This window comes from Trichomycterus rosablanca, chromosome 8, assembly GCF_030014385.1.
Source record: "Trichomycterus rosablanca isolate fTriRos1 chromosome 8, fTriRos1.hap1, whole genome shotgun sequence".
In the NCBI taxonomy this organism is placed as follows: domain Eukaryota; kingdom Metazoa; phylum Chordata; class Actinopteri; order Siluriformes; family Trichomycteridae; genus Trichomycterus; species Trichomycterus rosablanca.
This window is the reverse complement of record NC_085995.1, coordinates 41,251,780-41,395,958: the sequence shown is the minus strand read 5'-3', so window position 1 is coordinate 41,395,958 and position 144,179 is coordinate 41,251,780. Positions and strand designations below refer to the sequence as shown.

Here is a 144,179-nt window from a genome sequence, read left to right as displayed (position 1 = left end):
AGATCCCACCACCAGTTATACACTATACAGACAAAAGTATTGTGACGATGCTTTTAAGACACAAGTTACTAACCAGTGTAATAAATCACTTCCAACTTTACAGCAACAGTTTGGGGAAGGCCCTTTCCTGTTCCAGCACGAGCGAGCTCCATAAATACACGAAGAAACTCCAGAGCTCATCCCCACTCAACAGCTCTGGGATGAACCGGAACACCGACTGATCGATCAGCGCCCAGATATACAAATGCTGTCGTATTTTGACTGAATGTGTACAAATTCCCACAGACACACTCCGAAGTCTTGCAGAAAGGCTTCAGAGAAGAGTGGATGACATTAAAGCTCAACAGCGACCCCTGCCGTCTGCTCCAGGTATCGGCAGCAGTAGTAAAGGAACACACGGAGCGCAGTGTGATTGTTTGCCAGCTGCGCACGGGGTCGAGGGTGCGGGTGCTAGTCTGCAGCTCTCCTCGGACGGAGTGTGGGTGGTGCAAGTGGGAGACAGCTTGTAATGAATTGGGGAAAGAGGGAGAGAAAAGGACGTTGTAGCCTAGTGGTTAAGGTACTGCACTAGTAATCAAAAGGTCACTGGTTCAAGTCCCACCACTGCCAGGTTGCCACTGTTGGGCCCTTGAGCAAGGCCTAAGGGCCTCAATTGCTTGAATTAGAGATGCATTAATTACATAAATCCTTATGTAAATGTATAAATCCCATTAAATGCATAAATGCTTACCCTCAATTGCTTGAATTAAAGATGCATGAGTACCGATACCGCACTCATTAACTCGTACTCGCAAACGAGGCTCCGATACTAAACATCCGATACCGTGAGCCTAGTGCACGTTGCTGCGTTATGCCCGGTTCACACCACACGATTTTTGCCCTGATTTTCGCTCGGCGGCCGGTCGGCGCTAGATTTGCCGGCTCGGGAGCGACTCGGCGTTCGCTCGGCGATCGAAACTCGGTTCTCGATCGCTAAGTGTGAACTAGCCAACAGCTCGATCCGACCGGCTCGCCGAGCGCTCGAGTTTTCTAGCACGTCAGATATCTGATCCGAGATGTGCGACTGGGAACGAGCGACATGTCGAACAGCCAATGAGAACGCAGGAGAGGAGTGTAAACAGGTGGGACAGGGGGATAATATAGTTTATATCAGAATACATCAGCACACACACAAGTTTTACAGTATTTCTGACCTGATCGCAAAAATATTTATTAACCTCCAACTCACTACAGAACGATCCGTGCTGCTCGTGTTGCCAGATCCACTCAGATTCATTTATTTTTCCTCCTTGATTTCATTACGTCAGTGCACAAACACTTTGATCGCTCGCTACTTGTTGACGTGCATTTTTGGACGTGGTATCATTAAACCCCTCGTCACTTCTCACGTGTGTTTTTGTTTAAATAGGTATCGGTATCGGCAAGTACAAAAATACATGTACTCGTACTCGTACTCGGTTGGGAAAAAATGGTATCGATGCATCCCTAACTTGAACAATATACAGTCACAGTACTGTAGGTCACTTTTATTCTGGCTTCCCACCAGTTTATGTCCCAATTTAGTCATTTCCAGTTCCCACTTGTGAACCTGCTTACACAACTCTGATCTGATCAAGTCGTTTCTTATCACCTGCCAGTGTTGGGTTCCCACATAGAGAGCCGTATCGCGTACAGAGAGCCTCAGTAACGTCTGTGTGACTCTCGCAGTCGTCCGGTTTAGTCCCGGAGATCTCATTTCACAGCCGCGTTGGGAAGAGACGCCGTTCGCCCTTCCCTCCATCAAACACGCCCGATTGTGCCGTGTGATTGGTGTGTTAGCGCGTCAGTCTGCTGGATTAAATATCTGTAATTAAAGACTATCGTTCTGAGCATGCTCGGTTTCTCTCGCTCTCTCAGGCCGCGAGCCGAACCCGCCGCCGCCGCCGACGACTTCATGTGTGACGATATCGACTCCTATCTCATCGCCATGGAGACCAGTGAGCTTGCTGGTCCGTCCAACGAGCTCGTCCCCCGACCTTCCTCAACCAACCGTAAAACCCGGCCGCCCCCCGAAGATGAAGAGGATGAGGAGCGGGAAGATGAGGAGCGGGAGGAAGAGTCGCTAGAAAGACCCCCGAACAAAAAGGTTCCAGAACGTTCCTGATCTTCTCACCAGGTCCGTAAACGAGCGGTTCTAAATGTTAACGTTCTGTGTTTGTTCCTCAGTTCTGTTCGCTGTTCTTCGGCTCGGTGCTGCCGGCCTCGTCTCAGCTGACCAATCAGACCCTGCAGAGCCAGGAGGTGCTGGCCAGCGACAGCGAGGACGACAATCAGGCCGAATGATGATGCGCCGGTGTGTGAGAATGACATCGAAGCTCCTTCAGAAGTCAACGGACTGAGAGAAGTTCCAGTGGGAGTGTTCATGAACATATTTTTATTCCTGTGTTCTTTTATTTTAAGAGCAGAATCAGTGACGAAGGAGAGGAGAAAAGTGGGATTTGAACCCAGTTCATTACAGGGCGCAACACACGCTGTCTAACACCAGGGGGCGAACTATATGAGCACTTTATTAGGAACACATATCTGCTGGGTAGATTTACATTGACATTTTTTGGCATTTAAGTGTCGTACAGCACTGACAGTATATTATCTCTATTATCTAAGCACCTGAGGGTTAAGGGCCTTGCTTAAGGGCCCAACAGTGGCAACCTGGCAGTGGTGGGGCTTGAACCAGCAACCTTTGGATTATTAGTCAGATACCTTAACCACTAGGCTACTTGTGCCCTTGTAGATGAACACGTGGATATACAACCACTGACTGTAGCTCGCCATTCATGTACAGTAGACTGACTGTAGACTGTACCCCATTCATGAATCAAAACAGACCCCCTAGTTGTGTGTGTGTATGTGTGAGAGTGCAGCAGGTGCAGCAGTGTTGTTGGGATTAATAAATCATGTTTAAACTCACTGGCCTCTTTATTAGGAACACCTACCCTGTAAGTGCTGGTTGTAGGTGGACAGTTCATCTTCTTCCTGTCGGCATTATATTTTTGGTTGGAGTGCTGCTCCTTCCCAACAACACTGCTGCACTCATACATTCACAGAACAACACACACTAACACTGTCATCTGGTCAGTGTAGGTCCTATTCGAGTCCCTTTTGATTGATAAATGGGGGCAACAGTCGAGCTACAGTCAGTAATTGTATACCTACAATGCTTATCTGTATGGTGTAGCTTGTAAAATAGTCAGTGTTACAACAAAACCAGAAAGGTGTTCCTAATAAAGTGCAAAGTCAGTTTAAACTACAGAAGTCGATCTGCGCCCCCTGAAGGCGGTGCTCGTAATTACAGCAGCCCGTGTCCCAGTTTTAAGCATAAGAATAAACACAGGAATTCAAGTGTTACTGTTTTCGGTGTTAAAAAGCCTGAATCGGAACTCCTCTGGTGTATTTCATTACAGACTTTATTGTTGAGGAACTATTTACAGTCTCACTGATACACAATGCTAATATTAGCACACTGTACTAATAAAAAAATTCAAGAATTACAAGTTCCATCCTCGACAACGCCGTCTGAGTCCAGGAGTCCAGGAGAGTAAAACGTGCTGGTAGGAGTAACAGTATTTATATATTCTATATTTATATATTCTATAGGAGTCCATAAGCTTCACCTTCTTTATTTAGGGCACAGTAAACATTAAACCATTAAGAAATTGTTCAGGGCGGCGGTAGAACACACCTAAGCTCGCGGGTTTCAATCTCAGTTCTGCTAACGGCTGGCTGGGCGCCACGGACGACGATCAGCTCATCCAAGGGTGGAGCACTGTAGGGGATTTCTCAACTGTTGCACTTACAGTGGGGCCAAAAAGTATTTAGTCAGCCACTGATTGTGCAGGTTCTCCTACTTAGAAAGATGAGAGAGGTCTGTAATTTTCATCATAGCTACACTTCAACTATGAGAGACAAAATGAGGAAAAAAAATCCAGGAAATCACATTGTAGGATTTTTAAAGAATTTATTTGTAAATTATGGTGGAAAATAAGTATTTGGTCAATAACAAACAAGCAAGATTTCTGGCTCTCACAGACCTGTAACTTCTTCTTTAAGAAGCTCTTCTGTCCTCCACTCGTTACCTGTATTAATGGCCCCTGTTTGACCTCGTTATCTGTATAAAAGACACCTGTCCACAGCCTCAAACAGTCAGACTCCAAACTCAACCATGGCCAAGACCAAAGAGCTGTCGAAGGACACCAGGAAGAAAATTGTAGACCTGCACCAGGCTGGGAAGAGTGAATCTACAATAGGCAAGCAGGTTGGTGTGAATAAATCAACTGTGGGAGCAATTGTAAGAAAATGGAAGACATACAAGACCATTGATAATCTTCCTTGGGGTCAAGATCTCATCCCGTGGGGTCAAAATGGTCATGAGAACGGTGAGCAAAAATCCCAGAACTACACGGAGGGACCTGATGAATGACCTGCAGAGAGCTGGGACCAAAGTAACAAAGGCTACCATCAGTAAACACACTACGCCGAGAGGAACTCAAATCCTGCAGTGCCAGGCGTGTCCCCTTGCTTAAGCCAGTACATGTCCAGGCCCGTCTGAAGTTTGCCAGAGAGCATATGGATGATCCAGAAGAGGACTGGGAGAATATCATGTGGTCAGATGAAACCAAAATGGAACTTTTTGGTAAAAACTCAACTCGTGTTTACAGGAAGAAGAAGAACCCAAGAACACCATACCTACTGTGAAGCATGGGGGTGGAAACATCATGCTTTGGGGCTGTTTTTCTGCAGAGGGGACAGGACGACTGATCCATGTTAAGGGAAGAATGAATGGGGCCATGTATCGTGAGATTTTAAGCCAAAACCTCCTTCCATCAGTGAGAGCATTGAAGATGGAACGTGGCTGGGTCTTCCAGCATGACGATGATCCCAAACACACCGCTCGGGAAACGAAGGAGTGGCTCCGTAAAAAGCATTTCAAGGTCCTGGAGTGGCCTAGCCAGTCTCCAGACCTCAACCCCATAGAAAATTTGTGGAGTCCGTGTTGCCCAGCGACAGCCCCAAAACATCACTGCTCTAGAGGAGATCTGCATGGAGGAATGGGCCAAAATAGCAGCTACAGTGTGTGCAAACCTGGTGAAGACTTACAGGAAACGTTTCACCTCCGTCATTGCCAACAAAGGTTATGTTACAAAGTATTGAGTTGAACTTTTGTTATTGACCAAATACTTATTTTCCACCATCATTTACAAATAAATTCTTTAAAAATCCTACAATGTGATTTCCTGGATTTTTTTTCTCATTTTGTCTCTCATAGTTGAAGTGTAGCTATGATGAAAATTACAGACCTCTCTCATCTTTCTAAGTAGGAGAACCTGCACAATCAGTGGCTGACTAAATACTTTTTGGCTGTACACCCTCTGCTGGCTGACCAATGGTGCTGCACAGAGACGGGGATAATGGAGATCAGTGTGTGACTCAGAGCTGGTGGTCTAACCAGGGATTTTTTTATCCCTGCACCACCCGAGCGCCCGGTACAGGTACAGCTCACCTGGCAATGAAACAGAGTGCTAAATTTAGGATAACGGATAAAATGATGTACCGTGCCACAGGGTATCGTGTTGTGTAAAAGGGGCACCGGCTCCAAACTGGCATCAACCAGGACCCGTAAAAGCCGAGCAGAAGACGGGACTTGAACTCAGTGTATTACAGGGCGCAACACTCACTTTCTTACACCAGGGGGCGAACTATATTAGGTCCCACGGTACACTCATCGAGCACTTAATTAGGAACGCCTCAAAACACCAGTGATAGCGCTTTTCCACCAAAAGAACCCTGGTTCTGGTTCTTGAACCGGTTCCGTTCAGGTTTCTCAGAACCTTGCGTTTCCACCAGTTTTTGGGAACTGAGCCTGCGTCATCAACGGTGGGCGTTACTTAACGAAGGTAAAGAGTAACATGATGGTGGAGTGTGTAGATTAACCGTGGGGATTTGTGCTGCCGTTACAGATGTTGGTTTCTATGTAGAAAGCATGGATCAGCTGTCGGTGATGAGAAGACGTGACGTGTTCGTCTCAGTTGTTCTTTTCTTTAGTTCATTGATGTGAGAAGCGTTTTGTGCTTCACTCTCACCGCGACTCTCGGCGTAAATAACCGATTGGCTCAGCGCTCGACTCGAGAGATAAAACACTAAAGTTCCACGATACGAACAAACATCTGTGTGAAATAACCATCAAACCCAGTCTAACAGCTCCACATGTATCTGTGTTTAACTAGATTTACTTCACGTGTGCTGGTTCTGCAGCTCCAGGTTCTGAATCTTCTCGGGAGAGTCGAAAAAGCTTCACGTAAAAAATAAAGCGTAACGTGGCTAAATGTACTTAAAGTACCACACAGAAACACTCAACCTCTCCGTTATTACTGGTTATAAGTGTCTCTGTACTGGTTATAAGTGTCTCTGTACTGCCCAAATTCATCGGTCATTGTTTTAGTACAACGAGCCACGTTAAGCTTTATTTTTCACGTTAAGCGGTGTTCGTTCTGTCCGGGTCACTTTTACCGCCTCATATCACACAGTTCATCTTTTTTAAGGCTCTTTGAAAATATCAGCGGCAAACTGGCTCAAAATTTAATCAGGTGAAACTTTAAAAGATAAAAATGCAGCATTAAGCTCCATACGAGACACCAGCACAGTGGTTTAGCAAAGCACCCAAACCTCCACACTGTGACACGCCCACAGATGGACGTCACGGTTCGGGCTGAATAACCCAGTACTCTGTGGTGCCAGATTAGATGCTAGTTCGCTGTCTGGAACCTCTTTTTTTCAGTGGAAACACGCGGAACCGGTTCAAAATCAAGTTCGCGAACCAGAACCGGAACCGTTCCGCGTCGGTGGAAAAGTGGTATGAGTGAACTCCTGTTCTTATAATAACTCCATGTTCCAGACTGGAAGCAAACTGGGAACCAGCTCAGTTTGCTTCCAAAAGTATCGAACCGGTTCAGACTGGGCGCTGGCACCTCTAGTGCCCTCTAGAGTCAGAAGTAACTCTCAGAGTACGGCACCGAGTTCCTTTTAGAGACGAGCGCTTGAGAGCTGCTCCTCCCAGAAGAACCGCTGTCGTCGTCCTCATGCTTCCTAGCGAGCATCTGAAAACTTCTCCCTCTGGTCTGGATCTTCTTCCGTTCCTTTTCTCGTTCCTTCTCCAGCTCCTTGTCCCGTCGTTTCCTCTCCTTCTCCTCCTCCTTCTCCTTTCGTTCCTGCTCCCTCCTGCGCCGCCGCCTCTCTTTAGAGCTCAGCTTCTCCTCCCCTTCGCTGAAGTCCTGGATGAGGATTTTGGGGACGGGTGTTTTGGGAGGGGCGTCGGACCGGAGCCGGTGGAACAGCCCCCGGCGTTTGGGTTTGTCCACCTTGGTTTGTGTTTTGGTTTGGTGGGCTGGGGGTGGTTGAGATGTTTGTCTGGATTGTTTTATGGTTGCAGGTTCGGGGTCTGGTTCTGGAGTTGGTCCTGTGGAGGTGATGTGTTGTGGGATCTTGAAAGTGTCCTCGGAGAGAATTGTGGGGTAGCTGTGGGAGCTGGAGGACCTTCGCAGGCGGAGGTTAGGGTGAGCGTTTGAGGACGAGCCGGTGGAAGCAGGCTTTGCTGAGTTTGACTGCACGGAAGCGCAGGTCAAGTCGTCCTTCTCTTTGCTCATGTCCGCTGCTTGTGGTTCTGGAGGTTCTGGGCCAACAGGTTCACTGGTTGAGTCGCTGGGCAGTTCTTCAGGTTTGCAGTTGCCAGATTGGACTTCAGGGGCAGAAACGGTGGCAGAGTTTTCCTCCTCCAGTTGATCAGCTTCTGCCGTGTCATGTCCAGATTCAGATTTACCAGGTTGCTCAGTTTTGGGGTCTGTTTTGGTCGGATCAGGGGCTGGAACGGACGTTGATGTGTCTTTATGTCCTGAGTCTGTGACCGACACTTCGTTTGCTGGTGCTTCTTGCTCGTCCTTTACTATTTCTCCATCTGTGTTACTCGGAGTCACATGGACGTCGACCTTCTCGTGGTCCGTCTCCATCACTGCCTCTGGATCAGGGTGGATTTGTGGCTGTCCTTCCTCCTGCTGTAGGTCAGTCTCTTCTTTGGTGTCACATATTTCTGAAATGTTCTGCACGTCCTGTTTGTGTTCGGTGTCTTCTTGCATGTCTACCCTCTCTGTGGCACGTTTTTGGACGTCGTCTTCATCGTCTTTGCTTTCCGGTTTGTCTTGGTCGTTCTTCATGCCACTCATGTCCCGCTCTTTGCCGTCTCCCGGTTCGCTGATGACTGTTTGACTTTCCTGTTCCTCTTCAATGCTGTCGATGTCTTTTCCCTCAAACCGAGTGCTGTTTAGCTCCGGTTCCTCTTCAGGTTCTTGTTGACAGGGATTACACTTGGCCTTCTCATCATGTTCACAACTTTCCGTTCCAGTTTCAGCTTCCTCTTCTGGTTCTTGGGCTTCGACGTCAGTCTCGGTCTCCTGATCGTCCTGCCTTTTATCTTTCTCCTTACTGATTTCATTGATTTGTGTTTCCTCTTCAACTCGTCTCCAGCTGATCAACTCCACTTGCTCTTCAACTCCCTCTTGTCGGTTACAGACTTCCACGTCCTCGTCATGTATGCTGAGCGTTATCATTACTTCATCTTCCGGTCCACAAGTGTTCACAACAACGTCTGCTTGTTCTTCGAGATTACAGACGTCAACTTCCGTCTCCTGATCTGGTTCTCTACCGTTCTGCTGCATTTCTTCTTGAGAAGAATCTGGTTCCTTGTGTTCTCTTGGAATCTCTTCGTCTGTCTGGACGTCTTCGTTCTGATTCTGTTCATCCTGTAGTATTTGTGGACCGTCCTGCGATGGACCAAGGGAAGTCTCTGGTTCCACCTCGTGTTGGCTCATTCCCGTCTGTGAATCCTCCTCCGCCGGGCCTGATGACGACTTTGCTTCTTCTGATTCGGCTTCACTGTTTGTGCTTGTGGCGTGTTGGGACGGGTCGTCAACAAGATCGTCTTCGTCCTCCTCAAACACCGGGGCGCTATGATCTGACAGTTCAGAACTCGTCCGCTGTGCCGGTGCTTTACACCGCGGGTTTGCCAGCGTGTTGTCGTCTTTCTGAAAACCTTTGCTGAACTCCTGAAGCGTCCTGTCCGTCTTGTCCCTGAGTTCCTCGGCCGTGACGCAGACGCTCGCCCGTCTCCTCTCTCCATCGTCGGCATCGTCTCTTCCTCCCTGCGAGCAGCTCCGCCCGCTTCCTTCCCACTCCTCCGCCTCCGCCTTGCTTCCTTGCTTCCTCCATTTCTTCCGCAGGATCGCCGGAGACAGGGAGGAGTGTGAGCGCACCACCGGAGCCGTCAGGTTCCTGCTCTGTTTCTCCTTCGCTTTCTCCCAGACCATGTGGTACCCGTGGCATCGACCACGAGGGTCAAAAGTCGAACCCGGGTGCTCTGTCTTCCATTTCTCGAACTGCTTGTCTGTCAGTCTCTGGAGCTCCGACAAGGACAGGGGAACCGAGCACACCTAAGTGAAAGAAAAGAAGCCACGTTAGCGATGCCTCCCTGAGACTTTTAGCACTCCAGAAGATCTGCTGAACCTAAAACTGGATGGAGATGGTCAGCAAGGAACCAGAAATTAAAGACACTATTCTGCTGCAATAGTGGCCTCTGGTGGCTGGTCAAGGCACTGCACAGAGATGATGAATAATGGAGAGCAGTGCCTGAAAAGCCTCCACAAGGGGGCGTTTGTGTACAAGTTTATTTAATTGTTAATATTTTTCTCTGCGACCGGGGTCTGCGGCAGGGCTACAATACATGTTTTGGAGGGGGTGTGTGTTAGGTACAGCCCCGCCCTCCTCGGTCAGGGTCTGCAGCAGTAGAGGAGATACAGCTGGGGAATTGGATATGACTAGAATGGAAGAAAAAGGGGTGCTCACCTCCTGAACGAAGGTGTCGGATTGTTCGTGCTGGACACGCCCTCTGACTCCCCTCAGTCGCTCCAGAGTCTCCATCTGCCCCTCGCATTCCTTCCGTAGCCGCCCATCTCCCAGGCACCGGCGCACCAGCACCACGGCCACCTGAAACAGCACGCGCACGCCTGAAACACAAATTCCTGCGTTCAGTTCGACGTCTCACTGCACACACACACACGGACGGACGGACAGACACACACACACACACACACACACACACGGACGGACGGACAGACACACACACACACACACACACACACACGGACGGACGGACAGAAATCGAACCGTAGCAGAAGAACAGGTCCCAGACTCGCAGCAGGGTGTTGAAGGGCAGGTGACGACTGTACAGGCACATCAGCCAATCGGTGGCGAACATGAGAGGCTCCACCCCCTGTCTCTGCATGTGCTTGTACGCAGCCGGACACGCCCGTTTTAGCACGCCCGAGAGAACGGCGGCGTCGAACAAAACTCCTTCCTGTGGAGAGATAAACAGGGTTGCGGCGCTTGGACCAGGACCAGTTTGTACTCGTGTGTAAGGGGGTTGTAGTGATTCTGCCTCACCAGCAGGGGGCTGTAGTACCCAGGGAGGTAGAGCTCACTGATCTGCACCAGACACCAGAACGCCTCCTGAAATTACAACAGCTTTCATGATGTCATTTCCTTTTTTATTCCCCTCATGCTGGCCGAGGAGAACAGTGCCACACCCTGCTACACCCACACGAAATAGTGCCACACCCTGTTACATTTATACAGAACAGTGCCACACCCTGCTACACCCACACGAAATAGTGCCACACCCTGTTACATTTATACAGAACAGTGCCACACCCTGTTGTACTCATACAGAACAGTGCCACACCCTGTTGTACTCATACAGAACAGTGCCACATCCTGCTGCATTTATACAGAACAGTGCCACACCCGGCTGCATTTATACAGAACAGTGCCACACCCGGCTACACTTATACAGAACAGTGCCACACCCTGCTGCATTTATACAGAACAGTGCCACACCCTGCTGCATTTATACAGAACAGTGCCACACCCTGCTACATTTATACAGAACAGTGCCACACCCTGCTGCATTTATACAGAACAGTGCCACACCCGGCTGCATTTATACAGAACAGTGCCACATCCGGCTACACTTATACAGAACAGTGCCACATCCTGCTGCATTTATACAGAACAGTGCCACACCCTGCTGCATTTATACAGAACAGTGCCACACCCGGCTGCATTTATACAGAACAGTGCCACACCCGGCTACACTTATACAGAACAGTGCCACACCCGGCTACACTTATACAGAACAGTGCCACATCCTGCTGCATTTATACAGAACAGTGCCACACCCTGCTGCATTTATACAGAACAGTGCCACACCCGGCTACACTTATACAGAACAGTGCCACACCCTGCTACATTTATACAGAACAGTGCCACACCCGGCTACACTTATACAGAACAGTGCCACACCCTGCTGCATTTATACAGAACAGTGCCACACCCGGCTACACTTATACAGAACAGTGCCACACCCTGCTGCATTTATACAGAACAGTGCCACATCCTGCTGCATTTATACAGAACAGTGCCACACCCGGCTGCATTTATACAGAACAGTGCCACACCCGGCTACACTTATACAGAACAGTGCCACATCCTGCTGCATTTATACAGAACAGTGCCACACCCTGCTGCATTTATACAGAACAGTGCCACACCCTGCTACATTTATACAGAACAGTGCCACACCCTGCTACATTTATACAGAACAGTGCCACACCCTGCTACACTTATACAGAACAGTGCCACATCCTGCTGCATTTATACAGAACAGTGCCACACCCTGCTGCATTTATACAGAACAGTGCCACACCCTGCTACATTTATACAGAACAGTGCCACACCCTGCTACATTTATACAGAACAGTGCCACACCCTGCTACACTTATACAGAACAGTGCCACATCCTGCTGCATTTATACAGAACAGTGCCACACCCTGCTGCATTTATACAGAACAGTGCCACACCCGGCTACACTTATACAGAACAGTGCCACACCCTGCTGCATTTATACAGAACAGTGCCACACCCTGCTGCATTTATACAGAACAGTGCCACACCCTGCTACATTTATACAGAACAGTGCCACACCCTGCTACATTTATACAGAACAGTGCCACACCCTGCTACACCCACACGAAATAGTGCCACACCCTGTTGTACTCATACAGAACAGTGCCACACCCTGTTACATTTATACAGAACAGTGCCACACCCTGCTGCATTTATACAGAACAGTGCCACACCCTGCTACACCCACACGAAATAGTGCCACACCCTGTTGTACTCATACAGAACAGTGCCACACCCTGTTACATTTATACAGAACAGTGCCACACCCTGCTACATTTATACAGAACAGTGCCACACCCGGCTACACTTATACAGAACAGTGCCACACCCGGCTACACTTATACAGAACAGTGCCACACCCTGCTGCATTTATACAGAACAGTGCCACACCCTGCTACATTTATACAGAACAGTGCCACACCCTGCTGCATTTATACAGAACAGTGCCACACCCGGCTACACTTATACAGAACAGTGCCACACCCTGCTGCATTTATACAGAACAGTGCCACACCCTGCTGCATTTATACAGAACAGTGCCACACCCTGCTGCATTTATACAGAACAGTGCCACACCCGGCTACACTTATACAGAACAGTGCCACACCCTGCTACACTTATACAGAACAGTGCCACACCCTGCTACACTTATACAGAACAGTGCCACACCCGGCTACACTTATACAGAACAGTGCCACACCCGGCTACACTTATACAGAACAGTGCCACACCCTGCTGCATTTATACAGAACAGTGCCACACCCTGCTACATTTATACAGAACAGTGCCACACCCTGCTGCATTTATACAGAACAGTGCCACACCCGGCTACACTTATACAGAACAGTGCCACACCCTGCTGCATTTATACAGAACAGTGCCACACCCTGCTGCATTTATACAGAACAGTGCCACACCCTGCTACATTTATACAGAACAGTGCCACACCCTGCTACATTTATACAGAACAGTGCCACACCCTGCTACATTTATACAGAACAGTGCCACACCCTGCTACATTTATACAGAACAGTGCCACACCCTGCTGCATTTATACAGAACAGTGCCACACCCTGCTACACCCACACGAAATAGTGCCACACCCTGTTGTACTCATACAGAACAGTGCCACACCCTGTTACATTTATACAGAACAGTGCCACACCCTGCTACATTTATACAGAACAGTGCCACACCCTGTTACATTTATACAGAACAGTGCCACCCCCTGCTACATTTATACAGAACAGTGCCACACCCTGCTACACTTATACAGAACAGTGCCACACCCTGCTACATTTATACAGAACAGTGCCACACCCTGCTACATTTATACAGAACAGTGCCACACCCTGCTACATTTATACAGAACAGTGCCACACCCTGCTACATTTATACAGAACAGTGCCACACCCTGCTACATTTATACAGAACAGTGCCACACCCTGCTGCATTTATACAGAACAGTGCCACCCCCTGCTACATTTATACAGAACAGTGCCACACCCTGCTACACTTATACAGAACAGTGCCACACCCTGCTACATTTATACAGAACAGTGCCACACCCTGCTACATTTATACAGAACAGTGCCACACCCTGCTACATTTATACAGAACAGTGCCACACCCTGCTGCATTTATACAGAACAGTGCCACACCCTGCTGCATTTATACAGAACAGTGCCACACCCTGTTACATTTATACAGAACAGTGCCACACCCTGCTACATTTATACAGAACAGGGCCACACCCTGCTGCATTTATACAGAACAGTGCCACACCCTGCTACATTTATACAGAACAGGGCCACACCCTGCTACATTTATACAGAACAGGGCCACACCCTGCTACATTTATACAGAACAGTGCCACACCCTGCTGCATTTATACAGAACAGTGCCACACCCTGCTGCATTTATACAGAACAGTGCCACACCCTGCCACACCCACACAGAACAGTGCCACATCCACACAGAACAGTGCCACACCCTGCTACACTTATACAGAACAGTTCCACACCCTGCCACACCCACACAGAACAGTGCCACACCCTGCCGTACCCACTTGGAGCAGTACAGTGCCCTTGGTTTTAATGATGTATGTATTGGTACCTCCATTGGCATGTTCATCAGCAGCACGGCTGCCACCGGCCCCTGTGCCTGGCAGTACCCCTCATCCGGCCTGAACTGGGTGTAGACCTTCAGGACGTTCAGTAAACCCTGCTGACTGCTCACACAACACCAGGAAACAGAGAAGAGAGTTTGTTAGGTTCTCCATAACGAGCCCCGAGAGAGAAGGACGGGTGCGGAACATGGAGCGCTGACGTTACCCGTGACCGTCTTTGGACTGGAACATCTCGTGGAAGGGGAACTGTCGGTCCGTGTCTCGCTTTATCACATCGATCCAGCTCTGCCGACCCGGCGCCGACTCCAAACCCTGCCAGAGAGGAAACCAGAGACATCAGACAGTGTCGGGACATTACAAATAGTAATCAGAAGGTCGCTGGTTCAAGCCCCACCACTGCCAGGCTGCCACTGTTGGGCCCTTGAGCAAGGCCCTTAACCCTCAATTGCTTAGATAATATACAGTCACAGTATTGCAAGTCACTTTGGATAAAGCGTCTGATAAATGCTGATAATATAAATGTAAATCCAGTTCCAAAAAAGTTGGGACGGTGGGATGAATGTGAATAACGACAGACAGCAACGATTTCAGATCAAAATTAATTCAAAATTAGTTTTAAATAATCAGCTGCATGTTTTTGTATAAATACACAAATTATAGATTTGATGGCTGCAACACGTTTCAAAAAAGTTGGGACGGGGGCGTGTTTACCCCTGTGTTATGTATTAATCAGGGAACCGAGGATGCTGATTATTTTGCATTCTGGCTTCAGGATCTTTGTGCTCCAGTGTGGTCGTTCATAATGCGTCACATGATTTCAGTACAAGACTCTGGACTCTGTACACTCTCTAACAGATGCTGCAGAAGGTGGATTGGCACTGTCTTGCTGAAACAAGCACAGACGTCCCTGAAGACGATATCATCTAGATGGAAGCACCGATTGAATGATGCTCCAAAATGTGCCTTCACAGATGTAAGTTACCCCCCCCCCCCCCCCCCCCCATACCCATAACATTAAGGAAGGTCCGTTTCCCCACAGGCCTGACTCACAGTCAGTGTTCCAATTCTGTTTTTCCGTAGAGTTGAGTTCAGGACTACTACAGTTCCTCCACACCAAACTCCTCAAACAGTGTCTTCAGGGACCTGGTTACAATCACAGGAGCCTAGTTAGTGCTACAGCGTGCCACACCCACACCAAGTAGGACCACACCTAAACGCCACACCCTATCGCACCCACACGGAACTGTCGCATCTTACCGCGGCTGCATAGAACAGTGCTACACCTTCCCACATCCACAAGGAACAGTGCCACACCCTTTCACACCCACATGGAATAGTGCTACACCCTGCTGTACAACATTAGGGAAGGTCCGTTTCCTCATTAGTCTGGGCCCTTAACCCTCAATTGCTCAGACAGTATACTGTCACAGTACTGTAAGTCGCTTTGGATAAAATAGTCTGCTAAATACCAAAAATATAAATGTTTGTGGTTCCTTCTTTTCTTTGTAGCGTTACCATCATCCACCCTTCTGGGAAGCCTTTCTACCTTAAGACTTTGGAGTGTGTCTGTGGGGATTTCTGTAGGGTTTCAGTGAGGTCAGGCACTGATGTTGGAGGAGAAGAGGACGTTCAGCTCACAATCCAGTAGTGTTGAGTTGGGTTGTGTGTTTAACAGGAGCAAGTGGAGCTGCTTTGCTTTGTACTCAGGGTTATAATAATGCTTAAAGAGGAAGAGGGACTTCCCCAAACTGTTTCCACAATGTTAAAAGCATATCATTTCATTTATATCACTGAAAGAACGTCCGTGTAGACGTGGAGCTCTTACCTGATACAGCCCTCGGTTCTTCTCCTTCCTCTGAGCAGCTCCACACAGGAGCGGCCAGCACTTGGACCTGACCGAGGCCGGAATGCCCTTCTGACACTGAGTCTTCACCTACGAGCAATAAGTGGCAGATTGAGTGGTTTGGTAGGTTCTCCTCCCCTGTTTCTCAGAGGTTCTTGTGATGTAAACAGATCTCTCACCTTACTGTTCTTCTTCTCCACCGCCTGGTCCCAGTGATTCATCAGGCTGAGCCACTTCATCTCACGGTGTCTCACCAGCTCGGGGCAGGGCTCGTCACTGCTGCTGAGGAGAGCACAGTCAGTCATTCATTCATTCATTCACTCATACACTCATTCATCTGCTTTATCCTGGTCAGGCTCGTCACTGCTGCTGAGGAGAGCACAGTCATTCATTCATTCATTCATTCATTCATTCATTCACTCACTCACTCACTCACTTAGTGTCATATCCAGCATTTCTCTGCTCCCAGCTCCCTTGAGATCATTGACAAGCTCCTCCCGTGTAATTCTGGACTGACCTCACCTTTCTCAGAATCATTCTTACCCCACCAGGTGAGATCTTGCATGGAGCTCCAGAGTGAGGGTGATTGACTGTGATCTTGTATTTCTTCCATTTTCGAATGATGGCACCAACAGTGGTCTCTTTCTCACCAAGCTTCTTGCTGATGGTCTTGTAGCCCATTCCAGCCTTGTGCAGGTCTACAATCTTGTCCCTGACGTCCTTTGATAGCTCTTTGGTCTTGCCCATGGTGGTGGAGAGATTTGAATGGAAGAAACTGATTCTGTGACAGGAGTCTTTTATACAGGGACAGGACTAATTTGTGCGCCTCATGGGCACATAACCGGTCTGTGGGGGTCAGAATTCTTGCTGGTTGGTAGGGGATCAAATACTTATTTCCCTTAATTAAATACAAATTAATTTATAACTTTTATTTCATGTTTTTTTTCTGGATATTCTGTCTCTCTCTGTTAAAATTAACCTTCCATAAAAATTATAGACTGTTCAAGTCTTTGTAAGGGGGTAAACTTACAAAATCAGCAGGGGATCAAATACTTATTTTTCCCACTGTATATACAGTGTATCACAAAAGTGAGTACATTCCTCACATTTCTGCAAATATTTCATTATATCTTTTCATGGGTCAACACTATAGACATGAAACTTGGATATAACTTAGAGTAGTCAGTGTACAACTTGTATAGTAGTGTAGATTTACTGTCTTCTGAAAATAACTCAACACACAGCCATTAATGTCTAAATGGCTGCAACATAAGTGAGTACACCCCACAGTGAACATGTCCAAATTGTGCCCAAAGTGTCAATATTTTGTGTGACCACCATTATTATCCAGCACTGCCTTAACCCTCCTGGGCATGGAATTCACCAGAGCTGCACAGGTTGCTACTGGAATCCTCTTCCACTCCTCCATGATGACATCACGGAGCTGGTGGATGTTAGACACCTTGAACTCCTCCACCTTCCACTTGAGGATGCGCCACAGGTGCTCAATTGGGTTTAGTCCATCACCTTTACCTTCAGCTTCCTCAGCAAGGCAGTTGTCATCTTGGAGGTTGTGTTTGGGGTCGTTATCCTGTTGGAAAACTGCCATGAGGCCCAGTTTTCGAAGGGAGGGGATCATGCTCTGTTTCAGAATGTCACAGTACATGTTGAAATTCATGTTTCCCTCAATGAACTGCAGCTCCCCAGTGCCAGCAACACTCATGCAGCCCAAGACCATGATGCTACCACCACCATGCTTGACTGTAGGCAAGATACAGTTGTCTTGGTACTTCTCATCAGGGCGCCGCCACACATGCTGGACACCATCTGAGCCTAACAAGTTTATCTTGGTCTCGTCAGACCACAGGGCATTCCAGTAATCCATGTTCTTGGACTGCTTGTCTTCAGCAAACTGTTTGCGGGCTTTCTTGTGCGTCAGCTTCCTTCTGGGATGACGACCATGCAGACCGAGTTGATGCAGTGTGCGGCGTATGGTCTGAGCACTGACAGGCTGACCTCCCACGTCTTCAACCTCTGCAGCAATGCTGGCAGCACTCATGTGTCTATTTTTTAAAGCCAACCTCTGGATATGACGCCGAACACGTAGACTCAACTTCTTTGGTCGACCCTGGCGAAGCCTGTTCCGAGTGGAACCTGTCCTGGAAAACCGCTGTATGACCTTGGCCACCATGCTGTAGCTCAGTTTCAGGGTGTTAGCAATCTTCTTATAGCTTAGGCCATCTTTGTGGAGAGCAACAATTCTATTTCTCACATCCTCAGAGAGTTCTTTGCCATGAGGTGCCATGTTGAATATCCAGTGGCCAGTATGAGAAAATTGTACCCAAAACACCAAATTTAACAGCCCTGCTCCCCATTTACACCTGGGACCTTGACACATGACACCAGGGAGGGACAGCGACACATTTGGGCACAATTTGGACGATTCACTGTGGGGTGTACTCACTTATGTTGCCAGCTATTTAGACATTAATGGCTGTGTGTTGAGTTATTTTCAGAAGACAGTAAATCTACACTGCTATACAAGCTGTACACTGACTACTCTAACTTATATCCAAGTTTCATGTCTATAGTGTTGTCCCATAAAAAGATATAATGAAATATTTGCAGAAATGTGAGGGGTGTACTCACTTTTGTGATACACTGTATATATATATTCATATACTTTTTTTAGTTTAAATCTGTGCTGCTGTACGTTTCATTTCATATATATTCATTTCATGTATATATATATATTCTTATTGGTTTCTTATTAATGCTCTTGAATTTAAACCTCAGCTCTGCTATCGGACAGCCGGGTGTCAACACAGACACACGATCTGCTGTCTGTCTGTAGGGGGAGGGACGACGGCTGAAACAGGGTTCCTCATCTCTGGACAACTACGATTTCTGCTGACCGGTCAGGGCGCCTGCACTGGAAGCAGCTGATCATGGATGACATGGATGAGACCAGATGGAAAAAAGGAGATAAATTCATACTGGCCAGGACTGGATTGGGTAAAAAGAGGGGATTGTTTTGTTTTTTTACCAAGCTACTACACAACCATGTCAGTTTATTTTCCACTCTGCTCATTTTGGAGTGTGTCTGTGGAAATGTTATACTAATTCCATCCAAACATCATTTGTGAAGTATGTTTCACAACATACTTGCGTGCAGGCGGCTGAAGTTCCTCCACATCAAACTACCCAAACCAAACCACGTCTGTATGAACCTCGGTTTGTACACAGGTGCACGATCTGGTCTAAAGAGGAAACGGCCTTCCCTAAACTGATTCCACAATCGTTTTATACGCCTGAACTCAGCGGTCATGTAGTACGGACCACAAAGACACGAAGAGCAGCTTCAGGAGCCGTTCCAGGATTATTCAGAAATGTGTTGGAAGGTGGAGACGCCTGACATGTGAAAATGAGTGTATATGTGATATCATCAACACACACACACACACACACATACACACACAAACAGGAAACCACACTGTGACAGGCCAACATCTCCATGGTAATGTGGCAGGATGTTGAGAGCAGCAGAAAGTGAAGCTTTAGGTGACGGTTGAGAAAAACGACCTTCGGTTCTATGCTCACGTTCGAGCGTCCACACAGTAACATCAACACAGTGACCCGTAACCTCGCTGACCTGGTGCAGGCGGCGTCTCCGTTCCCCAGCAGGAACCCGTAACGGTCCGTTTTAGCCTCGGACGACTCCGAACTGGCGGCGCTTCCTTCTCCATCCTCGTTCTGAGACATCACCTACAAAACGAGAAGCGTTTAAAACTCAGAACCATCAAGGTGACATTGAATCTGTCTCCAGTGGGTCTTAGTTCCAGTCCCAGATCTACTCTTGTACTCATACGTTCAAGTGTCTATGTGACGGCACAGATTCCAGCGGGTCGTACACCGACACGGCAGAGTTGACACACCTCAACCTGTAAACACCAGACCGTATCCTCTCCACCACCCCGTCGCCCCAGCGCCTCCACCAGTTTTGCGCTTATTCCTGCCGATTCTACGCCGCCGTGACTGAAGGAGACGGTTCGAGACGTGTGAGAAGTTTTAACAGAACCTACCGTCAGATCTTCTGTCCAACTGTGAGGTGCAATCGTGCAGCAACAGGAGGGAAGACGACTGAAAACGAAATGACTTCCGCTGTAGGGGAAGAAGTGTGTGTTAGTGTGTGTTTGTGTGTTCGTGCACCAGTGTGTGTGTGTGTGTGTGTGTGCACATCTGTATAAATTCATGTCCTGTCTTCAATCAGGACCAAAAATTACCACAGACGATATTCTGGTCAGAATTTTCAGCAATAAATAATACAAACGATTATCCTGTATGATATTTAGATAAGAAAAGCAGCTCTGGTGTGTGTGTGTGTGATTTTGTAAACAGGCAAAAGAAATGTACTGTATATAAACCACAAACATCCAGGTCAAGGGGCTCTGCTCGTCTTTGCTTTCACACATGCACGTTTACTTTATATATTTAGAAGTCGCTCTAAAACCACAAACCAGTAAAACCAGTAAAACTGAATTTATTTATTCGCTATATGGACAAAAGTATTGGGACGCCACTTCTAATTACTAAAAACTCCAGTGTCCTGCACAGAGCCCTGACCTCAGCTCCACTCAACAGCTCTGCGATGAACTGGAACACCAAGGCCACTGACACGCCCCCATACCATGACACACCCTGGTACTGACACCCCCCATACCATGACAGACCCTGGTACTGACACACCCCCATACCATGACAGACCCTGGTACTGACACCCCCCATACCATGTCACACCTTGGTACTGACACCCCCCCATACCATGATACACCCTGGTACTGACACACCCCCATACCATGACACACCCTGGTACTGACACACCCCCATACCATGACACACCCTGGTACTGACACACCCCCATACCATGACACACCCTGGTACTGACACACCCCCATACCATGACACACCCTGGTACTGACACACCCCCATACCATGACAGACCCTGGTACTGACACCCCCATACCATGACACACCCTGGTACTGACACCCCCCATACCATGACACACCCTGGTACTGACACCCCCCCATACCATGACACACCCTGGTACTGACACCCCCCATACCATGACACACCCTGGTACTGACACCCCCCATACCATGACAGACCCTGGTACTGACACCCCCCATACCATGACACACCCTGGTACTGACACCCCCCCATACCATGACACACCCTGGTACTGACACCCCCCCATACCATGACACACCCTGGTACTGACACCCCCCATACCATGACAAACCCTGGTACTGACGCCCCCCCATACCATGACAGACCCTGGTACTGACACCCCCCATACCATGACAGACCCTGGTACTGACACCCCCATACCATGACACACCCTGGTACTGACACCCCCCATACCATGACAGACCCTGGTACTGACACCCCCATACCATGACACACCCTGGTACTGACACCCCCCCCTACCATGACAGACCCTGGTACTGACACCCCCCATACCATGACACACCCTGGTACTGACACACCCCCATACCATGACACACCCTGGTACTGACACACCCCCATACCATGACACACCCTGGCTTTTGGACGTGTTGCTAAAAACAGTCTGGATCCTTTTCGTCTTTGGCACACGGCGTCCATTTTTTCCAAAAAAGACCAGGAATGCTGATTCATCTGACCACAATAGACGTTTCCACTGTGTGATGGTCCATCCTAGATGCCTTCGAGCCCAGAGAAGTGGATGCTTCTTCTGGACATGGTTAACATTTTTTACATTTTTGCAAAAAAGTTAAGTGAAGTGTTCAGTGTTTTTGGAATGTGTTGCAGGCCTGAAATGCAGGAATGGATGTTTTTCTGATTTGGGGTTGTATAAAAAAGTGATAAGATTATATCTGGCATGTTGACAATTTGGTATTACTGCTGCGATGGTGAACTATATGTAGTGATTTGTGTCTATAGAAGCTATGGAATGATTTAAGCTGTAATGATTTGAGCAGATCTGTGTGTATGTGTTGTATGTATGTTGGTCATTCAGTGGTCATTGGCGAACATTCTTCTTGTCCTCTAATAATGAAATCTTCTGAGCTCTGTTGCTGAGAGTTTTTTACAACCGTTACACCAAGAGTCCAGAGTTCAGGTTGAGAAACGTTCGTTTTTCACTTATCAGGGTAAGAGCATTAACGTCAGCACTCTGCTCCTTACATCACTGTTCAGTGGCTCTTAGTTTGCTTTCCTAACCATTAATCAATCCTATTGACCCCCTTTTCATCTGATGATTTGATCACAGCAGCTACTATGCAATCGTCCTCCACCCACCGCTCCACCCTACTGCACTACACTGGCTGCATTTCAGATCATTACAGTGCACAGTCCTTGTTTCTACACTCACTGTCCATTTTATCAGCTCCACTTACCATATAGAAGCACTTTGTAGTTCTACAATTACTGACTGTAGTCCATCTGTTTCTCTAAATGCTTTGTTACCCCCACAGAGCAGGTATTATTTAGGTGGTGGATCATTCTCAGCACTGCAGTGACACTGACATGGTGGTGGTGTGTTAGTGTGTGTTGTGCTGTTGCTGATGGAGTTTTTAAACACCTCACTGTCACTGCTGGACTGAGAATAGTCCACCAACCAAAATTATCCAGCCAACAGCGCCCCGTGGGCAGCGTCCTGTGACCACTGATGAAGGTCTAGAAGATGACTGACTCAAACAGCAGCAATAGATGAGCGATCGTCTCTGACTTTACATCTACAAGGTGGAGCAACTAGGTAGGAGTGTCTAATAGAGTGGACAGTGAGTGGACACGGTATTTAAAAACTCCAGCAGCGCTGCTGTGTCTGATCCACTCATACCAGCACAACACACACTAACACACCACCACCATGTCAGTGTCACTGCAGTGCTGAGAATCATCCACCACCTAAATAATACCTGCTCTGTGGGGGTCCTGACCATTGAAGAACAGGGTGAAAGGGGGTAACAAAGTATGCAGAGAAACAGATGGACTACAGTCAGTAATTGTAGAACTACAAAGTGCTTCTATATGGTAAGTGGAGCTGATAAAATGGACAGTGAGCGTAAAAACAAGCAGGTGGTTTTAATGTTATGGCTGATCAGTGTACCTATATACAAATATACTACTTTATTATCATCATACCAATACAGGGGTGTGCAGAATACTGAAACACTGTCAGGCTATTTCACCAGTGCATCAATTTAAGAAGGAAAAATAGAAATAAAAGACAATAGCAATGCAAAAACAACAATAGACATTAACAAATGGTATTTAATTAGGTGCTCATTTATGACAGCTCATCCTATCCTACCTCTGTTTGGACACTGAAATAAACAATCTTTTGTGCTTTATGTTAATAATAATTTACATTTTAATGCAGTCTAGTATATCAATGTGACTGTGCATGACATGAATGTACACAAAGCAAAGCAGAAACTGACCAATCCTGAATGGCAGCTCTGTTGTTGATGGTATGAGGACAGAGTTACTTTCAGGATGGGTTAGTTCCTGTTTGTACACTTTTAGTCACCTTTATCACATGGGCTTGAAGGTTGGCATGAAACAAAGAAGCTCCTGTTCCCAAAACTGGCATTCTTCAGTCTGATGGATGTACAATTCAATATTAGATGTGCTAAATGTATTATTTTATGGGCATTGGAAGCTCTGTGGTTAAGATACCAAACTAATGATTGGTTTAGTCCCCACAAGTTGCCACTGTTGGGCCCCTGAGTGAGGCTCTTAACACTCAATTGTTTGCATGGTATTCAGTCACAGTTGTAAATCACTTTGGATAAAAGTGCCTGCTACACTGATCAGCCATAACATTAAAACCACCTCCATGTTTCTACACTCACTGTCCATTTTACCAGCTTCACTTACCATATAGAAGCACTTTGTAGTCCTACAATTACTGACTGTAGTCCATCTGTTTCTCAACATGCTTTGTTAGCTCCTTTCATGCTGTTCTTTAATGGTCAGGACCCCCACAGAGCAGGTATTATTTAGGTGGTGGATGATTCTCAGCACTGCAGTGACACTGACATGGTGGTGGTGTGTTAGTGTGTGTTGTGCTGGTATGAGTGGATCAGACACAGCAGGCATTCAGGACAATCATACAAATGCTTCTGACTAAAGGGCACAAATTCCCACACACAGACACACTTCTAAGTCTTGTGAGAAGCTAAAAGATCACACAGAGGTCGCTTTATTTTAATAGCGTTTGTTTTTAAATGGATTTGGATGTCCGACAAGATCATGGTCAGGTGTCCAAATACTTTTTGTCATATAGTGTAGATTCCACATTGCATAAGGACTGGAGAACATAATAAAACTTAAGTATTTCGGATCCAGAGTTGTGGGTTCGTATCTGGCCTCACACGTACACACACCGCCATTAACCAATAGCGCTACTGCGCGGAGTGACACCCACACGGACCATGCTCCACCTCCGCCTGAATAAATAGTGCGGAATTCGCTGGCTGTTTTGCAGACCGTTTTCGATCGAAGCGCGGGATCAGGTTCCTGTTTCACTTCCAGCACCAGCGGCACTACAAACATCAACCAAGTAAGAAAAGTTTCTTCACACTTTAATCATAAAGCTGATTTAATAATGAGCTGGTGTGTGCGGTGCAAACACCGGAGACTGGAGCTCAGTCTGGTGCAGGTCTGGTGGAAACCAGTTTGAGTGGCACGGATATGAAACTGAACTGGTTTTGCACTGTGTTGTTGTAGTTGTTGTGCATGTTTTAAGCAATACTGAACCTGTTTCCGAGGACTCAAGTGTTTTGGTGCAGCTCTGCAGGGGCTGGAAACTGTACTGGGTTCTCTAACTTCTGCACAGTTTCTAAATACAGGAAAGAACGTTTTCTAAACATTTCCAAACAAATGGTTGATTTTATTCACTTGTTAGGAGTAAAGCACGTTAACTCAGTGATTAGGAACGGGGTTCATACTTTCAGACATGTAATGTGTGTTTGTACAGTAAGTTTAGGGTGAACTACACGTGTCCACATACTTTTGACCATATATTGTACAGGCTATACATTCGAATATGCTTCTTTATTATAGCATTGCATTATCTTTTCCTTCATATCAGAACGTGTAGTGCACCCTAAATTCATGTACACCCTAAACACTCCATCTAATCTCACCATTCATACACATAAGGTACAGTGTGTGTTTCTGATGGTGCCACCCCAGTACAAATGTCTCATTAATGCACACAGCACAGAGCAGTCTGGTATCCAGTAGTATTAATTATTGACTTGTTTTGACTGCATTAATACCTGCAACCTTTGCTCGGTGAAGTTGCTCAACTTTTGGGTTCAGAGTCTCAGCCCAGCACGTCGCCCTGTTTCGAAATCTGCTCTGTTCTTAAGTTACAGGTAGAATCTGATCCCAGGTCAGCCAGTCCACTCCCAAAATTCAACAACGCACTCATTTATCCAGAGGGAGGAGAACACTGGATCCACCCGCCTGTCGACTAAAGTCCGGCTCTGTCCGGCCAAATATTGACTAACTGTGCAAGAGTGCATGAAATGAACCGAAGTGACGGCAAACAAAGACTTAAAGTGCTGCACTAATCACGCTGATGGACTGTGGGGTCAAAAGTACAAGTGGTTTGGTGTGGAGGAACTGGTGTGGCCTAAACGGAGCCCTGACTTCTATCCCACTGACCACCTTTGTGATGAATTGGAACGTTTGTGAAGTCACAATTGCTCTTTTAATTAAATGAACACAAATTCCCATAGACACACAGCAGGAGCCTATGTGTCCATAATAATACCCATTGATCTGGAATGGGAGGTCCAACACTGACTGGTCACATTTGTTATACCGGGTGGAACCCTGAACCGCTTCGCCTCTTTGTACCATGAATTCCACGACGTGTTGGAATTCATCATCTGTACATTCTAACACATGCTGAACATGCTCGATTCGACTCTGATCTGGTGACTAGGGAGGCTGTTGAAGTGCTTATGGGACCATGTTTATGGGACCAGTTTGTAATGACGTGTGAGGTCGCAGAGGTCTCCAACCACCGGGTCGTGGTTTGCCTCTTATTTCGGGTGTTATTGTCTTATTACCACCCCTAGGTGGGAGCAGTGTCTCGTTGCAGCAAAAAAAAGCTAATTTTACATCGTTTGTAAGCAATATTATTAAATCCTCCCGCCCCCGCATGTCTGTGAAATGATATCTTATATGAAGCCGGTCCGTGGTGCAAAAAAGGTAGGGAAACGCTGCTGTATCATATTTGGATTCCATGACTAGGGAGCCTATTGAAGTGCACCGGACCTATTGTGGTGTTTGTGGTACCTTTTGAGTTTGGGGGGTTTGGGGTGTACCATAAAAACTTGAATATTGCCGCAGTCTGTAATGGTCTCGTGTGGGTGAACCTGTGCCCACTGTAGCCCTCAGGTTCTTTCCTGACGAGAGGGGAACCTGGTGGGGTGTAATTTTTCAGGATTTGTGGTCCAACATGTAGACACAGCACTGCCTGGGTGATTTCTCTGTGCCCCTATAAATAGGGGTGGTACACAGAAGAGTGTCACCTCATGCTGTGAGGACCGTCTATTAAACAAAGTATTGGGACAGCCCTTATAATTACAGCTGTAATCAATCAATAATATAAAGGACATAATCTGCTTCTGACTTGCTGCAACAGTTTAGGGAAGGTCCTTTCTTGTTCCAGCATGAGCGAGCTCTATAAATATAAAGACACAAAGATTCCTGGTGATAAGAATGAACCGGAACATAAATGAGTGCCCATCTTTTGACTGAATGGGCACAAATTCCCATACACAGCAGCCTTCTCAAAGAGTTCAAGCTGAAAAGATCACCTAGACCTATCCCAGCTTTTCAGTGGGCGCAAGGCACACAGGGCAGACACACACACACACACACACCTATAGGGCAATTCAGTGTTTCCAATGAACCTGACTGCATGTTTTTGGACCCTTGGGAGGAAACCCACACAGACATGGGGAGAACATGCAAACTCTGCACAGAAAGGACCCCATAATAAGAATTAAATAAACTAATTTTAACAGGCACATAAACAAAAAATGAACTTGTACACAAGTGTCCCCTTGTAGAGGCTTTATGTTACATCTTGTAAACCACAGTAGGACCAGATTGCTGCCAAATAATTCATGGGTTACAAAAATATCTTTAATGAATTTCTTTCTTCCTTTGGTGTTTTTCAGGATGACCCACCAGTACCCATCCCTGTCTCCGGAACAGAAGAAGGAGCTGGCGACCATCGCCCAGCGTATCGTGGCTCCTGGAAAAGGAATCCTGGCAGCAGACGAGTCCACAGGTGAGAACGTCGGTCATCTCCGTTAAACATGAGTCCACAGATCCAGTTAATCATTACGGCTGGACGATAATCAATAACGTTTCACCGCTCTTCTAATCGATCATGTGATGTGTAACGCAGGCACCATGGGAAAGCGCCTGCAGAAGATCAGCGTGGAGAACACCGAGGAGAACCGCCGCGCCTTCCGTGACCTCCTGTTCTCCGTCGACCCGGCCATCTGTCAGAGCGTGGGGGGCGTGATCTTCTTCCACGAGACCCTGTACCAGAAGTCTGACGGCGGCGTGCTGTTCCCCCAGCTCGTCAAGGGCAAGGGCATCGTGGTCGGCATCAAGGTGACGGAGAAGTTGGTTCTCACGTTATAGAAACAGAATCTGGAAGCGACTGAGGGTTAGGGGCCTTGCTCAGGGGCCCAGGCCCGAATGGACACGTCCAGTGTTTCTAGGTGGTGCCAGACCCATAACGACCCTTACCTGAATAAATAGTGTAGTAAAAATAATCATTCTTTTATTTTTCATTTTCGTCAACCACTTTATCCTGGTCAGGGTCACGGTGGGTCCGGTTCTACTGGAAACACTGGTGGCATCAGTCCATGATGGGGCACAAAAGGGCCACTGAGATTTGAACCCAGATCCAAGCATCAATGGTCTAATGCCTAAAACTAAATATTGGCAGCGGTAGCTCTCAGGTTAAGGTACTGGACTAGTAATCAGAAGGTTGCCGGTTCAAGCCCAGATGCAGCCAAGTTGCCACTGTTGGGCCCCTGAGCAAGGCCCTTAACCCTCAACTGCTCAAATTAAAATCAGTCATAATTGTAAGTCGCTTTGGATAAAAAGCAACTGAGGGTCAGGGGCCTTGCTTAGGGGCCCAGGGCTGAATGGACACGTACCCAGTGTTTCCAGTGTTACTGGACTAGTAATCAGAAGGTTGCCGGTTCAAGCCCTTAAGATTTTTTTGATCTTCCCACCATCCTGATTCATTTAAACACTAAACTGCAGAACTGCACTATATGGTCAAAAGTATTTGGACACTATTGGGACACTCTGTGTGGTCCTTTCAGCTAGAACAACAGCTGCTCTTCTAAGAAGGCTTCTTACAAAGACTTGAAGTGTTTCTGTGGGAATTTGTGCCCGTTCAGTCAGTACGGCTGGGCGCTGATTGATCAGTCGGAGTTCCGGTTCATCCCAGAGCTGCTGAGTGGGACTGAGGTCAGGGCTCTGTGCAGGACACTGGCGCTTCTCTTCATGTCTTTATAGAGCTGTTGTAAGGTAGTTTTAGTCTAGTGGTTAAGGTATAATCAAAAGGTCACTGGTTCGAGCCCCACCACTGCCAGGTTACCACTGTTGGGCCCTTGAGCGAGGCCCTTAACCCTCAATTGCTCAGACTGTATACTGTCACAGTACTGTAAGTCACTTTGGATAAAAGCATCTGCTAAATGCTGAAAATGTAAATGTAGAACAACAGCCGCTCTACTGAGAAGCTTCTCACAAGACTTGAAAGTATTTCTGTGGGAATTTGTGCCTGTTCAGTCGGTACGTCTGGGCGCTGATTGATCAGTAGACGTTCCGGTTCATCCCAGAGCTGTTGAGTGGGGCTGAGCTCAGGGCTCTGTGCAGGACGCTGGAGCTTTACTTCATGTCTTTATAGAGCTCGCTCATGCTGGAACAGGAGAGGTCCTTCCCTAAACAGTTGCTGGAACGCTGGAAGCATATCATTTCCTTTATATGATTAATTTATTACACCATTGTGGTTAAAACACTTGAATTTGATCCTTAAACGGGGCGTCCCAATTCTTTTCTATATTTCCTGATGCCCCACAGCTCTGTGTCTAACATGCGTGTGGTTTTGTGTCACCAGGTGGACAAGGGCACGGCGGGACTGAACGGGACAGACGGCGAGACCACCACGCAGGGTAAATCCGACGCCATGCCATCCTGATCTTGATTTCGGGTTCTGTATCCGCGCCTCTCACTCGCGCCTCTTATCTGTGTGTACCAGGGCTGGACGGGCTGGGCGAGCGCTGTGCCCAGTACAAGAAGGACGGCTGTGACTTCGCCAAGTGGCGCTGCGTGCTGAAGATCTCCGACGGTTGCCCTTCTGCGCTCGCCATCGCTGAAAATGCCAACGTTCTGGCCAGATATGCGAGCATCTGCCAACAGGTAGGCATCGTCAGACGCCAGACATACTGATAGGTGCCGCACAGGAGCACGAGACCCGATGACCTGGGTTCGATCCTTGGCTTTTTCACGTCTCCCCTTGAAGTCCACAAGGGTTTTATACGGGCACTGAGTTTTGGAATGTGTGCATTTCTTGCCCTGGCACCTAGTCCAAGGTTTTGAGGGTGGCACGGTGGCTCGGTGAGTAGCAGGTCCTGGGTTTGAATACGGAGATATGAATTTGGTCCTCTGTACGACGTGCTGAGGTGGTCTGTCAGAATAAAGTCTAGTGTGGCGCAGCGGTAAAATACACCAACACTCCAAAATACGCCAGCTTCTCTCTATAGACCGTTTCAAATGAATATTCATGAGTCCAGGAAGTGACGTAGCTGTTCCTAAGACTCCTAAGGCTTGGTGGTAAACAGCGCTCAACAATATCGATTGACCACGACTGCTTCAATTCTTTTGCGTTAGTTCGGTCTGATTTATTGACAGTATGTCTAAATTAAAGTTAGGACCATGTTGTTCGGTTGGCGGATGTTCCCTCAGGCCAGGTACAAACTTGCTTTCAGAAATTAAAGTGAACAGATTTCCAAAAGACAACGCACAGCAAAACGCTTAAATTGCTGCTGTAAAGAGAGACGGCTGGATACTCACCATCAACTCTTATAATAAATGTAATGTATAGCGATGTTTTCATAATAAAATATTGTGAACAAATGTACTCACTTGAACGCTGTTCTCATGGTGTCTTGTCCCTGACGTTTAGCTTAAGTGTACGCAGGCACTTAATATTTGTATTAAAAGAACAGAATAAACATAAACCTAACATAAGCCTTAAAAGTTTACATTCCCCTTATAATACTGTGTAAAAGCCATAACTTTATAGGACTATATTTTGGGGAAATGTCACTATATGGAATTATATCAACAGCTCTTAGCTCAATTATTAAATGACACGCAGACCTGTAAAGAAACATTGTTCTACTTTTGTAATACAAAAAGTAAATAAACTATTTATGAATACATTAAGCTTAGTGTGAAATATTTCATGTATTTCCAGTTAGGCTATACAAAAATTGCTTCAGCATTAGCTAACATGTTCTAATTCAGATGAGAAGTAATTCACTGTGGTTTGTCTGTCAGATTAGCTCAGCAGACTTTTCACAGAATGTAAAAGGGGAGATGACACAATAATTATTTTAGTAATTATTTGTATGCGTCCAAACTGCGGTATGCTTTCACTGGTGTAAACACACTCCGTTTCAACAGGGTAGTGATACGCGTCTGGGTATGTTACCTCAGGCAAACGTTTTAAGTCAGAGGAAAAACACTGTCTTCTTAAATTCTCCTCAAAAGGGCCCGGTACAGATACTTGATGATCTATCATTCATTTCTGCTTATATCGCGTTTGTTCCGCGTTCGGGAGACTCGTAAAGTACGAGCTCGTCATGTTGACGGATGGATGGATATTTAAAAATGACGCTACCGGAAAGGCTGAAGGAACAGACATGCGTAGTAGCGTTGTTATTGTTTACCTCATTGAAACGGTCTATAGGTGCGGTCGGGGCACCTGTATGGACAGTGATTGACTTGTCCATGGGGTGGGCACAGAGAAGGGGGATAATGGAGATCGGTTTGTGACTCTCCGTGCGTGATACGGATCTCTGTATGAACCCGGCCGGTGCAGGTGAAAAGAAGCGGTCGGTGCTGCACACGTGTCGGAGGGGGCGTGTGTTAGTAACGACTTTCCTCGGTCAGGAGTGGAGGTCTGCAACAGTAGGGGGAATTGGACACGACTGAATTGGGAGGAAAATGTAAACGGAACAGAAAAACTCTGTGTGCCAGCCTGCTCAGCCAGTTTGGTCCTTCTGCAGCCAGCAGAGGTCGCCAGAGTGCACGGGGGAATTGAGTATGCCCAAATTTGGACAACGTAAAAAAGCGTAGAGTGTAATGATGTTGATATTTGGACCCTGGATCCACCCGGACGTTCCACAGTCCAGTGTTTGTCAGTCCTGGTCCGTTAACGAAGTTGGCACCGCAGTGGGCACCTCATAACGCTTTCCTTCATCTCTGCAGAACGGCCTGGTGCCCATCGTGGAGCCCGAGATCCTCCCAGACGGCGACCACGACCTGAAGCGCTGCCAGTACGTCACGGAGAAGGTACGCTCGCCGCGACACGAAACGAAACGAATCGACCACGCCCCCTCTGACCCCCCTCTCGCTTCGTTCCTCAGGTTCTGGCCGCCGTGTACAAGGCTCTGTCTGACCACCACGTGTACCTGGAGGGCACTCTGCTCAAGCCCAACATGGTCACCGCCGGACACTCCTGCCCCAAGAAGTACACCCCGCAGGAGGTCGCCATGGCAACAGTCACCGCCCTCAGACGCACCGTGCCCGCGGCCGTACCAGGTAAGCAGTAGGAGATTTTTGGCTTTCCATCAGATGACGGGGTGGGTCGTTACCGGGCGTCGCCACAGCGGGTCTGGTCCTCATATCAGATGATCAGATATTTCTATTCGAGTTTGGGACCTGCACTGAGAGCGAGCGCACTGTCGAGTGCATCTTCTAATATCTAGGCTGTCCTTTCTGTGTGGAATTTTGCATGTTCTCCCTGTGTCCACGTGAGTTTCCTCATGTAGATACTGGAGATACGAACAGCGGTAGCTCAGCGGTTTAGATGCTGGACTAGTAATCAGAACGTTGCCGGTTCAAGCCCCAACCGCCACCAAGTTGCTCTTGTCGGGCCCCTGAGCGAGGCCCTTAACCCTCAATTGCTCAGATCGTATCAGTCATATTGAGGAGTGTGCCTCCCAGTGGCTGGGCTGTTTCGGCCGTCCCTCCCCGAACCCCCTACAGACGCCTGACCGGCTGATGGGTAGCACTGTCGCCTCACAGCGAGAAGGTTCTGAGGTCGATGCCCAGGTGTACCGGTCTGGGTCCTTTCTGTGTGGATTTTAGCATGTTCTCACCGTGTCCACATGGGTTTTCTCGTGTAGATACTGGAGATACGAACAGCGGTAGCTCAGCGGCTTAGATGCTGGACTAGTAATCAGAAGGTTGCCGGTTCAACCCCACCGCCACCAAGTCGACCAAATTTGAGTCGCTTTAGATTCTGCAGATGTAAACATACAAAACTCGACATTAAACCTGAACTGATGAATCCTGGGTAACCTGTAACTACCCGACCCGTCATGAATGGAACCACAAATGGGAAAACGTCACCGTCAGATTCTAATAAATAAATAAATAAATAAATTTGAGCTGTAATGCACTAAATGCTGAGACGCGTCAGCAGAAGAAACCACTCCAACAGTCGTCAGTGTAAGATGAATCGGTGTTTGGGAGGGTTGGGACGGGTACGTCAGGAACATCGTCGAGATCCTGAAGAACCGGTTCCTGAACACCGACTCTGTTAGAACAGCTTTGTTGTGATGACTTTAAAGAAAAACGAGCTTCTAACTGCCAAAATGCATTTAATAAATAAATAAATAAACAAATAAATAAATATGAGCCGTAATGCACTTAATAATAATAAACTAAACATTTTGGACTCCGCCCTGTATATCACGTTCATGGCGAATCTTGGAGCCCAACTGGGTTTTGGGGTCCAAGAGTTGCAGATTTCCCCCATCAACTTCTCATTTCAGGTTTTGAATTTAACATTTTCAGCATTTAGCGGACACTTTTATCCAAAGAGACTTACAGCACTGTGACAGTATATCATCTAAGCAATTGTGGGTTAAGGGTCTTGCTCAAGGGCCCAACAGTGGCAACCTGGAAGTGGTGGGGCTTGAACCAGCGACCTTTGTATTACTAGTCCAGTACCTTAACCACTAGGCTACAACTGTCCCCAATTTAAGGTACACTATATGGCCAAAAGTATTTGGACACATGACCATGAGCTTTAAAACAGAGCGTGACTTCTCTTGTGAAGTATGTCTGTGGGAATTTGTGCCCATTCAGTCAACAGATGGCAGCATTTGCAAGAAAGAATGGCTGGGCACTGATTCTACACTCACTGTCCATGTTATCAGCTCCACTTACCATATAGAAGCACTTTGTAGTTCTACAATTACTGACTGTAGTCCATCTGTTTCTCTGCATGCTTTGTTACCCCCTTTCACCCTGTTCTTCAATGGTCAGCACCACCACAGGACCACCACAGAGCAGGTATTATTTAGGTGGTGGATGATTCTCAGCACTGCAGTGACACTGACATGGTGGTGGTGTGTTAGTGTGTGTTGTGCTGGTATGAGTGGATTAGACACAGCAGCGCTGCTGGAGTTTTAAACACCTCACTGTCACTGCTGGACTGAGAATCGTCCACCAACCAAAAACATCCAGCCAACAGCGCCCCGTGGGCAGCGTCCTGTGACCACTGATGAAGGTCTAGAAGATGAGCGACTCAAACAGCAGCAATAGATGAGCGATCGTCTCTGACTTTACATCTACAAGGTGGACCGACTAGGTAGGAGTGTCTAATTGAGTGGACGGTGAGTGGACACAGTGTTTAAAAACTCCAGCAGCGCTGCTGTGTCTGATCCACTCATACCAGCACAACACACACTAACACACCACCACCATGTCAGTGTCACTGCAGTGCTGAGAATCATCCACCACCTAAATAATACCTGCTCTGTGGGGGTCCTGACCATTGAAGAACAGGGTGAAAGCAGGTTAATATGTATGTAGAGAAACAGATGGACTACAGTCAGTAATTGTAGAACTATAAAGTGCTTCTATATGGTAAGTGGAGCTGATAAAATGGACAGTGAGTGTAGAAACAAGGAGGTGGTTTTAATGTTATGGCTGATCGGTGTATGTTCCAGTTCATCCCAGAGCTGTTGAGTGGGGCTTCATGTCTTTAAAGAGCTCGCTCATGCTGGAACAGGAAAGGTCCTTCCCTAAACTGTTGCTGCAAAGCTGGAAGCATGTCATTACCTTTATATGATTGATTTATTACACCTGCTAGTGACTGTAGTTGTTGAAACACATAAATTCAGTAATTAAAAGGGGCGTCCTGATATTTTTGTCCATATAGTGAAACCTAGTACTGCTGTGGTTCGGTGGAGTCCTTAAGCCTGAAGAATTAGCTTTCTAACCCCTTTCAGATGAATTCGCTTCAACAATTAAACTCCCCCAGTGACTTCTGTTTTGTGTTTTAGGGATCTGCTTCCTGTCAGGAGGTCAGAGTGAAGAGGAAGCCTCGCTGAACCTGAACACCATCAACCAGACGCCGCTGCACCGGCCCTGGAAGCTGACCTTCTCTTACGGACGCGCTCTCCAGGCCTCGGCGCTGGCGGCGTGGAAGGGGCGTCCCGAGAACAAGAAGGCCTCGCAGGAGGCGTTCTGCACCCGCGCCAAGGTTAGAGACCGCTCTGTCATCGCCCGTCTCCAGTTTTTATTTATTTTGGTCCAAATTAGAGAAAAAATGCTTCAACGAGCACCGAGACACGCTGTACTATCCATGTTACTCCACCGGCAAGTAGGTGAATCCCCATCCAACCTTCTCTCCATCAGGCCCGACCAGGCTGGTGACACCACAGAAACTCAACCCCAGGTCTCCATAATTAGGGCGCGTTCACATGAGAAGCCGCCGACGTTTCCTATAAAGTGTGGCGGTGCCGCTTTCAGTTCACCTGATTGAACTTGGACCCGGTTTGCTGTTCACTGACCTTCTCAAAGCTCCTCCAATGAGACGAACTGTTTGATATAAGGCGGTAAAAGCGACTCAGGCGTGACTTACTGCAGTAAAACAGTGAGTGAGAAATGTGATCAGTGGAGGAACTTATGAGCAGTAATAATGAAGAGGAGTTTAGTGCTCCTGTCTCCTTCTTTTACTACATTAAACCACGTTAAGCTTTATTCTCAACCAGAAGCGTTTTAGACTCTGGGAGAAGCTGATTCTGATTCTCACCGTTTCTCAGAAGCTGGAGCTGTAACACAAGTTTAAAAGTGAAACAGGGAGGAGAATCCAGATAAACACAGATACATGTGGAGCTGTAACCCTGGATCTGACGCTTATATAGGAGGCATCAGTAACATTTTAGGATCTGTAGGATGCAGATCTTGACCTAATAACCCGACCTCATCCTTCTCCTGTTTCTCCTCCGTACAGATTAACGGCCTGGCATCCAAAGGTGAATACAAGCCCTCGGGCCAGGCGGACCAGTCTGCCACACAGTCCCTCTACACCGCCAGCTACGTCTACTAGACCCGACACCCCGCCGTTGCAGCGGGGACCTGGACCACAAACTGTTCACGTCATTTAACTTCGTTTATGAAGGTGTACGTCCCTGCTGGACGTTCTCCTGGATCAGTGACCAAATCATGGAAAGCTTTCTTCTCATGAAACCAGATTTGTATTCAAACTGTGCCTGAACTTGCTCTACTCAGGGTCATTCATGTCGAAATAAATTTGGACCAAAATAAAGTGGTCATTTTTGTCTTTAATCTTCTCGTCCATTCATTCATTAAAAAAAGCGCTTTATTTTTATTCATGGTCACCAGTCCATCACAGTGCTAACACACACACACACACCCAGGGACACACCCAATTTTGTACCACCAATTATCCTGACTGTGCGAGTTCCAACAGTCCAAAGACGTAGACACGGGGAGAACATGCAAACTCCACACAGAAAGGATTCCTCTGGAATTGAACCCAGGATCTTCTAGCTGTGAGGTGACCGTGCTACCCACACCACCCACCTCTTCTCGTCCAGTCTGGGTGAATCCAGGGGTGTCCAAGGTTGTGAACCCTCAAGTATATTTAGGTCCTTCTCTATCTCCACGCAAACCCTGACCAGATTGTGTTCCAGAGGCTGGTGTGCACTCAAACTCACCCTATTTATATGTGTATAGATGATGTACATTAAGGAACTTTACAACAGAAGATCTGCTGTGGATCAAACCGGTGATGAGGTGAATGTGGCACAGCATAGTGAATCGAACCCTTCTGTGCCAGTCAAAGTTCCCATGCAACTCCTGTCCACCACTGAAAGCACCTACAATGAGGATGCAGCCATCGGACCTGGACATAGGAGCAACGGTTGAAGGTTGACGTGTGGACCACCAACAGAAGCTGAAGGATCTTCTGGTCACATCTTAGTACCAGATTCTACACGACTTCTTTAGATGTTTAGCAGGTCAGAGCTGTTTTGACAGTATATTAGGTGGGTCTTACTCCTCCACCCTCACCGCTTGTAACCACAATATACACGTGTGGAAACGTCCTCATATTTTACAACCCCAAATCAGAAAAAGTTGGGACAGGAGGGACAATGCAAATAAAATAAAACACAAGAGTTTCTTACATTGACTTTTATTTGATGTCAGACAGGATGAAGCTGAGATATTTCATCTTTTATCTGCTCAACTTCATTTCATTTATTAATAATCATCCATTCCTGCATTTCAGACCTGCAACACATTCCAAAAAAAGTTGGGACAGTAAAGCATTTACCACTTGTGATTTAGTGTTTCAGCTTTTATTTTATTTTAAAAGACCTGAATGCTTATTCATCTGACCACAATCAACGTTTCCACTGTGTGATGGTCCATCCTAGATGCCTCCGAGCCCAGAGAAGTGGACGCCGCTTCTGGACATGGTTACCATGAGGCTTCTTTTTTGCACAGTAAAGTGTTAAGTATGATTAGTGCAGTAACTCTGTATTGTAGAGCTGATAAAGGTTTGATAAACTAATCCCTCACCCATGTGGTTATATCAGCTAGTGTTGAGTGGAGGTTCTTGATGCGTCTGAGGGATGGAAGATCACGAGCGTTCAGATTAAGCTGCACCCTCCACCTTTACACACTGAAATTCCTCCTGATTCCTTGAATGGTTTAATGATATTCTGCACTGTAGAGGGAGAACATGCAAATCCCTTCCGATCTTTCTTTGAGGTTCATTGTTTTTAACCATTTGAATCATTTTCTCACACATTTGTGGACAAACTGGATCCTCTGATCATCTTTACTCATCAGAGACTCTCAGCCGAACCTGGATGCTGCTTTTGAACCAAACCATGATCACAATCACCTGTTCACATCACCTGTTTATAATCACATCATTATTTAGTGTTTTTACTTCATCCATGTTACCTTCTGCAGAACGTCTTTTTCCCAAACCTGATCTGTGCTTCTAAATCATCCTGAATATGAAATGAAACCAGACAGCGTGTATTCAAACATTTTTATTTGACTAAACATGAACAACCCGACTACTCTAGAGTACACACATGCAGGAGGAGGATCTATGCAGCTTACAATAAAACAGCACGTCCGGAAGCAACTCGCCAAAACAAAACGAAGGAAATAAACTAGCTAGCGGTGTGCTTTCAAAACTCTGAACCTAGACGAGTCTGATCTAGAAAACGTGTGCTTTACAAACACAGAACAGTTCAGCACTGTCGGGATTACGGTGAGATGATTATCTGAAGCGGGACTGAAACGAGAACATGGAGCCGCCTGGAGAGCCCTTACAGTCAAGATCCAACTCTAAACGGGAAGACGATCGGTGTAGGGATGGTGGGTAACACGGGACGATGGACAGGGTGGGATGAACGATGGGAATCGAATCTGAGATCCAGACACCGGGGACTTTGGTAATCGAACGTGTCCTTATGTAACCCAAACGAAAACGTCCTCGTACGAGGACGGAACAGTTTTTTGTTGCTTTTATTACTGATAAACTCTGATGGTCTGGTGTTTCCTGAACCATTTAATGTTCAGTCTGCAAAAAGCATGAACCTCTGGACTGGTGCCTTCAAAAGTCAAGTGTGTGGGGTGAAGATCTGATCATGTAAGAAAGGAGGACGGTGTGGATTCTTGCTGATCCGCTTAGGAATGGGTATCCTGTAAAGATCACACCAAGAGCACGGTGCCAAACCATGAATTGTAAACACCCAAGGATTACACAGCCTGAACTGGGACTGGGAATAAGAAACACTAGTGTGGGGAGGTGATGCCAAATCTATACACAGTCCAGGGGTTCACTTACTTTCCCCCCAACCTGAACTGGGAATAAGAAACACTAGTGTGGGGAGGTGATGCCAAATCTGGGCACAGTCCAGTCCAGGGGTTCACTTACTTTCCCCCCAGCCTGAACTGGGAATAAGAAACACTAGTGTGGGGAGGTGATGCCAAATCTATACACAGTCCAGGGGGTCCCTAAATTCCCCCCCCCCCCCCCCCCAACCTGAACTGGGAATAAGAAACACTAGTGTGGGGGGGTGATGCCAAATCTGGGCACAGTCCAGTCCAGGGGTTCACTTACTTTCCCCCCAGCCTGAACTGGGAATAAGAAACACTAGTATGGGGGGGGTGATGCCAAATCTGGGCACGGTCCAGTCCAGGGGTTCACTTACTTTTTCTAGCAACTTGAAAGTGAATTGTTAAATTTGGCGGTTCGTCCGGGATCCTGCTGGACTCGAGCGGGCGTGTCTGGCTTTGGTCGCGTTTCGGCGTGTGATGTATGGAATGAGGGCGTCGGCGCCTGTGCCGGGATCTGCTACGGTATGTAATGTAAAGTCTAAGAACCTTCACGACTAGTTACCCATAAACCACCAGGTCTCTCTATACCTACGTAATGCCACTGATGCTACTACACGTCCTGCCAGGTGACTGCCAGGGTTACTGAATTAAATGTGTTGGATTCCACGCAAGAAATGAGAAAACGATACTACCATCACCACCCAATCACAATCCGGCTAAAAAACGCGGGCCGACGCCCTTCAGACTCGATCGAACCGGTCATTTATTATTTATTTTTTAAACACACTAAAAAGGCGGAAGCCGTTCGGAGCCGCGCCGTCGAACACGAGCGGTACACAAAAAGCCGAAATATGACCGAACACCTCCGGGGAATCACACACCGAGGCTCGAGGCGCTTCCTCGGTTACGGTTCGGTCGACAGGTTCGGGCCGAGGCAGAGCAACTGAAATCAGTCTGATGGAACACGGGCTGGCGAACACGCGCCCCCCCGTCGGGTACAGATCGTTTTGGGATTCGTGGAGCCCGGGGCGGCGGCGTATTTTTAAAGAGCAGAGGAGCGAGCTCCGCACCCCTCATCACATGATGTAAACCTTCTCAGCCTGGGAGAAGTTGAAGACCTCTTTGGTTCTGGGGCAAATCACCTTATCGTCCTGACGAATCGACAGCAGAGACTGTAGGAACAAAGAAACGACTATTATTATATTATTATTATTATTACATTTACAGCATTTAACCTCCTTGTTTCTACACTCACTGTCCATTTTATCAGCTCCACTTACCATATAGAAGCACTTTGTAGTTCTACAATTACTGACTGTAGTCCATCTGTTTCTCTACATGCTTTGTTACCCCCTTTCATGCTGTTCTTCAGTGGTCAGGACCCCCACAGGACCCCCACAGAGCAGGTATTATTTAGGTGGTGGATGATTCTCAGCACTGCAGTGACACTGACATGGTGGTGGTGTGTTAGTGTGTGTTGTGCTGGTATGAGTGGATCAGACACAGCAGCGCTGCTGGAGTTTTTAAACCACCTCACTGTCACTGCTGGACTGAGAATCGTCCACCGACCAAAAACATCCAGTCGACAGCGCCCCGTGGGCAGCGTCCTGTGCCCACTGATGAAGGTCTAGAAGATGAGCGACTCAAACAGCAGCAATAGATGAGCGATCGTCTCTGACTTTACATCTACAAGGTGGACCGACTAGGTAGGAGTGTCTAATAGAGTGGACGGTGAGTGGACACGGTGTGTAAAAACTCCAGCAGCGCTGCTGTGTCTGATCCACTCATACCAGCACAACACACACTAACACACCACCACCATGTCAGTGTCACTGCAGTGCTGAGAATCATCCACCACCTAAATAATACCTGCTCTGTGGGGGTCCTGTGGGGGGTCCTGACCATTGAAGAACAGGGTGAAAGCAGGTTAAAAAGTACAGTCAGTAATTGTAGAACTACAAAGTGATTCTATATGGTGAGTGGAGCTGATAAAATGGACAGTGAGTGTAGAAACAAGGAGGTGGTGGGGCTTGAACCAGCAACCCTTTGATTACTAGTCCAGCACCTTAACCACTAGGCTACAGCTGCCTTTTTATTATTATTATTATTATTATAAAGACAGTTGTGCCTGAAGATGGAGCTGCACATTACACATCAGCACCGTTACAGTGGGGTTACGCTGAATTCTGCACCCTCGACCAGTGGCACCACCTCTGCAGTGATGGTGAGCTACCCCAGCACCCACCCCATCACGATCGCGATATGAAAGCGTCCTGTACTCACGTTATGGCCGTACACGTAGCCGTTAGGCAGCATCATGGGCGGGTTGTTCTCGTTCATCACCTCGCCCGAGATCTTACACACCAGACGAGAGTTGGCACAGTGGGCCATGGGCAGAGGCTGAGCCAGCTTGTTCAGGGACTTGCTGCACACGGGGCAGTCTGGGTTCTTGGAGGATCCGTCCTCTTTGTAACACTGTCTGTGAGCACAGAGTCAAGGGCGCCGACGTGCACCGTTTTAAATTAGGACGTGATTAATGAATAGAAAATGCGTCTCGAACCACAAACTAAACATTAAACGGTGTTAAAAATTTACCGCTCAGGTGGCGCAGCGGTAAAATACACTAGCACACCAGAGCTGGGATTTCGAATGCATCGAATCGAATCTCAGCTCTGCCATCCGGCTGGCTACATGAACAATTGGCCTGTTGTTCGTACAGGGAGGGAGCCGGATAGGGAGCTCATAACTGATTCAATTACGCCCTCTGCTGGCTGATTGATGCCGTCTGCACAGAGTCGAGAAATAATGCTGATCAGGGTGTGGCTCTCCGTGCACAAGGCTGATCCGCATATGAACAAGCCTCGTGCAGGTGAAAAGAAGCGCCAGCCAGAGTCCAAACAGTTCAAGCTGTTTTTTTTTTTTTTTATCGTATTTCTGCATTTTCTCCCAGTTTATCGTAATCAATCTGTCTCCCCCTGCTGGTGGATCCCTGATTGTAGGTGAGGCGGGTATATTGCTGCTCACGCCTCCTCTGACCCGCGTGCAGCCCTTAGCGGAACCCCACTCTGCACAGGCGCCTCTATCTTCCCATCAGGGTCCTTACACAGCGTTTGAAGACCTCGCCTACATAGTCCGGTCATCTCTTCCTAGCAGAAACGTGTCTGCTGCAGGGACCGGCAATTATTGTCCACTACATGGCGCCCAGCCGACCGGTGGCAACGCAGAGTTTAGAATCTTGGTGCTGGTGTGCTAACGGAATCTCCCGCTGCACCACCTGGGCGCCTCAAGCTGTTTTTTAAGTTTAGACACCCCTGATTTACGTCATTAAAACTCTTGCTTTCTGAATAATATTACAGGAAGGATACGGGGTCTTGATGGCAGACAGTCCTGCCTGCAGGGTGATGGTAAACACAGAGTTGTTTCCCAGCTGGTGTAACCTGTAGTTGTCGTATCTGAACTGCTGGATCAGGATCTTCCAGCGTCCTGGATCCAGGAAGTCCTGTCAGAGCAATCAAGTGCTTAAACGTCCCAAACTCAGCAGTTTTTGTCATAAATTCAACCTAGATCAGATCAGTTCAGCAGCAAACACTTTCAGATGTGTTATACGGCAGTATTTAAGACATTTTATTAGTACAGAGGAAACATATTGCTAGTCATCGTGTAAATGAATGTAATTTCTGTAACAAGAAGGTTCCAGTTAAAAGCTTCAACTGATACGTTTTGTTTTCATTACAGAACAAAAGCGCTCGATAAATCACGGCACAGCGGCCAAAATCCCAAACGCGGCAAAAACCATCGTAACCGCTGCTTACCTTAGCTTCTGTTCTTCCAGATGCTATTACATTTATAAGCGTGCGTCCCATTAGGAACAGAATCCGTTATTTTGTAAACGTGCTTATAATTAAAAACCTCCAAACTTTTCCCGGTGGTGAAGTAAAACAGGAAGTGGTTAGAAAGCCGATCGAGCGTTTCATTACCGCGTCATCTGTGTGACGCAAACCGAATAAATGCAAATAACAGCATTTCTTACTAACAATTACAATCAGAGGCTCTGATTGGTTTTCAACCATCAGCACCGATTCTGTAGGAGCGTTCCATTCACCCTGGTCGTTCCTGTGAAGTGCACTACGTAGGGTACTCCACCATTTTAAGTGAGATTCTGATCCAGAGGTAACGAGAGTGTTCAAATGAAGTGAACTTCAGACTGTGTAGGGAGTAGGGAGCGACGCTTCATCACTACACCGGAAGCTGCTGGAACATTTACACATTGTGTGTGTTGTGGGTTAAGACGGCCGGAGCGTTATTATTATTATTATTATTATTATTATTATTAGAGAGCAGAAGCTCTTGTTGTTCACGAGTCATTTTGTGTGAGTCCGAGTCGAGTCTGAAGTCGCTGTGTGTGCTCTGTGCCCTCGTGCAGGTTACCAGACAGCAGAGCGGATGTTTTGGGACGGTCTCATAGCTGCTACTGGTCGGGATTTCATGACCGGATTATTTCTGTTCGTGCTGAATGTATTTGTTTACTGTCCTGTTCAGAAATCGTACCTTATACGGTGAAATGTGAGTGTCGGAGGGGAACGCCAGCATGCCCATCACATGCCGGACGTCGTCCAGCTGCCCGCCCTCGGCCTGGCTGAAGTGTTTCCTGGCATGTCTGTATGAAACACGGGTTACTTTTATTTTCCGCTTGAATAAACACACCATGCGGGTTAAAAATTTTGGGTTCTGTTTGTGTTCCGGTACCTCACGGCGTCCATGCGTTTGTTCTGTCGAATCAGCTCGATGAATTCCTGGATCCTTAAACTGAACTCCAAACAGCTCTGAGAACAGAGGAGCACAAGTGCAGGTTAACACCCCCTAATATATATATACCCATCAGGCATAACATTATGACCACCTTGGACCCTGAAGGTGTGCTGTGGTATCTGGCACCAAGATGTCAGCAGCAGATCCTTTAACTCCTGTAAGTTGTGAGGTGGGGCCTCCATGGATCGGACTCGTCTGTCCAGCACGTCCCGCAGATGCTCGACTGGATTGAGATCTGGGGAATCTGGAGGCAACAACCTCAAACTGGTTGTTGTGCTCCTCATGCTCTGTGGCGGGGAGAATCATCCTGCCATCAGGGAAGCGTCTCCATGAGAGGGTGAACACGGTCTGCAACGATGCTCAGGTAGGAGCTACGTGTCGGAGTAACGTCCACATGGACGGCAGGACCCGAGGTTTCCCAGCAGAACGTCGCCCAGAGCATCGCACCGACCCCGCCGGCTCGCCTTCTTCCCCATAATGCATCCTGGTGCCGTGTGTTCCCCGGGTAAGCGACACACACACACGCACCCGGCCATCAGACCAGGCCGCCTTCTTCCATCGCTCCGTGGTCCAGTTCCCATGAATCCCTTTCACTGCGAGTTAAATCAGTACATAAGCCATCAATCAAAGAGAAGCTTCGACTCCGACCACGTCTTACCTTCATCTTCCGCAGGCGAGACTTGTTGTCATGGCACCAGGCCAGGCAGGTGGCGGTTTCCTGTCTTTCAAGAGATTCTTCCACCTCCTTCGCCGTGAGGAACATCTCGATGTTCACCAGATCCTGATGGAGGAATACGTGAAGACAGATAAACGTCTGATCCTAATCAAACGTGCTTAGTGCTTAGTCTTAGGGTCTGTGTGAAGACCTAGCGCTCTCTCACTCTACACCACGTGTCGAACTCGAGGCCAGATCCGGCCCGCCACGTCATTTTATGTGGCCCATGAGAGCTTAAGAGACGTACGATCGTAGAATCCTACATAAACTGCATCTCTCACAACGCATGACGATTATGTGACCCGCAAAGTGACCGCATCCCGCCACTAGATGGCGGAGTTTCCACATCAGTTTTCCAACAAGTGATGCTGAGAAATATTTACAAATCATCCCAGAATGTCCAAGAAGAGAAAGCGGTACTTGTGTCATGAGGCGCGTCTGTGGTAAAGGAGGACGATATAAATGTAGATATACGTTATAAATATTCAGGATAAATTTAACCTCCAAGAAAAACGACAAACTGTCCAAGAATTAAAAGGCGACGGCAATCACAGCAGGATACGTTACAATCGTCTCTTTGAGGGCCACCATGATGCTGATGTGGCCCTCGGTGAGAATGAGTTCGACACCCCTGCTCTACACGGACGCATTTCCCATCATCCTACACTCCCGAGAAGAGGGCGTGTCTAAATCCTTATCTCCCTTAAAATGCTCCTACTGAGGTTCTTAATTCTGAGTGATGATCTGACTGAATGACGAGGGAGCGCCGACGCCTCCTCAGCGTTGAAGATCAATCCCAGCATTCAGTGCGGCACGACTTCACTCACAAAAAACTACAAACATGGCGGACGAATCGATGCGGAGCAACCAACAGAGTTCTCTTCACATGTAGATAAATTATCATTGATGTGTAATCTGTATAAAGGTGTAATTATACCAGTGTGGGTTTATTTGTATATTGTGGCGTCAGGGAGAGTTTAAGCGTTTTCGGTACACGGAGGGAGACGTTAGCTTGGTAAGCTAAAACTGCGGCGACGCCCAAGTAGAGCGTCTAAATAATCTGATTATGAGCTCCATGTCTGATTAGAATCCTCTCTACTAAGGCAGCAGGTTTACCTCCAATCAGGGTTTAGTCAACGCATAAACGATTTTAAATCTCCGAGCGCGCTGACCAATGGGAGATCACCCAAGGTAACGCACCTCGATTCCGCTCTGTTTGGCGAGCTTGACGGCGGTGTTGTAGTAGCCGCAGCGCAGCAGGTGCTCCACCATCATGCGGTCCATGCGCTTCCTCTTCCACACGCTCACGTTAGCCGGCTGGTCGCTGCTGTGCTCCTTCAGGTGTTCGATGCGCCTCTTGCAGAGCTTGGCGCTCTCGTCTTCGGCCTGGATCGACTCGGCCGCCTTAAAAACACATCGAAACATCAAGGGTGCAAATGGATTTAAGGTGGACTGGTAATACAGGAATGTTCATGTCAAATTCCCAAATTCCTCTTTTGTAATCATTTATCATTTTAAATAAAATCGTTCTCTTCACAGCGTACGTTTACAAGCAGGGCTGCTAAAAATGCGTCGACGTCAATATTTTAAGTCGCTGCATCGTGTTTAAAACTGTGTTTATAAAGGATCCTGTTTAATTTCTACATCGTCTCCGTTCATATAAGCGTTCATATGATTCCCTCAGCACTACTCGCCGTGTGCAGGACCTCAGTCGTATCTGCTCCGGTCACTAATTGGCGGCATTAAGCGCCGTCTTAAAAAACGCCGTCTGCAGCCGTCAGAGGACGATTGTAGAGCTTTCAAAGAGAAGATCAAAGTTCTCCACGACCCAAATCATCCAAAGTTTGGTGATACTTAAACCTGGTACAGAACTAAAAGCTGGTTTGTTCACTGTGTAAAGCTTTGATGGTACCACAGCAGCACCGGCGCCGTGCTGCACGTCTATATCGTTTCATTACGCTTCTTAATCGTGGAGATCTTTTAATCGACTAATCGGCAAAATAGTCTATAGATTAATCGACAGAAAGATAGTGGTTAGTGGCAGCCCTGTTTACGAGCCGTTCCAAGCTGCGTAACCCTTCACACCTTCATCATGGACCTCACCTTCCTTTTGAGGGCGCTCAACTTCTCCACCACGCCGTCCAGCAGCGACACCACCGAGTCCACCACGGGGAAGGAGCTGCTGAGGGTCTTCTCCAGCTCGGCCACCACCATGGTCACGTGACTCGTCTCCCGGTCGATGTTCTTCTGAGCCGCACGGAAGCGCTTGTTCAAGGTCTCATAAGGAACCTGCAGGGTAGAACGTGTATTCATATTTATATACAGTGTATCACAAAAGTGAGTACACCCCTCACATTTCTGCAGATATTTAAGTATATCTTTTCATGGGACAACACTGACAAAATGACACTTTGACACAATGAAAAGTAGTCTGTGTGCAGCTTATATAACAGTGTACATTTATTCTTCCCTCAAAATAACTCAATATACAGCCATTAATGTCTAAACCACCGGCAACAAAAGTGAGTACACCACTAAGAGACTACACCCCTAAATGTCCAAATTGAGCACTGCTTGTCATTTTCCCTCCAAAATGTCATGTGATTTGTTAGTGTTACTAGGTCTCAGGTGTGCATAGGGAGCAGGTGTGTTTAATTTAGTAGTACAGCTCTCACACTCTCTCATACTGGTCACTGAAAGTTCCAACATGGCACCTCATGGCAAAGAACTCTCTGAGGATCTTAAAAGACGAATTGTTGCGCTACATGAAGATGGCCAAGGCTACAAGAAGATTGCCAACACCCTGAAACTGAGCTGCAGCACAGTGGCCAAGATCATCCAGCGTTTTAAAAGAGCAGGGTCCACTCAGAACAGACCTCGCGTTGGTCGTCCAAAGAAGCTGAGTGCACGTGCTCAGCGTCACATCCAACTGCTGTCTTTGAAAGATAGGCGCAGGAGTGCTGTCAGCATTGCTGCAGAGATTGAAAAGGTGGGGGGTCAGCCTGTCAGTGCTCAGACCATACGCCGCACACTACATCAAATTGGTCTGCATGGCTGTCACCCCAGAAGGAAGCCTCTTCTAAAGTCTCTACACAAGAAAGCCCGCAAACAGTTTGCTGAAGACATGTCAACAAAGGACATGGATTACTGGAACCATGTCCTATGGTCTGATGAGACCAAGATTAATTTGTTTGGTTCAGATGGTCTCAAGCATGTGTGGCGGCAATCAGGTGAGGAGTACAAAGATAAGTGTGTCATGCCTACAGTCAAGCATGGTGGTGGGAATGCCATGGTCTGGGGCTGCATGAGTGCAGCAGGTGTTGGGGAGTTACATTTCATTGAGGGACACATGAACTCCAATATGTACTGTGAAATACTGAAGCAGAGCATGATCCCCTCCCTCCGGAAACTGGGTCGCAGGGCAGTGTTCCAGCATGATAATGACCCCAAACACACCTCTAAGACGACCACTGCTTTACTGAAGAGGCTGAGGGTAAAGGTGATGGACTGGCCAAGCATGTCTCCAGACCTAAACCCAATAGAACATCTTTGGGGCATCCTCAAGCGGAAGGTGGAGGAGCGCAAAGTCTCGAATATCCGCCAGCTCCGTGATGTCGTCATGGAGGAGTGGAAAAGCATTCCAGTGGCATTCTGTAAAGCTCTGGTAAACTCCATGCCCAGGAGAGTTAAGGCAGTTCTGGGAAATAATGGTGGCCACACAAAATATTGACACTTTAGGAACTTTCACTAAGGGGTGTACTCACTTTTGTTGCCGGTGGTTTAGACATTAATGGCTGTATATTGAGTTATTTTGAGGGAAGAATAAATTTACACTGTTATATAAGCTGCACACAGACTACTTTTCATTGTGTCAAAGTGTCATTTTGTCAGTGTTGTCCCATGAAAAGATATACTTAAATATCTGCAGAAATGTGAGGGGTGTACTTACTTTTGTGATACACTGTATATATGACGGGGTTCTGTTCGTTATGAAGCAAACGGAACTCTCGTTTCACTTCCACTTCCTTAGAAGGTTTCAGATACCAGATCTGATCCAAAGCATACTTCGTCGTTTTTACCTAACCAGACATGACCTACGACGAGCTTCCCAACCGTCCACAGTCGAGCGAGTTGTACGTCACTGTGGGCTTAGAGGCTCCTGATGCAAACAAGCACAGACTACAGACTCATGAAGCGGATAATAAATGATAAAGCATGATGTAGATGAACCCACGTGCCTAAAGCAAGGTTCAAAATGTATTTATTAGGATTATAACGTGATGTTTCACACTTTGGTTCCATTCATGACAGGAACGGTCGTTACTGCTCACACAAGATCCATCTAACACAGTCATGGACGATCTCCAGTTCACCTCACTTACACTTAAGACTGGACATACAGACCGTGATTAGATCAACACAGTATACCGATCAGCCATAACATTAAAACCACCTCCTTGTTTCTACACTCACTGTCCATTTTATCAGCTCCACTTACCATATAGAAGCACTTTGTAGTTCTACAATTACTGACTGTAGTCCATCTGTTTCACCCTGTTCTTCAATGGTCAGGACCCCCACAGAGCAGGTATTATTTAGGTGGTGGATGATTCTCAGCACTGCAGTGACACTGACATGGTGGTGGTGTGTTAGTGTGTGTTGTGCTGGTATGAGTGGATCAGACACAGCAGCGCTGCTGGAGTTTTTAAACACCTCACTGTCACTGCTGGACTGAGAATAGTCCACCGACCAAAAACATCAATAGCGTCCAGCGTCCCGTGCCCACTGATGAAGGTCTAGAAGATGAGCGACTCAAACAGCAGCAATAGATGAGCGATCGTCTCTGACTTTACATCTACAAGGTGGACCGACTAGGAAGGAGTGTCTAATAGTGTGGACGGTGAGTGGACACGGTGTTTAAAAACTCCAGCAGCGCTGCTGTGTCTGATCCACTCATACCAGCACAACACACACTAACACACCAGCACCATGTCAGTGTCACTGCAGTGCTGAGAATCATCCACCACCTAAATAATACCTGCTCTGTGGGGGTCCTGTGGGGGTCCTGACCATTGAAGAACAGCATGAAACAGATGGACTACAGTCAGTAATTGTAGAACTACAAAGTGCTTCTATATGGTAAGTGGAGCTGATAACATGGACAGTGAGTGTAGTGCTTATCTAGCTGAATGAAGCGTTTATTCTGATGATTAGAATTGATATCAGAAAATGATCAATACTAATAGCAACACCATGTAAATCCACCACACCTACACAGCTCTAATACAAGGGCTGGACAAACTGGACCATTTACAGATGCAGTACATGTGATAAAATAATGCAATCATTATTTAAAGCTCTAACTGAAGTCTACAGAATCATGTCTGTACCAGGATCCTTGCTCTGCCATGTTAAACGTGATGCCAGACAGTGCATGGCATTTAAATTCTGCACACACACACACACACACAGCAAACAATGGCACTGAAAATGGCCCCTAGTTTGGGCTAAATGACACCCATTTAACAGAAACAGTGCATGCATCTGACCAGATCCTCTCCTGCATGCCCAGATCCCTGGAGGAGAAAAGCAGTGACGCAGAGAACAAAAGTGGCACCCGGGCCATCGCATGTGCTGGCATGATCAGCGCCCAGATCGCGACGTGAACACCAAGGGTGGGTTCTGTTCTCCCGAAATGAGCTGGCATGCAGGGTGGCATGTTAAACGCGACATGCATACACACCCTGACGAGCGGAAGTGGCATGTCCTGCCATGTCAGACGTGTGCATGTTCTCCCAGCGACGTGCTGGCTCGATCTGCGTGCAGCCCCGCCTGGCTCGGTACTACAGAACCAGCTAGAGACACACCGAGTCACACCAAAGAAACTTGCTAAAGCCGGATTTACTATGAAGGTGGCTGGCACAGGGTGGCTGGTACAGGGTGGCTGGTACAGGGCACAGACAGCGTGCTAACTACCAGCCATTCACACACAGCGCTCCCAGTTACGTCATGTTCACCAGGAGCTGAATGGCCCAATACTTTTGAACATCCAAACCTTATAACAAGACGAGTCGTTTTTTGGGGGGGGAGCGAGATATCCCCTTTAGGATCTTTATTTTAGCAGGTAGGTGCTCAGATAACCTGCACCTTTCTGCAAACGCGAGCAAAAAAAAGACTAGGAGTCGACACACTGAACAGGAGTCGATTCCTAGACTCCAAGCGCTAAATTTCAAGAGCCGATACACGAGTCGATTCTCCGACTCCAAGCGCTAAGATTCAAGAGCCGATCAGAATCAGAATCACTTTGTTTGGCCATAATGCACATGTATGATACACCGATCAGGCATAACATTAAAACCACCCCCCTTGTTTCTACACTCACTGTATATTTTATCAGCTCCACTTACCACATAGAAGCACTTTGTAGTTCTACAATTACTGACTGTAGTCCATCTGATTTGTTAGCCCCCTTTCATGCTGTTCTTCAATGGTCAGGACCCCCACAGAGGCAGGTATTATTTAGGTGGTGGATGATTCTCAGCACTGCAGTGACACTGACATGGTGCTGGTGTGTTAGTGTGTGTTGTGCTGTATCGACTCCAAAGATTCCTCACTAAAAGAATTAAATCCGGCGTTCACTCCATCTACCAACTACAGAAAACCGGAGTCGACACCAATGATTCATTACTAAAGGAATCAGAACCAGAGTTGATTCCTATATGTACCAATAAAAGAGTCGACTCCAACGAGTCGCTACTGAATAAACAAAGAAACAAAAAGATTCGACTCCAACGATTCCTCACTAAAAGAATCAAAACCGGCGTCGACTCCTATACCTACCAACTAAACTAAACCGGCGTTGACTCCAATGATTCATTACTGAAGGAATCAGAACCAGAGTCAAATCAATCAACCATAGTCGACTTAAATGATTCCCCAAGGTAGAAATCAGAATCAGAGTCGACTCCAATAATTCTCTAACATGGGAATCAGAACCAGAGTCAACTTAAATGATTCCCTAAAGTAGGAATCAGAACCAGAGTCAACTTAAATGATTCCCTAACATAGGAATCAGAACCAGAGTCGACTTAAATGATTCCCTAACATAGGAATCAGAACCAGAGTCGACTTAAATGATTCCCTAACATAGGAATCAGAACCAGAGTCGACTTAAATGATTCCCTAACGTAGGAATCAGAACCAGGCTTACCATAGGAATTAGAACCAGAGTCGACTTAAATTGACTTAAGTCAAGTCAAATGATTAATTACTAAAGGAATCAGAATTAGAATCGACTCCAAATTCTACTACAGGAAGCAGAAGCTGAAATATTCTACCTATAGTGAAGGAATCAGAATCAGAGTCGACTCCAACATCTACTACAAAACGGAGTCGACACCAATGATTCATGACTATGATGCAGAACCGAAATCGACTTTAAAAGAATCGAACTATGAAACAATCGAATGACAGTCCGTATTTATAGGTGTTTTACTTTACTTTACTTCTGTATTTAATAGTTTATAATAATGCAGTAAACACAACAGTGGTAATGTACATTTAATAGTGTTTATACTACAAATATATACATTAGTGTTACAGTGAGTGGACTGGGTCGCAGTTCCGTGTTGGCTACTTTAACTAACCAAACAAAATACAACCTGTAACCTGGCTGTTGTTTTTATTGGAATAATGTTAAAGATCATCAGTATCTGGTCACCATTAATCCTCCTTCTTCCCCCTCAGAGCCCCGAGTTGTTGTGCTAACTAGTTTAGCTTTAGCTCCTGTATAAAGCCGAACTAAACCTCATCCTGCCGACACCTGACATCTAATATAAGCTCCGATCTGGACTCACATAATAAAAGCTGAGCAGTTTTAATCAGCGTGCTGTGGATAAGAAACAACACGAACCTTGAGAGTTGGATATTCCTGGACCTTCAGAGCCATGGAGAGCTGAGCAGCTGTTTCTTGCACCGCCATCTTTGTTATTGGAAACTCAGCGCGCATGCGCGGTGCTGAATGAGGACTCGGACTTGTTCCTCTGTTGCCCTTAGTGCGGCCTCAACTGCACCAGATTCATGTGTTGACCCCCTGCAAAGCCATGCAGATCTTGTTAGAACCATTTCATGCTGTTCTTCAATGGTCAGGACCCCCACAGGACCCCCACAGAGCAGGTATTATTTAGGTGGTGGATGATTCTCAGCACTGCAGTGACACTGACATGGTGGTGGTGTGTTAGTGTGTGTTGTGCTGGTATGAGTGGATCAGACACAGCAGCGCTGCTGGAGTTTTTAAACACCTTACTGTCACTGCTGGACTGAGAATAGTCCACCAACCAAAAACACCCAACCAACAGCGCCCCGTGGGCAGCGTCCTGTGACCACTGATGAAGGTCTAGAAGATGAGCGACTCAAACAGCAGCAATAGATGAGCGATCGTCTCTGACTTTACATCTACAAGGTGGACCGACTAGGTAGCAGTGTCTAATAGAGTGGACAGTGAGTGGACACGGTGTTTAAAAACTCCAGCAGCGCTGCTGTGTCTGATCCACTCATACCAGCACAACACACACTAACACACCACCACCATGTCAGTGTCACTGCAGTGCTGAGAATCATCCACCACCTAAATAATACCTGCTCTGTGGGGAACTACTAATTGTAGAACTACAAAGTGCTTCTATGTGGTAAGTGGAGCTGATAAAATGGACAGTGAGTGTAGAAACAAGGAGGTGGTTTTAATGTTATGGCTGATCGGTGTAAGTAATAATATTATTATGTAAAATTCACACATTATCAATATAACATAATCAATAAATGCATAGTAAATGGAACAGTGGTTTCTTTGCCAAGGCTGGGACCCTGACTGTCACCTAATGCTGACAGGAAATTTGTCCATATAGTCTTGTTTTCTAAAAACCACCAAACCCACATTTATCATTAACTAGAACCTGTCAGAACACGTAACACTGATCACAGCCAAGTCATCATCACTCACAGTGTGCAAATGAAGTCCCTGCTCAATAATCAGAACCTTAAATCTTGGCTGTTTGTTGCAGAACACACTGGCAAAGTGTCAAATAAACCAAAAATGAAATTATCTGTACTTACTGTAAAGTATCTCTTACAAGTGATATACACTTTTGAAATCAACTATTAGTTTTGGAGATGTATTTCAACCAGTAAACAGCTTGTGTTGTGGAATAACAGAATAACATCATTATTAGTGCTTGATTTTGCATTTGATTTAAATGTGGATGAAATATTTTGGAGGATTTTACTGGCTACTTGGTTGGTTTAAGTTGGTTCAAGACGTTAATGTTTTAAAAAGTGACTTTTTAAACTCCCAGTACATCGGTGCTGCTGTTAATTGTTTGCAAAGTGCATTGTTCTTTTTATATTACAACCATTTAAAGAAAAAGCATTAAAAAATGATCAGTCACTGTCTTTATCAATCAGAGCAGATTAATTATGCACTACCTATTTATAGGAATTCTTAAAGACGATTCCTGAAGCTTAGGTTCATTTACTGAATAATAGATAGACAGACAGACAGATGGATAGACAGACAGACAGACAGATAGAAAGACAGACAGACAGACACATAGACAGACAGACAAGACAGACAGACACATAGATAGACAGACAGACAGATAGAAAGACAGACAGACAGACAGACACATAGACAGACAGATAGAAAGACAGACAGACAGACACATAGACAGACAGACAAGACAGACAGACACAGATAGACAGATAGACAGATAGAAAGACAGACAGACAGACAGACACATAGACAGACAGACAAGACAGATAGAAAGACAGACAGACAGACAGACACATAGACAGACAGACAAGACAGACAGACACATAGATAGACAGACAGACAGACAGACAGACAGACAGACAGACACAAATACAGACAGATAGACAGACAGACAGACAGACAGACAGACAGACAGACAGATAGATACAAACAGGCAGATAGATAGACAGTCAGATATATAGACAGACAGACAGACAGACAGACAGACAGACAGATAGATAGATAGATAGATAGTAAGACAGACAGACAGACATGTACACAGATAGACAGACAGACAGATAGATAGATATAGATAGACAGACAGACAGACAGACAGACAGATAGAAAGACAGACATATACACAGACAGATAGACAGATACAAACAGGCAGATAGATAGACAGTCAGATATATAGACATACAGACAGACAGACAGACAGATAGACAGACAGACAGATAGACAGATACAAACAGGCAGATAGATAGTCAGATATATAGACATACAGACAGACAGACAGACATATACACACAGACAGATAGATATATACACAGACAGACAGATAGATAGATATAGACAGACAGACAGACAGACAGACAGATGGTTGTCACTGACATGTTTGTCCCAGCCTTTATCAGGTCGTTCTGTAAGTCTTTAGCAGTAACGGGGGGAGTTGAGTTTCCGTATGTGAATATAAATGATGAGATGTTGTGGGTGGAAACGTCTCTGGTGAACTGTGGGAACCGACTGCTTTGTTCTCTTAGTACCACTTCTTCTAGTTTCACATTTACTCATCATACTTGTTTGTGTAAGATTAAAACGGTGGAGCCTCGTCCAAAGGTCACACTAAATAAAGTCAGTTTTCTAATACTCAAAATCCGGCCCGCCACGTCATTTTATGGTCCGCGAGAGCTTAAAAGACGTACGATTGTCTTAAAATAGCCTGTAAATCGTACATAAACGATTATGTAACCCGCAAAGTGACCGCATCCCACCACTAGATGTCGGTGTTTCTACATCGGCATTTAACTGAGATGGTTTTCCAACAAGTGATGCTGAGAAATATTTACAAATAATCCCAGAATGTTCAAGAAGAGAAAGCGGTACTTGTGTTATGAGGCGCGTCTGTGGTAAAGGAGAACAATATAAATGTAGATATACATTATACAGTGCGGTCAAAAAGTATTTAGTCAGCCACTGATTGTGCAGGTTCTCCTACTTAGAAAGATGAGAGAGGTCTGTAATTATCATCATAGCTACACTTCAACTATGAGAGACAAAATGAGAAAAAAAAATCCAGGAAATCACATTGTAGGATTTTTAAAGAATTTATTTGTAAATGATGGTGGAAAATAAGTATTTGGTCAATAACAAACAAGCAAGATTTCTGGCTCTCACAGACCTGTAACTTCTTCTTTAAGAAGCTCTTCTGTCCTCCACTCGTTACCTGTATTAATGGCACCTGTTTGACCTCGTTATCTGTATAAAAGACACCTGTCCACAGCCTCAAACAGTCAGACTCCAAACTCAACCATGGCCAAGACCAAAGAGCTGTCGAAGGACACCAGGAAGAAAATTGTAGACCTGCACCAGGCTGGGAAGAGTGAATCTACAATAGGCAAGCAGGTTGGTGTGAATAAATCAACTGTGGGAGCAATTGTAAGAAAATGGAAGACATACAAGACCATTGATAATCTTCCTTGGGGTCAAGATCTCATCCCGTGGGGTCAAAATGATCATGAGAACGGTGAGCAAAAATCCCAGAACTACACGGAGGGACCTGATGAATGACCTGCAGAGAGCTGGGACCAAAGTAACAAAGGCTACCATCAGTAACACACTACGCCGAGAGGAACTCAAATCCTGCAGTGCCAGGCGTGTCCCCCTGCTTAAGCCAGTACATGTCCAGGCCCGTCTGAAGTTTGCCAGAGAGTATATGGATGATCCAGAAGAGGATTGGGAGAATATCATGTGGTCAGATGAAACCAAAATGGAACTTTTTGGTAAAAACTCAACTCGTCGTGTTTGGAGGAAGAAGAAGAACCCAAGAACACCATACCTACTGTGAAGCATGGGGGTGGAAACATCATGCTTTGGGGCTGTTCTTCTGCAAAGGGGACAGGACGACTGATCCGTGTTAAGGGAAGAATGAACGGGGCCATGTATCATGAGATTTTAAGCCAAAACCTCCTTCCATCAGTGAGAGCATTGAAGATGGAACGTGGCTGGGTCTTCCAGCATGACGATGATCCCAAACACACCGCTCGGGCGACGAAGGAGTGGCTCCGTAAAAAGCATTTCAAGGTCCTGGAGTGGCCTAGCCAGTCTCCAGACCTCAACCCCATAGAAAATTTGTGGAGTCCGTGTTGCCCAGCGACAGCCCCAAAACATCACTGCTCTAGAGGAGATCTGCATGGAGGAATGGGCCAAAATAGCAGCTACAGTGTGTGCAAACCTGGTGAAGACTTACAGGAAACGTTTCACCTCTGTCATTGCCAACAAAGGTTATGTTACAAAATATTGAGTTGAACTTTTGTTATTGACCAAATACTTATTTTCCACCATCATTTACAAATAAATTCTTTAAAAATCCTACAATGTGATTTCCTGGATTTTTTTTTCTCATTTTGTCTCTCATAGTTGAAGTGTAGCTATGATGAAAATTACAGACCTCTCTCATCTTTCTAAGTAGGAGAACCTGCACAATCAGTGGCTGACTAAATACTTTTTGGCCCCACTGTATATATACAGGATAAATTTGGCATTTTGACACCAAATACAGAATTCATCCTCCATAAAACATAAAAATAAGACCCGCAATCACAGAGGATACGTTACAATCGGCCCTTTGAGGGCCACCATGATGCAGATGTTGCCCTTGGTGAGAATGAGTTTGACACCACTGATTTAATATCAACACCAACATGATCATTTACTATAAAATATAGACAACATATTATTTATTATAAGTGTTTACAGTGATTTAAGTGACATACTCCGATCAGCCATAACATTAAAACCACCTCCTTGTTTCTACACTCACTGTCCATTTTATCATCAGCTCCACAGAAGCACTTTGTAGTTCTACAATTACTGACTGTAGTCCATCTGTTTCTCTGCATGCTTTGTTACCCCCTTTCATGCTGTTCTTCAATGGTCAGGACCCCCACAGGACCACCACAGTGCAGGTATTATTTAGGTGGTGGATGATTCTCAGCACTGCAGTGACACTGACATGGTGGTGGTGTGTTAGTGTGTGTTGTGCTGGTATGAGTGGATCAGACACAGCAGCGCTGCTGGAGTTTTTAAACACCGTGTCCACTCACTGTCCACTCTATTAGACACTCCTACCTAGTCGCTCCACCTTGTAGATGTAAAGTCAGAGACGATCGCTCATCTATTGCTGCTGTTTGAGTCGGTCATCGTCTAGACCTTCATCAGTGGTCACAGGACGCTGCCCACGGGGCGCTGTTGGCTGGATGTTTTTGGTTGGTGGACTATTCTCAGTCTAGCAGTGACAGTGAGGTGTTTAAAAACTCCAGCAGCGCTGCTGTGTCTGATCCACTCATACCAGCACAACACACACTAACACACTATGGTGATCTTGTGGGGGTCCTGTGGGGGTCCTGACCATTGAAGAACAGCATGAAAGGGGGTAACAAATTATGTAGAGAAACAGATGGACTACAGTCAGTAATTGTAGAACTACAAAGTGCTTCTATATGGTAAGTGGAGCTGATAAAATGGACAGTGAGTGTAGAAACAAGGAGGTGGTTTTAATGTTATGGCTGATCGGTGTATGTGTAAGGGATATAAGGATATTAAGAACATAAACAGTGTTTTGTCTTCTCTTCTCTACTGAATTCCAATCTGGACATATCTAACTCCCCTGTTTGCACAACACATGCTTTGTTCAATTCCTCATTCAGCCTTCTCTCCCTCAGTTCACTTCTTCACTCTTACTGTCCTATCTGCTTCTTCTAGTCCTCTAGACTAGAGTCTGTTTCTGACTTGTGTCTGTGGGCGGCAGGTCGTTTAGTTCCACAGCCTCCAAACTCTGGAACTCTCTTCCACAATCTCTCTGTGACTGTTCCATGTTGAATCAATATTCTTCTTTCTCTGTGTCTTAGCTTAGTTGTGTTCTTTTCTCTAATATTTACTTTGTAAAGCGTCCTTGGGTTTGTGAACGTATTAGCTGTATTATTATTATTATTATTATTATTATTATTATTATTATTATTATTGCACAAACTGCAGTTCTATTCTTAAATCATAAATAATTAAGAAGTGGACGTGTGCAGGGTGAATTCAATAATGATAAAAAAAAACTACAGCGGTACCTTAAAACTGGACCCCAGTCGGTTCTGGGAGTGGTGTTGAGTTTTAAAGACGTTGAGTTTCGAGGTATTTTTCCCCATAAGGATGTTTGGAGAACCTGTTAATGCGTCCATGGTCCCGTGGAGCTGCAGATATTTTAGTCTCATGTAAAATAATGAGGTTGTTTTTGACACTTAAACACTGAAAATAACACAAATATAATATAAACACACTGAAATACAATTACTAACAGTTACACATCAATAACAATACAATAAAAGCTGCACTTTAGTTTTACTTCTTTATTGTTTCCTGATGCTTCTTAATGCTGGAGATGCTTGATGTTGGAATACTGTATTCCCTTCAGCACCGGCGCATTCACACAAGAAGTGATAAAACCCCTTCTGCGCCTCTGTGCCGTTATTTCCTATGAAGTGTGACGACGGTGCACAAAACTTAGCGTGACTTATTGTAGTAAAACAGCGAGTGAGGAATGTGATTAGTGGAGGAACTTATGAGCAGTAATAATGAAGAGAAGTTTAGTGCTCCTGTCTCCTTCTTTTACTACATTAAACCACGTTAAGCTTTATTTTCAACCAGAAGCGTTTTAGACTCTGGGAGAAGCTGATTCTGATTCTCACCATTTCTCAGAAGCTGGAGCTGTAACACAAGTTTAAAAGTGAAACAGGGAGGAGAATCCAGATAAACACAGATACACGTGGAGCTGTAACCCTGGATCTGACGCTTATTCCACACTGATGCAGGTTCAGATCAGATTCACACGCTGATCAGGGTTTACCGTTCAAGCCGAGCGCCGAACAAAGCGGCCGTTCATTGTTCATTTTAAAATAAATTAATAATTTCTTTTAGGCTGAACACGTTGAATTTAAGGAAAATGTCGAGTTTAAAGGAACAGATTTCTTAAAGAAGGGTGTCGAGTTACAAAGTACCGCTGTATTTCCTAATTTTTATGTTAATTAATCTATTTTATTCAGTGTTTATTTAATAAAACTGGACCTGAGCTGGATTTAAATGTGACCAGGTTTATACTTGATTTACTAATTGGATTTCTTCCCAATTATCCTCCCAATCTGGTCGTATCCAATTCCCAGAATGTATTTCTAATAAGGATGTAACGATACACTCTACCCACGATGCAATGCGGTTTACAATACTGGGTTAACGATATGATTTTTTCCCGATTTTTTAAAACTGAAATTGAAGAAAAATTATTCCTTTCATTATTTTTCTTAAAAAAGAAAAGAAAATACTGTATTTGTGGTTATCTTTTATTTATGTAAATAATATGTCCTTTTATTTCTGAGGTAGGTACAAACTATGCAAAACAATTTTTAATTCAGTCCAATTTGGCTGAAAATCCCCGAATTTGGCAACCAGGTGTATAGAGCCAGTGACGTCAACCAGGCGAGGTGAATAGCGCCAGTGCCCTCTGCTGTTTAAAGTGAATATCGATTCATCTTTCATGTCAAATTGATTTGAATCGTGGAATTTAACTAATAACTAATATACATGTGCAGTACCGAGCGCTTCTTTTCACCTTCTTTTCGGGTTCATACGGAGATCCGAATTGCGCACAGAGTGTCACGCACTGATCTCCATCATTCCCCGTCTCAGTGCAGCGCCATCCAGGGTGAGGGACCTGACGGCGTGTTTTACCACTGTGCCACCTGAGCAGTTTAGGTTGAGATGGTGTGCAGATGATCCCATGTGACTGGTTACCAGTAAACTCCAGATCTGAACACTGAACTGGTGGTGTAGTATTTTTTAAATGCCTGTTAGCTGTCGGAGATGGGGATGCTGGGCGGTTGGTGTCCAGTCAGGGCGCCTCACCATGTTTCCAGGCTCTGTGCAGCCGTGTGTATTTGTCCACCATCGTACGCCATCGTGAGGCTCAGATCCTGTTGCAAGCTGTGTTTAATAGGTGTGCTGTCACCTAGTGTTTATATCACGAGTAAATGATGCAGTTAACGATTCTCCGTGCTGCTGCTGTGTGTGTGTGTGTGTGTGTGTGTGTGTGTCAGTGTCAGCATTAGCGAGGTGGCAGGAGGGCATGTCTCCGACAGCGGCATCTTTCTCAGTAGCTTCTCCTTCATTCCCTCCTCTGTTTGTTCCATTTTTTCTACAAAGCCGTATTGTTGTTCAGGCATCTCACGCCTGCAGACGTTCCTTCCCTCCGCCGTCTTCTCCTCCTATAACTGATGAACTGATCACAGGTTGTTTTGCTGGAGACCCTGAGGAGGGTATATTCTCCTGACACGCCCTCCCTTTGATGCCGACCCCTCCTTATTCGCCCGTATGTCGGTGGATCGGTGCGTGAGGTCGATCTCGCTCACGGAGAGTCACGCGCTGATCTCCACGTTCCTCCAATTCTGTACAGACGCCTCGGGCTACTAACCAGGGTCCTTACATAGCCTGAAGACCCCGCCCACTTTTTAGATTAGTGGCTAGGGGGCGCCCAGCCGCCCGGTATCAGAGCTGAGATTCAAACTGGTGCTGGTCAGCCGGCGCCCCTGATTCTAAACTCCTCGGTTGCCACCGGTCGGCTGGGCGCCATCTAGCGGGCATAATCAGCAGTGCCTGCAGCAGACACGGTTCTGCTAGGGCGGGATGACCGGACTATGTGGGTGCGGTGTGAGGACCCTGATTGGCAGATAGAGGCGCTTGTGCAGAGGGGGGGGGTTGGAGCCTATCCCAGCTTTTCAATGGGCACAAGGCACACAGTAACACCCTGGACGGGGCGCCAGTCCATTGCAGGGCACACACACACACACACACACACATTCACCAATTGGGCAATTCAGTGTCTACAATTGCATGTTTTTGTACTGTGGGAGGAAACCGGAGCTCCCGGAGGAAACCCACACAGACACGGGGAGAACATGCAAACTCCACACAGAAAGGACCCGGACCGCCCCGCCTGGGGGTCGAATCCAGGACCTTCTTGCTGTGAGGCGACAGTGCTACCCACCGAGCCACCGTGCCACAGCAGGACGCAGTCAAAAGACGTCATTATTAAATGAAATAAATAAAAACAAAAACGTTTAAACCTTTTTATTAAAGTATTTTTATTTAAAGTACGTAAATGTTTTCTCTTCTTCGTGCTGAGGTTCTTCAGCTGCATTTCCATAATTTTTTTTAGATTCTTTTCGTTTTTTTTCCTTCTCGGGAAACAAAAGATCAATTTAGTGCGAGTGCACGCTCCACCCCATTCCTCTTCCCTCTTCCTTACAGTCACCACACTCTCACACTCTCTCACACACACACACACACACACACACACACACCCACACCCACGTGTGTATTAGTGTGTGTGTGTGTGTGTGCGGGTCAGACAGAGTGTGTGTTGAAATAGAAAGTGAGGAAGCAGGAGGAAGCGCGAGAGCCAGCGATCGAGCGAGGGAGGGAGGGAGGGAGTGGAGAGAGCGCCGGAGAGAAAAAAAGAGAGAGAGCGAGCGGGGTGGGGGAACGCTCGCATATGTTCATGCCTGCGCGTACGCTAGCTGCTCTCGGGTCGCACGGCGGAAAGAAGAAGGAATAAGGCGACACCCGGGCGGCCATATGCTGAGGATCTGGTGGGCGTCTGACTGAGGGGGATCTTCGCCTTTTCGTGGAGCCGTGAACCATGGGGAGCTCGCACTTACTGAACAAAGGCCTGCCTTTAGGTAACCGTCTCGCCTTCTCCTCTCTCTCGCCAGGCAGGGCCCACACGTGAGGAAGCAATGCACGCTAGGCGATCGTTTGGGCGTCTCGTCTGGGCTAGAAGTGTGCCTCCCCTTCCCCCTCATCCCACCCCCTTTCCCCAAACCTACCCCCTACCCCCTACCCCCTTACCCCTCTACTCTCTCTCTCTCTCTCTCTTTACCTATTATCTTTTTACCCCGGTCATCCATCCTGCCTTCACACTGCTGCTGCGTCCGCATGTTTTCACCCCCCCTCTTTAACCACCGCCATTTATTTTTCTTTCTCTTTTCGGCGTGCATGCTGGTGTACATGCTGGCGGCAGCACGGTCGCTTCTCCTCGGCATGGAAAATCCGACGGGTTCGGCAAGGACACTGGAAATGTGGCTTCCAGTCCAGGCCTCGAACCGCTTCCTAATCTCAGGAGTGATCATACAGGAGGACATTTTTCCTGAAGGGTCCGACCACGGAAAGAGCAAAATGAATCGCAGCATTAACTTTAATTCACACACAGGACAGAGAGCAGTACGGTTCCTGTCTCGCTACCTGATGGGGTCGTTTTTATTTAATTTATTACAATAGAGGAGGAGGATGGAGGAATTACCACATTTTTATTTTTATTTACACCAGTACATGCAGATTTGATACTAGTAGCTTTTATTTCATGCATCAGATTCATCCACTCGTCTGCTCCGCATGTTTGCTCGAGAGTTTTGTTTGTTATTTTAATCTGATCACACAGACCGCCGTAATAATCACCTCACGGTGCTCGACCAGCATCTGATTCACTTCTTACTATATTTATTTAGAGAGGAAGTCTGATCATGACCTTTACATTTACACAAACGTAATGAGCCCTAACCCGGAGCGTCGCTCTGGCCTGACGTGTTTAGTCCGTGTTTTGGTTTTGGCGCTCGGCTCTTCATGCAAATCCAGACAGCGGGTGTCAGTGTAATTTATCTATCACCCTGAACAGCCGAGGCAGCCTCGCTCGGCCGTATTTACACCTCTAGCCTCGTGTTGACGTTTGGTGCGCTAACTGGATCTTGTACACAAATGCTTTTCCTCTTCCGTGCCTCCGTGATGGAGCAGGATTTACCTGCATCAGACGCAAACAAACCTCGACCGTGACCCTCTCCGAGGATCATCCAGAGATGTACACAAAATACGAGTCCGTACATATATTATAAATATAGCGTAGAAATAAAGAAATAATCTGTAAATTCAGATAAAAACAACAACAGATTAGCGAGTGTATTTAGCCGTTTTACTTCGTGTCTTTACTTTCCTCCTCATTGTGTAAATGAATGTAATTTCTGTAACAAGAAGGTTCCAGTTAAAAGCTTCAACTGATACGTTTTGTTTTCATTACAGAACAAAAGCGCTCGATAAATCACGGCACAGCGGCCAAAATCCCAAACACAGCAAAAACAATCATAACCGCTGCTTACCTTAGCTTCTGTTCTTCCAGATGCTATTACATTTATAAGCGTGTGTCCCATTAGGAACAGAATCCGTTATTTTGTAAATGTGCTTATAATTAAAAACCTCCAAACTTTTCCCGGTGGTGAAGTAAAACAGGAAGTCGTTAGAAAGCCGATCGAGCGTTTCATTACCGCGTCATCTGTGTGACGCAAACCGAATAAATGCAAATAACAGCATTTCTTACTAACAATTACAATCAGAAGCTCTGATTGGTTCAGAAAGCGCTCTTTCACCCCGGTTGTTACTGTGAAGTGCACTACGTAGGGTATTCCACCATTTTAAGTAGGGGTTCGGTGCTAAGTGTGCATGTGAACATAAAGAACTGTATCGTGTCAGCAGATCCACACGTCTTGCAGAATTATTAACACGTAACATAATTATACAACAGGACAGAAGTGAACCCATGCCTGTATGTAGGGTCCAGTCCCAATTTCCTTTCACCTCTCTGTGTTGATCACCTCAGGTTTTTCTTTATCAAACTGAACCTTAATCAGAAACCTGTTAGCTCGACGTTTAATCAGCAGTTGCTTCTTGCCTCTAGTTCCAAATGCTGACAGAGCGAATCGTGTTTATTATATTTATAACATGTTTGTGCCATTTGTTACACCAGTACCACACTGGTACATCAGCTAAAAACTGACAGCAGTACACCTGTAGCCTTACACTCTGACTGATTCCCTAGGGAGGGTTTGATCCAAGGATAGATTGACAGACAGACAGAAATGGACAGACAGACAGTGATAGATAGATTTCGTAGTACAAATACAAAATAACAAAAACAACACAGAAGATTTAAGGTGCAGGACTAGTATTCAGGAGGGTGCTGGTTCAAGGCCCATCATCACCAACCTGCCACTTTTGGGGCCCTGAGCAAGTCCCTTAAAGGTACCCTAATTCATTCATTTTGTTAGACCTTCAAGACTGTAGGATTGAGAAGAATAACCATTTACAGCGATTATTTAGCGTCTGTGCCCCGCCTGTGAGAGTGTCGTCAGTTTCCCATGAACAGCTTAAGCAGAAGCTCGTCATGTTGGCGTGTCGTTGCTATAAAGACGCTAATTCAGACATTTACACCTCGGGGTGAAGCGTTCTGAACAACAACGACGTCTGAACAGATTCAAACTCCTACTGTTGTTTGTTTTGTGCATGTTTGCTGCACTAAGTATTTAAATATGATGCATTATGAGAAAATGTGCTTAATATATTGGAGACTGTTTTTCAAAAATTACAGATTTGAGGGATTTATAAAGAAAAGAGCCACATTTCACATCAGTCATTAAATTTCACTTATATATTAAATAATAGAATAAATAGAAGCTACGATCAGAGGCGATGCAACCTGCCTGTGGGCCCAGGGGCTACGGCTGCTTGTGGGCCCCCACATATAGTTTTCATAATCAGTACACAAGACAACAGAGTTCAGTGGCGTAACTAGGAGCTCATGGGCCCCAGTGCAAAAAAAAAAATTATATATATATATATATAGGTCTAGTAACGTTAAGTAAGTTACAAAGATTCCAAAATCCCTTCATGCCGGGACCAAGGCGAGTCTAACTAAACTAACTGCAGGATGTCCCGAACGCACATATATAAACCTGGTGCTGCATTCTGATTGGCTGAGCGGAATGTCACTCACATACTAGCTTTAACATTCACGTCGCTTAACTGAAACCACCAATCAAGCTTCCTCATTCTTATTAACCAAAATAACAAAATAAATAAAAAATAAAACAGCCAATCGGGGCCCTCAATTATTCAGGGCCCCTGGGCTGAAGCCCAGGTAAGCCCGTGCATTAAATCGCCCCTGGCTACGATACACAGCACAGCTACATTAATAGTTGACTATAAACCTAGAACATCCAGCGACAGTGCGAGGCTTCATGTTCCGTCTCAAATACCAAAATTCTCCTCCGTGTTTCTCATCCTCAGAGTCGTGTTTTTCGCTGCTTTACACCGTTCCACATCTTGGACATTCTGACTGAGCGATTGCTAACTGAATTGCCGTAGGATCGCTAGGACGCCTCATAGTGCAGATTAACCAATAAACGTGAGGCACTTGAACGCTGCACGAATTCAAAACGTTGAATCGCTAAATACAAACATTAAAGTCTGAATTTCACAGCAAATTACAGATAGCACGCCACAGGAAGTGGCTCATTTCCCGCGTTGTGATGCGATTTTCACAGTTGTGAATTAGATTAATGACAAATCTACACAGATCAGAGAGTGTATGGATGTGACGTGTGTTTGAGTTCAATCGTGTCCTTGATTGTTGTTGTCCTTATTTAGCCTGATTGAATGGAGGACACACATTAGGGAGGAAACTGATGGGTGTGTATGACAGTGAGTTTGTGTATATATATATATACACCGATCAGCCCTAACATTAAAACCACCTCCTTGTTTCTACACTCACTGTCCATTTTATCAGCTCCACTTACCATATAGAAGCACTTTGTAGTTCTACAATTACTGACTGTAGTCCATCTGTTTCTCTACATGATTTGTTAGCCCCCTTTCACCCTGTTCTTCAGTGGTCAGGACCCCCACAGAGCAGGTATTATTTAGGTGGTGGATGATTCTCAGCACTGCAGTGACACTGACATGGTGCTGGTGTGTTAGTGTGTGCTGTGCTGGTATGAGTGGATCAGACACAGCAGCGCTGCTGGAGTTTTTAAACACTGTGTCCACTCACTGTCCACTCTATTAGACACTCCTACCTAGTCGGTCCACCTTGTAGATGTAAAGTCAGAGACGATCGCTCATCTATTGCTGCGGTTTGAGTCGCTCATCTTCTAGACCTTCATCAGAGCTCACAGGACGCTGCCCACGGGGCGCTGTCGGCTGGATATTTTTGGTTGGTGGACGATTCTCGGTCTAGCAGTGACAGTGAGGTGTTTAAAAACTCCAGCAGCGGCTGCTGTGTCTGATCCACTCATACCAGCACAACACACACTAACACACCAGCACCATGTCAGTGTCACTGCAGTGCTGAGAATCATCCACCACCTAAATAATACCTGCTCTGTGGTGGTCCTGTGGGGGTCCTGACCATTGAAGAACAGCATGAAAAGGGGTAACAAAGCATGTAGAGAAACAGATGGACTACAGTCAGTAATTGTAGAACTTCAAAGTGCTTGTGTTTGTGTCATTTTGAGGTGAATATTTGAACGTAATGTAAATTAAATACCCAAAACAACAGCCTGTGAAGGCTTATTTCTCGTGTGTGTGTGTGTGTGTGTGTGTGTGTGTGTGTGTGTGTGTGTGTATGTATTATATGGTCCTGCAGTCAATTTTTGGAAATCGTCTCGGTTGGAGGAACCTTGAATGCTCGTGTTTGTTTTTAGCCCTGAAGCAGGAACTGATTTTGTGTTTTTATTATTTCTGCGTGGTGGACGCGGCGGGTCTGTTAATGACCCGTACGGTCGGTGACTATAACATCAGTGGCTGGATGGATGGATGGTCAGAAGCCAGCTCTAACCTCCGGGCTTTTTCTGGGCTTAAACATTGACCGTCGCACCATTTGAAGGGTCATTTTGAAGGATATTCGGCTCAGTGTTGCTATCGTGGAGATCGTTTTAGACTTGTGGGGTCGTGAGTAATCATCGCTGGTCTTGGAAGGCAGTGTCAGACATGATGGAACAAAATCGGTGGGTGGCGCGAGTCAGAATCCTAGCTGGTGCTATCAACCTAGCCAGGTGTCCAAACAGGCACAATTGGCGTCTGAGCTTTACCGTCATTGTACAACTGTGACCTCTGCTGTTAGGTCAGGGCACTGCACCAGCGGTGAGGTATTTCCCGGGTTCGTTGCGTCTCTTTGTAGGTTGTACGATCTTCTGTAAGACTCCGTCACTGGTAGGTGAAAATATGTGGTGCGAGTGAGTGAACACGTTCTGTTCTGTTCTTCTCTCTGTGCAGGCATCAGGCCTCCAATACTAAACGGACCCATGCACCCTCGCCCCCTGGTGGCGCTGCTGGACGGCCGCGACTGCACGGTGGAGATGCCCATCCTGAAGGACGTGGCCACGGTGGCCTTCTGCGACGCCCAGTCCACCCAGGAGATCCACGAGAAGGTAGACGTCTGTCCCGTCGTACGGGGGGAAGCAGGACTTGCACCTCGGTTTTGTGAATATGAACGTCCTCGCTGTGTTTGTTGCATTATTAGCATGTTTGGAACACGTTCAGGCCTGACCTAGTGAGCTGGGTGGAATTTCCCAGAAATAAAAAGGAGAAATTCACACTCAAGTAGTTTTAACACAGAGGGATTCTTATAAAAATAGCTTAAAAACATCTTACTACTACTACTACTAATAATAGTTTCCTAAATAATAATAATAATAATAATATGATTAATAATAATAATAATTTCCTAAATAATAATAATAGTAATAATAATAATAATAAAAATTATAATAATTTTCTAATTAATAATAATAATAATAATAGTAATAGTAACAATAATAATAACAATTTTCTAAATAATAATAGTAATAATCATTATAATAATAATAATAAAAAAATAAATAAAAATAATAATAATCATTAAAATAACAAAATAATAATAATAATAATGATGATAGAAAAAAATAATAAAACAATAATATAATAATAATAATAATCGTTATAATAATAATAATAATAATAATAATCATTATTATAATAATAATAATAATAATAATAATAAAAACCTCGACTTTATTCCAAATGAATATGAACTGTGCTCAGAAACAATCACTGTACCACTTTATTAGGAACACCAGTCTGCTTCATCTGCTTCATTATTTATACAGCTAAACTTTGTGGGAATACAATTACTGACTGTAGCCCATTTGTTGCTCTGTGCATTTTGGCGACCCCCTGTAGAACATTTATCAACTGAAAACCAGTTAACCTGACTGAATGTTTTTGTACTGTGGGAGGAAACCGGAGCCCCCGGAGGAAACCCACACAGACACGGGGAGAACATGCAAACTCCGCACAGAAAGGACCCGGACCGCCCCACCTGGGGATCGAACCCAGGACCTTCTTGCTGTGAGGCGACAGTGCTACCCACCGAGCCACCATGCCGCCCTACATCATATCAGAAGCTCTTAAATGAAATATATCGCGGTATATATACCGATGTATCATAACCGAACTTCCCTAACACGTTCACATGTAAATGTTCCTCCTCTATAAAACCTGACTGTGGTTCTTCCTGTTACTGCTGACTTGCACTTTTGGTTCTGGATGAACTCCAGGCTCCCCATCGCTCCTCCAGCGTTTGCAGATCTGGATGGTTCTCCTCGTTTCCTCCCCGTCCTCCATCACAAGCCAAATCAAACTTCCTCTGCTGAATAAACGGGGGAGTCACACACTTCCCGTCACAACGACAGGAAACTTGCACACACCGGACTGTGTTCTCTCTACCGGCCGTCAGATTCTGAGGTTCAAACCAGAATCAGAATCACTTTATTAATAATAAATATTAAAACCACCTCCTTGTTTCTACACTCACTGTCCATTTTATCAGCTCCACTTACCATATAGAAGCACTTTGTAGTTCTACAATTACTGACTGTAGTCCATCTGTTTCTCTGCATGCTTTGTTACCCCCTTTCCCCCTGTTCTTCAATGGTCAGGACCCCCACAGGAGCTGATAAAATGGACAGTGAGTGTAGAAACATGGAGGTAGTTTTAATGTTATGGCTGATCGGTGTAACATACTGTGGGAAGCGGCCGGCTCGCCGTTATAGAAAGGCAAAGGACGTCATCTAGCGGGCATAATTGGCAGTACCTGCAGCAGACAGGGTTCTGCTAGGGTGGGATGACCGGACTATGTGGACGGGGTCTTCAATCGCTGTGTAAGGACCTTGATTAGCAGATAGAGGCGCCTGTGCAGAGTGCATGGGTTCTGTTAAGGGCTAAGCGCGGGTCGGAGGAGGCGTGAGCAGCAATATACCCACCTCAACTGCAATCAGAGATCCACCAGCAGGGGGAGACAAACTGACCACGATAAATTGGGAGAAAATGGGAAACAGGAAAGGGCCTTCCCTAAACCTTTGGTACAAACCTAGAAGCATGTGATTTCCTTTAAATGATAGATTTATTTCACCTTGTAGCTGTTGTAGCAGTTGTAGCTGAAAGACATGAATTCCAAAAGTAGAAGAGGCGTCCCAATACTTTTGTCCATTCCTACTTTTAGTATTTATGGGTCGCCACTGTGGATTGCAGACCTGATCTAGCACAGCGGTGCTATCAGCAAGCTGGGCGTCCATACAGACACGATTTGTTCTGTGTAAGGGGGTTTGGTAACTGAGGCCCTGTGATGGACTGATGTTCTGTCCAGAGTGTTCCCTGGTGAAACCGGACGTGTCACAAATCTGATCAGGATCGCTGTGCCACCAGAGCTCCTCTTATGAATAAAAAACAACACAAACAAACCATATGAATATTTCTGTGATCTGAACACAGTAGAGTTTATGACCCGCTGAACTGAAATGTAAATGAATGTATTTCTGATTTGGATGAATCCGTTTCTCTCCGTGTGTTCCTCAGGTGCTGAACGAGGCGGTGGGCGCCCTCATGTACCACACCATCACACTCATGCGCGAGGACCTGGAGAAGTTCAAAGCTCTTCGGATCATCGTGCGCATCGGCAGCGGCTTCGACAACATCGACATCAAATCCGCCGGAGAACTAGGTACGACGATATTACAGACAGAGCCTCAGAACCGGTGTGTCACAGTGTGCCACTGATCTACAACTCATCTGCAACATCTCCCTTTTTAAAATCTATCAACATTAAACTCTTTGAACTGACAAGGATATGAGATCAATACTCAGCCCTGAGCAACAATCAGTCACTTATTATGAGCCCAGTCTTTGAGGAGGTCGTGACTGACGACCAAAGCGGGTAGTGATAGTCTTTTCCTGGGGTGTTGCACGCCCGTGTGTTGACACATATGGAGCTTGCTGTACCTGGTCAGTGGACCGTTTTAGGTCATTGTTCTGCTGCCGGCTCTCTCTGTGCATGGTGTTTTCATCACTGAGCTCCACGGCATCCGTGTACCCGGGTGGTGCGAGTTCGCTGTGGTCCTGTGCCTTCAGTTCTGCCTTTCTCAAGTCCACACGATTACGTCTATAAAACGTGCCTTACGTTCACCATGTATGATCGTGGGCAAACTTTGGCCACACATAGTCCTACGCCATCGGCCAGTGCGATCCCCTGGGAGAGGCTTCATCCTAACTGGATCACCAATGTTCAGTTCTGGTAGATCTTTGGCTCTAGTGTCGTCTGTCGTCTCCGTCAGCCACTTTCGGAAGGAGCAAACTGTCAGCCACCGGGAGCGAGGTTTTAAGTCGTCTAGACATCAGCCTTTGTGCAGGACTACTGTCTATACCTTGTGTAGGTGTGTTGCACCTGTGGAGGATGTCCATCCAAGGATCCGTGCCATCCAGTCTGGCCCTTTTGCTCAGCGATTTCACTATCTTGATAGCCGATTCGCCTTCCTGTTAGATTTTGGATGCAGAGGAGAGGATGTGACGTGTGAACCCCCACTGCTCTGCAAATTTTGTGAACTGCTCACAAGCACACGTATCAAGTCCTACAGCTATTTGTACAGAATAAAATGATTACAAATGTTAAAAAATGTTAATCCTAATTAATATTACCTGGTAAAGTAGATAGTAGTAGAGAAGTGTTGATAAATTTGCACGTGACCGAGACCCAATAAACAGTTAAGAAACTTTCAACTTTCACCTGATTTAATTTATTTTGGCTAATTTGTCACATTTATTTATTTATCACAACAGATAAAAATACTCTCCCTCAGGCACAGCTAGGTGTGCTTGATGATAAAGCTGCACGTAAACAAGATCGGACGACGCTTCGCTTACCGCCGCCTACCACGATACTGCGCAGTTCCAAATTCAGAAATAACCATTTTAAATTTATTTCGTTTATGTTTGTTTACATCTTTGTAAGTTCATTAGTTGAGGATTTGCATCTAGAGGACTTACTGTATATATATATATACAGTGTATCACAAAAGTGAGTACACCCCTCACATTTCTGCAAATATTTCATTATATCTTTTCATGGGACAACACTATAGACATGAAACTTGGATATAACTTAGAGTAGTCAGTGTACAGCTTGTATAGCAGTGTAGATTTACTGTCTTCTGAAAATAACTCAACACACAGCCATTAATGTCTAAATAGCTGGCAACATAAGTGAGTACACCCCACAGTGAACATGTCCAAATTGTGCCCAAATGTGTCGTCGTCCCTCCCTGGTGTCATGTGTCAAGGTCCCAGGTGTAAATGGGGAGCAGGGCTGTTAAATTTGGTGTTTTGGGTACAATTCTCTCATACTGGCCACTGGATATTCAACATGGCACCTCATGGCAAAGAACTCTCTGAGGATGTGAGAAATAGAATTGTTGCTGTCCACAAAGATGGCCTGGGCTATAAGAAGATTGCTAACACCCTGAAACTGAGCTACAGCATGGTGGCCAAGGTCATACAGCGGTTTTCCAGGACAGGTTCCACTCGGAACAGGCTTCGCCAGGGTCGACCGAAGAAGTTGAGTCCACGTGTTCGGCGTCATATCCAGAGGTTGGCTTTAAAAAATAGACACATGAGTGCTGCCAGCATTGCTGCAAAGGTTGAAGACGTGGGAGGTCAGCCTGTCAGTGCTCAGACCATACGCCGCACACTGCATCAACTCGGTCTGCATGGTCGTCATCCCAGAAGGAAGCTGACGCACAAGAAAGGCAGCAAACAGTTTGCTGAAAACAAGCAGTCCAAGAACATGGATTACTGGAATGCCCTGTGGTCTGACGAGACCAAGATAAACTTGTTTGGCTCAGATGGTGTCCAGCATGTGTGGCGGCGCCCTGGTGAGAAGTACCAAGACAACTGTATCTTGCCTACAGTCAAGCATGGTGGTGGTAGCATCATGGTCTTGGGCTGCATGAGTGTTGCTGGCACTGGGAAGCTGCAGTTCATTGAGGGAAACATGAATTCCAACATGTACTGTGACATTCTGAAACAGAGCATGATCCCCTCCCTTCGAAAACTGGGCCTCATGGCAGTTTTCCAACAGGATAACGACCCCAAACACAACCTCCAAGATGACAACTGCCTTGCTGAGGAAGCTGAAGGTAAAGGTGATGGACTAAACCCAATTGAGCACCTGTGGCGCATCCTCAAGTGGAAGGTGGAGGAGTTCAAGGTGTCTAACATCCACCAGCTCCGTGATGTCATCATGGAGGAGTGGAAGAGGATTCCAGTAGCAACCTGTGCAGCTCTGGTGAATTCCATGCCCAGGAGGGTTAAGGCAGTGCTGGATAATAATGGTGGTCACACAAAATATTGACACTTTGGGCACAATTTGGACATGTTCACTGTGGGGTGTACTCACTTATGTTGCAGCTATTTAGACATTAATGGCTGTGTGTTGAGTTATTTTCAGAAGACAGTAAATCTACACTGTTATACAAGTTGTACACTGACTACTCTAAGTTATATCCAAGTTTCATGTCTATAGTGTTGTCCCATGAAAAGATATAATAAAATATTTGCAGAAATGTGAGGGGTGTACTCACTTTTGTGATACACTGTATATATATGCACTCAATAGGTATTCAATTACTGACTGTGGTCTGCCTGTTGCTCTGTAACTTTTGTGACCCATCCATACCCTATTTACCAACCCCAATAGGACCACATTGACCAGATGATGTTTGTAATGACGTGATAGTGTGTAGTCCTGTGTATGTGTGAGTGCAGCAGGTGCGGCAGTGTTGTTAGGATTTGTTGTTGGCCTCTTTATTAGGAACACCTACCCTGTTAGCGCTGGTTGTAAGTAAGACAGTTTTTGATCACTGGATGCTGGTGGCAAGTGTTTTTATAGAAATCCCAACAATGCTGCTGCACCTGCTGCACTCATACCAAACCAACAAACACAACCAGGTCATTACCATGTTTGATCCTCCACCTGGACCTCATCTGGTCAGTGGGGGTCCGATGAGGATATGTTTTAATTGGGCTTCACAAAGATCAAGAAATTACAGACTACACAGACTACAGTTAGTAATTGTATACCCACTGTGCATTTATAAGTAGGTGGGGCTTATAAAATAGCCAATGAATGCCCTCAGTGAGTGTGTGTATGATTGTACTTGCTCTGTAGGCATCGCGGTGTGTAACATGCCCTCAGCATCGGTGGAAGAAACGGCCGACTCCACAATCTGTCACATCCTCAACCTGTACAGACGCACCACCTGGCTGCACCAGGCCCTCCGCGAGGGCACGCGGGTCCAGAGCGTGGAGCAGATCCGAGAGGTGGCGTCCGGAGCCGCCCGCATCCGAGGGGAGACGCTGGGCATCATCGGCCTCGGTGAGACGCTTTTATTTTTAAGATACCCCCCCCTCACACACACCCACTCAATTCTCGATTTCTTCTAATTTGGCAAATGTGTCACTTTTATTTATTTATGAATATAACAGTAAATAAAAATACATTTTTATTTTTATACTTTATAAAAATCACATTTTATTCAGTCCTGACTTCTTTTCACCTGCTGGTGATGGAGTCTCCCAGAGAGCAGCAAGGCGTACGGATCGTCGTGTTATGCTCTATGAGTATTAACAACGACCAGCCAGCAATAAGGAACCCTGTCAGCCATCCCTCTTTCAGGCACAACTTACTTTGCCTGTTAGACACCCAGCCAGGTTAATAGTACTGCAGAGATCCAAACTTGAAAGCTCGATAAACTATAAACTGCTTACTTTTTTTTGTTCTCAGTCTCTACCATACTGATAAACCTCACAAAGAAATGAGTAACCGTGCCGATTCTATGAAAGTAATTCATATGTTCACCTGGATGATCTGGATGATCTGTCATGCCAGTAAAGTTGTAAACCCAGCGTTTTTGGTAGATGTCAGCCTCTATATTGATGTTTAGGATGAGCAGATGAGCACATTATTATTTTTATTGACTAATATGTTTTATGTTTGAATCCCAGGGCGTGTCGGTCAGGCCGTAGCTCTGAGAGCCAAAGCGTTTGGATTTAACGTGATCTTTTATGATCCGTACCTGTCGGACGGGATGGAGCGAGCGCTGGGACTGCAGAGGGTCAACACCCTACAGGACCTGCTGTTCCACTCCGACTGTGTTACACTGCACTGCAGCCTGAACGAGCACAACCACCACCTCATCAACGACTTCACTATCAAACAGGTAACAACCGCCCCTCAACAACCCCCTCAACACCCCCCCCCCCACAACCACCACCTCATCAACGACTTCACTATCAAACAGGTAACAACCGCCCCTCAACAACCCCCTCAACACCCCCCCCCCCACAACCACCACCTCATCAACGACTTCACTATCAAACAGGTAACAACCGCCCCTCAACAACCCCCTCAACACCCCCCCCCCACAACCACCACCTCATCAACGACTTCACTATCAAACAGGTAACAACCGCCCCTCAACAACCCCCTCAACACCCCCCCATAACCACCACCTCATCAACGACTTCACTATCAAACAGGTAACAACCGCCCCTCAACAACCCCCTCAACACCCCCCCCCCACAACCACCACCTCATCAACGACTTCACTATCAAACAGGTAACAACCGCCCCTCAACAACCCCCTCAACACCCCCCCATAACCACCACCTCATCAACGACTTCACTATCAAACAGGTAACAACCGCCCCTCAACAACCCCCTCAACACCCCCCCATAACCACCACCTCATCAACGACTTCACTATCAAACAGGTAACAACCGCCCCTCAACAACCCCCTCAACACCCCCCCCCCACAACCACCACCTCATCAACGACTTCACTATCAAACAGGTAACAACCGCCCCTCAACAACCCCCTCAACACCCCCCCATAACCACCACCTCATCAACGACTTCACTATCAAACAGGTAACAACCGCCCCTCAACAACCCCCTCAACACCCCCCCCCCCACAACCACCACCTCATCAACGACTTCACTATCAAACAGGTAACAACCGCCCATCAACAACCCCCTCAACACCCCCCCCCCCCCCCCCACAACCACCACCTCATCAACGACTTCACTATCAAACAGGTAACAACCGCCCCTCAACAACCCCCTCAACACCCCCCCCCCACAACCACCACCTCATCAACGACTTCACTATCAAACAGGTAACAACCGCCCCTCAACAACCCCCTCAACACCCCCCCATAACCACCACCTCATCAACGACTTCACTATCAAACAGGTAACAACCGCCCCTCAACAACCCCCTCAACACCCCCCCATAACCACCACCTCATCAACGACTTCACTATCAAACAGGTAACAACCGCCCCTCAACAACCCCCTCAACCACCCCCACCCACCACCTCATCAACGACTTCACTATCAAACAGGTAACAACCGCCCCTCAACAACCCCCTCAACACCCCCCCATAACCACCACCTCATCAACGACTTCACCATCAAACAGGTAACAACCGCCCCTCAACAACCCCCTCAACACCCCCCCATAACCACCACCTCATCAACGACTTCACTATCAAACAGGTAACAACCGCCCCTCAACAACCCCCTCAACCACCCCCACCCACCACCTCATCAACGACTTCACTATCAAACAGGTAACAACCGCCCCTCAACAACCCCCTCAACACCCCCCCCCCCACAACCACCACCTCATCAACGACTTCACTATCAAACAGGTAACAACCGCCCCTCAACAACCCCCTCAACACCCCCCCATAACCACCACCTCATCAACGACTTCACTATCAAACAGGTAACAACCGCCCCTCAACAACCCCCTCAACACCCCCCCATAACCACCACCTCATCAACGACTTCACCATCAAACAGGTAACAACCGCCCCTCAACAACCCCCTCAACACCCCCCCATAACCACCACCTCATCAACGACTTCACTATCAAACAGGTAACAACCGCCCCTCAACAACCCCCTCAACACCCCCCCATAACCACCACCTCATCAACGACTTCACTATCAAACAGGTAACAACCGCCCCTCAACAACCTACTCAACCACCCCCACCCACCACCTCATCAACGACTTCACTATCAAACAGGTAACAACCGCCCCTCAACAACCCCCTCAACACCCCCCCATAACCACCACCTCATCAACGACTTCACCATCAAACAGGTAACAACCGCCCCTCAACAACCCCCTCAACACCCCCCCATAACCACCACCTCATCAACGACTTCACTATCAAACAGGTAACAACCGCCCCTCAACAACCCCCTCAACCACCCCCACCCACCACCTCATCAACGACTTCACTATCAAACAGGTAACAACCGCCCCTCAACAACCCCCTCAACACCCCCCCCCCCACAACCACCACCTCATCAACGACTTCACTATCAAACAGGTAACAACCGCCCCTCAACAACCCCCTCAACACCCCCCCATAACCACCACCTCATCAACGACTTCACTATCAAACAGGTAACAACCGCCCCTCAACAACCCCCTCAACACCCCCCCATAACCACCACCTCATCAACGACTTCACCATCAAACAGGTAACAACCGCCCCTCAACAACCCCCTCAACACCCCCCCATAACCACCACCTCATCAACGACTTCACTATCAAACAGGTAACAACCGCCCCTCAACAACCCCCTCAACACCCCCCCATAACCACCACCTCATCAACGACTTCACTATCAAACAGGTAACAACCGCCCCTCAACAACCTACTCAACCACCCCCACCCACCACCTCATCAACGACTTCACTATCAAACAGGTAACAACCGCCCCTCAACAACCCCCTCAACACCCCCCCATAACCACCACCTCATCAACGACTTCACCATCAAACAGGTAACAACCGCCCCTCAACAACCCCCTCAACACCCCCCCATAACCACCACCTCATCAACGACATCACCATCAAACAGGTAACAACCGCCCCTCAACAACCCCCTCAACACCCCCCCATAACCACCACCTCATCAACGACATCACCATCAAACAGGTAACAACCGCCCCTCAACAACCCCCTCAACACCCCCCCCCCACAACCACCACCTCATCAACGACTTCACTATCAAACAGGTAACAACCGCCCCTCAACAACCCCCTCAACACCCCCCCATAACCACCACCTCATCAACGACTTCACCATCAAACAGGTAACAACCGCCCCTCAACAACCCCCTCAACACCCCCCCATAACCACCACCTCATCAACGACTTCACCATCAAACAGGTAACAACCGCCCCTCAACAACCCCCTCAACCACCCCCACCCACCACCTCATCAACGACTTCACTATCAAACAGGTAACAACCGCCCCTCAACAACCCCCTCAACCACCCCCCCCATAAGCACCACCTCATCAACGACATCACCATCAAACAGGTAACAACCACCCCTCAACAACCCCCTCAACCCCCCCCACCCACCACCTCATCAACGACTTCACTATCAAACAGGTAACAACCGCCCCTCAACAACCCCCTCAACCCCCCCCATAACCACCACCTCATCAACAACTTCACTATCAAACAGGTAACAACCGCCCCTCAACAACCCCCTCAACACCCCCCCATAACCACCACCTCATCAACGACTTCACCATCAAACAGGTAACAACCGCCCCTCAACAACCCCCTCAACCACCCCCACCCACCACCTCATCAACGACTTCACTATCAAACAGGTAACAACCACCCCTCAACAACCCCCTCAACCACCCCCCCCATAAGCACCACCTCATCAACGACATCACCATCAAACAGGTAACAACCGCCCCTCAACAACCCCCTCAACCACCCCCACCCACCACCTCATCAACGACTTCACTATCAAACAGGTAACAACCGCCCCTCAACAACCCCCTCAACACCCCCCCATAACCACCACCTCATCAACGACTTCACCATCAAACAGGTAACAACCGCCCCTCAACAACCCCCTCAACCACCCCCACCCACCACCTCATCAACGACTTCACTATCAAACAGGTAACAACCGCCCCTCAACAACCCCCTCAACCCCCCCCATAACCACCACCTCATCAACAACTTCACTATCAAACAGGTAACAACCGCCCCTCAACAACCCCCTCAACACCCCCCCATAACCACCACCTCATCAACAACTTCACTATCAAACAGGTAACAACCACCCCTCAACAACCCCCTCAACCACCCCCCCCATAAGCACCACCTCATCAACGACTTCACCATCAAACAGGTAACAACCACCCCTCAACAACCCCCTCAACCCCCCCCACCCACCACCTCATCAACGACTTCACTATCAAACAGGTAACAACCGCCCCTCAACAACCCCCTCAACCCCCCCCATAACCACCACCTCATCAACAACTTCACTATCAAACAGGTAACAACCGCCCCTCAACAACCCCCTCAACACCCCCCCATAACCACCACCTCATCAACAACTTCACTATCAAACAGGTAACAACCACCCCTCAACAACCCCCTCAACCACCCCCCATAACCACCACCTCATCAACGACTTCACTATCAAACAGGTAACAACCACCCCTCAACAACCACCTCAACCACCCCCCATAACCACCACCTCATCAACGACTTCACCATCAAACAGGTAACAACCGACCCTCAACAACCCCCTCAACACCCCCCCATAACCACCACCTCATCAACGACTTCACTATCAAACAGGTAACAACCGACCCTCAACAACCCCCTCATCCACCCCCCCAACCACCACCTCATCAATGACTTTACTATCAAACAGGTAACAACCACCCCTCAACAACCCCCTCAACACCCCCCCACAACCACCACCTCATCAACAACTTCACTATCAAACAGGTAACAACCACCCCTCAACAACCCCCTCAACACCCCCCCATAACCACCACCTCATCAACGACTTCACTATCAAACAGGTAACAACCACCCCTCAACAACCCCCTCATCCACCCCCCCAACCACCACCTCATCAACGACTTTACTATCAAACAGGTAACAACCACCCCTCAACAACCCCCTCAACACCCCCCCATAACCACCACCTCATCAACGACTTCACTATCAAACAGGTAACAACCACCCCCACCCACCACCTCATCAACGACTTCACCATCAAACAGGTAACAACCGCCCCTCAACAACCCCCTCAACACCCCCCCATAACCACCATCTCATCAACGACTTCACTATCAAACAGGTAACAACCGACCCTCAACAACCCCCTCATCCACCCCCCCAACCACCACCTCATCAACAACTTCACTATCAAACAGGTAACAACCGCCCCTCAACAACCCCCTCAACACCCCCCCATAACCACCACCTCATCAACAACTTCACTATCAAACAGGTAACAACCACCCCTCAACAACCCCCTCAACCACCCCCCATAACCACCACCTCATCAACGACTTCACTATCAAACAGGTAACAACCACCCCTCAACAACCACCTCAACCACCCCCACCCACCACCTCATCAACGACTTCACCATCAAACAGGTAACAACCGACCCTCAACAACCCCCTCAACACCCCCCCATAACCACCACCTCATCAACGACTTCACTATCAAACAGGTAACAACCGACCCTCAACAACCCCCTCATCCACCCCCCCAACCACCACCTCATCAACGACTTTACTATCAAACAGGTAACAACCACCCCTCAACAACCCCCTCAACACCCCCCCACAACCACCACCTCATCAACAACTTCACTATCAAACAGGTAACAACCACCCCTCAACAACCCCCTCAACACCCCCCCATAACCACCACCTCATCAACGACTTCACTATCAAACAGGTAACAACCGACCCTCAACAACCCCCTCATCCACCCCCCCAACCACCACCTCATCAACGACTTTACTATCAAACAGGTAACAACCACCCCTCAACAACCCCCTCAACACCCCCCCACAACCACCACCTCATCAACAACTTCACTATCAAACAGGTAACAACCACCCCTCAACAACCCCCTCAACACCCCCCCATAACCACCACCTCATCAACGACTTCACTATCAAACAGGTAACAACCGACCCTCAACAACCCCCTCATCCACCCCCCCAACCACCACCTCATCAACGACTTTACTATCAAACAGGTAACAACCACCCCTCAACAACCCCCTCAACACCCCCCCACAACCACCACCTCATCAACAACTTCACTATCAAACAGGTAACAACCACCCCTCAACAACCCCCTCAACACCCCCCCATAACCACCACCTCATCAACGACTTCACTATCAAACAGGTAACAACCACCCCTCAACAACCCCCTCATCCACCCCCCCAACCACCACCTCATCAACGACTTTACTATCAAACAGGTAACAACCACCCCTCAACAACCCCCTCAACACCCCCCCATAACCACCACCTCATCAACGACTTCACTATCAAACAGGTAACAACCGACCCTCAACAACCCCCTCATCCACCCCCCCAACCACCACCTCATCAACGACTTCACTATCAAACAGGTAACAACCACCTAATCAACATCTTCACCAAATTCTAATCACTTTATCTATGAACTTGTGAACTTGTAAACCATCACTGACTGTATATTTGTGTTGTGTGTGTGTGTTAGATGCGGCAGGGAGCGTTCCTGGTGAACACGGCGAGAGGAGGGCTGGTGGATGAGAAGGCTCTGGCTCAGGCGCTGAAGGAGGGCAGAATACGCGGAGCAGCTCTGGACGTCCACGAGTCTGAACCATTTAGGTTGGTACTCGCACCTAAACACCTGGAGCATCACTCACACACCTTTCCACACATATTTACACTACAAAGGTGTCGGACGCTCCCTCGTCATTCAGTCAGATCATCACTCAGAATTAAGGCGCCTCAGTAGGAGCATTTTAAGGGATCTAAGGATTTAGACACGCCCTCTTCTCGGGAGTGTAGGATGATGGGAAATGTGTCTGTGTAGAGAGAGAGCTAGGTTTACACACAGTCCCTTTGTGTGTTGAATCCAGAACATGGTCAGGGTGGTATAGTTTATAGTTTCAAGTTGACGCTCCTCAAGATTATTGTACAAGAGAGCTATTGATGCTGTGGATCATTCCCCCTGAGGTGAATTCTACATGGCGCTTGATAAATAAAATCTACAGTATTTCTGAAGAACAGTCGTGGTTCTCTGGTCATACTGCATTTGTCTCATCAACTTTGTGTCTCAGTTTCAGCCAGGGGCCACTGAAGGACGCCCCAAATCTGATCTGCACCCCTCACGCTGCCTGGTACAGCGAGCAGGCCTCCATCGAGATGAGAGAGGAGGCGGCCCGGGAGATCCGCAGAGCCATCACCGGTACGGCACGCCTCCCCTCGGGGCTTTTTTTAATGCGATAATGAAAACCGGGTAACGAGGTTGTTGTGTTTGTTCCCAGGTCGCATCCCAGACAACCTGAAGAACTGCGTAAATAAAGAGTTTCTCACACAGTCCACCCACTGGGCGGGCATGGACCCTGCCATCCACCCGGAGCTCAATGGAGCCTACAGGTACAGTATCAGGGTTCAGCTTAATCACCTAATCCCTCAAAAGAACCCAAGAACAGGTGCGTGTAGATTTATTGATATAGCAGTACTCATGTTCACTGCATGATGGATCTTTAAGCTTTTAATTTCATGGTAGAATCTAGAAACTAGAATGTTGGCGAATAACTTTGTATTATAAAACCACATTTACATCATTAGGCAGAAGTTTTTATCTAAAGCGATTTATGATCAAGAGAGTTCACGAGAGGCTTTATTGTCATTTCAGCTTAATACAAGTACAGCGGTACCTTGAAACTCAACGTCAGTGGGTTCTGGGAGTGGTGTTGACTTTTAAAGACGTCGAGTTTCGAGGTATTTTTCCCCATAAGGATGTTTGGAGAACCTGTTAATGCGTCCATGGTCCCGTGGAGCTGCAGATATTTTAGTCTCATGTAAAATAATGAGGTTGTTTTTGACACTTAAACACTGAAAATAACACAAATATAATATAAACACACTGAAATACAATTACTAACAGTTACACATCAATACCAATACAATAAAAGCTGCACTTTAGTTTTACTTCTTTATTGTTTCCTGACGCTTCTTAATGGTGGAGATGCTTGATGTTGGAATACCGTATTCCCTTCAGCACCGGCGCATTCATACGAGAAGTGATAAAACCGCTTCTGCGCCTCTGTGCCGTTATTTCCTATGAAGTGTGACGGCGGTGTACAAAACTTAGCGTGACTTACTGTAGTAAAACAGCGAGTGAGGAATGTGATTAGTGGAGGAACTTATGAGCAGTAATAATGAAGAGAAGTTTAGTGCTCCTGTCTCCTTCTTTTACTACATTAAACCACGTTAAGCTTTATTCTCAACCAGAATCGTTTTAGACTCTGGGAGAAGCTGATTCTGATTCTCACCATTTCTCAGAAGCTGGAGCTGCAACACAAGTTTAAAAGTGAAACAGGGAGGAGAATCCAGATAAACACAGATACATGTGGAGCTGTAACCCTGGATCTGACGCTTATTCCACACTGATGCAGGTTCAGATCAGATTTACACGCTTATGAGGGTTTAGTGCTCAAGCTGAGCACTGAACAAAGTGACAGTTCACTGTTAATTCATTTTTTTTTTTTAAATGAACACGTTGAGTTTAAGGGTACAAATTTCTCGACAAAGGGTGTTGAGTTTCAAAGATTTTTAGTTCAGGGGACGTCGAATTACAAGGTACCGCTGTACTTACTGAAATGAAACAACGGTCCTTCAGGATCAGGGTGCAAATAATTTGATTAAAGGAAAAGTGAGGAACACAGTAGTGAACACGCCCTGTCCCAACTTTTTAATAAAGAGTGCATCTAGTTTTTCAAAACATGAAATATTAGTACAGTCCTTTTTCCATACTGTCCCAACTTTTTTGGAAGAAGCGGTGTACAGTATAATTAATCGATGTGTGCTAACCGTCCCTCTTTGCCGTGCAGGTACACTTCAGGCGTGGTCAGCCTGGCGTCCGGCGGTCTTATACCACCAGTGGAGGGCATAGTGCCAAGCGCAGTGCCTATCAGCCACAGTCTCCCGCCAGTAGCACACCCGCCCCACGCGCCGTCTCCGGGCCAGACGGGCAAACCCGAGCCCGACCGGGAGCAGCACCCTAACGAGCTATTGTAGCCTCGACGCTGTCGACCCTGTCGTCAAGTTTTGTTTTGTGTTGTACCACTAGAGAACTCTCCAGGTCCCCCTCTACCCCAGAGAAGAGGAGCGGACCGGATCGGAACCAGCCACGAAAAAACAAACACACCCACGACCGTGACTGTCCGTCTAACGTAGCCGAACTCTGAGCGAAGGATCTCGCTTCCTCCCGTACTCTCTTCATCCTCTGTTTGTTAAAAAAGAAAGAATTTGAAAAAGCGACATCGCCCTACAGCGCCTCCTGCTGGTTTAGATTGACGTTTCCCTTTCCTCTCTGTGTCTGATTGGTTTGTTGTCCAAAAAATAATCAGCCGTAGTTTCAGGATGTACGACTTCTGTGTACAGTTTTTAGATTCTGACGAGTTGTTTGTAGAAAAGAAAAAAAGAAAAACAGCATCACTCATGAATCACAGATATTCCACACACACACACACACACACACATGCACGCCAATCTTTTTTTTTAAATCAACTTTTTAATTGTTTGTACCATTTTTATTTCTGATATTATTTAAAAAGCCCCGAAAGAGGCCGGTTTTGCACACCCTCTCAGGAAAAATGAACCCCCACACACCTCCACGACCACACCTCCACCTTCACCTCGTCCTCCCGGAATCAAACCCCACGGTGCATTGTTTCTGTACTCGTGCGCCTTTCTGTAGTCCGACAAAGTATACCACGGTCTTCATTTGTATTCTTTCCTGCTCCTGTTTGTTAGCTTAGCATGTGCTACCTTACGTGTAAAAGGTAAAACAGATTAAAAAAAGGTCCGTCTCGTGAAAAGCCGGCGTCATGCTTGCCTGTCCGTGTGTGATTTAATCGTACCGTGTTTTATGGGGCAGCTCCGAGCTGCCGGGGTAGTTACGACGCTCTGACGTCTGCGTAGTCCCCCCACCCCGGTTAAAGTGGTAGGCTAGCAATATACAGTGTATCACAAAAGTGAGTACACCCCTCACATTTCTGCAGATATTTAAGTATATCTTTTCATGGGACAACACTGACAAAATGACACTTTGACACAATGAAAAGTAGTCTGTGTGCAGCTTATATAACAGTGTAAATTTATTCTTCCCTCAAAATAACTCAATATACAGCCATTAATGTCTAAACCACCGGCAACAAAAGTGAGTACACCCCTAAGAGACTACACCCCTAAATGTCCAAATTGAGCACTGCTTGTCATTTTCCCTCCAAAATGTCATGTGATTTGTTAGTGTTACTAGGTCTCAGGTGTGCATAGGGAGCAGGTGTGTTCAATTTAGTAGTACAGCTCTCACACTCTCTCATACTGGTCACTGAAAGTTCCAACATGGCACCTCATGGCAAAGAACTCTCTGAGGACCTTAAAAGACGAATTGTTGCGCTACATGAAGATGGCCAAGGCTACAAGAAGATTGCCAACACCCTGAAACTGAGCTGCAGCACAGTGGCCAAGATCATCCAGCGTTTTAAAAGAGCAGGGTCCACTCAGAACAGACCTCGCGTTGGTCGTCCAAAGAAGCTGAGTGCACGTGCTCAGCGTCACATCCAACTGCTGTCTTTAAAAGATAGGCGCAGGAGTGCTGTCAGCATTGCTGCAGAGATTGAAAAGGTGGGGGGTCAGCCTGTCAGTGCTCAGACCATACGCCGCACACTACATCAAATTGGTCTGCATGGCTGTCACCCCAGAAGGAAGCCTCTTCTGAAGTCTCTACACAAGAAAGCCCGCAAACAGTTTGCTGAAGACATGTCAACAAAGGACATGGATTACTGGAACCATGTCCTATGGTCTGATGAGACCAAAGATTAATTTGTTTGGTTCAGATGGTCTCAAGCATGTGTGGCGGCAATCAGGTGAGGAGTACAAAGATAAGTGTGTCATGCCTACAGTCAAGCATGGTGGTGGGAATGCCATGGTCTGGGGCTGCATGAGTGCAGCAGGTGTTGGGGAGTTACATTTCATTGAGGGACACATGAACTCCAATATGTACTGTGAAATACTGAAGCAGAGCATGATCCCCTCCCTCCGGAAACTGGGTCGCAGGGCAGTGTTCCAGCATGATAATGACCCCAAACACACCTCTAAGACGACCACTGCTTTATTGAAGAGGCTGAGGGTAAAGGTGATGGACTGGCCAAGCATGTCTCCAGACCTAAACCCAATAGAACATCTTTGGGGCATCCTCAAGCGGAAGGTGGAGGAGCGCAAAGTCTCGAATATCCGCCAGCTCCGTGATGTCGTCATGGAGGAGTGGAAAAGCATTCCAGTGGCAACCTGTGAAGCTCTGGTAAACTCCATGCCCAGGAGAGTTAAGGCAGTTCTGGAAAATAATGGTGGCCACACAAAATATTGACACTTCAGGAACTTTCACTAAGGGGTGTACTCACTTTTGTTGCCGGTGGTTTAGACATTAATGGCTGTATATTGAGTTATTTTGAGGGAAGAATAAATTTACACTGTTATATAAGCTGCACACAGACTACTTTTCATTGTGTCAAAGTGTCATTTTGTCAGTGTTGTCCCATGAAAAGATATACTTAAATATCTGCAGAAATGTGAGGGGTGTACTGACTTTTGTGATACACTGTACATATATATACTATCAGATATCATTATTTTTTTGTTAAACAGAATCCAAAAAAAGAAATGTTTGTGACTGTATGCATTTGTATGAATTATTTTAAATGAAATAAAAGTCCAAATTAAGTGACAAAATCAGTTCTTTATTTAATGATGCTTAGATATTTAATATTTTGTGCATTCTAAAGTAACTCACTCACTGGCTCATGTTTAACAGGAGGACGTTTCTCCACATGTGTGACACACTGGTGCTGTTTAACAAAATCTCAAAGTTATAATCAGGATTTCCAAAAAGACCATCAGAAAAGACTGAGCCTTTTTCTACATATATATACAGTATGTACTGATCAACCATAACATTAAAACCACCTCCTTGTTTCTACACTCACTGTCCATTTTATCATCAGCTCCACTTACCATATAGAAGCACTTTAAAGTTCTACAATTACTGACTGTAGTCCATCTGTTTCTCTACATGCTTTGTTAGCCCCCTTTTACCCTGTTCATGGTGGTGGTGTGTTAGTGTGTGTTGTGCTGGTACGAGTGGATCAGACACAGCAGCGCTGCTGGAGTTTTTAAACACCTCACTGTCACTGCTGGACTGAGAATCGTCCACCAACCAAAAATATCCAGCCGACAGCGCCCCGTGGGCAGCGTCCTGTGACCACTGATGAAGGTCTAGAAGATGAGCGACTCAAACAGCAGCAATAGATGAGCGATCGTCTCTGACTTTACATCTACAAGGTGGACCGACTAGGTAGGAGTGTCTAATAGAGTGGACGGTGAGTGGACACAGTGTTTAAAAACTCCAGCAGTGCTGCTGTGTCTGATCCACTCATACCAGCACAACACACACTAACACACCAGCACCATGTACAGTGTATCACAAAAATGAGTACACCCCTCACATTTCTGCAGATATTTAAGTATATCTTTTCATGGGACAACACTGACAAAATGACACTTTGACACAATGAAAAGTAGTCTGTGTGCAGCTTATATAACAGTGTAAATTTATTCTTCCCTCAAAATAACTCAATATACAGCCATTAATGTCTAAACCACCGGCAACAAAAGTGAGTACACCCCTAAGAGACTACACCCCTAAATGTCCAAATTGAGCACTGCTTGTCATTTTCCCTCCAAAATGTCATGTGATTTGTTAGTGTTACTAGGTCTCAGGTGTGCATAGGGAGCAGTTGTGTTCAATTTACTAGTACAGCTCTCACACTCTCTCATACTGGTCACTGAAAGTTCCAACATGGCACCTCATGGCAAAGAACTCTCTGAGGATCTTAAAAGACGAATTGTTGCGCTACATGAAGATGGCCAACGCTACAAGAAGATTGCCAACACCCTGAAACTGAGCTGCAGCACAGTGGCCAAGATCATCCAGTGTTTTAAAAGAGCAGGTTCCACTCAGAACAGACCTTGCGTTGGTCGTCCAAAGAAGCTGAGTGCACGTGCTCAGCGTCACATCCAACTGCTGTCTTTGAAAGCTAGGCGCAGGAGTGCTGTCAGCATTGCTGCAGAGATTGAAAAGGTGGGGGGTCAGCCTTTCGGTGCTCAGACCATACGCCGCACACTACATCAAATTGGTCTGCATGGCTGTCACCCCAGAAGGAAGCCTCTTCTGAAGTCTCTACACAAGAAAGCCCGCAAACAGTTTGCTGAAGACATGTCAACAAAGGACATGGATTACTGGAACCATGTCCTATGGTCTGATGAGACCAAGATTAATTTGTTTGGTTCAGATGGTCTCAAGCATGTGTGGCGGCAATCAGGTGAGGAGTACAAAGATAAGTGTGTCATGCCTACAGTCAAGCATGGTGGTGGGAATGCCATGGTCTGGGGCTGCATGAGTGCAGCAGGTGTTGGGGAGTTACATTTCATTGAGGGACACATGAACTCCAATATGTACTGTGAAATACTGAAGCAGAGCATGATCCCCTCCCTCCGGAAACTGGGTCGCAGGGCAGTGTTCCAGCATGATAATGACCCCAAACACACCTCTAAGACGACCACTGCTTTATTGAAGAGGCTGAGGGTAAAGGTGATGGACTGGCCAAGCATGTCTCCAGACCTAAACCCAATAGAACATCTTTGGGGCATCCTCAAGCGGAAGGTGGAGGAGCGCAAAGTCTCGAATATCCGCCAGCTCCGTGATGTCGTCATGGAGGAGTGAAAAAGCATTCCAGTGGCAACCTGTGAAGCTCTGGTAAACTCCATGCCCAGAAGAGTTAAGGCAGTTCTGGGAAATAATGGTAGCCACACAAAATATTGACACTTCAGGAACTTTCACTAAGGGGTGTACTCACTTTTGTTGCCAGTGGTTTAGACATTAATGGCTGTATATTGAGTTATTTTGAGGGAAGAATAAATTTACACTGTTATATAAGCTGCACAAAGACTACTTTTCATTGTGTCAAAGTGTCATTTTGTCAGTGTTGTCCCATGAAAAGATATACTTAAATATCTGCAGAAATGTGAAGGGTGTACTCACTTTTGTGATACACTGTAAGTGTCACTGCAGTGCTGAGAATCATCCACCACCTAAATAATACCTGCTCTGTGGGGGTCCTGACCATTGAAGAACAGAATGAAACTGGACTAACAGTGCATGTAGAAAAACAGATGGACTACAGTCAGTAATTGTAGAACTACAAAGTGCTTCTATATGGTAAGTGGAGCTGATAAAATGGACAGTGAGTAAAGAAACAAGTAGGTGGTTTTAATGTTATGGCTGATCGGTGTATATACACTATATATGTATATATGCATACGTAGCTGTGCAGCTGTGAGTGCCCTGAAATGTACTTTCTGTTGCATGTCTGCAGACGTCATATTTGGAATAAATAAAACACTAAATACTGTATTTTATATTGTTTTAATTGAATACAAGTCAAAGACAATTCACAAATCACTGCCTTTGTCTTTATTCACATTAGACATACTGATTTAAACTGGTGTGGAATTTATGTTTGTAGATACGAGAGAATAAAATTCCATGAAAATTCAACATGATGTTATGAAAAATAATGCGAAAAAATAATATCTTGTATTGTAGATGGCATCTCTGGTTAGAACTTGCTATAAGTTACTCATTCGGATGATTGTACTGCTCCAGTTTCATGATCTGACATGAGAGAACTGATACACTATGTGGCCAAAAGTATTAGGACGACTGACCGTGATCTCTTTAGTCAAAAGATGATGGTATTTGTACGGCTGGGCACTGATGTTACATTCACATTTTCGGCATTTAGCAGACGCCTTTATCCAAAGTGACTTACAGTATACAGTCTGAGCAACTGAGGGTTAAGGGCCTTGCTCCAGGGGCCTGCAACCTGGCAGTGGTGGGGCTTGAACCAGCAACCTTCTGGTTTCTAGTTCAGTACCTTAACCACTAGGCTAAGGACTAGGACTGCCCGGCTGATGTTGTTCAAGAAAGCCTCAGCTGATGTTCCGGTTCATCCCAGAGCTGTTGAGGTCAGGGCTCTGTGCAGGACACTGGAGCTTTTTTTCATGTCTTTATAGAGCTGGAACAGGCCAGTGCCTTCCCTAAACTGTTGCTGCAAAGCTTGGAGTATAATTTCCTTTCTATGATTGATTAATTACACCTGTTAGTAACTGCTGTGGCTGAAACACAAGAATTCAATAATTAAAAGGGGCGTCCTAATACTTTTGACGTATAGTGTATCTGGATCCTGTGAGTCTCCAGTCATGAAACACTAAACCTGAGTAGAGCCACCAGAGGCTTAGACTTAGAGACTTAGACATCATAAAAGATTGAGATTTATCAGCATTCATCATCATCATCATCATCATCATTATTATAAAGTCAGATTATTTACAGTGTAAACATGCAGTCGTGGTTTGTTTTACATTCCATGCGAGAACGTTGAGATCCTGTACATTCCCCATCATGTCTGTGGGTGTTTATAATCTCCAGCATTACATTACTATTAGTGAGGATTACTGATGTATTTATAACGAAGACGTGCACAGATATTCCAGTAACTTCTCCCAGGTTAGTGTGGTTAGCAGGTCTGCTTTCATATCAAGTCCCAAAGCTTAAACGAAAGCACGTCCTTCAGGATGGAGGCATGTGTTCTTTTTGGATGGGTGTAGCACAAACAGTTGACGCTGTCAAAATTTAATATACAGTGTATCACAAAAGTGAGTACACCCCTCACATTTCTGCAGATATTTCAGTATATCTTTTCATGGGACAACACTGACAAAATGACACTTTGACACAATGAAAAGTAGTCTGTGTGCAGCTTATATAACAGTGTAAATTTTTTCTTCCCTCAAAATAACTCAATATACAGCCATTAATGTCTAAACCACCGGCAACAAAAGTGAGTACACCCCTTAGTGAAAGTTCCTGAAGTGTCAATATTTTGTGTGGCCACCATTATTTCCCAGAACTGCCTTAACTCTCCTGGGCATGGAGTTTACCAGAGCTTCACAGGTTGCCACTGGAATGCTTTTCCACTCCTCCATGACGACATCAAGATGTTCTATTGGGTTTAGGTCTGGAGAAATGCTTGGCCAGTCCATCACCTTTACCCTCAGCCTCTTCAATAAAGCAGTGGTCGTCTTAGAGGTGTGTTTGGGGTCATTATCATGCTGGAACACTGCCCTGCGACCCAGTTTACGGAGGGAGGGGATCATGCTCTGCTCAGTATTTCACAGTACATATTGGAGTTCATGTGTCCCTCAATGAAATGTAACTCCCCAACACCTGCTGCACTCATGCAGCCCCAGACCATGGCATTCCCACCACCATGCTTGACTGTAGGCATGACACACTTATCTTTGTACTCCTCATCTGATTGCCGCCACACATGCTTGAGACCATCTGAACCAAACAAATTAATCTTGGTCTCATCAGACCATAGGACATGGTTCCAGTAATCCATGTCCTTTGTTGACATGTCTTCAGCAAACTGTTTGCGGGCTTTCTTGTGTAGAGATTTCAGAAGAGGCTTCCTTCTGTGGTGACAGCCATGCAGACCAATTTGATGTAGTGTGCGGCGTATGGTCTGAGCACTGACAGGCTGACCCCCCACCTTTTCAATCTCTGCAGCAATGCTGACAGCACTCCTGCGGCCTATCTTTCAAAGACAGCAGTTGGATGTGATGCTGAGCACGTGCACTCAGCTTCTTTGGACGACCAACGCGAGGTCTGTTCTGAGTGGACCCTGCTCTTCTAAAACGCTGGATGATCTTGGCCACTGTGCTGCAGCTCAGTTTCAGGGTGTTGGCAATCTTCTTGTAGCCTTGGCCATCTTCATGTAGCGCAACAATTCGTCTTTTAAGATCCTCAGAGAGTTCTTTGCCATGAGGTGCCATGTTGGAACTTTCAGTGACCAGTATGAGAGAGTGTGAGAGCTGTACTACTAAATTGAACACACCTGCTCCCTATGCACACCTGAGACCTAGTAACACTAACAAATCACATGACATTTTGGAGGGAAAATGACAAGCAGTGCTCAATTTGGACATTTAGGGGTGTAGTCTCTTAGGGGTGTACTCACTTTTGTTGCCGGTGGTTTAGACATTAATGGCTGTATATTGAGTTATTTTGAGGGAAGAATAAATTTACACTGTTATATAAGCTGCACACAGACTACTTTTCATTGTGTCAAAGTGTCATTTTGTCAGTGTTGTCCCATGAAAAGATATACTTAAATATCTGCAGAAATGTGAGGGGTGTACTCACTTTTGTGATACACTGTATATATTAAATTTTAATATACACACACTGTCCATTTTATGAGTACAATTACAATTACTGACTGTAGTCCATCTGTTTCTCTGCATGCTTTGTTAGCCCCCTTTCATGCTGTTCTTCAATGGTCAGGACCCCCACAGGACCACCACAGAGCAGGTATTATTTAGGTGGTGGATCATTCTCAGCACTGCAGCAATAGATGAGCGATCGTCTCTGACTTTACATCTACAAGGTGGAACAACTAGGTAGGAGTGTCTAATAGAGTGGACAGTGAGTGGACTTTTAAAAACTCCAGCAGCGCTGCTGTGTCTGATCCACTCATACCAGCACAACACACACTAACACACCACCACCATGTCAGTGTCACTGCAGTGCTGAGAATCATCCACCACCTAAATAATACCTGCTCTGTGGTGGTCCTGTGGGGGGTCCTGACCACTGAAGAACAGCATGAAAGGGGGTAACAAAGCATGTAGAGAAACAGATGGACTACAGTCAGTAATTGTAGAACTACAAAGTGCTTCTATATGGTAAGTGGAGCTGATAAAATGGACAGTGAGTGTAGAAACAAGGAGGTGGTTTTAATGTTATGGCTGATCGGTGTATTTATATATTTGCAGAATAAATTGCTATGATGATTTTAAGATTCACCCCTTGACCCCATCATTCTCACCCAATTCTACAGTCAGAGTCTTCATTCACATCATTAAATTAATAGTAAAAACTTTAATATTAATGAAATGTTTCTGTATTTATTATTATTGTAATTGTGCCTAGGTTCATTGAAAAAGGCTGGAAGCTAGCCACTATTAGTATTAGCATAGCAATCCTGAACAGAGTGAAAATTTTATTATCAGAGACTGAAATAGTATGTAAGTTCTATAAGTTCTGTAAATACGTATTTGTATTACATTTAATTATACTCTAGTTTTCATGATATAATGTAATTGTGATTTTTTATGTAGATACTGAGAGCACACAGTTAGCAGGCTGTCAGCCTTGTTCCGGTTAGCATTAGCATAGCAATCCTGAGCAGAAACTGAGTGGAAATCTTCAGTATCTAAGACTGAATTGTACAGTTGAATTGTAAGTGATTTATTTATTGCATTTAATAATAATCTAGTTTTATAATTGGACTTGTAATAGTAATTACTGGGATTTTTATGTTTAGCAGGCTGACAGCTGGTTCTCATTAGCATTAGCATAGCATAAACATATCAGCATTTACTGGGTGCTATGATCATTTTAACACTTTATTTGTAAGGAACTCATATTTAGGGTTAATTAGGGCTCAATAAAGCCAGAATGAGGCCTTTATAAACAGAATTAAGACACTTTTAATAGGTTATAAATATTTAACACAGTCAGGCATTGCTTATTATGTTCTGTTCATGATTATATGGCAATTATGTAAATAATAACCAATAAACATTATTTGCATTTGTGATATTGCATAATAAACACTTAATTTTGCTATGCAAGAAATGTTAGAAATTAATGAATTATTTTATTTGAACTCTTATAAGTTTATAATTTACATTATTACTATAATAAGGATAATGATTATTATTATTATAAGGAAAACTGTGTTGGGTTTTATAGTTAAGGATAATTAAAATTCTTTTTAGTATATGGAACACATGAATAGGTTTTATTGACTCGTTGAGCACTTACTAGCTGTTAAAATATGTTAATACTGTACATAGAGCCTGTTGAAAACAAAATGTGGTCAGCTATAAAAATGCAAATGTAATTAAATTATTTATATATTTTTTAATAATTGCACAACAAGGTCTTAAATAAGTGTTATTGTGTATTCCCACAGCTGATAATTTATTTATTGGTTATTTTTTACATAACATACATCTAATTATGCACTAATACTGGGTGTAATGAATAATGCATAATGTCCAATTAATAACCTATTAAACCTATTAAATAATGTCCTAATTTAGTTTATATGAGACTCATTTTGGCCTAACTGAGCCTTAATTAACCTCTAATCTGTGTTTACTTTTTAATTAAAGTGTTAACGATGATCATCTAATGAGCATTTTCATGTTGGATGATTTATTTACTGACTTTGCACTGAAGATGAACGTCCAGCCTTTATTATTTGGAGTTTTGAACGTATTTCTACACTATGGTGACAAATTTGACTCATTCATTCATTCATTGTCTGTTTTACCGCCTCTGTATCCTGGTCAAGGTCACAGTGGGTCTGATTCATTGGGTAAAATGTAGGAGACACCTCGGAAAGGTCGCCAGTCTATCACAGGGCAACACACACACACTTTGGATAATTTCTAGTAGCTTCGATTATCCTGACTGCACGTCTTTGGACTGTGGGAGGAAACCGGAGCTTCTGGAGGAAACCCACACAGACATGGGGAGAACATGCAAACTTTACACAGAAAAGACCCGGACTGCTCCAGCTGTTTGTTATACCTGCAACAAACGTCAGCTAAGACTAGTTCATTCTGTCTATAAGGTATCCTGGGAGTTTTGCAAGTTCTCCCTGTGTCCACATGGGTTTCCTGTGGGTACTCTGGTTTCCTCCCACTTCCCAAAAACATGCAAAAGGTGGACTGATATTTCTAAATTGTTAATTGGTGTAACTAAGTGAGCATGTGAGTGCGTGTTGCTCTGTGATAGATTGGCACTTTGTTTGGGGGTATATTTATGGTCGCACTGGACCTACTGCGAACCTGATCAGGATGAAATATGTATACTGATGTATACTGAACGTGTGCAAACCTCTGCATCTGCATACAGATGTTAAATACACTAAATTTGGCAGCGTCAACTCTTCTCTACACTGGGACCGTTTTACTGATGGGGTGCGTCCTGTAGCTGCAGAGGCGCGTCCTGTTCCAGCTGATTGGCCGAGTGGTGCCCGATAGGCCCGTGCCTGTCCTGAAAAATGAAGAGGTTGTTGCTGGCGGCGATGGCGATGATGTTGTCGGTGGGATGCCAGGCCGTGTGTAAGATCTTCTTTCTGAAGTCCAGACTGTCCACGCTGATATCGTTCTCTTTCCTCTTCTTCCCCACGCACACGCGGCGGGGCCGGAGCACGGCGCGGCGCTTACACACCTCGCGGCTCGCCTCCAGGGTCACGTCACGCCGACTCGCCCGGTCGAACATCCGGAAGAAATTGTTGTAGGCCCCGGTCATGATCACGCTGAGGAAAAGGAGCCAGAAAGAGAGATGAGGAGAAGAACAATCAACACTGAACCATGATGGTTGTTCTGGGGTCGAGTTCTTACCTGTCGGTTCCGTTCCAGGCACATTCGAATTTATCAAAGATGCAGTCGCTCTCATAAAGGGCGCAAAGTTTAGAGCGCAGGTAATCCTGCACCTGCAAACACATTTACAGTCAGATACAAAACAGGAATGAAGGTCTAGGTAACAGGAATGAAGGTTTAGGTAACAGGAATGAACGTTTAGGTAACAGGAATGAAGGTTTAGGTAACAGGAATGAATGAACGTTTAGGTAACAGGAATGAAGGTTTAGGTAACAGGAATGAATGAAGGTTTAGGTAACAGGAATGAATGAACGTTTAGGTAACAGGAATGAAGGTTTAGGTTTAGTGTTGTACAGCAAAGGAACTGTGGAATTTCTGGTCTGTGTTTCCTTTAATGACCTCAGTGAAGTACCAGAACATGCATGTGTGTGTGTGTACATGCATATACATTTTTTCTGTGTTTCAGTTTCCCAGTGGATCTGGGCCTGCCGTGACCCTGACCAGGACATTTTGTACATACCTGGTAAGTCTCGACTGGTTTGTTCTCCATGTTGAGATCCCAGACTTTAGCGCTCAGGTAGTCCCGGGTGAGCAGGTAACGTCCACTGTGACTGAACTTTGCGTCCGACACTGAGGAGGTGATCTCAGAGAAGAATGATCGATTAGCAGGGTCCACCGTCTCCTCAAACACTGTCAGAACGTAAGAAAAGGAGAAACATCACTGCACGATGTACTGCACCACCTAAACACATCCAGACTGAACCAGAGCCATGGTTACTACAATATATACAGTGTATCACAAAAGTGAGTACACCCCTCACATTTCTGCAGATATTTAAGTATATCTTTTCATGGGACAACACTGACAAAATGACACTTTGACACAATGAAAAGTAGTCTGTGTGCAGCTTATATAACAGTGTAAATTTATTCTTCCCTCAAAATAACTCAATATACAGCCATTAATGTCTAAACCACCGGCAACAAAAGTGAGTACACCCCTAAGAGACTACACCCCTAAATGTCCAAATTGAGCACTGCTTGTCATTTTCCCTCCAAAATGTCATGTGACTCGTTAGTGTTACTAGGTCTCAGGTGTGCATAGGGAGCAGGTGTGTTCAATTTAGTAGTACAGCTCTCACACTCTCTCATACTGGTCACTGAAAGTTCCAACATGGCACCTCATGGCAAAGAACTCTCTGAGGATCTTAAAAGACGAATTGTTGCGCTACATGAAGATGGCCAAGGCTACAAGAAGATTGCCAACACCCTGAAACTGAGCTGCAGCACAGTGGCCAAGATCATCCAGCGTTTTAAAAGAGCAGGATCCACTCAGAACAGACCTCGCGTTGGTCGTCCAAAGAAGCTGAGTGCACGTGCTCAGCGTCACATCCAACTGCTGTCTTTGAAAGATAGGCGCAGGAGTGCTGTCAGCATTGCTGCAAAGATTGAAAAGGTGGGGGGTCAGCCTGTCAGTGCTCAGACCATACGCCGCACACTACATCAAATTGATCTACATGGCTGTCACCCCAGAAGGAAGCCTCTTCTGAAGTCTCTACACAAGAAAGCCCGCAAACAGTTTGCTGAAGACATGTCAACAAAGTACATGGATTACTGGAACCATGTCCTATGGTCTGATGAGACCAAGATTAATTTGTTTGGTTCAGATGGTCTCAAGCATGTGTGGCGGCAATCAGTTGAGGAGTACAAAGATAAGTGTGTCATGCCTACAGTCAAGCATGGTGGTGGGAATGCCATGGTCTGGGGCTGCATGAGTGCAGCAGGTGTTGGGGAGTTACATTTCATTGAGGGACACATGAACTCCAATATGTACTGTGAATACTGAAGCAGAGCATGATCCCCTCCCTCCGGAAACTGGGTCGCAGGGCAGTGTTCCAGCATGATAATGACCCCAAACACACCTCTAAGACGACCACTGCTTTATTGAAGAGGCTGAGGGTAAAGGTGATGGACTGGCCAAGCATGTCTCCAGACCTAAACCCAATAGAACATCTTTGGGGCATCCTCAAGCGGAAGGTGGAGGAGCGCAAAGTCTCGAATATCCGCCAGCTCTGTGATGTCATCATGGAGGAGTGGAAAAGCATTCCAGTGGCAACCTGTGAAGCTCTGGTAAACTCCATGCCCAGGAGAGTTAAGGCAGTTCTGGGAAATAATGGTGGCCACACAAAATATTGACACTTCAGGAACTTTCACTAAGGGGTGTACTCACTTTTGTTGCTGGTGGTTTAGACATTAATGGCTGTATATTGAGTTATTTTGAGGGAAGAATAAATTTACACTGTTATATAAGCTGCACACAGACTACTTTTCATTGTGTCAAAGTGTCATTTTGTCAGTGTTGTCCCATGAAAAGATATACTTAAATATCTGCAGAAATGTGAGGGGTGTACTCACTTTTGTGATACACTGTATATATAAATATATATAAAAAAAAATCCAGGGAATAAAAATACAGCGAATAAAAATATAGAGTATAAAAATCCAGGGAATAAAAATACAGGGAATAAAAATATAGAGTATAAAAATACAGGGATTACAAAATATAGAGTAAAAATATAGAGTATAAAAATACAGGGATTAAAAATACAGGGATTAAAAATACAGGGAATAAAAATATAGAGTATAAAAATACAGGGATTACAAAATATAGAGTAAAAATATAGAGTATAAAAATACAGGGATTAAAAATATAGAGTATAAAAGTACAGGGATTAAAAAATATAGAGTAAAAGTATATAGTATAAAATACAGAGAATAAAAATACAGGGATTAAAAATATAGAGTATAAAAATACAGGGATTAAAAAATATAGAGTAAAAGTATATAGTATAAAATACAGGGAATAAAAATATAGAGTATAAAAATACAGGGATTAAAAAATATAGAGTAAAAGTATATAGTATAAAATACAGGGAATAAAAATATAGAGTATAAAAATACAGGGATTAAAAAATATAGAGTAAAAATATATAGTATAAAATACAGGGAATAAAAATACAGGGATTAAAAATATAGAGTAAAAGTATATAGTATAAAATACAGGGAATAAAAATATAGAGTATACAAATACAGGGATTAAAAAATATAGAGTAAAAGTATATAGTATAAAATACAGGGAATACAAATACGGGGAATAAACAGGATATGCAGCTTGTTAAAAGCTTTCCCAGAACAGTTGTAATGGTTTTAAGATGGGATGTCCAACACTCTCATGGTCAGGTGTCCACATACATTTAATTATTTTATTTATTGATTATCTGATTGATTTATTGATTATGTGAGTGTGTCTGAAATGGTTTGTTTAAGGTGTAGGACTTACTTTTAGCAGGACGGTCACACAGCGCCCGCGACCTCATGTCACACAGGCGGGTGGTACCAGCACTGCTGCTGAAGGCCAGAAGGTGGCAGTGATGAGGGTGAAACTCGGCCACTGTGATCACCTCACTCAGGTCCTCCATGTTTTCAGGCTTCAGATCCACGATGTCTGATAGAACGAGTTGAAGGAAACACAAAAACACTGGACACATGATAAACAGAAGATCCGGTGGGTCCGGCACCACCCAGAAACACCGGCTGCAGGACCGGATCACAGCTTAAATAGGCTGCCCAGTTTCCCTAATTAATTAATTGATTTTAGTTTCAGGAAGCTAAGAACCGAAGAACTTGGGTAATTTGGACAGTGCTGCAGGATACTGAAGCTGCGGTCGGTGATGTTGAGGTTCCACAGGTTGATCCTCAGGTCGTCGGCTGACAGGTACGTCTCACAGTCGCTGTTTATGCTGATGGAGTTGATGTGGTAGGCGTGAGCGTTGGCGAACACGCGGCGTGGGGACGCCTCTACCAGCAGGTCCATCGGCAGCAACACGGGGACCTACACACATCCAACAGTAACCTTATTAGGACACCATACATATGAATGGTTATCTACAATCACCTGATTGTTATGAATGAACAGCGTTTATAGGAACAGAAGAGCCGGTCTGTAATCACTGAGGTTGGTAAGATCCTCTCAATCTCCATTAAACAACATAATATGACCAAATTTACCATCAAACCCACTGGATTTCTACCTGTGACGTCTATTTATTACACCCCAAACCAACCTGTGTCCTATTAAAGCAGCAGCTCTCTGTTCTAGGGTTGGAAGTGGGGGATGTAATGAAGTTAAAAAGAAATAATAGGGTAGTTGTAGCCTAGTGGTTAGAGTACTGGGCTAGTAAGCAGAAGGTTGATGGTTCAACCACCACTGCCAGGTTGCCACTGTTGGGCCCTTGAACAAGGCCCTTAACCCTCAATTGCTTAGACTGTATAATGTAAGTCGCTTTGGATAAAAGTATCTGCTAAATGCTGTAAATGTAAATAATAAAGTTTTTCCATGAGCTTTATGTTTAATTTTAGGTTTTGTTATGATAGAAAAATTACAGTCTCATGAACAGAAAAGCTATTGTGTAATAAATCAGTGATATAAAGGAAATCAGGCATAACATTATGACCACCTCCCTAATATTGTGTTGGTCCCCCTTTTGCTGCCCAAACAGCCCTGACCCGTCGAGGCATGGACTCCACTAGACCCCTGAAGGTGTGCTATGGTATCTGGCACTAAGATGTCAGCAGCAGATCCTTTAACTCCTGTAAGTTGTGAGGTGGAGCCTCCATGGATCGGACCTGTTTGTTCAGCGCGTCCCGCAGATGCTCGATTGGCCGAGTCAACACCTCAAACTGGTTGTTGTGCTCCTCAAATCGTTCCTGAAGCATTTTAGCTTTGTGCTGAAAGAGGCCACAGCCATCAGGGAAGCGTCTCCATGAGAGGGTGAACATGGTCTGTAACGATGCTCAGGTAGGAGCTACGTGTCAGAGTAACGTCCACATGGACGGCAGGACCCGAGGTTTCCCAGCAGAAAACAGCTCTGGGATGAACCGGAACATCGACTGAACATCAGTGCCCAGTCATTCTATTTTAATACGGTTTGTTTTTGAAACGGGACCAAATCAGGCGTCTGAATACTTTTGGTCATACAGTGTATACAATCGTGACGTTGTGTTTATTTCCAGTATGTGTGTTTGTGTAGGTTCACCTGAAGAGACGTGATCCTAGAAATGTCCTTCATTCGTCCCTCTTCGTCCTTCAGGTTGTAGCCTTCAGGTCGTTTATCTCTCTCACTGACCTTCCAGAGCTTGATGGTTTTATCTACACACACACACACACACACACACACACACAAATTAATATAATATGAATATGAATATAATTAATTCAATCATTCACCAAATACAAGCTGAGACGGTGTGACACACACGTTTGCAGGTGCGACAGTAACGGTTAGGGTACTGGACTAGTAATCCAAAGGTCGCTGGTTCAAGTTGCCACTGTTGGGCCCTTGAGCGAGGCCCTTAACCCTCAATTGCGTAGACTGTATAATGTCACAGTACTGTAAGTCGCTTTGGATAAAGGCGTCCGCTAAATACTGAAAATGTAAATGACGTCAGACGTCGAGAAGGTTTTTGAGAAGGTTTAATGTTAAGAAGCGGTTGAACCGGGGTGACACTGTCCACGATCGATCAAGCTTCACACTGTCCTTATTTTAGAGGTTTCTAAGCAACAAGGAAGGTTAATTCTGAAAACCCGGCGTCTCGAAGCTCAGCTGAAGTTTGTTTCTGATCACGTGGATGAAGTAAAGCAGGACAGGGGTCGATCTAGAGCTTGCTTGGCTGTGGACAGTGTCACTCATGTTCCCGTAGCTTATAAAAAAGTCTTGCAGCCTTGTTATTCTGGTCATTCGGGCATTTTATCCGACCAATTCTGTCTCTTCCGTCTATCTGTCATTTAACGGGTGCAGTCAGACTACCGTAGCTCGAATTATATGGGCACAGAGAAGCCACCAGCCGGTCAGCAGTAGCCACTAAGATGATATTTAAAGGTAAATTACATTGTTGGATAGATTTTTCGAGCCATAACGAACAAGCAAATGAAAATTCAAACCAAAATAAATAAAATAAATAAATAAAGCATCACCGCACCGTTAGTAGTCAGGAGGAAGTGTGTGGAATTGATCTGAGGTAACCAGCGGATCTTGTTGATCTTCTCCTCGATCTCCAGACTCTTGAGACAGTCGAACTCGGGCTCGTGGCTCTGGAACGTACTGTACACGTTGTACTCGCCCTGAGACCAGGAAACACAGAACCAGGAGAATTCAGATCCGTTCCTGATGTTCCTCGCTGCTTTACGTGACGGGTTCCTTCCCGAAAAATGGATCTCCTTACCTGAGGTTCTCTCTGGAAGATGACCACCCTGCCACCCTTATCGCCGGTGGCCAGGAACTCTCCTGATCGGCTGAACTCCACCGTAGAGATGACGTCAGCTAAAGCGGGGCGAGAACCAGAACAAGGACACCCTCATAAACGTGACGCTTACGCAGAACGTTCCAGATTAACATCATGGGGCGGAATCACGTCTCTGCTTGACAGGAAGAGTTTTCCCATGGCTGCACGGGTTTCCTCTACATTGTTGGGGTTTCTCCCACCTCCCAGAGGGTAAAGAAACATGCAGTAGGTGTGTTGGCTGCCTAAAATTGCCCTCATGCAATCCAATCCAATTCCCTGATAGTATTTCCTGATAGTACTGCTGCAGACCTCGTGACTAACACGTGTTTTCTCCCAGTTTAGTCATATCCAATTCCTCTTCCTCTGCTGGAGACCCCGAAGGTGTACGAGGAGGGTATATTCTCCTGACACGCCCTCCCTCAGACACGTGCATGCTCCACCGACCCCGTGTTATCCCCCCGTACTTTGATGGATTGGTACTTGAGGTCGGTCTCTCGCTCGGAGAGTCACGCCAGAATCTCAGCTCTGCTACTGGTTGGCTGGGCCCCCCCAGCAGACAAAATCAGCCACTAGTCTGCTAAAAAGTGGGCAGGGTCTTCGACGCTGTGTAAGGACCCTGGTTAGTATCCTGAGGTGCCTGTGCAGAAGTAGAGGAACGTGGAGATCAGCGCGTGAGACCGACCTCACGTACCGATCCACCGAAGTACAGGGGGAGGGCTGAGGGAGGGCGTGTCAGGAGAAGACCAGACCGCTTCTTTTCACCTGCACCGGTCGGGTTTATCTGGAGATCTGTATTGCGCACTGATCTCCACTATTCCCCGCCTCAGTGCAGCACCATGGATCAGCCAGCAGAGGTTGTAATTGCAGCAGATATGAGGAACCACTACCCCCCTTCTCGTTGGATCAGCCAATTGCTGTCTGTGTAGGCGCCCGGCTGGTCGTTAGCAGAGCTGAGATTCTCAGAGACTGTGTTTTTGGTAATGTCTGACCTCTATAAGTGACGGTCCTTATAGGAGACCACGTATGTGTGAGCATGTGAGTTAAACGCCGTGATTAAACGCTGTAAAAGATGTGCAGCGCCCAGATGTGCTACACTATATTATACACTGTATTATACACTATATTATACACTGTATTATACACTATATTATACACTATATTATACACTGTATTATACACTATATTATACACTATATTATACACTGTATTATACACTATATTATACACTATATTATACACTGTATTATACACTATATTATACACTGTATTATACACTATATTATACACTATATTATACACTATATTATACACTGTATTATACACTGTATTATACACTGTATTATACACTATATTATACACTATATTATACACTATATTATACACTGTATTATACACTATATTATACACTGTATTACACACTATATTATACACTATATTATACACTATATTATACACTGTATTATACACTATATTATACACTGTATTATACACTATATTACACACTATATTATACACTATATTATACACTATATTATACACTGTATTATACACTGTATTATACACTATATTATACACTGTATCATACACTATATTATACACTATATTATACACTGTATTATACACTGTGTTATACACTGTATTATACACTATATTATACACTATATTATACACTGTATTATACACTGTATTATACACTATATTATACACTGTATTATACACTGTATTATACACTTTATTATACACTATATTATACACTGTATTATACACTGTATTATACACTATATTATACACTATATTATACACTGTATCATACACTATATTATACACTATATTATACACTGTATTATACACTGTGTTATACACTGTATTATACACTATATTATACACTATATTATACACTGTATTATACACTGTATTATACACTATATTATACACTATATTATACACTGTATTATACACTATATTATACACTATATTATACACTGTATCATACACTATATTATACACTATATTATACACTGTATTATACACTGTGTTATACACTGTATTATACACTGTATTATACACTGTATTATACACTATATTATACACTATATTATACACTGTATTATACACTGTATTATACACTATATTATACACTATATTATACACTGTATTATACACTATATTATACATTGTATTATACACTATATTATACACTATATTATACACTGTATTATACACTGTATTATACATTGTATTATACACTATATTATACACTATATTATACACTATATTATACACTGTATCATACACTATATTATACACTATATTATACACTGTATTATACACTGTGTTATACACTGTATTATACACTATATTATACACTATATTATACACTGTATTATACACTATATTATACACTATATTATACACTGTATTATACACTATATTATACATTGTATTATACACTATATTATACACTATATTATACACTGTATTATACACTGTATTATACACTATATTATACATTGTATTATACACTATATTATACACTGTATTATACACTGTATTATACACTATATTATACACTGTATTATACACTATATTATACACTGTATTATACACTATATTATACATTGTATTATACACTATATTATACACTATATTATACACTGTATTATACATTGTATTATACACTATATTATACACTATATTATACACTGTATTATACACTATATTATACACTATATTATACACTGTATTATACATTGTATTATACACTATATTATACACTATATTATACACTATATTATACACTGTATTATACACTGTATTATACACTGTATTATACACTATATTATACATTGTATTATACACTGTATTATACACTATATTATACACTGTATTATACACTATATTATACACTGTATTATACACTATATTATACATTGTATTATACACTATATTATACACTATATTATACACTGTATTATACATTGTATTATACACTATATTATACACTATATTGTACACTGTATTATACACTGTATTATACACTATATTATACACTATATTATACACTATATTATACACTATATTATACACTATATTGCCAAAAGTATTTGCTCGTCTGCCTTCACACTCATATGAACTTGAGTGACTCCCATTCTTAATCCACAGGGTTTAATATGATGTCGGTCCATCCTTTTCAGCTATAACAGATTCAACTCTTCTGGGAAGGCTTTCCACAAGGTTTAGGAGTGTGTTTATAGGAATTTTTGATGTTGGATGAGAAGGCCTGGCTCACAGTCTCCGCTCTAATTCATCCCAAAGGTGTTCTATTTATTGGGTTGAGGTCAGGACTCTGTGCAGGCCAGTCAAGTTTTTCCACACCAAACTGGCTCATCCACGTCTTTATGGACCTTGTGCTTTGTGCACTGGTGCGCAGTCATGTTGGAACAGGAAGGGGCCATCCCCAAACTGTTCCCACAAAGTTGGGAGCATGAAATTGTCCAGAATCTCTTGGTGTGCTGAAGCATTAAGAGTTCCTTTCACTGGAACTGAGGGGCCGAGCCCAACTCCTGAAAACCCCCCCCACACCATAATCCCCCCTCCACCACACTTTACACTCGGCACAATACAGTCAGACAGGTACCGTCTCCTGGCAACCGCCAAACCCAGACTCGTCCATCTGATCTCCAGACGGAGAAGCGTGATTCATCACTCCAGAGAACACGTCTCCACTGCTCTAGAGTCCAGTGGCGGCGTGCTTTACACCATGCGCTTGGTGATGTAAGGCTTGGATGCAGCTGCTCGGCCATGGAGACCCGTTCCATGAAGCTCTACACACTGTTCCTGAGCTCATCTGGAGGCCACATGAAGTTTGGAGGTCTGTAGTGATGGACTCTGCAGAAAGTTGGTGACCTCTGTGCACTATGTTCCTCAGCGTCCGCTGACCCGCCCTGTCATTTTACATGGTAACACTTGGTGGATGAGTTGCTGTCGTTCCCAATCGCTTCCACTTTGTTATACCAGCACTGACGGTCGACTGTGGAATATTTAGTAGTGAGAAAATTTCACCACTGGACTTGTTGCACAGGTGGCATCACGGTACCACGCTGGAATTCACTGAGCTCCTGAGAGCGACCCGTTCTTTCACTAATGTGTGTAGAAGCAGTCTGCATGCCGAGGTGCTCGGTTTTATACACCTGTGGCGATGGAAGTGATTGGAACACCTGAACTCAGTGATTTGGATGGGGGAGTGAATATTTATATAGGCAATATAGTGTATCTGCTAAACTGCAGCTTTGTTCACAGGAATCGAACCCGTGCGCTCGCTTCGGCTTCTTTAGCGGTTAACGTGTTCCGGTAACCGCTAACGAGCCCTGAGAAGTAATTACCAGATTAGAACCAGATCTGACGAGTGCGTTGGTGTGCGGCTCGTATATATTTACCCTCTGTGTACTCCGGCTCCAGGGCCGAGAGGTCGGAATGGAGAACGGGGCTCAGCATTGTTGGACGGGCTTGGGGCTGCAGCTACATCTAAACCGGTCCTGGAAAAAAAGAGGATTTATTTATTTATTTCATTTGTTGCTATAAATCTGTTCCTGCATTTCAGACCTGCAACACCTTCCAAAAAAAAGTTGGGACGGGGGAAATTTAGGGCGAGTAATGCTGCCATATCTAATACCTTTCGGATGAATTGGAACACTGACCGCTTAATTCGTTTCCTCACAGTTTTCCTTAATACTGTAAATGTTCCAAAGTCTTGTTATTCTGTATCGTGGGTCCAGTTTTGGAAACTGCAACACACCCAAAAAAGTTGGGACAGGGCAAAATAAGTGGGATTATCAATAAAATAATTACTATGATTGGTCGTGGCTCACCACTGTGTTCCAAACTTCATTCTCAGTGCAGATTTGCTAATAATTTAAACCTTTCTGCATCTACCGGACATAATAGTGTGAAAAGATTCAGGGAGTGTGTATAGTGTATCATTCACTCTTCTGGGAAGCCTTTCTACTTTAAGACTTTGGAGTGTGTCTACCTGACATAATAGTGTGAAAAGATTTAGGGAGTCTGGAAACATCTGTGTCTCCAAAAACGTGCATTTATATTGAATCGCTCCGTCTTTCCTTTGTAGCTTTACTATCATCCACTCTTCACAGTGGGAAGCCTTTCCACAAGAATACAAGGAGTGTGTATGTGGGAATTTGTGCCCGTTCTGTACACACACTCAGTGTGTAGTGAGGAAGAGACGAGCTGAATTCATCCCAAGTGGAATTCACCAGCTGCTTTGCTTGGTGCTCAGGGAATGCATGTAATCAAATTTGCTAATAATTTAAGCCTTTCTGCATCTACAGGACATGATAGTGTGAAAAGATTCAGGGAGTCTGGAAACATCTCAGTCTCCAAAAACCTTTGTAGCTGTAATATCATCCACTCTTCACAGTGGGAAGCCTTTCTACAAGACTACAAGGAGTGTCTGTGGGAATTTGTGCCCGTTCTGTACACACACTTAGTGTCTAGTGAGGAAGAGACGAGAAGGTCCGGCTCGCACACCTGTTAGTAACGATTGTTACAAGCGGTGTCTACATACTTTTGGCCATGCGAGTCCAAAGAAGGGTTAAAGACACAGAACCCCCTACTTCAGATTTATTTTTTACATAGTCACTCCACACACACACACACACACACTCACACACACACACACACACACGCACACACACACCTTACCTTCAGTCACATCGTTAAAGCGTTGCTCCTGTGGTGTGTGGATGCTGACGTCTTCATTCTGTCCCACTGCTGTGTGTGCGAGTGTGTGTGTGTGTGTGTGTGTGTGTGTAATGATGCACCCATTCCTCCTACATCAGCACATCCACTTGCTGCAAAGCCTCATGGGCCAGAAGGAATCCCGAGCGAACAAAATAGCATGTCGTATCCGCACGGGCGCAGACGCCACCCCGAATCGATCAGAGGAGTGCCAGGCTACGACGGGGTCCTGCCAGCCGTCACACGCTGCCACCGAGAAGCAATCCTGACATCTGTGTAGGCTGACGGACGTGTGTGTGTGTGTGTGTGTGTGTGTGTGAGGCAGGATGAGGGAGAAGTAGAACCCAGTGTGTACGTTCTGCTGCATCGACTCCTCCCCCAACACCGAGAAACAATAGCGCCGACAGACTCCAGCTCGGCCAATCCCGTCTCGGCACGGCCGAGCGCACCAATCGCCGAGCGGCGCGCCGCTCACACGGGCCTGGAGCATCCTGGCTTGGTTGCCTAGCAACCGCATCCTTTAGCCAGGGAGGAAGGGGATTGTGGGGGAGCACCGACGGAGCGGCGTGGGAACACGGACGGGGGGGAAACCTCGACGCTCTCCCACAACCAGTAACTCCATATTCACTGTGTAGAAATGTGGGGCGACACCGGTGCACCAAAAGTATTCGGACGCCTGAACTGTATTAAAATAGACTGACCCTCTGTGTGGTCTTTTTATCTAGAACAACAGCCGTTCTTCTGAGACGCTCCTCACAAAGATTTGAAGTGCGTCTGTGGGGATTTGTGCTTGTTCAGTCAGTACGGCTGTCCGCTGATTGATCAGCTGATGTTCCGGTTCATCCCAGAGCTGTTGAGTGTGGTTGAGCTCAGGACTCCTCCGGACCATCAATCGGAAGGTTGTGGGTTGGAATCCTGGCTTTGCCGTGCAGCCACTGTTGGGCCCCTGAGCACGGCCCTTAACTCTCTCAGCGCCAAGGGTGTCGTACACTATACGGCCAAAAGTATTCGGATGCCTGACCGTGAGCATGTTGGACTTCCCAACCCATTTAGAAACAAACCGTATTGAAATAGAGAGACCTGTGTGTGATCTTTTCATCTAGATCTGAGAAGCTCCTCACAGGACTTTGGAGTGTGTCTGTGGGGATACGTGCCTGTTTAATCAGTATGGTTGGGTATGGTTGTGGGGTTGAGCTCAGGGTTTCTGTGTTAAATAGGAACGCTGGGTAGATCTTTGTATCATCAATCAGAAGGTTGTAGGTTGTGCAGCTACTGTTGGGCCCTTGAGCACGGCCCTTAACTCTCTCGGCAACGAGGGTATTGTACACTATACAACCAAATGTATTCGGACGCCTTATTGTGAAAAACAGTGATCTATTCATCTAGAACGACAGCCACTCTTCTGAGAAGCTCCTCACAAGACTCTGGAGTGTGTCTGTGGGGATTTGTGTCTGTTTAATCAGAATGGTTGTGTATGGTTGCTCAGGACTGTTTTGAATAGGAATGCTGGGTAGATCAATCAGAAGGTTGTAGGTTGTGCAGCCACTGTTGGGCCCTTGAGCACGGCCCTTAACTCTCTCAGCTTTAAGGGTGTCGTACACTATACGGCCAAAAGTATTCGGACACCCGATAGTGAGCTTGTTGGTCGTCCCGTTTCAAAAACAAACGTTATTAATAAAAAGCGCCCTCTGTGTGTTATTTTTTCAGCTCCTCACAAGACTTTGGAGTGTGTCTGTGGGGATTTGTGCCTGTTTAATCAGTATGGTTGTGTATGGGTGTTCCGGTTCATCCCAGAGCTGCTGAGTGTGGTTGAGCTCAGGGTTCCTGTTTTTTAATAGGAACGCTGGGCAGAAGGTTGTAGGTTGTGCAGCCACTGTTGGGCCCCTGAGCACGGCCCTTAACTCTCGGCACCAAGAGTGTCCTACACTATATGGCCAAAAGTATTCTGTATTGAAATAGAGCGACCCTTGTGTGCTCTTTTCATCTAGAACAACAGCCGCTCTTCTGCAAGACTTTGGAGTGTGTCTGTGGGGATTTGTGCCCGTTCCATGAAAAAATTACAGCATTTGTAGGATGTTAAACATATTTATTAATAACAAATAACAACAAGCCTAAATTTTAAACCTAAATCTGTCGTACACCCGAGAAAACAGGCCGCAGGGGGTAAATATCGATAAAAAAGTGCTATCTGGAGTTTCGGGTTCTGTAGCACCTCTCTGCTCTACGACCCTCCGCCCTGCCCGCCCTGCGGGGGTTTGGTTTTAGGCACTCGGCCCATGTTGTAGAACTCGGCGTTGGGTCTCATGTGAGTGAGGTGTGCCAGGCGGTTGGACATGGCGAAGAAGGCGGCGATGGCGGCGATGTCCCAGGCGTCCTCCCGATCGAAGCCGTGATCCTCCAGCGTTCGGAGGTGCTCCTCTGTTACCGCGGCGCTGCGACACACGGTCAGGGCGAAGTCCAGCATGGCGCGTTCCCGGGCCGAGAGATCCGCCGTGCTGTGGTTCACCGCCACCTGAGAGAGGACGCAGGATCAGCCAATGGTGTTAGACGCCACGGCGTGCTGCAAACGTGAATAAAAACAAGAAGCACCTGATCAGCTAGCGTGGGTTTCTTGGAGTAGATCCGGTGCAGTGCACTGTGGGCCACCACGCAGTACAGGCAGTGATTGTGAGCGCTGGTCACCACCACGATCAACTCTCGATCCGCCTTCGACAAACCGCCTGCAACACAACGATCAGCCACAACATTACAAGCGTGAGGGATCTATTAGATGTGGATCTGATGGTGTGTGTGAGGGTGAGGGATCTATTGGATGTGGATCTGATGGTGCGTGTGAGGGTGAGGGATCTATTAGATGTGGATCTGATGGTGCGTGTGAGGGTGAGGGATCTATTAGATGTGGATCTGATGGTGCGTGTGAGGGTGAGGGATCTATTAGATGTGGATCTGATGGTGCGTGTGAGGGTGAGGGATCTATTAGATGTGGATCTGATGGTGCGTGTGAGGGTGAGGGATCTATTAGATGTGGATCTGATGGTGCGTGTGAGGGTGAGGGATCTATTAGATGTGGATCTGATGGTGTGTGTGAGGGTGAGGGATCTATTAGATGTGGATCTGATGGTGCGTGTGAGGGTGAGGTTTCTATTAGATGTGGATCTGATGGTGAGGGTGAGGGATCTATTAGATGTGGATCTGATGGTGTGTGTGAGGGTGAGGGATCTATTAGATGTGGATCTGATGGTGAGGGCGAGGGATCTATTAGATGTGAATCTGATGGTGCGTGTGAGGGATCTATTAGATGTTGATCTGTTGGTGTGTGTGAGGGATCTATTAGATGTTGATCTGATGGTGCGTGTGAGGGTGAGGGATCTATTAGATGTGAATCTGATGGTGTGTGTGAGGGTGAGGGATCTATTAGATGTGGATCTGATGGTGCGTGTGAGGGTGAGGTTTCTATTAGATGTGGATCTGATGGTGCGTGTGAGGGTGAGGGATCTATTAGATGTGGATCTGATGGTGCGTGTGAGGGTGAGGTTTCTATTAGATGTGGATCTGATGGTGAGGGTGAGGGATCTATTAGATGTGGATCTGATGGTGTGTGTGAGGGTGAGGGATCTATTAGATGTGGATCTGATGGTGAGGGCGAGGGATCTATTAGATGTGAATCTGATGGTGCGTGTGAGGGATCTATTAGATGTTGATCTGTTGGTGTGTGTGAGGGTGAGGGATCTATTAGATGTGGATCTGATGGTGCGTGTGAGGGATCTATTAGATGTGGATCTGATGGTGCGTGTGAGGGTGAGGGATCTATTAGATGTGGATCTGATGGTGCGTGTGAGGGTGAGGTTTCTATTAGATGTGGATCTGATGGTGAGGGTGAGGGATCTATTAGATGTGAATCTGATGGTGTGTGTGAGGGTGAGGGATCTATTAGATGTGGATCTGATGGTGCGTGTGAGGGTGAGGTTTCTATTAGATGTGGATCTGATGGTGCGTGTGAGGGTGAGGGATCTATTAGATGTGGATCTGATGGTGCGTGTGAGGGTGAGGTTTCTATTAGATGTGGATCTGATGGTGAGGGTGAGGGATCTATTAGATGTGGATCTGATGGTGTGTGTGAGGGTGAGGGATCTATTAGATGTGGATCTGATGGTGAGGGCGAGGGATCTATTAGATGTGAATCTGATGGTGCGTGTGAGGGATCTATTAGATGTTGATCTGTTGGTGTGTGTGAGGGATCTATTAGATGTTGATCTGATGGTGCGTGTAAGGGTGAGGGATCTATTAGATGTGAATCTGATGGTGCGTGTGAGGGTGAGGGATCTATTAGATGTGGATCTGATGGTGCGTGTGAGGGTGAGGGATCTATTAGATGTGGATCTGATGGTGCGTGTGAGGGTGAGGGATCTATTAGATGTTGATCTGTTGGTGTGTGTGAGGGTGAGGGATCTATTAGATGTTGATCTGATGGTGTGTGTGAGGGTGAGGGATCTATTAGATGTGGATCTGATGGTGCGTGTGAGGGTGAGGGATCTATTAGATGTGGATCTGATGGTGTGTGTGAGGGTGAGGGATCTATTAGATGTGGATCTGATGGTGAGGGTGAGGGATCTATTAGATGTGGATCTGATGGTACAGGAGGGATCTAATAGGGTTAGTTTCATACCGGTCTCCTTGTTCATGAGCACATTGTAGTAGGAGAAGAACGCTCGGAACTCTGCAGGCCGATGAGCAAGAACCTTGAAGACGTTGGGCAGGAAGCCACCCTGTGAAAGGAAACAATACTGGATTTAACGTTCCTTATACACACAATCGTCCCCTGATGAGACAAAACCACACCATCAGATCCACATCTAATAGATCCCTCACCCTCACAGTAAGAATGGGTCACGTACTTTAGTCTCCACCTCCTCCATCAGCTCCACAATGTCGTATGGAAGGTTCTTCCTGTAGGGAACAGGGTAGCGGCTGATGTTCTCCTCTTCATTACCGCCGCTGTAGCGTCTCAGCCCTGCAGGAACCCCGTGACCCTTCAGGAGGAGGCTGGGCTGCAATGATTCGAACATCAGTGGGTGAATTAAACCCATTAAAGTACGATCATGTCAAAACATCAATAATATTCACGTTATTTTATTATATTCATTTTTCCTCCCCTTTTCCTCACACTCGATATTCCCGGTTCTTGGCGGTAACTCCTCCGCTGCGAGAAACAGGGTCTGCCATCCGTGAATCATCCATCCCTCGTGCAGCTGCCTCGACCAGCCAGCAGAGGCCGTAATTACAGCAGCGATGAGGAACCCCCTTTGACATCCCCGCCCCCGCCTGCAGACGTCCAGTCGAGCCTGTTGCATGCCCGGCCCGGTCGGTAGCACAGCTGATATTCAAGCTTTAAAATGTGAGATCTCAGCAATAGTGGGCAAGCGCATAAGATCGCTGTACTACATAACAAAAGCTTGCCTGTCTTTAATTGCAGGTCAGTTTTGGGGGTATTTTTGTGATATTATGCACTGAAGAGGGTAAACTACCTAAAATCTGTGCAAAAAGCTGTAGGGGAACGTTGTTCTGTAACTGTTGGTTGTTCCTGATACACCATACTGCCAAAAGTATTTGCTCGTCTGCCTTCACACACATCTGAACCTGAGTGACTCCCATTCTTAATCCACAGGGTTTAATATGATGTCGCTACGCTTTTCAGCTATAACAGCTTCAACTCTTCTGGGAAGGCTTTCCACAAGGTTTAGGAATGTGTTTATGGGGATTTTTGACCGTTCTTCCAGAAGTGCATTTGTGAGGTCAGACACTGATGATGGACGAGAAGGCCTGGCTCACAGTCTCCGCTCTAATTCATCCCAAAGGTGTTCTATCTATCGGTTTGAGGTCAGGACTCTGTGCAGGCCAGTCGAGTTCTTCCACACCAAACTGGCTCATCCACGTCTTTATGGAGCTTGTGCTTTGTGCACTGGTGCGCAGTCATGTTGGAACAGGAAGGGGCCATCCCCAAACTGTTCCCACAAAGTTGGGAGCATGAAATTGTCCAGAATCTCTTGGTGCGCTGAAGCATTAAGAGTTCCTTTCACTGGAACTAAGGGACCGAGCCCGACTCCTGAAAAACACCTCCACACCATAATCCCCCCTCCACCACACTTTACACTCGGCACAATACAGTCAGACAGGTACCGTTCTCCTGGCAACCGCCAAACCCAGACTCCAGACGGAGAAGCGTGATTCATCACTCCAGAGAACACGTCTCCACTGCTCTAGAGTCCAGTGCCGTGTGCTTTACACCACTGCTTGGTGATGTAAGGCTTGGATGCAGCTGCTCGGCCATGGAGACCCGTTCCATGAAGCTCTACACACTGTTCCTGAGCTCATCTGAAGGCCACATGAAGTTTGGAGGTCTGTAGTGATGGACTCTGCAGAAAGTTGGTGACCTCTGTGCATGAATTCAATGATTTGGATGGGTGAGTGAATACTTTTGGCAATATAGTGTATTTCTACCACGTTTGTAGTTTCTGGCTTAAATAAACTACATAAATTAGAAGCACAAACCAAAGTTATAATAAAGTCTAATAATAATAATTCACCTTAACAAACACTGAGATAAACTGTTTAAAATGAAGATTATTTAACTTCTTACCAACATGTTCACAGCAGCAGGACGAACAGCCCTCAGAACACCACAACACAACATTGTTTAAGCAGTTTTTAATAATAATATATTAATACTCATTAACCACAAACTGAATCACAATGTTTAATTCTAATCGATACTATTGCACCACACTGTATATCAACATTACACACTGTATATGGGAAGCCGAGCGCTCAGCCAATCACAGAGCAGGACTGTGTCACGCCTTCCCCGGTTAACCAATCGAATCGTTGAACTGGTAACGTCTTCATCCACTTCGTGTTTCCTACACAGTACCCTACTTAGGGAACTTAGATTTGTATAAACCATGCCTGAAGTACAATTCTTAATCGTGTAGCACAGATATTAAATTCAACATTACTCCACAGTAAATCATTATACTGAGGTTCTGTCCGAATAATGTAAGTAGATTATCAGGAGTGTCCTTGATACAAGTCAAACTTTGTAGGGAATAGAGAGTAAAGTGTGATTAGGGACACAGCCTTATTTACACAGGCTACATTGACGAAGTTGGATATAACAGAGAGTTGTTCTGATTAAGGGGTCATTAATAAGTAAGAGTTGAAAAGTAAATTTATTATTATTATTATTATTGTTATTATCATCGTTATTATTATTGTTATTATTTTTATTATTATTATCATTATTATTATTTATTATTATTGTTATTATTATCTTTTTATTATCCATATTTCTATTGTTATTGTGATTGTTATAATTTTTATTATTATTATTAGTAGTAGTAGTAGTAGTACTGTTATTATTATTATTTATTTTTTTATATTTTTATTATTGTTATTATTTTTATTATCATTATTGTTATTATTGTTATTATTATTATTATTATTGTTATTATTGTTAATTATTATGTTATTATTATTATTATTGTTATTTTTATTATCATTATTATTATTATTGTTATTATTGTTATTTTTATGTTATTTACCTCTATTAAAGCATACTTATTTAAATAATATTTTATCAACATGACCATTTATACATCTGTTATTTGCTTATTCATGTAAATATCCACCAGTCATGTGGCAGTAAAGCTTTATTTACATTCATGGCACTTAGCAATTAATAAGCTACACTTACGACACTTTATTCCAAAGTAACCTACAATTGTGATAGTAAGCAATTGAGGGTTGGAGCTCAAGGGCCCAAGTGGTGGGGCTTGAGCCAACAGCCTTTCGATTACTAGTGCAGTATCCTAACCTCCTAACCATTAAACTACCACTGCCCTGTAAACTGTATTTAAAACCCCAAATGCCCAGTGGCATATAATACACTGATACTAAAAGATGGGGTGACAAAGTGTACAGAGCAACTAAGGGCGCTACAGTCAGTAATTGTATACCTACATTTAAATGGTATGGCCAATGAATGTAGGCACTTACAGTCATGGCTAAAATGAATGAAATGTAAGTATTGCACCTTCAAGAGTTGTACTCATTAGTCAGTAAATTGTCCAGAATTAAGCCTACACCCCAGAGACCTTGACCACTCACTACCTCTGCCACCATTTGCTGCTTAACTTTTGCAAAAGTGTATTGTTTAGATGAAAAGCTGGAGACGTGGTCAGGTAAGAAAGTGAATGAACTAAACTGAAATCATGATAATGACTGAGATGTTTAATTAAAAATATGAAAAAATCTGGAGGCCCAAATCTGAGATATTTGATAAATGTTGGAGGAATTTAAGACTCAGTAGAAATCAAAACAACAGTTAGCAAAAGGTTCTAATTTAGGGTTACAATTTATGCTAAAAAGCCATTTCAGTCTGAGGGAAACTTCAATTTTGAGGCAGAATTTAGACATTTTGATTGTGAGCAGTTTAGTAGAATTGTGTGGAGGACTGAATCAGGATTTGAGTTCATTACTGAGAGAGATTACTTTGTGAAACCTTGTGAGAAGTACGACGACGGTGGGCACATCTCTGAGGAGTTTGTCTTGGTCTGGGAAGCCTTTTTAGCTACTGGTACTGATGATATACTTCACAGTGCAGAGTAAGATGTGATAATCACAAGTTACTTTGTGTACGTATTTATTCATTTTTCTATTTCCTTGTTGAGGATGAGGACTTTTATTTTGATAAGGCTCTCCGCCCAGCAGCAGCTGAGTCTATTGTTGTGTTTTTTGGATCGTTTACACTGCGTAAGGTTTTGCTTAGTAATAAATAATTATAAATAAATATAAATAATCGTGTTTATATTCCTGTGAATAAAATTAATCATTATTTATTAAGTAATGGGTGGACTGGGAGTGATGGCGAATGAAGAAACAGTGGATTATACAGTACATGAAGCCTGGAATGAAGCTACTAATGTTTACCTGCTGGTGATCCTGGTCAGCTTCGCTCTGCTCATGTACGCGAGAAAGTAAGAATTCATTTATTTATTTATTTATTATTATTATTATTATTATTATTATTATTATTACATACAGCCTTTTCCCTTCTTATTTAGGCATTTTAGTTATTTTACCTGTCACGTTTCTCTACATGCTTTGTTACCTCCTTTCATACTGAAAGAGCAGGTATTATTTAGGTGGTGGATGATTCTCAGCACTGCAGTGACACTGACATGGTGGTGGTGTGTTAGTGTGTGTTGTGCTGGTATGAGTGGATCAGACACAGCAGCGCTGCTGGAGTGAGAATCGTCCACCAACCAAAAACATCCAGCCGACAGCGCCCCGTGTGCAGCGTCCTGTGACCACTGATGAAGGTCTAGAAGATGAGCGACTCAAACAGCAGCAATAGATGAGCGATCGTCTCTGACTTTACATCTACAAGGTGGACCGACTAGGTAGGAGTGTCTAATAGAGTGGACGGTGAGTGGACACGGTGTTTAAAAACTCCAGCAGCGCTGCTGTGTCTGATCCACTCATACCAGCACAACACACACTAACACACCAGCACCATGTCAGTGTCACTGCAGTGCCGAGAATCATCCACCACCTAAATAATACCTGCTCTGTGGGGGTCCTGTGGGGGGTCCTGACCATTGAAGAACAGGGTGAAAGGGGGTAACAAAGCATGTAGAGAAACAGATGGACTACAGTCAGTAATTGTAGAACTACAAAGTGCTTCTGGACAGTGAGTGTAGAAACAAGGAGAAGGTTTATGCAATACTCATCTTTTAAAAATCTAGTGATTTGGAGACATAACAAACATGTTTGTTTATTATTTTTATTTTATTTTATTTCTTTTTAACAATTCATTTTGTCTCAAAGCAAATGATGAGCAGCCGAGTGAGACAGTAGGAAGAAAGAACACCTAAATATTAATATAAAGAAACCTGAGCCGAACCCAAAACTTGGCTGGACGTCCTTAAAATGATGCACCCGCCACCACACCATGAGGGACTCTGCTTTTTAAATTCCACACTGATAACAGTCTGGATGTTCCTTTTCTTCTTAGGGTTGAAGAACATGACAGCAATCGTTTCCATAATACATGTTTACAGGTACTAGATAAATAGAAGTGAAACATTATTTTCTTCACTTTTCTGACAGAGAGGAACAGAAACTGTCACTAAAATAAAAAGAATCTGTAATAATAGTAATGTAATAATGATTTTAAATCTAGTTCAGTGCTGTTCAGAGTTTAACCCTTTATATAAACTACAACCCCAAATCAGAAAAAGTTGGGACAGTATGGAAAATGTAAATAATAATATAAACACAGAGTTTCTTACCTTGACTTTGACGTTTATTTGATGTCAGACAGGATGAAGCTGAGATATTTCATCTTTTATCTGCTCAACTTCATTTCATTTATTAATAAACATCCATTCCTGCATTTCAGACCTGCAACACATTCCAGAACAAGTTGGGACGGGGGTAATTCAGGGCTAGTAATGAGGTGAAACACTAAATAATGATGTGATTATAAACAGGTGATTGTGATCATGATTCAGTACAAAACAGGGCTCTAGAGTGCGACCAATTTGGTCGCACATGCGACCTAATTTCTCAATGGTGCGACTAAAAAAAATCTCAGGTCGCACCGGTGCGACCAGGCGTCCGAGGGGAAAAAAAAACAACAGACACACATTAGGCCAATATCATGGTCTAAACCAATCAGAGATAGCGAAGGGCGGGACAATATTGTAGCGGTGATATGTGAGCGACATTCAGCTCAGCCAATCAGAATGCAGCACCAGGTTTATACACGTGCGTTCGGACGTTCTGCAGTAAGTTTAGTTTTGTATATGAGACTCGCCGGATGTCCCCAGAATGGAAGTTGGGGTTCTGGAGCTCGGCGGTGTAAAGTGTTGTAACGCTCACTTAAGTCCTGACTAAACAGTTAAAGTGACTCGACCCTGTCGTGTGCCTTTATTCCCACACCTCCACCACCGCACAGCAAAAGACCCGCAGCATCCCCACCGGACAGCGGCTAGGTGAGCCGACCCTCTACAGTAGCAAGGGGCTAATGCTAGCGGTAAAGTGCCGCGATAGTGAAAGTAAAAACACGACAATATTTTCGTTAAGTAAAATATAAAAATAACTAAAAGACCAAAATATATTAGAATACATGTAGTCAAAATACACAGTGAGTGCACCGCAAGCGATTTTAAGAATCTGTGTAAAAGATTCAGTAAAGCCGATAATATAATGCACTGCATTTAAGATTACACTCTAACACACACACACACATATACATATAATTTTAAATATACACACACATATAAATAGATATACACACATACATACACATTTACTCTATTATTTTTATAATTTTTATAAGTGTGCTATAATTAGTCTGTAATACTATAATTAACTGTAAAGAGCATGGGAAGACAGTGGCCGGCAATAGTATATTTGTGACTGGTTCTAATACATTTCGAATTGAAAGGCTGAAAAAGCCCAATGCATCTATAAAACACATTACATGCGGCGATAAATGCACTGCCAAGTGTCCCCTCTCCCCACTGCCCTTCATTGTCAGGCAGCAGAAAACAGATCATCAGACGAGGCCATGTTGACCAGATTGTTAGTTATTTCCAAGTCAATATTGCCTGTATGGACAGTGATAAAAAAAAAAAAAAAAAAGTGAACCTGTAAAACTGCGGTGTTAAATGCGATGCGGTCGAAAATTTGGGTGCACCTAACTTTTGTGCTGGTGCACCTAAGAAAAAAAGTTAGGTGCACCAGTGCAACCAGTGCAAAACGTTAGTCTAGAGCCCTGCAAAAGCAGCATCCAGGTTCGGCTGAGAGTCTCTGATGAGTAAAGATGATCAGAGGATCCAGTTTGTCCACAAATGTGTGAGAAAATGATTGAAATGTTTAAAAACAATGAACCTCAAAGAAAGATTGGAAGGGATTTGCATGTTCTGCCTCTACAGTGCAGAATATCATTAAACCGTTCAAGGAATCAGGAGGAATTTCAGTGTGTAAAGGTGGACGGTGCAGCTTAATCTGAACGCTCGTGATCTTCCATCCCTCAGACGCATCAAGAACCTCCACTCAACACTAGCTGATATAAGCACATGGGTGAGGGATTAGTTTATCAAACCTTTATCAGCTCTACAATACAGAGTTACTGCACTAATCATACTTAACACTTTACTGTGCAAAAAAGAAGCCTCATGTTAACCATGTCCAGAAGCGGCGTCCACTTCTCTGGGCTCGGAGGCATCTAGGATGGACCATCACACAGTGGAAACGTGGATCGTGGTCAGATGAATCAGCATTCCTGAATCAGTGTTGATGTCACACCGCAGGGAATCCCAGTTGTATCGTACACTGTCGGATCAAAATGAACCTTTATTTATTTATTTTTTCTTATATTTTGTTTTTAGAAATAAGAGGAAGATCATGCGCATCTTCGCGGTGCCTCCGACGGTCGGATCTGCTCCTGAACCCAACTTCTACGACAGCATGCAGAAGATCCGGCTCAGACAGCAGCTGGAGATGTATTCACTGTGTGAGTGTTAGTTAGACTGATGTTCCTTCATCATGTGGACGATCAGTTCTTCTTTTCAATAATAAATAACGCTGTTTTATTTTCCCAGCCAGGAAGTTTGATCAGCAGGGTCAGGGTCAGGGACAGGAGTGTGTCCAGCTCTCCATGGAGTGAAAAACCAGGAACATCTACTAACATCTCACACACGAACAGAGGACGACGCTTCAGTTTGAGTATTTCAGAGATTTGGGGTCGTGATGCATCATGCAGTGCAGATTTATCCTGATTATTAAGCGTTTATGATTATTTATACAGACGATGCTGCACCAGTAGGTGTCACTAGAGCAGCTTTAATGGACCTTGATGTTGATTCTGCAGCTCTGACACTCATAAGTTACTACACGTATTTCTTAATTTCTTACTACTTTGCCTCCTTGCTAATACTCCGTTGTTTTAAATCGTTAAATTGGTTTGATGAGGACAGGTTTTGTTCCACAGGTCTGTTTTGAGAATGTGGGAACACGTCCTTCCAAAAGATCCTAAACCATGAGTTAGTCTTAATTCTCCCACACTTCTGCATGCATTGACTAGCCCCCCAGTGGTCCACACTGGAAGAGACCACTCCTCTGATCATGTGATCAGTCAGAAGAACTTTGCATTACTGTTCCACACGTGCCAAACATGTTCTCGCCACCCGTGACCCTATAACGCCCCTCTTTACCATCACAAAGATCTTTTATTTTGGTGTTCCTGGTGTAGAATTGAGGACCCGCTGTACTGGTTCTGTTTTGTTTGTCTTATGGAACGTGGTGAGATGGTAACCGTAGCGTAGCTGTATCATACAGGGAGATTCGCTCGAGAGAGGCCCCGAATATTCTGTAGTAACTCTCGCTAGGACGAAGCGATCTGAACGAAACGACGTGCAACGTGCTCCTCGGGATAGAGTCATGTGAAAAAGTTAGGACACCCCATGAGAACCTTTGTCTTTATTAACATATTTAAACGTACAGACATTTGTTCTCCACTTGTAAATGATTTTCCGGACAGTGAAATGCCTCAGAGAGTCTTTATTTTTTTTTATTTTTTTGCTCTTTTAATTTTTTCCATTTTTGTTCATTACATTTTACAACTTGTGTTTAAAAGTAATTTTTGTTTTATCATTTTTCATCCCAGCTTTTCAATAGGCGCAAGGCACACAGTAACACCGTGGACGGGGCACCAGATCACAGGGCACACACACACACACACACACACACACACACACACTTTCACCTATAGGGCAATTCAGTGTCTCCAATTAACCTGACTGCATGTTTTTGGACTGTGGGAGGAAACTGGAGCTCTCAGAGGAGAACATGCAAAGTCGTAGCCTAGTTAAGCTCGCCGATACGTTCAGGAACACAAGCGCCACGTCCAAATGTGTCTGGCAGAAAACGGAGATCACGTCCAACATCGCATGTAATGCAACCGATTACACGTACGTCAGGGTATGTAGGGTATTGTTTAGGTTCAGATCGCTTCATCCTAACGGAAGTTTAGAATATTCGGGGCCTCGTTCGAGTGAATCTCCCTGTATGATGCTCCTGTATCAAGATACTGGAAACATCTTCACCCATTCATCAGGGTTTCCTTTATATGCTCACCTGTTTTCAGTTCCCTAACTGTTCCTCAGATTGCCAAAATTGGTGAATTAGAGTGGTGGCATCATGGCACAGGCGCTAGTACTGGAGGTGGCTCGGGGTTGGATTGGCTGCTTAGTAAGGGTAAGGGTGAATGAGTAAGTGACAGTGTGCCCTCAGCATTCCTGATCGGTTATTAAAGTCTATTATTACACCTCCATTTGAAGCGCTGAGAGCCTCCTCCTCTCAGGCTGGTCACTGGACAGAGCAGGACCAGGCAGGCTGGGCACAAGGGGGCATCCCTATAGCCCCAAAGGTTTACTGCTGTCCTCCTGTGGCCTGATTTCTGATGGTTCGATCCTATCCTCAAAGATCCATATTAACACGGCTAAACACTTCTGATGAAACTGATCAGATGTTTTGAAGACCAGGACTAACTGATGATCAGGAGGAATCACGTGTTCAAACAAACTCAAATTCATTTTTGCGCTTTTGCTGCCACCTTGTGGTCGTTTTAAAAATCGCCGGTTTGTGGACCAGCAGGTTTCTCTTTCTTTATTTTTCCTGCTTCCGTTTAATGAATGAATTTATGTTAGAATTTGGTTCTATGGCCAGAAATATCATACTGTGATGCTAAATAATAAGTTATTTTCCTGATACACGATACTTTTCACGATATTTTGTCGTGTTGCAGCAAAACGATGAAGTTACAGCATGCAATTAAAAGTTCAGATCAATTCATCGTTTACACTTTAACCTGATTTACTAACAAAAATTTTAATAACAGAAAACAATAAAATTGTACAAAAAAATCACGTTAGTAAAATATCACAATATTAAAATAACCAATTCACCTGCTCTTTTCACTCTCGCAGCTGACATTCCAATTCATCTTAAAGGTGTTCAGTTGTCTGTTCATGTCTTTATGGACAGGAAAGGGCCTTCCCCAAACTTGTCAGTTATAACGTGTAAAGTAAATTTTAGACACGTTAGCAAACATCTGAACGGTCATGTACTTTAGCCATGTAATTAATATAAAAGTTAGGGCAAGCCGTAGCCTAGTGGTTAAGGCACAGGACTAGTAATCCAAAGGTTGCTGGTTCAAGCCTCACCACTGCTAGGTTGCTGCTGTTGGGCCCTTGAGCAAGGCCCTTAACCCTCGGTTGTTCATACTGTAACTGTAATGTAAGTCGCTTTGGATAAAGGCGTCTGCTAAATGGCAAAAATGTAAAGGTAAATAAAAGCTACTTTGCTGCCACTCTGTGGTTGTTGTAAGTATTGCAGGTTTGTGAACTGGCGTTTTTTTCTTTTCTTGTTTTGTTCGTGTTTGATAAAATCTCCTGAGGACTGGGTGATATGACCAAAATATTGTGATACTTAGATAATAATATGATCTGTATTACAATATGTATATAAATATAAGCGGGCAGAATGAGGCGTGGTATCGTGTTGCTGGAATAATCACAGATTACCCAGGGAAAGTCGTCACCTTCAGTGCAGCGTGTCTCTCTAAAATCCTCAAAACACGCCTCTGTATCAGTGGTACCTTCACACATATGGAAATCACCCATGCCGTGGGTGCTGATGCCCCCCATACCAGGACACATGTTGGCTTTTGCACTTAGCAGCTTCTCGTGTTTTTGCACCCGTCTGTGCAGAACCCTCGTGGTTCTGGTTCTGAAAGCATTCTGAACCGTCCTGGTAAAGCTTCAGCTTTAACCGCTTTAATCTGGTCACAGCTGAGTAACAGAAAACAATTATACCAAAAAATTACGATGGTAAAATATCACAATATTCAAATTAGGATTTACTGTATACTTATTGCTCAGCAGTAAATTAAATGCATTCTAATGTGTTTTAATGAGTCTATTTTGAAAATACAATGTTCAAATCTACTGTATAATATGTATTTATGAACCACATTTCCCAAATAGTTGGGACGTCATGTAAAATACAATAAACTGATTAAAGTAGAAATAAAAGATTTCCAATGTTTCACTGATCGACTTCTTTGTAGTTTGTAATTAGAAACACGTTTAGATTTTGATCTCTGTAACAGGGAGCAGGTGAGGGAATCATGACTGAGCATGAGTCTGTACAAGTAATGACGGGTCGTGGCTCACCACTGTGTTCCAAACTGTCTGCAGTCAAGATCTGTCTCCTGTTAAAATGTTTGGCGCATCATGAAGAGAATCAGACGACAGCGACTTCAATAATACTTCAGAAAAGCGTTGTTACTTAACACAGGCCGCCGCTGCACCAAGAAGTGTGTGATTATTTCAGCGGGACGATACCACGCCTCATTCTGTTTACGCTACAACACAGAGTGCGTGTGCTCGAGCGGCCTGCCTGCAGTCCAGATCTGTCTCCTGTTGAAAATGTCCGTCGCACCATGAAGAGGAGAATCAGACAACAAAGCTTCAAGAATACTTCAGAAAACCGCTGTTACTCAACACAGGCCGCCGCTGCATCAAGAAGTGTGTGAGTACTAGCCACTCCTGCCATGTACACTCCAATTATAAATGATATAATCTTTTTTTTATTCAGTTCACACAGTTCTTTAGTTTACCTCCCACTCCCCAAAAACATGCAGAAGGTGGATTGACTACTCTAAATTATGTGTCCGTGTGAGTGCGTTCTCTTAGCATTTTCTATTGACCCCAGACCCACCTCAATCCTGACCAGGCTTAAACGGTAAATGAAAATGAACGATGTTGAATGCAGAATGTGTGTACCTATCCTGGATGTCTATCGCCATCAAGTGGTCAGTGTCTTGAGGCCCTGGGGTGAGTTCCCAGAAAAAGATAAGTGTGCTGGCATTGCATGGCAGCGATATCTCAATTTCAGAGAAAAGCAGGTTTGCCAACAAAGGAGCTGGCAAATGTGAAAGAAAGAAACCTTGATGCGTAGAAGAACTTTAATATTTATGAGGCGGCAACAGATCACTGTTAATTAGGTGAAACATGATGATGAACTAAATCATCTGTGCCTCAGTGCTCCTTCTGCTGGCTGAAAATGTCAGAGCAGAAGGACTCGACTCCTAACGTGACTACTTCAGCAGCCGCCACGTTACAACACTTCCATACAGCAGCTCAGATCAGTGTGGTGGCCTCATAATTCTAATTAAGATTCTCAGTGATTGTGATTGGTGAGTTTTTCTACTGGCAGTGTTGGGCCCTTAAGCAAGGCCCTCAATTCTCTGTTGTCCTCAAATTATAGGATAAAGGCGTCTTCAGAATGCAATAATGGAAACGAGATTGTAGTACATTATTGTCGGCTGTTCTAAAGTGCGTAGACTGAAGAATCAGATCTGTGTTTGTGAAAAGAACCATACAGAACTAAAAAGAACTTTATTTAATCTAAAAGAACGATACATAACTAATAAGAACTTGATTTAATCTAAAAGGACGATAAAGAACTAAAAAGAACTTGATTTAATCTAAAAGAACGATAAAGAACAATACAGAACTAATAAGAACTTGATTTAATCTAAAAGAACAATAAAGAACAATACAGAACTAAAAAGAACCTGATTTAATTTAAAAGAACGATAAAGAACGATGAACTAATAAGAACTTGATTTAATCTAAAAGAATGATAAAGAATACAGAACTAATAAGAACTTGATTTAATTTAAAAGAATGATAAAGAACTAATAAGAAGTTGATTTAATCTAAAAGAACGATAAAGAATACAGAACTAATAAGAACTTGATTTAATCTAAAAGAACGATAAAGAACTAAAAAGAACTTGATTTAATTTAAAAGAATGATAAAGAATGATAAAGAACGATAAAGAACTAATAAGAAGTTGATTTAATCTAAAAGAATGATACAGAATGATACAGAACGAATAAGAACTTGATCAGATCTATAAGAACGAGTGCAGGTTCTGTTTCCTGTGGTAAGAAGTGTTCTTTTGACCCTCCGTATCTTTTATTCCTGGTGTGTTTGATGTTTGGCTGCGTGCTGATCCACTACCACCACAGAAATAGAATTTATCAGCCTGATTCCTCATTTCCCACAATCCCCTGAGCTCAGGACTCGATGAGAACAGGAGCGTCTTTTTGTTCTTCTTTTATCTCTCCTGAAGACCCAGATCTTTTATTCTCTTTCTTTTAAAATCTGGCTTTATTATAAATGCGCCGCTGCAGAGTCGGAACCAGACGGGCATCCAGGGTAGCACAGGGCAAGTTTCTACATCTGACTGGCCAATACAGGTGCCACCTGTACCTGTCTTTTACCTTCCATTACAGTCTATTCTATTCTATTCTATTCTATTCTATTCTTTTTTTAATTTTATTCTATTCTTTCTATTCTTTTTAAACATTTAGATTCTATTATTTTTTCTGTTCTATTCTATTATTTTTAACTTTTCTATTCTATTCTATTTTTTTATTCTTTTTAACTTTTCTATTTTATTCTATTCTATTTTTTTCTACTCTTCTATTCTTTTTTAACTTTTCTATTCTATTCTATTCTTTTCTATTTTATTCTTTTCTATTCTATTCTTTTTTTTATTTTATTCTATTCTTTCTATTCTTTTTAAACATTTAGATTCTATTATTTTTTCTATTCTATTCTATTCTTTTTAACTTTTCTATTCTATTCTATTTTTTTATTCTATTTTATTCTTTTTAACTTTTCTATTTTATTCTATTCTATTTTTTTCTACTCTTCTATTCTTTTTTAACTTTTCTATTCTATTCTATTCTTTTCTATTTTATTCTTTTCTATTCTATTCTTTTCTTTCTATTCTTTTTTATTTTTCTACTCTTCTATACTTTTTTCTTTTCTATTCAATTTTTTTCTATTCTATTCTTTTTTATTTTTCTATTTTATTCTTTTCTATTCTATTCTATTCTTTTCTTTCTATTCTTTTTTAACTTTTCTATTCTATTCTATTCTTTTGTATTTTATTATTTTCTATTCTATTCTTTTCTTTCTATTCTTTTTTATTTTTCTACTCTTCTATACTTTTTTCTATTCTATTCTATTTTTTTCTATTCTATTCTTTTTATTTTTCTATTTTATTCTTTTCTATTCTATTCTATTCTTTCTATTCTTTCTATTTTTTTAATTTTTCTATTATATTATTTTTTAATTTTTCTATTAAATTCTATTATTTTTACATTTTTATTCTATTCTGCTCTTTTTTTATTCTGTTCTCTTCTATTTTTCTATTTAATATTTTAATATTCTATTTTATTTTATTCTTTCTTTTTTATTTTGTTTTTTTCTATTCTTTTCTTTTTTGTATTTTTCAGATCTTGAAACTATCCAAAATCTTGATTCATGGATAGTGGTGCTCTCTGGGAGTGGTTTGTGGCTCTCAGGGGTCAGGGTGGGGATCTGTAGTGGTGGAGGAAGTTACTGTCTAGTCATATCCAATTCCCCAATCTAATTTTCCATATATTGCTGCAGACCTCCTGACCGAGGAGAGTCGTGACTAACACACTCCCCCTCTGAGACGTGTGCAGCACCGACCGCTTCTTTTCAGCCAGCAGAGGTCAGAATTGCAGCAGTTATGAAGAATCCCATCAGCCGTCCGTTTGACCTGTCGGTAGCAGAGCTGAGATTCGAACCTCGTGAGTTGGAGTCGCTCTGGTGTGCTGTAGCTCCAGAGCCAGACATGAACAATCCAGCCTCCATGATTCCTCCTGCTGATGTCAGTGAAGCACAAACATCAGCGAACGCTCGCCGTGCGTTCAGACAGGATCTGGAAGTTAAACAAACCCGAGGGGCCCCGGGGCCGACTGATTTCAACACGTCTGTCGGCGGCTGGTTTAGTGTTTACAGCGGCGGTGCCACCCTGTCCACCCCGCCCGCCCTGCTCCCCCCCCTCCCTGAAAGGCTGTTCTGGGAGCTGCAGATCCAGACAGACGTAAACACGACCTGACCACAAACCTGGAGCTGAGCCAGCGGTCTGCACAAACACCAGCGCATCAACACGCCCCGGATTAGCGGTGCGGCGAGCGCTAAAACACTGCAGGCTTTATTAGAGGAGAATCGTTCTGACCCGGTTATTAAACCCGCAGAGTTCTCACCTTCTTTACTCATATTAAACACCGGCGGGATGAATTAGAACGTCGGCTGTGAGCCAGGCCTTCCTGCTTTACCCTGGAAACACACTCTAGATCCTGGTAGAACGCTGTGAGGTGGAACTTCATATTAATGTCTGTAAAACTGGACGTCCAACAGGATCACGGTCAGCTGTCTCTGTGGGTATTCAATGACTAACTGTAGCCTGTTTGTGTGATTTTTTTTGTATTTGCATCAGAGCTTTCAGTGACCCCCAGTTTCTGGTCCCAGTCCACAGAACATGAACCAGAGGCTTTGGGCTCATCAGGGTTTAATTATTTGGTGGATCTAAGACCAGCCTTAAGTCATATCCAATTCCCCAACTGGTATTTCGCCTCTACTGCTGCAGACCTTCTATTCTACTCTGTACTATTGTATTCTGTTTTATTCTATTCTCTTTTTCTTTTCTATTGTTTCTACTCTATTTGGTTCTGTTTTTTATATTCTATTTAATTGTTTTCTATTCTGTTCTAGTGTATTCTACTCTGTGCTATTGTGTTCTGTTTTAATTCTATTTTGTTCTTTCTATTCTATTCTATTTTGTTCTTTCTATTCTATTCTATTCTATTCTATTTTCTATTCTATTCTATTCTATTCTATTCTATTCTATTCTATTCTATTCTATTTTGTTCTTTCTATTCTATTCTATTCTATTCTATTCTATTCTATTTTGTTCTTTCTATTCTATTCTATTCTATTCTGTTCTATTCTATTTTGTTCTTTCTATTCTATTCTATTCTATTCTATTTTGTTCTTTCTATTCTATTCTATTCTATTTTGTTCTTTCTATTTTATTCTATTCTACTGAGTCATGCTCTAGTATCCTTCGTCTCTGTGTAGCACCATTCTAAAAGCAAAAGATAAATGATAAAGTAAAATAGATACAGGTTCTTCCCCTCAGGTTTTGAGGTTCAGGAGTCACTCCTGCCTCCTGAAGCTGATCTGATGATCTCCTGTAGATCAGATGAAGCTCATCAGTGTTTGTGGTGACCGGTTGTTCTCACTGGTCCCAGTTTGATCCTTTGTCTCTCCCACACAAACCATTTTACCATTTCAGAGTCCCGATCTGATCGCGTGGAACTTCAGGCGTCTGAGTCGCTCCGGACCATCGGGGCTCGTCCGGGGATTTTTGGTTCCAGGATGAGCAGCCACTGTTGGGCCCTTGAGCGAGGCCCTTAACACTCTCAGCTTCAAATGAACTGGGATACACGGAAAAAAATTTAATCTGTAGATGTATAGATGACAAAAGTATTTTATTCTATTCTATTTCATTCTTTATATTCTGTTCTGTTCTATTGTATTCTTTCATTTCAATTAAATTTAGTTTTATTGTTTCTGATTTACTGTATTCTATTTTATTCTATTCTATTCTTTCTATTCCATTCTATTTTATTTGTTCAGTTCTATTATATTATGTTCTTTCTATTCTATTCTATTTTTCTTTTTTATTCTATTCCTTCTAATCAGTTTTTATTCTGTTCTTTCAGTTCTATTTTATTCTGTTTTGTACTTTCTAATCTGTTTTTCTAGTCATTATTCTATTCTATTTTATTATTTCTGTTTTATTCTATTCTATTCCATTCCATTCTTTTCTTTCATTTCAATTCCATTTTATTCCTTCTGATCTATTGTATTTTATTGTTTTATTATATTCTATTCTTTCTATTTTTTCGATTCCATTCTATTTTATTTTTTCTATTTTATTCTATTCTGTTCGTTTTATTCTATTTTTTTTTCTATTCTTTCTATTCTGTTCTTTCATTTCAATTCTACTTTATTCTTTCTGTTCTTTCTATTCTATTCTGTTTCTTTTCTATTGTATCCTTTCTAATCTGTTTTTTCAATTCAATTTAATTTAATTCAATTAAATGCAATTAAATGCATTTCAATTCAATTCAATTCTATTCTATTCTCGTCAGCATGTGTATCCTGTTGAGCTCTTTGCTCAGATTTTTCGGGACTGTGTGCGCGCGTCTGGTCTCATTAAACCCAATAATTATTAATCCAGTTTAATTCATTAGTGTAATTAATTAAGGGTGTGAATACTTTCTCCACACAGGGACACAGTTTGTTACTGCAAAACTTTAAATCATAAAGAAATTATTATTAAAATTCTGTAAAAAATATTCAGCAGTAAAATGAAATCGGGAAGGAAAAAATACAACCCAGTTCCAAAAAAGTTGGGACAGCAGATAAAAATGATTTCTAGACTTTTACACGTGATTAATTATTTACTTTATTAACTTTATAGATTTGTTGTGAATACTAATAAACACTCAATTCTAATTTAATGCCTAAAAAATTTGGGACAGGCGCAAAACAGAAACGCCCAAACAAACATACAGTATAATGACAAAAGTATGTGGACGCCCCTCTAATTACTGAATTCATGAGTTTCAGCCACAGCGATTTCTAACAGGTGTAATAAATCAATCGTATAAAGGAAATGACATGCTTGAACAGTTTAGGGAAGGTCCGTTCCTGTTCCAGCATGAGCGAGCTCTATAAAGACGTTAGGAAAAGCTTTTATGGACCGGCATACGGGCACAAATTCCCACAGTCCTGTAAGAAGCTTCTGAGAAGAGCGGCTGCTGTTGTAAAGAGAAGACACACAGAGGCCAGTCTGTTTATAAACGGTGAGAGTATACTGTCTAAGCAATTAAGGGTTAAGGGGCCTCGCTCAGGGGCCCAACTGTGGCAACCTGGCAGTAGTGGGGCTTGAACCAGAGACCTTCTGATTACTAATAGGATAGAATTCTTGGTGATGTACTCAGGCATACTCAGGTGCTTTTATCCAGAGTGACTAATAACTGTGACAGTGTACAAGCAGTTAAGGGTTAAGGGGCCTCGCTCAGGGGCCCAACAGAATGTAATTGGTGGTGGGGTTTGAACCAGCAACCTTCTGATTACCAGTCCAGTACGGACAAGCTCATGGTCGGGCGTCTGAATACTTTTAAACGAGAGAAGAAACAAGAGAAGAAACAAGAGTGAGACTACACACGGCGAATGTGGGTCACGAACAAACACCCACATGCCGACAAATCTCTTTTTTTAAAAACCTGCACCTCCTCCTTTGATCTGCTTCAGTTCTCCGCTTCACTTTCTTCTTCCAAAGAAGCGAGAGAGGAACACCGGGCGCGGCTTCCAGACGGCAGATCTCCGGATCACGCCGCGTACGAGACGTGACGCTTCCCTTCATCCCGCCGTGGTTTCGGCACCGCAGATCTGAAGCTCTTCTCATCTCCGCCTCTCTGTTCCCGCGCCGCTCGTCCCGTCTCGGGTGGAACGCCGACTCGGCTGGGAGTCGAGAGAGCGGGCGCTAATTAGCGACGGGGGCGCGAGACGGCGTGGGCTAATAGAACGTCATTTACAAGATGAAACTCTGATCCGGGAACGCCGAAACCCCGAAGCTTTCCCCTCACACCTCGCAGCGGCTCGGAGACGGCGGATCAGACTGAGCGGAGCGTCGGCGGCGTTCCCGCTGCGCCTCGTTTCATGCTTCTCGTTTCGGAAAACCGTGAACCAATTAAAGAACGAGCGGAAGCTGATCTGAGGGATGCGAGTCATATCCAGTTCCCTGACTGTATTTTATATCTGCTGCTGCAGACCTCCACGAAGACACGCCCCCTCCGACACGTGTGCAGCACCGAACGCTTGTTTTTACGGAGATCCGTATCGTGCACGGAGAGTCACATGCACCTATATTGAAGCCTTTCTACAAGACTTTGTAGAGTGTCTGTGGGGATTTGTGCCCGTTCAATCAATACATTAATGTCTAATGAGGTCGGGTGCTGATTCATCCCAAAAGAATTGGGTTGAGTGTTCACTGGAGCTCCTTTGCTTGGTGCTCAGCGAAAGCTCGCAATCATGCTGACAGAGTAGGAGCCCTCCCTCTCTCAGACCAGCCCGTCCGTGTAGGTGCCCGGTCGTAGTCTGTCATGGTATGGGGGGGTGTCAGTACCAGGGTGTATCGTGGTATGGGGGTGAGTCAGTACCAGGGTGTATCATGGTATGGGGGTGTGTCAGTACCAGGGTGTGTCATGGTATGGGGGTGTGTCAGGACCAGAGTGTGTCATGGTATGGGGGTGTGTCAGTACCAGGGTGTGTCATGGTATGGGGGTGTGTCAGGACCAGGGTGTGTCATGGTATGGGGGTGTGTCAGTACCAGGGTCTGGAGCCTATCCCAGCTTTTCAATGGGCGCAAGACACAAAGTAACAATCTGGACAGGGCACCAGTCCATCGCAGGCCAGACACACACACACACACACACACACACACACACACACACACATTCACCTATAGGGCAATTCTGTGTCTCCAGTTAACCTGACTGCATGTTTTTGGACTGTGGGAGGAAACCGGAGCTCTCGGAGGAAACCCACACAGACACGGGGAGAACATGCAAACTCTGCACAGAAAGGACCCGGACCGTTCCGCCTGGGAATCGAACCCAGGACCTTCTTGCTGTGAGGCGACAGTGCTACCCACCAAGACAAACCTGTTTGGTCTTTATCATGTGGCGCAGGTTTTCCAAGGGACGTGAACATAAACCCAGCAGTGCTCATCAGAGCGTCCCGGTGAGCGCGGCCACGCCCGTCCCGATCTGATCCCACCGTGTGAAATGTTCCATGAATTCGGACGCTGTTTCTTGGAAGGTGCATCTGTAACCCAGACTCGCTCTGGCCGGCTTGTCTTCGCACCCGAGCTCCACGAGCGCAGACCCATCGCTCACTGGCAGAGAACAGACAGGGAGCGTCTGCGGTGCCAACTGACACGCTGCCCACACCTGAAGGGCAAACACAGGCCGACCCGACCTGACCCTCGTCTGCACCCCGCGTTCCACTCCGAACCTCACACGACTTCCTGACGACCCTGACGAGCGGAGCCGGCTGGACTCCGTTCATCCTCAGCAAACAGAGAGGAGAAACGAAGGGCGGCGGTCCCGGGTGCCAGGAGGGCGCCTCCGGTAATATTTACACCCTTATAAAAACAAACATCAGAGGAGCGTGCCAGGCTGGGTGGGTTGGGTGAAGTGCCAGCCTCTTCTGCCATGTAGAGTTTAACGTTATAAAATCCACCTGAGCGTGACCTTGTCTGACGTCCCGTTCCAAAACCACGTGCACTTATATTACAGTCTTTCTACAAGACTTTGTAGTGTGTCTGTGGGGATTTGTGCCCATTCAATCAGGCACTGATTCATCCCAAGTGTCGACTCTAGCTGGGCAGAAATTGGGCAGTTTGGTGGGTAATCCGGTAGTTGAATGTTAAAAGGGGCGTCCGGATATTTTTGGTCTGTTAACCCCGTGCCAGCCTTTGATCTGACAGCCTGAGGCGATCGTTCAGTCTGTGCCACGTACCCGGCTCGATCAGGTGCCCGTCTGCTGTTGACACAGACTGGCAGCCTCCCGCCACCTTGTCGCGAGCGGTTCCAGCGCCTCTCGGTGTGATGAACTGGACTTGACCGCGCCCGTGACCGTACCAGGGACCGTTTTCCTTCCTGTGTGGCACTAATGATCCTCGGGGGCTTCATCAGGTAGAACAGATGTGAATAACAGCTGGCATCAGGGCGTCGCTCCAGCTGCCAAGTGTTCCAGCACGATTGCTCTACGGTTGTTGGTTCCATCATCACGGCTTAACGCTGCGTCCAGTAGAAACCGGGCCGGCATCAGGTCTGTTTACGCTTCATGGATCAAAGAGAGAGGGGACGAGATCAAAGTGGGTGACAGTGGGTGATGGTGGGTGAATGTAAGCGACTGTGGGTGACTGTGGGTGATGGTGGGTGACTGTGGGTGACTGTGGTCTCCTGTGGGCAACGGTGGGTGACTGCGAGCAACTGTGGGCAACTGCGAGTGACTGTGGGAGACTATGGGTGACAGTGGGTCACTGCAAGTAACTGCAAGCGACTGTGGGCGGCTATGGGCAACTATGGGTGACTGTGGGAGGCTGTGGGCAACGGTGGGTGACTGTAGGCAACAGTGTTCAATGATGGGCAACTGCGGACGACTGTGAGCGACGTTGGGTGACTGTGGGCGACGGTGGGTGACTGCGGAGGACTGCAGCCGACTGTGGGTGACTGTGGGCAACGATGGGCAACTGTGGGTCGATGGTGTGCGGCTGTGGGTGATGGTGGGTAATTGCGAGCGACTGTGGCTGACTGTTGGTGACAGAACAGTGGGCGACTGTGACTAAACTGTGGGAGACAGTGGGCAACTGTGGGCAACGGTGGGCGTTTGTGACTAAACTGTAGGCAACGGTGGGCGACTGTGGGTGACTGTGGGCAGGGGCATGAACACATCGCTCAAGCGGGGTTCATCTAGAATATTTATGTAACCTTGAATGAGACGTGGATGACGGAAGCTTCAGTCACAAAGACAAGAGTACACCAAGAGAACGGCGCATGCACTAATGCTAGACCCCTACAACATGCATTTTTATTGCGCCCAGTTTGGCTAGACTGAATCCTTCTGTGCGCTCTGGTGACCCCTGCATGCCAGAAAAAGCCTTGTCGTCCGATGGGAACCCCCGCCCCGATTTCCCACCCAGCAGGCTAGTGGCCGATTTTGTCTTCTGCCCTCTAGTTTGCACCCACATGACCGGTAGCAGAGCTGAAATTCGATCTGCAAGAGTGCCAGTGGAATATCCCGCTGTGCCACCTGGGCGCCCCATTAAATCGGAACCTCAGAGCTAAACGGGGTGCATTAGAACCCACCTGTGGGCGCCTCTGTTCCTCGAAATACACGTGGGTTTACAGGCCGGACGTGTGCCGATCAGATGAAGCTCGTTATGCCGAAGCGGGCATGAGTTAACGACCTGTAACTGGTACCAGGTGCGATCACAACCTGCTGCTGCCGGTCGAGCGTGACTGATCCTGGTGGACCAGAGCGCCACATCTGAAGAGCGTCTCTAACCGCATAACGCCGGATTTCCTGACGGTTCCCGGACGCCTCGTTTGTGCCACACGTGTTCCTGAGACCGGCCGCCCATAAAGGACCCGTAAAATGCCACCTTCACTGAAAGGAAAGGATCGACATCTTTCTTCTCTCTCATGGTTCAGGACTGAGAGTTAGGGCAGTGCCCGGGCACTTTATGTGGCTGACCCGGTTACTAATCTACGGCCACTTCGACATCGCCGAGGGTGACTGTGGGAGACGGTGGGTGACTGTGACTAAACTGTGGGTGACTGTGGGCGACTGTGGGTGACTGTGACTAAACCGTGACTAAACCGTGGGAGCTTCTCACAGGACTTTGTACTGAGTCTGTGGGGATTTGTGCCAGTTTAGTCAGTACAGCTGGACACTAATTGATCAGTCGATGTTCCGGTTCATCCCAGAGCTGTTGAGTGGGGCTGAGGTCAGGGCTCTGTGCAGGACGCTGGAGTTACTTGTTTTTTAAACCGAGCTTTACAAGGAAAGGTCCTTCCCTAAACTGTTGCTGCATATTGGCGGTGGGCAACTGTGACTAAACTGTGGGCGACTGTGGGCGACTGTGGGCGACTGTGGGTGACATTGGGTGACTGTGTGTGACTGTGACTAAACTGTGGGCGACTGTGACTAAACTGTGGGCGACTGTGACTAAACTGTGGGCGACTGTGACTAAACTGTGGGTGACTGTGACCAAACTGTGGGAGACGGCGGGAGACGACGGGCAACTGTGGGTGACTGTGGGCGATGGTGGGCGACTGCGAGCGTCTGTGGGTGACGGTTGGTGACTGTGACTAAACTGTGGAAGACAGTGGGTGACTGCAAGCAACTGTGGGTGACTGTGGGTGATGGTGGGCGACTGTGAGCATCTGTGTTCCCGGACCGTGAGCATGTTGGACGTCCCGTATTAAAAACAAACGATATTAAAACCTGTGACCTTATCATCTAGAACAACAACAGCCGCTCTTCTGAGAAGCTTCTCACAAGACTTTGGAGTGTCTGTGGGAATTTGTGCCAGTTTAGTTAGTACAGATGGACACTGATTGATCAGTCGGTGTTCCGGTTCATCCCAGAGCTGTTGAGTGTGGCTGAGGTCAGGGCTCTGTGCTGGAGTCTCTTGCTTTGTGCACTGGGAGCACAGGAAAGGTCCTTCCCTAAAATTTCTTGGGATGGATCGGTGCCTGACCTCACTAGACACCGACTCTGTTGACTGAACGGGCACAAGTTCCCACAGACACACTCCAACGTCTTAAAAGTAGGAAGGAACAGGAAGTCAGACAAGCTCGTGCTCGGGTGTCCAACTACTTTTGGGTCTGTTTAGTGTATTTATACCTTTTAAAGCGGGTCTGTTATTGCATCAAGCTGGCTGTGATTAGCCCGCTAATATAAAACTAATTATTCGAACCCTCCCCAGTACTCACACGAGGACGCGCGGTCTATTTTCATCGACGTTTGTGGACACGACTGGAATCCGCCGAGGCGTGAACCCAGAGCGACGGAATTCGGTGAAAATTCCCCCCGTCTGTGTAAAACAGGGCCGCGCTGACGAAGCTCCTGAAATACAGAGGCTGGCGCGCGGGCGGGTGGGCGAGCGAGCGGGCGCGGTTTACCATAATTACACAGCTCTTAAAGTTTGGGCTCAGATTCGCTGCGCACACGCCCCTCTGTCTGCAGCTCGGCTACGCTGGCGCAATAAGAGACGCGTTACAGGACACCCGCGCTCCCGAAAAACCTGTTTACTTATCACAGGGTTTATAAAAGCTGAGAGCTCACGATGAGCTCACGGTCGGGCGTCCCAATACTTTTGAGTGAGCGAGCGAGGCACTGAGGAGGGTGAAAAGCGGAACACAGCGGCGTCTGGGTTCAGTCTCAGTGCCAGTCTCAGTGCCAGGCCAGATCTAACCACAGACTGAGACCAGGCTGAATCACAGAGCCTCGTAAAACAAGCGCAGGCTCGTGAAGACACAGTCAGTGATTGACTACATTTCTGGACCTCAACACAGAGTCGTAACAGCAGCAGAGACGTGGTTTTAAACACGGGGTTCAAGATTTCGGTTGGATATTCTGCTAGCACACCAGCGCCGAGATGCTGAACTCCTCGGTTCTAAACTCGGTGTTGCCTCCGGTCGGCTGGGCGCCATCTAGCGGGCATAATTGGCAGTGCCTGCAGCAGATACTAATTGGCCACCGTATCTGCAGGGTGGAGGCTGGACTATGTGTGGGTGGGTGGGTCTTCATACGCTGTGTAAGGACCCTGATTGGTGAAAGAGATGCCTATGCAGAATGCAGGGGCAAGAAGGTGTGCATGTGTCGGAAGAGGCGTGTACAGCGACGTGCTCTCCTCAGATGTAATCTGGTATCTCTCAGCAGCGGAAGACAAAATTGAGTCGCTAAATCAGGAGGAAAATGCATAAAAATAAAAAAAAATCTAATAACAAACAAGCAGAAATTGGAAAACGGGGCGTGTTTTAATTTTCTGAAATCAACATTTTTTATCAGTTCAACCGTAAATAAACACACCAGCGTGTTCACGTGCTGACATGCGTACGTATATATGCTTCATATAGACCGTGTAAACCAAGCACAAGAGCTGAAACATTAATAATAACGTAACGACGCGGCTCCTGTTGTTCTGACTTTTGTGTTTGTATATTTGATGTGTATATTTAGATATTTGCTCTATCTGCAAAAAACAAACAATATGGGGAAGAGATTTCCGTACTGGACGCTGTACACCGGCGTGGTCGTGTTAGTTTATACTGGATGATTTATTTATTTATCTTGTATTATAGTATTTCTTGTTCTCAGCCAATAAACATCCAAACATGAATAAAATTGCACGAACTGATTCTGCAGTAAACAAGGAGCAACAACAATCACATCGATTATAAACAGTTATTTAGTTTATTTTTAGTTAAAGCTGTTTCTTAAATGTGAGGTTTATCTGTGATAATAAACTAACGGAGCGTCTAAAAAGTGCATGAAGCAGAACGCTGATTAAAATGCATTAAATGTTGTAATAGTGACACAGTGACGTGTACCATTAGTTATGCTGTATAACAGAATTGAGTTCTATACGGTAAAATATATTAATGTAAATGTTGTGACGACGGTGAGACGTTAGTAAACAACATTCAGCTCTTTTATTTAGGATAAATAATTCCTGTGTGAATTACAAGGACAGGGAAAAGTACAGCAGACACAAAAGTCAGAACAGGGGACGCGGCGTCACGTTATTATTACTGTTTGCTCCGTCTTCTCAACACTCGTGCTTGATTTACACCGTTTATATGAAGTAAATATACGCAGGTCAGCACGTGCACACGCTCACACGTTTATTTCTGGTTGAACTGATAGAAAATGTTGATTTGGGAAAATTAAAATACAACCCGCTTTTCAATTTCTGCTTCTGTTATTTGATTTTTGACCTTGAAATGAAAAACGAATAACGCTCCGTTTCCCCGTTTTTCAACTTTGGGATTTAAAGTGATTAACAAATGACCAAATGTACACGGACCGTCCCTCAGCTCCATCTTCACCACTACGATTCAGGACATTAACCCGTCGCTGCCCACGCTGCACCTAACCTACAGTCAATATCTGGGATTGGTTCTCACCCGTGCCCGTAGGGAGCGTGGCATCGTTTTTTGGGAGATATAAGGTTTATACAGAACTTAACCCGGACCAGAAAGCATCACATTAAAACTGTTTGGATGAGTTGAGGAGATTCAAACCTGCAACCTAAAACAGAAGGTGGCGCAGCGGTACAATACGGTAACCCACTACTGCTCAGATCTGGGGTTCAAATCTCAGCAGCACTTTTGGCCATAGGGAGGCGCGCTCAGAGGTGTCAGTGTGCCCTCAGTGCGGGTCCCAAGTCCAGATAGAAATAGGAGGGTCGAGTCAGGAATGGCATCCGGGGTAAAAACTGTACCAAGGATATTCTGATACCAACCCAGCACTGGGATTCTGATCTCCCCGGTCAGCTGGGTGCCCCCTAGCAGGGAAAATCGGCCAATCAGAAAAGACGGGACGACAAAGTGGGCGGGGTCTTCAAGGCTGGTTAGTAGGACCCTGGTTAGTAGCCCGAGGTGCCTGTACAGGAGTGGAGGAACGTGGAGATCAGCGTGTGACTCTCACGCACCGATCCACCAAAGTACAGGGGGATAAGAAGGGGTCGCATTGGAGGGAGGGCGTGTCAGGAGAATACTGTATACCCTCCGTACACCATCAGGGTCTCCAGCAGAGAAAGAGGAACTGGATACGACTAAACTGGGAGAAAGGCCGGTGTGTTGGATTCTGTAATCCTGGATATGAGGCGTGTAATGGACTCGGAGCTGGCGGGCACATGCTTCCAGTAAACGACAGCCAAACACCTGCAGACCAGCTGAGACCCGCCGTCACCGTCCTGATTACACCGCGCATCAATCACACCCGACCAAAAGTATGTGGACACCACTTCTAATGATCAGGTCTAGCTCTCTCTCTACACAGTCGCATTTCCCATCATCCTACACTCTCGAGTAGAGTGTACCTGTACATACGCACACACACACACACACACACACACACACACACACACACACACACACACACACACACATACCTGTACATACACACACATACACACACATACATACACACACACATACATACACACACATACCTGTATATACACACATACATACACACACACACATACACACACATACCTGTATATACACACACACATACATACACACACACACATACATACACACACATACCTGTATATACACACACACATACATACACACACACACATACATACACACACATACCTGTATATACACACATACATACACACACATACATACACACACATACCTGTATATACACACACACACACACATACATACACACACACATACCTGTATATACACACATACATACACACACATACATACACACACACACACACACCTGTATATACACACACACACACATACATACACACACACATACCTGTATATACACACATACATACACACACATACATACACACACATACATACACACACATACCTGTATATACACACACACACACACACACATACATACACACACACATACCTGTATATACACACATACATACACACACATACATACACACACACACACACACCTGTATATACACACACACACACATACATACACACACACATACCTGTATATACACACATACATACACACACATACATACACACACATACATACACACACATACTGTACATACACACACATACATACACACACATACCTGTATATACACACACACACACACATACATACACACACACATACCTGTATATACACACATACATACACACACATACATACACACACATACACACACACCTGTACATACACACACACACATACACACACACATACATACTCACACTCATACATACTCACACTCATACATACTCACACACATACATACACACACATACATACTCACACTCATACATACACACACACACATACATACACACACACACACATACATACCTGTACATACACACACACACACACATACATACACACACTCATACACACACATACCTGTACATACACACACACTCACTCACACTCACACACACACTCATTAGAGGTGAGGATGGAGGGGTGTATCGTGGCGTCTACTGTAGGTGTCAGCAGAGTCGTTGCTAAGCGCTGAGATGCTTCCATCCTCCTCCCGGTCTAGTTTACAGAACTGTGACAGTATACGGTCTCAACGACTGAGGGTTAAGGGCCTCACTCAAGGGCCCAACAGTGTCAACCTGGCAGTGGTGGGGCTTGAACCAGCGACCTTCTGATTACTAGTCCAGTAACTTAACCACTATGCTACAACTGCCTGCATTTCCTGGTCTGTAATCAGGGGTCAGTGGCTAAATGTGTGTGTGTGTGTGTGTGTGTGTGTGTAGCTGAGAGTGTGTGTGTGTGTGTGTGAGAGAGAGAGTGTGTGAGTGTGTGTGTGTGTGTTTGTGTGTCTGAATAAGTGTGTATGTGTGTTTGTGTGTTTGTGTGTGTGTCTGTGTCTGTGTGTGTTTGTGTGTCTGAATAAGTGTGTGTGTGTGTCTGAATAAGTGTGTATGTGTGTTTGTGTGTGTGTCTGTGTGTGTTTGTGTGTCTGAATAAGTGTGTATGTGTGTTTGTGTGTGTCTGTCTGTGTTTGTGTGTCTGAATAAGTGTGTATGTGTGTTTGTGTGTGTGTCTGTCTGTGTTTGTGTGTCTGAATAAGTGTGTATGTGTGTTTGTGTGTGTGTCTGTCTGTGTTTGTGTGTCTGAATAAGTGTGTATGTGTGTTTGTGTGTGTGTCTGTCTGTGTTTGTGTGTCTGAATATGTGTGTTTGTGTGTGTGTGTGTGTGTGTTTTCAGCTCTGTCTTGGTTTGTGTTCCGCTCTCCGCTTCATCTCGGTGGAAGTCTCGGTTGCCGTGGAGACTTTTCTTCTTGGCCTGGTGTGAAACCGCACACACACACACACACACACACACACACACACACCTTTTGTGTTCAGTTGAAGACCTGATGTTATTAAGCTGTGCTGAATCCACGCTCAGGATCGCTCCCCTAATTGGCGCTGCTGTGGCGCCCGCGGTTCTTGTTTACGTTCCGATGCGTAGCGTGGAACTCCTGGGGAGATGCGACAGGGACATTCAGGATCATACTGGTTTTACTGGTGTGGATTCTGGTCCTGTTACATTCCCACTAACACTCAGATCCCTCAACCTGCTGCAAAACTGGATACAAATATTGGGACGCCACTTCTTTATTACATTCATGTGTTTCAGCCAGAACGGTTACTAACAGGGGTAATAAATCAATCATATACAGGTGCTGTCATCTTTTAACAGAACGGGCACAAATCCCCACAGACGCACTCCAAAATCTTGTGAGAAGCTTCTCAGAAGAGCAACTGTTGTTAAAAGATCACACAGAGGGTCACTCTATTTTAATACAGTTTCATGGTCAGGTGTCCGAATGCTTTCGGCCATATGGTGTATAAACAGTTTAGGGAAGGTCCTTCACTTCTCCAGCATGACCGCGCCCCTGTGCATTGGATTAAAGAAACTCCAGTGACCTTTGGAATGAACCAGAACGTCAACTGAACAATCAGCGCCCAGCCATACAAATGCCTCAAATGCTGTCATATTTGACAGAAAGGGCACAAATCCCCACAGACACACTCCAAAGTCAAGGTCCCAACAGTGGCAACCTGGCAGTGGTGGGGCTTGAACCGGCGACCTTTCGATTACTAGTCCAGTACCTTAACCACTAGGCTGCAACTGTCCTTCAAAAACAAACGAGTGACCCTCTGTGTGATCTTTTCATCCAGAACGATGAGATGAGATTTCTGAGAAACCTCTCACCAGACTTTGGAGTGTGTCTGTGGGGATTTGTGCCCATCTGTATGGTCAGTACAACTGGGTGCTGATTGATCAGTTGGTGTTCCGGTTCATCCCAGAGCTGTTGAGTGTGATTGAGCTCAGGGTTTCTGTTTTTAATAGGAACGCTGGGTAGAACTTCGGACCATCAATCGGAAGGTTGTGGGTTGGAATCCTGGCTTTTGGGCCCCTGAGCACGGCCCTTAACTCTCTCGGCTCTAAGGGTGTGGTACACTGTATGGTCAAAAGTATTCGGACGCCTGGTGTTGAGCTTGTTGGACGTCTGATTTCAAAAATGAATGGTATTAAAAGAAAGCGAGCTCTGTGTGATCTTTTCAGCTTGTGACAAGACTTTGTAGTGTGTCTGTGGGGATTTGTGCCCATTCAGTCAAAAGATGGCACTGGCTGGTAGCATCGTCAAGGTTGGAACTGTGAGTAGCTACTGTATTAGATCGCCGCGCCAACCTAGCGTGTCGTGTTGGGCGGCTCTGCTGTCGCGGGTAGAATAACGGGAGCTGCGCTGCCGAGTAATTGCGGCTGCGGTCGTACTCCGCTTTCTTTGAAGTGTGTGTGTGTGTGTGTGTGTGTGTGTGTGTGTGTGTGTGTGTGTGTGTGTGAGTGTGTGTGTGTGTGTGTGTGTGAGTGTGTGTGTGTGTGTGAGACGGGCGGCGTATGAAAGACCGGCAATTACGGCGCCCGGCTGTAAGCGGCAGCTGTGTGAGAGAATTCCTGTTATAGACGGCGGGTTAAATCGCCGTCCTAATGATGTGTGATTTGTCAGTGAGACAACGTGTCATCAAGGGAGACAAGAGACGAATCGGAACTCCTCTGAGGAATTCGTGAGTACTTCTGGAAAGTACTTGCGGGCGAAAGTATTGGGACACAGCTTCTGATTCGAATTAATTTTGATGTGTTTCAGTCACAGCGGTTGCTCACAGGTGTAATAAATCAGTCATGTAGTCGGCAAATACATGCTCGCGCACACACAATCACCTATCTGAGCAAATACATTACATGGACAAAAGTATTGGGACGCCCCTTCTAATTATTATATTCCCGTGTTTCAGCCACAACAGTCACTAACAGGTGTAATAAATCACTCATATAAAGGAAATGATCCATGATGCTTCTGACTTTGCAGCAACAGTTTAGGGAAGGACCTTTCTTGTTCCAGCATGAGCGAGCTCTATAAGGACGTGAAGAAAAGCTCCAGTGTCCTGCACAGAGCCCTGAGCTGAGCCCCAATCAACAGCTCTGGGATGAACCGGAACATCGACTGAGGCTTTCTTGACTAACATCAGTGCCTGAACGGGTGCAAACTCCCCACAGACACACTCCAAAGTCTGTGAGAAGCTGAAAGCATCACACACAGGTCGCTCTATTTTAACAGCGTTTGCTTTTGAATGGGTTGGCGTGTCTTACATGCTCATGGTCAGGTGTCCAAATAGTTTCAGCCATATGGTGCATAAACACTTTAGGGAAGGTCCTTCGCTTTTCCAGCATGACTGCACCCCTGCTTGGTTTAAAGAAACTCCAGTGACCCTTGGAATGAACCGGAACATCAACGGATCAATCAGCGCACTGACATACAGCTGCTTTAAACGGGCACAAATCCCAACAGACGTACTCCAAAGTCTTGTGTTGTTCTAGCCAAAAAGATCACACAGAGGCTACTGGGAAATAATCAGGTGTCCAAATACTTTTGGCTATTTAGTGTATATACAGTTTAGGGAAGGTCCTTTCCTGTTACAGCATGACTGCACCTCTGTGCACAAAGCAGCTCTATAATATAAAGACACGAAGAAAAGCTCAGTTTGAAAGCCAAGAAACTCCCTTAGCAGCTCTGGAATGAACCGGAACATCGACTGAGGCTTTACTGACCAACATCAGTGCCTGAACGGGTGCAAACTCCCCACAGACACACTCCAAAGTCTTGAGAGAAGCTCCTCAGAAGAGCTTCTAGCTGAAAGGATCACACACAGGTCGCTCTATTTTAACAGCGTTCGCTTTTGAATGGGTTGGCGTGTCTTACATGATCATGGTCAGGTGTCCAAATAGTTTCGGCCATATGGTGTATAAACAGTTTAGGGAAGGTCCTTTCCTGTTCCAGCATGACTGGACCTCTGTGCAAACTCCCCACAGACGTACTCCAAAGCCTTGTGAGAAGCTCCTCAGAAGATTGGCTGTTGCTCTAGCTAAGAGGATCACCCAGAGGTCAGTCAGTCGGTTCCAATACCGTGGTCAGGCGTCCGAATACTTTTGGCCCTGTAGTGCAGAACTCAGTAAAATCAGAAGAACCGGTTCAG

At 45.1% G+C, this 144,179-nt stretch overlaps 7 protein-coding genes across 7 annotated transcripts in view; 4 read left to right on the top strand and 3 right to left on the bottom strand.

The window, feature by feature from the left end:
* rad9a (RAD9 checkpoint clamp component A) overlaps positions 1-3,534 on the top strand; it is a 12,028-nt gene extending 8,494 nt beyond the window's left edge. Inside the window, exons 10-11 of the mRNA XM_063000208.1 lie at positions 1,897-2,125; positions 2,206-3,534. Coding sequence (XP_062856278.1) covers positions 1,897-2,125; positions 2,206-2,322 — 346 coding nt within the window. The 3' untranslated portion in view covers positions 2,323-3,534. The remainder of the gene's footprint in view (positions 1-1,896; positions 2,126-2,205) is intronic.
* A 21,048-nt stretch (positions 3,535-24,582) lies between these two features.
* aldob (aldolase b, fructose-bisphosphate) lies at positions 24,583-36,046 on the top strand. Its single transcript, XM_063000909.1, has 9 exons — positions 24,583-24,683; positions 27,325-27,437; positions 27,558-27,769; positions 29,292-29,346; positions 29,433-29,593; positions 31,670-31,753; positions 31,828-32,002; positions 34,759-34,958; positions 35,712-36,046. Exons 2-9 carry the CDS (start codon positions 27,326-27,328, stop codon positions 35,805-35,807), a joined length of 1,095 nt encoding a protein of 364 aa, XP_062856979.1. The 5' UTR covers positions 24,583-24,683; position 27,325; the 3' UTR covers positions 35,808-36,046.
* A 1,727-nt stretch (positions 36,047-37,773) lies between these two features.
* On the bottom strand, positions 37,774-52,119 carry maea (macrophage erythroblast attacher, E3 ubiquitin ligase). The gene is made up of 9 exons (XM_063000908.1): positions 52,024-52,119; positions 46,215-46,400; positions 45,312-45,515; positions 44,055-44,177; positions 43,334-43,410; positions 43,136-43,244; positions 41,953-42,086; positions 40,871-41,066; positions 37,774-39,759 (listed from the first exon to the last, which is right to left on the bottom strand). The coding sequence occupies exons 1-9, from the start codon at positions 52,117-52,119 to the stop codon at positions 39,664-39,666; spliced, it is 1,221 nt and encodes a 406-aa protein (XP_062856978.1). The 3' UTR covers positions 37,774-39,663.
* A 9,529-nt stretch (positions 52,120-61,648) lies between these two features.
* On the top strand, positions 61,649-84,407 carry LOC134319177 (C-terminal-binding protein 1). Its single transcript, XM_063000207.1, has 9 exons — positions 61,649-61,913; positions 67,333-67,487; positions 69,952-70,096; positions 73,595-73,801; positions 74,431-74,645; positions 81,048-81,178; positions 81,634-81,761; positions 81,841-81,952; positions 83,413-84,407. The coding sequence occupies exons 1-9, from the start codon at positions 61,874-61,876 to the stop codon at positions 83,597-83,599; spliced, it is 1,320 nt and encodes a 439-aa protein (XP_062856277.1). The 5' UTR covers positions 61,649-61,873; the 3' UTR covers positions 83,600-84,407.
* A 10,332-nt stretch (positions 84,408-94,739) lies between these two features.
* Positions 94,740-107,286, bottom strand: ppp2r2cb (protein phosphatase 2, regulatory subunit B, gamma b). The gene is made up of 10 exons (XM_063000206.1): positions 107,228-107,286; positions 105,946-106,044; positions 101,450-101,547; positions 101,207-101,348; positions 100,264-100,376; positions 98,882-99,059; positions 98,508-98,672; positions 95,688-95,857; positions 95,189-95,280; positions 94,740-95,103 (listed from the first exon to the last, which is right to left on the bottom strand). The coding sequence occupies exons 2-10, from the start codon at positions 106,001-106,003 to the stop codon at positions 94,752-94,754; spliced, it is 1,368 nt and encodes a 455-aa protein (XP_062856276.1). The 5' UTR covers positions 106,004-106,044; positions 107,228-107,286; the 3' UTR covers positions 94,740-94,751.
* Positions 107,287-109,328: 2,042 nt separating this feature from the next.
* Positions 109,329-113,536, bottom strand: si:ch211-175m2.5 (uncharacterized protein LOC568697 homolog; the record flags this gene model as incomplete). The annotated part of the gene is made up of 5 exons (XM_063000205.1): positions 109,329-109,775; positions 109,853-109,983; positions 111,930-112,029; positions 112,159-112,311; positions 113,441-113,536. Coding segments are annotated over 5 exons (771 nt in total), but the record flags the coding sequence as incomplete, so codon positions are not given.
* Positions 113,537-116,155: 2,619 nt separating this feature from the next.
* Positions 116,156-123,439, top strand: smim19 (small integral membrane protein 19). The gene is made up of 3 exons (XM_063000906.1): positions 116,156-116,295; positions 119,719-119,843; positions 119,932-123,439. Exons 1-3 carry the CDS (start codon positions 116,165-116,167, stop codon positions 119,994-119,996), a joined length of 321 nt encoding a protein of 106 aa, XP_062856976.1. The 5' UTR covers positions 116,156-116,164; the 3' UTR covers positions 119,997-123,439.
* The last annotated feature ends 20,740 nt before the right edge of the window (positions 123,440-144,179 follow it).

What these genes read in the sequence shown, in the direction of transcription:
- aldob (XM_063000909.1), top strand. Translation starts at nt 27,326, where the DNA reads ATGACCCACCAGTACCCATCCCTGTCTCCGGAACAGAAGAAGGAGCTG. An exon ending in ATGCGAGCATCTGCCAACAG is followed by an intron (nt 29,594 to 31,669) that starts GTAGGCATCGTC and finishes TCATCTCTGCAG; the next exon opens with AACGGCCTGGTGCCCATCGT. An exon ending in GCCAGTACGTCACGGAGAAG is followed by an intron (nt 31,754 to 31,827) that starts GTACGCTCGCCG and finishes TTCGTTCCTCAG; the next exon opens with GTTCTGGCCGCCGTGTACAA.
- maea (XM_063000908.1), bottom strand. Translation starts at nt 52,119, where the DNA reads ATGCGCGCTGAGTTTCCAATAACAAAGATGGCGGTGCAAGAAACAGCT. An exon ending in CTCGCCTGCGGAAGATGAAG is followed by an intron (nt 43,411 to 44,054) that starts GTAAGACGTGGT and finishes CTCTGTTCTCAG; the next exon opens with AGCTGTTTGGAGTTCAGTTT. An exon ending in CTGTCTGCCATCAAGACCCC is followed by an intron (nt 41,067 to 41,952) that starts GTATCCTTCCTG and finishes CTGTGCTCACAG; the next exon opens with ACAGTGTTACAAAGAGGACG.
- LOC134319177 (XM_063000207.1), top strand. Translation starts at nt 61,874, where the DNA reads ATGGGGAGCTCGCACTTACTGAACAAAGGCCTGCCTTTAG. An exon ending in GAACAAAGGCCTGCCTTTAG is followed by an intron (nt 61,914 to 67,332) that starts GTAACCGTCTCG and finishes CTCTCTGTGCAG; the next exon opens with GCATCAGGCCTCCAATACTA. An exon ending in GCTGGGCATCATCGGCCTCG is followed by an intron (nt 73,802 to 74,430) that starts GTGAGACGCTTT and finishes TTTGAATCCCAG; the next exon opens with GGCGTGTCGGTCAGGCCGTA.
- ppp2r2cb (XM_063000206.1), bottom strand. Translation starts at nt 106,003, where the DNA reads ATGCTGAGCCCCGTTCTCCATTCCGACCTCTCGGCCCTGGAGCCGGAG. An exon ending in CATCACCGACCGCAGCTTCA is followed by an intron (nt 98,673 to 98,881) that starts GTATCCTGCAGC and finishes TCGTTCTATCAG; the next exon opens with ACATCGTGGATCTGAAGCCT. An exon ending in GTGTGACCGTCCTGCTAAAA is followed by an intron (nt 95,858 to 98,507) that starts GTAAGTCCTACA and finishes ACGTTCTGACAG; the next exon opens with TGTTTGAGGAGACGGTGGAC.
- smim19 (XM_063000906.1), top strand. Translation starts at nt 116,165, where the DNA reads ATGGGTGGACTGGGAGTGATGGCGAATGAAGAAACAGTGGATTATACA. An exon ending in CTGCTCATGTACGCGAGAAA is followed by an intron (nt 116,296 to 119,718) that starts GTAAGAATTCAT and finishes TTTTGTTTTTAG; the next exon opens with AAATAAGAGGAAGATCATGC. An exon ending in GCTGGAGATGTATTCACTGT is followed by an intron (nt 119,844 to 119,931) that starts GTGAGTGTTAGT and finishes TTATTTTCCCAG; the next exon opens with CCAGGAAGTTTGATCAGCAG.